At 37.7% G+C, this 118,315-nt stretch overlaps 7 protein-coding genes across 20 annotated transcripts; 3 read left to right on the forward strand and 4 right to left on the reverse strand.

The window, feature by feature from the left end:
• The first annotated feature begins 11,758 nt into the window (after positions 1-11,758).
• LOC306877181 (1-phosphatidylinositol 3-phosphate 5-kinase-like) lies at positions 11,759-31,248 on the forward strand. 7 transcript variants are annotated; one of them, XM_079428758.1, is made up of 43 exons: positions 11,759-11,901; positions 13,178-13,368; positions 14,469-14,516; positions 14,706-14,864; positions 16,288-16,397; positions 16,629-16,800; positions 17,369-17,576; positions 18,715-18,741; positions 18,919-19,002; positions 19,097-19,235; positions 19,316-19,473; positions 19,597-19,708; positions 20,451-20,598; positions 20,686-20,904; positions 21,960-22,022; positions 22,472-22,601; positions 22,859-23,039; positions 23,115-23,189; positions 23,268-23,375; positions 23,495-23,635; positions 23,802-23,928; positions 24,179-25,389; positions 25,699-25,799; positions 25,938-26,009; positions 26,216-26,387; positions 26,490-26,668; positions 26,785-26,898; positions 26,988-27,096; positions 27,190-27,344; positions 27,419-27,515; positions 27,613-27,673; positions 27,754-27,894; positions 27,993-28,113; positions 28,210-28,305; positions 28,579-28,662; positions 28,745-28,839; positions 28,944-29,003; positions 29,244-29,420; positions 29,536-29,639; positions 29,749-29,877; positions 29,999-30,260; positions 30,342-30,416; positions 30,519-31,248. In XM_079428758.1, the coding sequence occupies exons 2-43, from the start codon at positions 13,188-13,190 to the stop codon at positions 30,632-30,634; spliced, it is 6,321 nt and encodes a 2,106-aa protein (XP_079284884.1). In that variant the 5' UTR covers positions 11,759-11,901; positions 13,178-13,187; the 3' UTR covers positions 30,635-31,248. The 7 variants fall into 7 exon arrangements, with proteins under 7 accessions (XP_079284884.1, XP_079284886.1, XP_079284885.1 ...); XM_079428760.1 differs by having other exon boundaries at positions 20,686-20,853; XM_079428759.1 differs by lacking the exon at positions 18,715-18,741.
• A 2,067-nt stretch (positions 31,249-33,315) lies between these two features.
• On the reverse strand, positions 33,316-58,193 carry LOC306877182 (uncharacterized protein). 2 transcript variants are annotated; one of them, XM_079428766.1, is made up of 28 exons: positions 57,738-58,193; positions 50,891-50,974; positions 49,576-49,654; positions 49,204-49,274; positions 48,783-48,983; positions 47,842-47,929; positions 46,591-46,733; positions 46,285-46,497; positions 46,121-46,199; positions 45,932-46,046; positions 45,762-45,844; positions 44,378-44,441; positions 43,747-43,815; positions 43,038-43,178; positions 41,569-41,634; positions 39,934-40,045; positions 39,552-39,623; positions 38,668-38,869; positions 38,510-38,597; positions 37,830-37,947; positions 37,512-37,731; positions 37,337-37,424; positions 37,164-37,247; positions 36,586-36,731; positions 36,390-36,472; positions 35,782-35,861; positions 35,460-35,551; positions 33,316-35,048 (listed from the first exon to the last, which is right to left on the reverse strand). In XM_079428766.1, the coding sequence occupies exons 1-28, from the start codon at positions 57,762-57,764 to the stop codon at positions 35,017-35,019; spliced, it is 2,940 nt and encodes a 979-aa protein (XP_079284892.1). In that variant the 5' UTR covers positions 57,765-58,193; the 3' UTR covers positions 33,316-35,016. The 2 variants fall into 2 exon arrangements, with proteins under 2 accessions (XP_079284892.1, XP_079284891.1); XM_079428765.1 differs by having other exon boundaries at positions 34,754-35,145.
• A 1,938-nt stretch (positions 58,194-60,131) lies between these two features.
• Positions 60,132-73,027, reverse strand: LOC306877360 (splicing factor 3B subunit 1-like). Of its 2 annotated transcripts, XM_079429084.1 has the most exons (25): positions 72,915-73,027; positions 72,091-72,263; positions 71,887-71,988; positions 71,658-71,772; positions 69,656-69,735; positions 69,353-69,541; positions 67,674-67,911; positions 67,370-67,582; positions 67,148-67,269; positions 66,849-67,046; positions 64,473-64,574; positions 64,215-64,394; positions 64,028-64,114; positions 63,652-63,922; positions 63,398-63,543; positions 63,118-63,264; positions 62,897-63,022; positions 62,588-62,809; positions 62,317-62,499; positions 62,112-62,223; positions 61,734-61,854; positions 61,510-61,641; positions 61,151-61,423; positions 60,826-61,042; positions 60,132-60,709 (listed from the first exon to the last, which is right to left on the reverse strand). In XM_079429084.1, exons 1-25 carry the CDS (start codon positions 73,021-73,023, stop codon positions 60,551-60,553), a joined length of 4,017 nt encoding a protein of 1,338 aa, XP_079285210.1. In that variant the 5' UTR covers positions 73,024-73,027; the 3' UTR covers positions 60,132-60,550. The 2 variants fall into 2 exon arrangements, with proteins under 2 accessions (XP_079285210.1, XP_079285211.1); XM_079429085.1 differs by lacking the exons at positions 71,887-71,988; positions 72,091-72,263; positions 72,915-73,027 and adding an exon at positions 70,038-70,092 and having other exon boundaries at positions 71,658-71,700.
• A 1,497-nt stretch (positions 73,028-74,524) lies between these two features.
• Positions 74,525-86,781, forward strand: LOC306876747 (coenzyme Q-binding protein COQ10 homolog B, mitochondrial-like). Of its 3 annotated transcripts, XR_013784850.1 has the most exons (6): positions 74,525-74,704; positions 76,429-76,581; positions 78,611-78,803; positions 78,935-79,036; positions 84,219-85,341; positions 85,639-85,701. XR_013784850.1 is itself a non-coding variant. In XM_079428133.1 (5 exons), exons 1-5 carry the CDS (start codon positions 74,604-74,606, stop codon positions 84,384-84,386), a joined length of 717 nt encoding a protein of 238 aa, XP_079284259.1. In that variant the 5' UTR covers positions 74,525-74,603; the 3' UTR covers positions 84,387-86,781. The 3 variants fall into 3 exon arrangements, 1 of the variants encoding a protein (XP_079284259.1); XR_013784851.1 differs by lacking the exons at positions 84,219-85,341; positions 85,639-85,701 and adding an exon at positions 79,752-80,879 and having other exon boundaries at positions 78,935-79,275; XM_079428133.1 differs by having other exon boundaries at positions 84,219-86,781.
• On the reverse strand, positions 86,732-93,455 carry LOC306876746 (60 kDa heat shock protein, mitochondrial-like). The gene is made up of 11 exons (XM_079428132.1): positions 93,356-93,455; positions 91,496-91,671; positions 91,049-91,384; positions 90,870-90,965; positions 90,681-90,774; positions 90,252-90,420; positions 89,819-89,918; positions 89,389-89,634; positions 89,133-89,307; positions 88,860-89,038; positions 86,732-88,269 (listed from the first exon to the last, which is right to left on the reverse strand). Exons 2-11 carry the CDS (start codon positions 91,667-91,669, stop codon positions 88,120-88,122), a joined length of 1,719 nt encoding a protein of 572 aa, XP_079284258.1. The 5' UTR covers positions 91,670-91,671; positions 93,356-93,455; the 3' UTR covers positions 86,732-88,119.
• Positions 93,456-94,043: 588 nt separating this feature from the next.
• On the forward strand, positions 94,044-101,547 carry LOC306877223 (MOB-like protein phocein). Of its 4 annotated transcripts, XM_079428856.1 has the most exons (9): positions 94,079-94,179; positions 95,392-95,550; positions 98,521-98,583; positions 98,837-98,937; positions 99,375-99,417; positions 99,501-99,587; positions 99,874-99,953; positions 100,443-100,554; positions 101,029-101,547. In XM_079428856.1, the coding sequence occupies exons 1-9, from the start codon at positions 94,177-94,179 to the stop codon at positions 101,158-101,160; spliced, it is 780 nt and encodes a 259-aa protein (XP_079284982.1). In that variant the 5' UTR covers positions 94,079-94,176; the 3' UTR covers positions 101,161-101,547. The 4 variants fall into 4 exon arrangements, with proteins under 4 accessions (XP_079284979.1, XP_079284982.1, XP_079284980.1 ...); XM_079428855.1 differs by lacking the exons at positions 94,079-94,179; positions 95,392-95,550 and adding an exon at positions 97,722-97,811; XM_079428853.1 differs by lacking the exons at positions 98,521-98,583; positions 98,837-98,937; positions 99,375-99,417; ... (2 more) ...; positions 100,443-100,554; positions 101,029-101,547 and adding exons at positions 95,659-95,748; positions 96,003-96,851 and having other exon boundaries at positions 94,044-94,179.
• Positions 101,548-101,585: 38 nt separating this feature from the next.
• Positions 101,586-117,506, reverse strand: LOC306877222 (raftlin-2-like). Its single transcript, XM_079428852.1, has 9 exons — positions 117,029-117,506; positions 109,159-109,339; positions 108,203-108,311; positions 106,934-107,111; positions 106,042-106,260; positions 104,440-104,546; positions 104,232-104,335; positions 104,062-104,140; positions 101,586-103,127 (listed from the first exon to the last, which is right to left on the reverse strand). The coding sequence occupies exons 1-9, from the start codon at positions 117,165-117,167 to the stop codon at positions 102,930-102,932; spliced, it is 1,314 nt and encodes a 437-aa protein (XP_079284978.1). The 5' UTR covers positions 117,168-117,506; the 3' UTR covers positions 101,586-102,929.
• Between the last annotated feature and the right edge of the window lie 809 nt (positions 117,507-118,315).

Consider the following 118,315-nt stretch of genomic DNA (forward strand, 5'->3'; position numbering starts at 1 on the left):
ATCGGTTCCTCTGAAGGGTTTCAACAGACCTGTTTGAGTCACTGCTCAAAAGTGTTTCACAAGCGGAATTTTACGTTTCCAGTCAATGGATATTTGGATAAACCACTATTATGTTAAGTAGCCTACTTGTAGAAATTTGTAGAATGTAGAAATATTCTAGAAGGAAGAAAACTGTATGCTGTTGCTGTGGGTATCACGTCTTTTCTTGCAGCCTCTGGCGACAAAATTGGCCTAAGCTCTTAAAAAAATAAAGGTTCTAAAAGGTTGTTTTCGTTGAAATGCCACAGAACAAACATTCAGTGAGCAGTTCTTAAAATAACTATTTGTTCTTAGTGTGAAGAACATTTTAATAATCTGAAGAACCTTTTCCATAAAATAACCTTTTGTGTAAGGAAATGTCTCATGGATGTTGAAGGTTCTTTATGGAACCATTGATTCTAATAAAGAACATGATTAGAGTGTATGCACCAAAAATCTATTCCAATCTGGCCAACTATTAATAATTTAACATAAACCTTCTATTGATGATAAATGTAGGTGTTACAGCAACACAATGCAGCCTATACCTAAAATGTGCCTCTTTACCAACAAAGTAAGGAAAATATTTTTGCACATAGTAAAAATGCATCTTCTAAAGGCATTACAACCATGTTACAAGATTCATAACCTGCTTAAATAACAGGTTCCTTGTCATTTTGATAATGCTGTCTTTCGCATAATTGTTTTCCTAGAACAAAACAAAAGAGCAGTGTTCAATTAACAGGATGCTCCACACTTTGATTTACTGCATTAATCTACTTTAACGACCTACTTTTGTTCAGCCCGAGACTTGCCACTCTTCTGTGATGTCTAGGTCTTCAGGGAGGTGGGCCCCTTTGAGGCTGAATGTTTGAATGTACCCAATCATTCCCACTACAAGATGATCACAAAACCTAAATCTATGAGTCACCGAAACAAGGGCCTCTTCCCTGATTAAAGCAACAACACATTGTTGTAAATCTTTAAAAGATGAGCAAAGTGCATCAAATTTGAACACTCTATCACTGTTTGAGCCATGCTTTTCATCTTTGTGACACAAGGAGTTTGGTAACAGTACTTTAGAAAGATGACATTTTGCCCTGATTTTGCAGATAAGTGTCTGCAGAGATTGTCTGTTTAAGCGGTAATGCAGTACTGAGGTTTTCTTCACTGCTCTCACTGCCAGACCTAGTATTGATCTGTTTCATGTAATGTAAAACATCATTGCACCCAAGGGAAGATCCTCTGGCAATTTTGTCAGGTTTCATTATTATACTTCTTTTTGATTATGCAGTAAATTGCTCATGCTGGAAGATTAAGATGTGTAGTTATTGGTGCATTTTACCTTTGCAGCAATAATTTAAAAAATTAAAATAAACTTAACATAAAGATGTGCAATATGCAAAATCTGTAAATAAATGGAAGTGTAAAAATGTATTCTGGAATACTTTATTCTGATTGGTTAATCTGGGCATATTGTGGTCTCACTCTGCATCTGACTCTTTTTTTACTCATATATTTAAACCATTTGAACTCAAATTAATGAAGCCATTTTTTATGTATTTGATAAGTAGTGTAATTAAAGGGATAATGTACAGTCAGCTGTTCATAGATCCTGATCACATCATAAATTTTATGATAATGACCATTTGACTGCATTTTATCCCTTACATAACTCATAACCCCATATCATTAGTTATGCAAGGGATATAATTTTTTTTTTTTTTTTTTTTACTCCCACAGCTTATATAAAAACTTTCCCCTTCAATGGAAAAGGCTCATGGGCAGCAAATGAAGCTTTAATATGACTCTTATTTGATGAGCGCAGTGTCTAAACATCCTCTCTGCCTGTTCATGTGTGCAAAACCCTTCAGTCTGTCCTTTCCACATTTACTAATGACTAGCCACTGGATGACACCACAGTACAATTCACTTGAATGAATGTTGGGTATGTTGGGACCCTGGGTGACCGCACATATCGGGCCTGACCTTCCCTGCAAAAAAAAAAGAAAAAAAGAATCCAGTACGTGACTGTGCATGTAAAAGCGTTTTCATACAAATAATTACAAAGCTGACCCAGCCATCTCTGAGAATAAAAAAAAAAAAGTTTGTTGACCATGTTTACAAAATCACCTTGGTACTAGGTGAAAATAAGATCTTAGAGTATTTTGTTCATTTTCATAAAGGCAAATAAAGTGCAAGTGCCCCCACAGTATGACTAACAGGGCAAGAGTACTGAACCTGCCAAATCCCACACACATATGAAACAGCACCTCTTCAAACAGTCACTTAGAGATGTTTTATCAGACTGACACAAGGCATCAGTGCTGGCATAAGCCTGCTTTTACAGTCTTTAGGTTTGATTTTACATTCATTTCAATTTGTGTCACTCTTTTGCATGTTAAAAGTCTCTGTCTGGACCAGTTCTTTGCATAGTGTTTCATGTAGTGCAGTATTTTACTATCTGATCCACAAACTGTCTTCTGTCAAACACAGAACCTTGATTGAATTTGTCAACCCATTCGAATGCTTATTCCTGTTCGTTTGGCAATACATTTGGTCCAGATCAGCTGGAAATCGAGGCTGTGTAGCATGAGGGATGAAATATTGTGGGATTATAGAAATATGCTATTTATCCAAAAGAACCCAAGAGCGAGAGCGTAATGCAAGTGAAACATAAAACTTAAAAAAAAAAACCCTCCCTTGGTAGAGCCTGAGGCAAGTTAGACCTTTTACTGTCAGAGATGCTTTAAAAGCAGAGTAGTGATTGAGCCGCAATGGATATGGTGGGCATATTTGTCCATCGTCCTCACCGTCCCTGAGCTGCTGATGCACTTTTTCCCCTTCCATCAGATGACTTGACATATGAAATTCTTTAACTAAGCCCATGGATATTTCCCCACAGCAGTACTTTAATGATGCTGTTCTAAATAAGAACTGCTCATGCTCCATGATAATCATCTCTCGGAGACTGTCCTAACCAGCTCAAACTGAAAGGAGCAACATGTTCCATCACTCTACATGGAAACAGTGCTCTATACAGTTAGCTGATGTTCACAGTATGTACACAGTATTGTACTATGATGCATACATTTAAAAATAAGTAAAACAGTAACATATTGTTCATATAAATAAATCTTAGTTCAAAAAGACCATCTTTGCTATCGAAAACACACACAATCATTTGATGTCTCTGTATGCAGCAGATTTTACAAAAATTTGTCATACAAGCAATAACATGTCACTTCACTCTAAATTTGTTCACCATAAATGAAAATCCATAACTTAAATACAGACATAAATAAATAAATAAATAAATAAATAAATAAAGGGTGTACCTATGAGGTTGCTGTATTGGTAGGTATTCTACTAGTTTTTTTTAAATGCCTCTCCTAAGTCTTGATAATATTATGGCCTATTAAAATAAAACAAAACAAAATAAAATAAACGATTACAAAAAAGTATTTTTGTGCCAAGAACATGAGATGCCAAAGTTTAATACTTAAGGTCAGCAGTTTTTTTTTTTCAAATTGCATATAGATGCTTGCTCTAGAGATCTAGAAATAAAGACAGAAAAAAAAAAATAGAAAAATTTCAAAATAAAGTTATTATTCATGGTGTCCTCTGCTGCATTTTTGATATGCATATGTAAACAGCTGGCACAGGCTCTATTGGCGCAAACACCCAGAAATACTGGGCATCAGACGACGACCTAAACATGTCTCCTCAGCAGTGAGAGATCCTGTCGAGGAAGTGACCATCACCAGACGTTACCTCTCCTGGGACCTGTTGCCTTGATCACTTTCCATCACAGTGAGAGAAAAACACAGATCTCACAGGCTCCTAAAGGAGCACGTCTGGCTCTTCATTCTCAGTAGAGACCAGTGCTCCCTTGCAAAACAACAGGGAACAATGGGTATTTGTATCAGGCAACGTTGCCAGTTGAAATGTCTTGAGAGTGTGCCACGCTTCCAGCTTCCATGACATTTGTAGAAAACAGATGACAACATTAATACAAAATTAGGCATTAAAAAAAATGCTTTTCTTCCTCACATATGTTGGCAGGAGTGGAAATAATTACTGGATAAATCCTTCTAGCATTCATGTACATGTCTCTTCAGTGCTGGCACAATAGTGTAACAGTACAGGGCAATTTTCTGTTTCACAGCACTGAACAAACATCTACATTGGCCATCATTAATGGCGTATGTTCCTGCAGCCGATGTTCATTTGCTTCTTGAAGTTCGCAGAAGGCTAGGAATAGATCATACACCACTCTTGATAATTAGACACCAACGGGTTCAATTGCGCAAGAAGGAATTTTTGCACATGGGCATCATCTTTGGGGAAAGGAGCTTACCAAACACGCTTTATGCTAATGATGCCTGGCTTTGCTTGCTCCCTTCTGAGTTTCCCTGGAGCTAATTTACTGGAACATCGCCATGGTTGAGACTTTTTCAGGCTTTCGGTCCCTTTCCATACAGATTCTCAAGACACTAATAAGGAAGGGAAGCAACTTATGTATGTCAAGCAGAAAGAAAAATGCAACGTTTCCAGGTCACGTCATCAGAAAAGATTATTCATCCTATAATCTGACTCATCCTTCAACAGGCACAAATTAGAGGTTTTTAATTATGGCAAGCATAATATGTTCTTGATCATTAATATTACATTGGAACATAATGATAATGACAGAATGCAGAGAAAGCTTGCTTTTAAGTCTACCAGTTTAAAAGTCCTATGCTGAAAAAGGCCATTCACCATCCCAGAGCAAATCCAATTCCTGAAATGTTGCTCTGTCATAGCACTGGAGATTTAAAGAAGCTCTCAGTCATAAATCATTTAAGCATTAACCTAACTTTGTTTCAGATTTTCCTTCTGAAATTCCCTATAAGAAACTAAAATAGTCACAAATAAGTCAATTGCTGACATATAGTAAGAGTAGAGAAATAAATAATGTGGATCACATAATAAGGATTTGGTCTTGGAAACTGAAATCTCTGGCTTTTGATTGATGATTTTGATATCTTGGCAAATCTGAGGACAATTGAGATATTATTGACATCTTCTGAATCGTGAGATTGCTAAAGTCTATTTGTCAGGAGAAAATGCTGAGACTTAAGCAAACGTCTTTCAGTCTCACTGCTTTCTGAAACTGACGAGAACTCATTTGAGATTTATTTATTTATTCATTCATTCATTCATTCATTCTTTTTTTCCAATAGGGCATCCTCAAGAAAAGCTTGCTAATTTCACCTGGCAAACAATAAATAGGCACAAGAAATAAAATAAATAAAAATTAAATACAATCAAAATATATATATATATTTGCCAAAATCTTGATCAAACTTATTACAAAGAAAGAATGTTTGTTACTATGATCAATCATACACACAAGGCAGCATCTTAGATCATCACAAATGTATAAGCTTTGGAGTTAACTAAGCATATTTTGCTTATTTCTGTCATGTATTCCTCTCATTTGTCAATATATATTTTTTACTCATCACAATGCAAATTACCAGTATGGAACCTGAAAAAATCAGGACAGAAACCTACCAAAATCTGTTATGATCTGCTGTCATGGTAACAACATTTGTAATACAGTGAAAATAAAGCACAAGACTTCTGTATTGTATAGACCGTATTGTTCATTAAGAATAAGAAAGGGAAAGATCGAGCACTGTCAAATGCTCCCTGACAATTTTTTTTTTTTTTTTAAAGAACAGTGTAAACATTATTCAGACCATTTATTTGAAGAAGGTCAATCATACAGATTTGAAACAACATGTATGTAAATGTCATAACAGAATTTTTGGTACTGAATCAACTCTTCCTTTTAAAAAATAAATAAATAAAAGTCAAACAGAATGAGCACTATCAGAAGTCTGACTGTCTCCTGAGAGTTTCACCAGCTTGTAATCCTGCTCGCAGGAGTCTGGACAGCGTCATTACTCATCTAAGCTACGAATTAGACACGTAACATTTTATTGCTTGTGATTAAATCATGAAGCCATTTTCAAGCCAATAAACTCCAACCTCAGTGGAGAATGAGTGACTAATACCAAAGGAAGTTGTCATATAGTAAAAAAACAACCTAACATGTAGTCAGGCAACTCTGCCAGGCATTAATTTTCACAAAGAAGTGGGACAGTTACAGTAGCCCTGTGCATATCAGATAACTAATGTTTGAACAGTGAATTTTATATCAAACAAAAAGACTGTAATATCAAACACACAAATAAGTCTATGAAACTTGACAGCATTAAAATCCATTTATAAACCATCAAACCCTGTTGATAGTTGATAGTTCATAAAGCTGCACAAATATGACATTTCTGAAGAAAAGGCCAAGAGATGACTCACTGCTATCTAAATCAAAAGTCAAGAGGATTATTTGCACCTCCTTAATCATTATATGAACATAATCACTGCTGCTTTAAGTGACAAACGGAGTACAGTTCAGCAGAGGTTATGTTTACATGAACCACACCGATACAACAGAGCCATCCAAGTAACTAAGCAACTGTTGTCAGGTTTTAAACTCTACTACTATAAAGGCATCATATTAACTTCTCTAAGCAATAGCTTATAAGTACAAAAGAAAATACTCTTGCTCTTTAAACAACTGTACAACTATAAGGTAAACAAACCAGCTAATCCAACAACAACAAAAATACAGAATTCATGACATTCAAATTCACTAATACTTAATGACTATTATGTATTATGCAACTTCTTGGAGATGAAGTCACTACAGAATTTATTTTTGTTAGTTAAATGGATATCACAAAAATTATACATAAAAAAGTGGTTTCAGTCATATCTCTCAGAACGTACCCAATTTGTCTATTCTGGTGCAAATAGATAACAAACTGTCCCATTATGACAGGGTGTCCATCAGGGATCAGTGTTGGGTCCTATTCTTTTTAGTATTTATATGCTGCCTTTCAGACAGATTATTCGGAAGTATGGTCTGGGCTATCATTGCAGATGATACCCAGATTTATATTAGTACTCAACCTGATGTTACACTCAAAATTACAAAATTTGCTTTTTATCATCTGCGGAGCATCGCATGCATAAGACCCTTTCGCTCTATGCCTGACGCTGAGAGGCTTATTCAAACCTTTATAACATCTAGGCTTGATTTTTGCAATTCACTTTTTGCAGGTCCACCGGCAAATTTAATTAAGAGGCTGCAGCATATACATAACTCTGCTGCTTGTGTATTGACCTACATGTTATCACATGAACATATTACCCTTATCCTTTTTCAACTACACTGGCTTCCAGTACAATCACGTATTGACTTTAAAGTTCTTGTTTTAACTCATAAAGCAGTACATGGGCTGGCACCAGAATATATTTGTAACTTGGTTACACCATCCACACCTGCTCGGTCTCTCCACTCTGCTGACTCTCTTATGCTTTTTCAACCCCGTTATATACTTAAAACTATGGGAGGGAGGTCCTTTTCTGCTCCAAGGCTGTTGAACTCACTGCCTTCTTTGATTAGGAACGCTCCATCTCTTGATTGTTTTAAGACAGTGGTTCTCAACATGCGGCCCGTCACGAATCTAAATGCGGCCCACCATGCTGAATGTTGAATGCACTAAACAAATATAAGCTATAATGTTTTTGTTATGTAAAATAATTTAGTTTTTCATATATTATTTTCAGACATGAGCAGATCTATGTACTCACATAATTAATGTTAAGCATTTAAAAAGTATCTTTTTAGTGAGGTCTTTAAGTTATAATTATCATTATTTTTACTTTGTTTCTTTTGATTTGGAGTAGTGTTTTATTCTTCTATTTATTGTTATCTTTTTACCATGTTGTAGCACCTTGAGTGTAAGAAAGGCACGCATATATATATATATATATATATATATATATAGTATATGCAGTGGTGGGCAAAATTATTAGAACACTCTGCATTTTTAAGAGGTTTCAGTTGTTTTTATTTAACTGGCCATTACAATACCCATAAAACGAACTATTGCCGGAACTACCAGCGACAGAAGGAATCTGCTGGTATAATGAAATATAATATAATATATATGTGTGTGTGTGTGTGTTAAAATTATATATTATGATTGTGACCAGAAACAATCTACTTACATTCAACCACATCTTCAGCTGAACATCAAATGACTAAGGCAGTGGAAGCTGGGACAATCTCCACTCTCACTGTCCTTGAGATAAAAAACATCACATAACATTAACCTATACTTGCATATGAGAGCTACACCACCTCTTAAAAGGTCACACAATACTAAAAGGTTGCTTAAATTCTGTTGGGATCACACAGTATATTAGATGGTTTCCAGCTTTTCCATGCATGCTGCACTGCTAAAACAACAGCCCTGTAGGACACAGAATATTCATATCGGACAAGGACACTATGTAGGCCAGCCTTTAAATGGGTGAGGGTGCCCTCTCAATGGAGCTGCTGGCTTTAACTTCTTAGGAAAGTTTTGATAGTAGGCAAGAGGCAGGCAGAAGCATTTAGGAAAATAAATGTTCATCAAACTGAATGAATGGGTCCCATTTACAGTGGCTGTCTCTGAGAGTATCATTTCATAAATGTAGACCAGCAAAGCTGCACTTTCTTTCTGAATGGCTGCCATGGCAACAACCACATGACTGGCTCAAAACTCAAGCTGAACTCCCAACTCTGTTCATTGTGGATTCTGGTGCAGGTGGATTCAGGCTATAGCGAAGCAAAGTAATGCAACATCAAGCTTACCAACCCGTTTTGCCCTGTGTTAATAAATATCTGCAATACAGATGGGACAAAAACTGCTATGAGATGCACAAGAACAAGGTAAAATGGCAAGTGGCTGGTTTAGGACATAGTACAATAGAAATATGTTTTGGATTATTCAGTGGTATTATCTGAGGTTTCATGGAGTTTCATGTTGATATCATGCTTACCATGAAGTGCTTCTTTGTAAAATGTTATAAAATTATTTGGTATGCAGTGCTGGGTAGATTACTTACAAATTGTAATCCGTTACTGATTCCAAATTACATGACAAAAATTGTAATCAGTAATGCAATCCATTACATTACACATTCTAGGTAATATAATCAATTACTTTTTGATTACTTTTGACCTAACTCATTTATCAAATTGAATTAAACAGGATAATCTTGTACCATAATGATGTAAAAATACAAAGAGTATTTTACAAAGAGAAAATATATTCCTTTCATTGTAATTAACAACATGAAGTGCATTAAACATTATATTACATCAAGGTTTCCCAAACTGAGGTGCGTAAAGGAACTGCAGGGGGTTTATTTGTTTCAAAAAAGGCAAAAAAGTAATTAAATCATAATGTAAAATTAAAATAAATCATACACTTACTTAAGGAGATTAAATATTTTGTTTACCTACACGCCATATGACCATTAATCAATGTCAGAGAACAGTGAACATGCAAATGTGATACTTAATTATTAAAATATTTATTTTTAAATCTCAGGGGTACTTAAAGGGGTCCTTGATTATGATTTCACTTTTTTTTTACTTTAGTGTGTAATGTTGCTGTTTGAGCATAAAAACAAACAAATTTACAACACTGAAAGCTCAATGCAAAGGGAGATATTGTCTTTTACAGAATTGCTGATTGACCAAACCTTTAAAGTGGTGAAAGATGTTCAGATGACAAAAAGTTTGAGAATGTCAGCAAATTAGAAATAACAAGAATTTGTGCATTTTAATGAGTTTGAAAGACAAAAACCTTTCAATAATACATGGTTAAATAATCTACTGAGTGATAATTCAAATAAAAATGGATGTGATCAGTTGATGCAATGTTGAAACACTTAAACCTGAAATGATTTTTGTAAATCACTGGTCAAATACTCTATCGCCACCTAAATAATGACTGACTGATCTCTGTGTGAAAGTCCACAAAACTGGAAGACTTTCTGAGTGTATGTAAGCAGTAGACTATTTTAGAAAGGGACATTTAAAAGATAAAAAAAGAGGAATTAGAGAGAATCGATAAATGATGAATAACTTTTTTCTATTGTGTGAATAATATGTAATCATGTAATCCATAAAAAAGCAACTGTACTCTTCTTATGAGTACTATTTTTTTAAATGTAACTTCCTCTAATTACAAGTACTTCATTTTTGGAATCTGATTACGTAATCCAGATTGCATGTAATCCGTTACTACCCAGCTCTGTTGGTGTTTCTTTGGGTCGTTTTCGTTATAATAAAAACTACAGCATAAACTGTTATCATAATATTTCCAGATAAAATCCGCAAAACCAACTATAAACACAACTCCGAAAACCTATAACCATCTTCTTGTCAAACTGAAGAAACGACAGGTATGAAAGCTGAACTACCACCAGATGTCGACATTTAGTGACCTGTCAAAAATAAGCGTGCATGCATGTTAATCTATAGTAAACAAATCTGAGAAATCGTTCTCTCGTCTATCATAACCAGTTTGAAGAAGAACGGGTTTCGAGAATCAAAAGAAAAAAATCACATGCTTCTCGACAAAATGTCCCATATAATGCAGACCAGTTGACTGTAGAAATGACTATGTAAAGAAAAGGTAGGCTATAATACAACAATGTAATATTAAATAAACTTCTAGAATATTAAAATATTTATATCGCACTTTATGGTTTCTGTTTCAGTCTTGGCTCAGAAAAAAGACAGCTGGAGCTGCTTCGCATCACTGAAGAGAATCAGCGTATCCTTCAGCGTTTGTCTACCTGCAGGCCCCGTTACAGCGTTCAGGTGTGGCTCCAAAACCTTGAGCTCATGGACACCATAGGGAGATATCCGCGTCTGTACGCAGCACATGTGAGCAAATCATTACTAAAATGTACAGTAGAGCAGATATTTACCATTTTGTCCGGTTATACTCACTTATACTCTATGTAATATTTATTTGATACATTTTTTGCCTATGCTTGTACTTATTAATGCATTCCTGCATACTTCATTATGTAGACTCTGACTTGAGTTTTTTCATATTATGTGTTATTAAAGGGATCCTCCTTGCCACCAATTTCAGCAGAGAGACATGGGAAGGTAGAGAACAAGAAAACTGCAAGAAATGAGCATGAACTGTCTACTAACATAAGGGATGAGAAGAAGACAAAGTTACATCAGAAGATGAAGCCTAATTCATGCAAAATATGGTGTAAATCTTAAAGAGAAGACTAGAACTATTCTTAGTGAATTAGCCTATGATGCCACTGCTGTGGTTAAGTAAATAACGATTCAATGGTGAATCATAACCGCTAGGAGTCACTTACAGTCAATGTTCTGAGCATGTACAACTAATTTAATATTTTCGCTACTGTTTTTCTTTTGCTGTTTTATGTTTTTTTATTCTAAATTTCGTATTGTAGTGTCATTTCGTTCTTATTTTTAACCTCGTACAATATACACATCCTCTGTACAAGTTTAAATCTAATTAAACCAATGATGTCTGACATATAACCAGATATGACTTTTCTAAATAAACTAATGAAACATTACATTTTGACACTTTATCTACACATTCTGTGTGCTTATATGAAGGTGGTTTGTGAAACCACAAACTGTGGTTCTTAAACTGTAGATTAGAAGCTTAATTAAATGTCTAAAATATTGAAATGACACGTGCACTGATTTATTTTTTTTACCGATTAGCTATGCCTGGTTTAGGGTTCACGAGAAGCGCTATTTATCATAACACTGCTCGAACTCTCTGTGATCGACTTAGCAAGTCTGATCAAGTCGCCGAACATCACAAGGGTGGAATTAACTGAAAATGTCTTTCGGTTAAATGAATTAAAGATTAATGACATCTCTAAACAACGAACATAGACATGGTGTAAAAAAAGGCAGCACAGGTTCGTCTAACATTTATGTTATGCCGTGATGATACATGTATGTTGTTGGTATTAGTTTATCAGACAGCTAACGTTAGCTTTGCTAACTTTACTGGGGCCTTTAATAGATGAAACAGGAAATTTGACATTGTTGTCGAAAACTAACCTATGAGATAAATATATATTATAAGATAACCTCAAACAAAACTGAATGTGTCTAAATGATAAGCCTAGCAGATTAAATGGATGAGATACTTTCCGATAACAACAATCAACAGCAGCATCACTGCTTAAATGTGACATAGCTCAGTATTTATTAGCTCTGTTGCATTCTATTATGTGTTAGTATATTCGCTAATGAACATTTTGCAATAACTTTACGTTAAAATTATAATTTATGTTGTGTCTCACCCACTTCACACGATCTGTTATGAATTTGCTAAAACAATAACACAGCAGAGCTCTTTTCTACCGTGTTTGTAATAATGATGTACATACAGGGTTAACAGTCGTAAAATTAGCGAAACGTGTATGTGATTAAAATAAATATAATAAACCGCCTGCGTAATGTGAGTTTGCGTGTCCTACTATGGCGAAGGCTTTGTTCCTGAATGCTGATGTTTTATGCGGGTTCGTGAATAGGTTTAGCTGATTGGATGAAAGGCAGAGGTTGGTGTTTGTCAAGTGGCCAGTTAACGAAGCCTACGAAGGTTTGGCTAAGGTATATTAAGTATGTAGTTGATTGAACGGTATAGTCAGAATAAAATAGTAATTATTCATGAGCAGGCCTTCGCCATAGTACCGTTCTCTAGGAATCACATGACATATTATTGAAACTCGTGCTTGTGTTGTTTTCATTTTCTGCCCTTTTTGTGCTATTCCTCTATCCATATCACTTAGCCACTTTTAGTCAAGTGCTGATCCTGTTTCTGAAACGAGGGGATTAAAATGTAATTAAAACATTAACCCCCGGCTTCACAGACAAGACTTAAGCCTAGACTAAATGTAAGTCTGAGCTGTTTCAACTGAAAGAAACTTGTACTGACTTATCTTAAAATATATCAGTGCCTTTGTTTTGTCTCAAGATGCACCCCAGTAATGTTTTTTTCTAAGCATGTTTATAAAAATTACTTAAATGTCCTAACTGAACTATGGCCTAATCCTGGTTTAGCCTAAGCCCTGTCTGTGAAACCGGGCCTTAGAGTACCAAACCAATGTTTATTTAGTATACACATATAATCAAACATACATTATTGTATTTGGAAATGGATTGAGTCTGGTTTGGATTGTCCCTCAGGGGCGGTGACATGGCTGCTGAAGACAAGGCTTCCTCCTCATCCTCTGCGATGGACTGGAGCTCTGAGCCGCCGCTCTCTCCCACCAGTCCCTCCCATCTAACGCGCTTCAAACCCCTGACCCCTGAGCAGGACGAGCCACCCCTGCGCTCTGCCTACAGCTCCTTCGTCAGTCTGTTCCGTTTCAGCAAAGGTGAAACATGATTTTTTTTTCACGTCATAGTGTCGTAATCAACATCTGCACCTGCATTTCCTTTTTTGTAAAATCATGAAGTTGGTTTCAAAGGTTCACTGTTTGTTTTCTGCCATCAAACACAGATTCATGGATATCATCCTCCATTAAACTGCTATATGCAATTATGCAAATGTAGTCCTTTTTAATGTGTCGATAGCACTTATTTGGAAATTGGATGCATAGTACTTTGTATTCCTGATTGACTGTTTGTTTGCACATTTAAAGCATAAAAGTTTTTTAGCATTTTAATAACTTGAATTTGATTTCTGGAATAAAAGTACAAGGCTTACATGAAGTAGCCATTCTAGTTTTAGAGAATGTGCTCTACTGAAAATTTCAGAAAGCCAGTGGTAGGAATTGTATTGAACAGTCAGCTGAGGGAAACAAACAGTCATGTGATTTTGCTCAAAATGTACTCTCATAGTTTTTTGTTTGTTTGTTTGTTTTTGGGGGTTTTCTGTCCCTGTGTAAAATATCAATAGAACATTCCTTCTGGAAGCCCTGCTGTACAAGAGTAAAAGTGGACCCATTAATATGAAATTATAATAAGACATAAAGCTTTAAGAAATAATATTTAGGTGCATCCTGTCCACTTAGCACATAGGAGTTTTACTCAGAACTGTTCATAGGGCTAAAAGGAATAGATGATCTCTATTAAAGTAATAGTTCACTTTACATTAATGAGTAAATGGCTTACTGAGAGGAAATGATGTGCCCTAAGAACACTGAAAAGCAGTGAAACTCCTACTGCATGTGCATTAATTATGAAATAGAAGATACTCTAGTCTAGTGCATTTAACAACATTTGCATTTGTGTTGGACATTTGATGATTTTGTTTAGGTAATATATTTGATCAGGTCAATGGAGCTGAAGAAATACTCTGACATACTACAACAGAAAAATGTCAGGAATTCGAATTTAGTTTCTTTGAACATTATTCTTGATGTATTCATTTACAGTTAATCAGTATGATAATCCATCAAATTTTAAGTTCATTTTAGGTAAAAAAATGTATATAGTGATCAACTCTCTAATCTCTCCCTTTCATTCTTTTTAGAAAAAACAGGTGCAAACATTGCACCAGCAAAAAAGCTTGCTAAACTTGGTAAGTCTAGATTTTGTTCGGAAATACAAGTATAGAAAAAATTAAAAATTGGGGAAAAAAAAATTTCGGGAAAAGAAGAAATGTCAACACAATGCAAATTCTTTCTTTAAATCAGCCAATCAGCACAAAATTTGAAATGTTCTACTTTTTGATGGAGACAGAGCTTTTCTGTTGGTTTCAATTGTTCAGAGGAAGGACGGCCTCCTGTAGTGACCGAGAAAAGTCAGTCAGCTTCATCATCACCGCAGGGTCCACGGCGCAACTGGGCAAGTCCCTCCCATTCCATACATGGCTCCGAACCCCAAAGGAAACATTCAGAACTTCTCAGAAGAACATCCACTGCTTTAGGTACAAAAACACAAGACTGCATATACTTATTGTCTTTTTTCAGCAGTCCACAGTTATCGACTAGGTTTTTACTTTTTTGTTTTTTTACACTGTATCTGTTCTTCTATAGAAGAGAATGCTAAAATCAATAGTTTTTTCCGTGGACAAAACCATTGTTCCGTATTCCTCAAAACATGCTATTGCTAGAGTTAGAAAGGCCAATCCTATAAGTGGTCTCTTTGATTGATGACTAGTCGCTGCAGCGTGGTTCTCACATGCTTTATCATTGAAGATAACAGTGATTCGAAGGCTAGACTCTGCCCTCATATGATCCATACCACTCTCAGGAGGGCCACTGGACATTTACTATTAGTGAAAATACAGGCAACGGTTCAGTAAATCCATTAAACAGTTTTTGTTTGGCTGTAAACCTGGAAAACTACATTCTGGAGTTATGACTATAATTCAAGTGGTTAACAAGTATTGTGAACCATCACTTTTGATTTGGAAATTGCGAGATGATTTCAAGATGACTAGAAGCTGAATATTTTGTGAGTGCTGATTGAGTTTTACAATAAACTATTGCATGTGCAGAAATCTTTTAGGCTAAAGTTGTTGTATGTTCCTTTTTGTTCACAGTGGACTGGGAAGGTGAGGATTCTTTATTATATTTCATATGTATGAAGCCAGTTTCATATAGATCTCAAATCTGCTTCAATTCATCAACACCAAGTTGAATTTTGTGTGTATTCTGCAAAAAGAAAATATTTTCTTTTATCAGTATTTTGTTTTAGAAAAAAAAATCCTTAAATAAGAAGATACAATTTCTTGAGAAACAAATATAGTAAGATTTGTTTTCAGAGAATATGTCTTTAATTGCAGTAGGTTATTTTTTCTTAACACACTGCCAAGTAGCTTTGTCTTATTTTAAACAACCCCCACCAAAAAAACCAACTGGCAAATTTGTTGAGGTAAACTTGTTTCTCTGAAAACATGAATCTTACACTCAGTTATATTTAGTTTGGTTTAAGCATATTTAGATATGCTTACTGGAAAGACATACGTAAATACTGATTAAGAAAATGAATTTTGCAGCATATAGTTTTAAATTAATCACATTTGTTGCATGTGAAAGGATGCGTCAACGGTTTGAGCTGAACATTTTAGTTATGAGCTTTAGTTGTTGGTTTTAGTCATTTCACATGCTTTATTCATTCATAGTCTACTCATGAGAATCATAATCCCAGAAAATTCTCGCTGACCTATGGCGGCTGACATAAGCAATCATTGACAGGATAAAGACTGCTATGGATATTTGACTGTAGGCTTTGATTTTGAATGAGCATGTGTGTCGTGCATTTTCACCTGTATATTATACTTTAGAGTAAGTTTAACATTTTGTTTTGTATTTTACTGGGGCTTTTTTGTTTCTTTGCATTTATAGAGGGTCGACGGAAATCAGAAGCTCCTCTGGGCAGCCACGATCCCCGAACAGCTGTCCAGCTACGCACAGCCCTCAAGAGACTCAAAGAGATCATGGAAGGGAAAAGTCAGGTATTGATTTCCAGTGAACTAGCTGTATCTGTATTTTTAAGGCTTTTTAAGATGAATGTCATTGAAAAAATAAAAAATCCCACGTTTGAGTATTTTTTGCATGTTTATACAGATGACCCTACGCTTATAGACAAAAGAGCCTACCCACATTCTCCAGAATACACAACAGAGTACAAAAGTGGTGGGTTGCAGTGGATTGTAACAGATATTAATTATGTTTTTATGTTCCAGGACAGTGATCTGAAACAGTACTGGATGCCGGACAGCCAGTGTAAGGAGTGCTATGACTGCAACGAGAAATTCACAACCTTTCGACGCCGTCACCATTGTCGACTCTGCGGTCAAATCTTCTGCAGTCGATGCTGCAACCAGGAAATTCCTGGCAAGTTCATGGGCTATACGGGTGAGTGTTGTTGTGGCGTTCACTTTGGGGAGCGAGGGTCTCATTCTGACTGCTGGTTTGTGGACATAGCCTCTTTGAAGAGGCTTTCGACAAGAAGATGAGCAGCTATTTCAGATTACAGAGTAAGACTACCTCTAGCATGCTGCGTGTGTTTGCGGTGGTTTGCCATTTTTGCATTTTGATTTAAATGGGTGGTAGAGTGACTTTTGAACTTTGTGGACTAACTGGTTTGATTTTGAAAAAGGTAAGAATTTGTGTGTGTGCACTTTGACCTTTTAGGAGGAATCGGTACCTACCTAAAAATCAAAAACTTTTCTTCAGTATTAATTTTGCAGATATTTTATGCTGTAAACTCTTCTAAACTATTCTGATTGTAACGTTCAGTTAGACTGCATTCTCTGAGACATTGTTACTTGGTTATTCTTATATTCAGGTTGGTTTTGGACCCTAAACATTTAGCTATTGACCTTTTCAGGGTACACTAGTTCAAACTGCTCTCTGCCAGGGATCTTGGTTGTCCAACTTCTCTAATCTTGTCTTTTGTGGGTTTTTCCCCCCCATACTGCAGGTGACTTACGGGCTTGTACGTACTGCCGTAAAATAGCATTGAGCTACGCTCACTCAGCTGACTCAAGCTCCATCGGAGAAGATCTCAGCGCCCTGTCAGACTCGCCCTGCTCTGTGTGTGTTCTGGAGCCCACCGAACCACGCACACCTGTGGGGGGCCGCAAAGCCAGCCGGAACATCTTCCTGGAAGAGGACCTGGCCTGGCAAAGGTGAAAACACTGAGAGAATCAGAAAAGGGGCAGGGCATAAGAGCATATCACTATCTATTCCATTGTTTCTGCTCACTTTACCTTATCCCTCTGGTGTTTCTCTGCTCTGTTTTAACTCTGCTTTCTTACCATGATCATTGCTCTCGCTGTTTATCTCTTTCACTTGAGGATTGGCCCTTACAGTTCCATCTAGTCAAGTAGCTGCCTGATGATTTAGGATTTTTCTTCTGTTCCTCATCTTAAAGCATAGAAACAAAATTTGTAGTTAACAAATAACATGGGATGTACAAGGAAAAGTGTACAATTTAGATGTTGTTTTGGTGTTTTTATCCATTAAAAGAGTTTGCTGTTAAAATAGTTTTAAATGGAGTAAAGTGTGTTGCTGGGTAAATCTCATGAATCGACCTATAAAGATTTTTGGGGTTTAATTTCACCCTAAAAAATCATACATTTTTTAAAATGTAAAATTTTGAGAAAACAATTGGAATTGCAAAAAAATAACGAAAACTGTTTAATTCTTAACGCATGACACTAATGTTACAATACAAAAACTCACTGTCCTAAAAAGTTAAATTTTCTTTATGCAAAATGTAATTTGGTAACACTTTATTTTAAGGTGTCTTTGTTACACGTTACTTGTACTTACTATTATAATAACAATTAATTATGCATAATTACATGCAAGTAACTAATCCTAACCCTAACTATATAGTAGGTACATGTAGTTAATAAATATAACTCAGTACTTAAATGTATAATTAATCTTCACATCGTGAATCGGGATAGCATCGTGGACTGGCAGACAGTATTTAGACAGGGTTCACCTATATTGTTTTTTCATATGTTGTAGTCACACCTCCATGCTATGTATGTTTTTATTGTACTGTAGTCAGTGTTTACTCATTTATGAATTATTATTGCCACCAAGATTTTTAATCAGACAGTAAATCATTCCAATTTTTTTTGCATTCAGGGCAGAACTTCCCCCTTGTCATACCAAATTACGTAAAACAGTCACAGGATTACTGTAATTCAAATGAACTGTAATTCTCTCTGCTCGCCTGCTGGCTCCTTCTGCTCTTGTGTTGTGAGTCTTGTCTCAATGCTCATCTTTTCTCCTTTCTCTCTCCATGCATAGAAAAAATTCCATTGGGATGAGGAAGAAGTGAGTTTTAGTGTTACTTTTGTTTTGCATGACCTCCTAGTGAAGACATGCTGCTGATCTTAAGTGTGACTCTGTTTCATGCATAGTTTGAGTGTCATTTATTTATGTAGTATTTCACAGGGAAATGGTTAAGATGTTGCTGAGGTTTATTTGTGTGTATATGTGTGATTACTCTAGTCATCAGGAATCTCAGAATAGTGGTCTCAGTTCCAGACTTACTGCTGTCCAGGAGGATATGGGCAAGTCACCAGCCAGAAAAAGGTGTTTACTGTTTATTTTAGTCAAAAATATTGTTGTTCATTTCAACACTTATTTTTATAGACTATAAATACAATATTTTATTTAATGTGTTAAGGTCAGCTAGTGTGACCAACCTGTCCTTGGACCGTTCCGGCTCATCCATGGTTCCTGCTTACGAGAGTTCGGTTAGCCCACAGAACAGCCGGGCCCTATCCAAGATGGACCACAGTGAAGAGGAGAGAAAGATCCTTCTGGTAACAACTGTCTTTTACAGGTTCCTCCTCAACTTTACTTCACTTTCGAGTTGTTATTATAACAGCTGGTTATCTTTTAGGATTCTTCGCAACTTAAAGATCTATGGAAGAAAATTTGCCACAACAGTACAGGAATGGAGTTCCAGGACCATCGGTACTGGCTGCGCACTTACCCCAACTGCATTGTGGGTAAAGAGCTGGTCAACTGGCTCTTACGAAATGGCACTATTTCAACTAGGTAAGAACCAATAAAACTGTTTTTGACAGTTTTATTTTCAGTTCATTACAACTTCAAGCATGGTCTGATGCTTAATTGTATGCTGTTAAATTGTTTTATTTCCTCTTGGTTCTTCTGACACAGAGCTCAGGCCATAGCTATTGGACAGGCTTTGGTAGATGGCCGCTGGCTTGACTGTGTCACTCATCATGATCAAATCTTCCGTGATGAGTATGCCCTGTATCGCCCCCTCCAGGTGAGAAGAAATATTCTGTGGCAGGTTTATATTTGGACAGTTGTTTATCTCTTGTGCATTCTTTGGGACATTTTTGTCTTTTTCACTTTTTTTTTTTTTTTTATAATTTTGGCTTTGTTGAGGGGATAGATCACCCCAAAATAAAAATAAAAAATCTGTCATCATTTACTCTCCCTCAAATTTTTCCAAACCTGTATGAGACAAGAATAGAAGATATTCTGAAGAATGTTGGTAAACAAACAGTTGACAGTCGTCATTGACTTCTATAGCATTTTTTTCTAACATTGCAATATTTAAAAAAAAATAGTTAGACTTAACAAAATTGTTCCCAATGAATCCCATTAAAGCAATGATAAAAGGCCAATTGAATTGAAATACAGTAATTTGATTATAATAGTGTGGATGTATTGGTATGGATGTCAGTGTGGTTTGTATGTATGTGCTGAGAAATGTGTGTTGTGTGTTGGTTTGTAATAATCTGACTGTTTAATCCAGAAAAAAATCTTATCATTTACTAAGCATTAACTGGGGTTTAAAGGGTTAAAATGCTGAAAATGAATGAATTTTTGGTAGTTACAGTGGGGACTGATGTTGGTAAAAGATCTGAAAAAGAGTGAAAGTGGAAAAAATAATGATTCTGACTTGGCTCTGTGTATTGTGAAGAGGACTATACAAAACAAAAAGTTTTTTTATTTTATCATCCTTTAGTCATCACATTACTAATGTGTTTGTTGAATTTCAGAGCACAGAGTTCTCAGAAACCCCTTCTCCAGACAGCGAGAGTGTGAATTCCTTGGAGGGACACTCTGAACCTTCATGGTTTAAAGACATCAAGTTTGATGACAGTGACACTGAGCAGCTAGCTGATGACAATGATTATGTCACACCGAGTAAGTATCTCAAGAATGTTAGCATCCTATAGCAGTCTGTATGTCTTTGCCTCACCAACTTGCTGGCCTACTCTCAACATTTTTCAGATTCAGCCAGCCCCAGCAAAAGAACGTCTGTCAGCAGTTTCCACTCTGCAGTGGACAGTGACTCAGCCGCCTCCATCAACATAAACGTGGAGCAGGACAATGTCAATTTCCACATTAAGAAGCAGGCCAAGTACCCACACGTGCCTCCTTACCCAGCCGAGCAAAAAAGTATGGAGCCCTATGACCCCTTCACCCCAGAAACCGACATCCATGCACCAAGTGAGGAGAGGCGGAGAGGCCCATTGGCTATCCTGGTTTGCCTCAGTCTGCTTCAGAAGCAGCACTAACTCACTGGCTCTGTTCCAAACCCTAGTGAGCTGCATCACACTACATAGGCAGCTACCCATCTAACTGCAAAGAAACCTCAATGATGACTTATTAAAGGTGCAGCAATTTAATATTCAGGGTCAAAGAGTAGGTTTAAAATGTGAAAAAAAGTCTTTATGACTATTTAAGTTATGAACAATTTAATTATCCATTAGGGGGCAAAAAAAACAACATAAAATGATTTTTAAAAAGTATAACATGACCTCTTTAATAATCACTAAATTAATTGTATTTATTATTAATTTTAATAGTTTTTAAACAAATTCTAACTCTGATAAAAAAAATAAAAATAAAATAAAAATCTGGTATATGCATTCTGGGATTGCTTTATGCTTGAAGAATACATGTGCCTCTGCCTTAGACTGAAGCTAAAATGAGGCATCTTATGAGACAGCCTAACTTTACTGCTTTATATTTGTAGCAGGCATTGCATCAGGGCATGGTGTTGATGTCTGTAAATCTTGTCTACTGTAGGTAGGCAGCTCACTATGGTTTGGAAAAGAACCAATGTCTTGCTAATCTGAGACTCACCATTCAATACTAGTCCGACCCTCCAAACTATAATTAACAATTGAAGTAACAGCCCTAACTATGGCATATAGTCCAGCATGAATAGTTTTTTCCTTCCCAGCCTCACATGGTTTCCCTTCCCAGTACAACATTTCATATTAATACATTTCCAGTTTGTCATACTACCTCACAAGCATGGCTTGCTGCTACGTCATGCGTGCCTCACAGTTGCAAAGCAGTAACATCGACTTCCACTTCCTCGAAATTACTGTTGAAGCTAATTCACTGTCATGTACCAGACTGTGGCATGGTTTTATAGCAGCATTTACTCTAATTAACATTTATTTTCATTATATGTTAAATCTATATAATTCAGTGCACTCTCATGTCTACACCTGGCTGTTCTGTCTCACATGTACTCTCTCTCTCTACGTCAGTGGAAGTCCTGCTTTCTGAAGATGGAGGTCAGCATATATCCATCAGTGATGCCTTCATTAAAGGTAATTGTTTCTCACATCCTTTATTGTAGTTTGTTACAATACTTCCAAGTTTGGAATCATTAAGACGTGTATGGTTAAGTTGAAGCTTAAAGTTTAATTTGAAATTTCAAATCTAAAACCGGTGAGTAACAGCAAAAGGACAAGAGTATTATAAGAGTATTAAAAGAGTATTATGAATAGATAAATCAAAATTTGATCTGTGGTGGAAACCATTTGATCATAAGGTCTGTCAGAAATTCCCTACAAGCAAATCGCACCTATGGGAAGTGTAACAGAAAGCATGGGATGAAACGTCATTCTAATTATTTTCATAAACTGACTGCTTAGGCACAAGTCATAAGGTCTGCAAAGTTAGCATTGGTATAAATAATTGGTATACCATTATATAAAAATGGTATAGTGTGCATGACCTATTGTCTCACCAATGCTAATGGGTTTTTCCTCTGTAGAGTCTCTGTTTAACCGGAGAGTTGAGGAGAAAGCTAAAGAGATGCTCTTCACACCTCTCGGCTGGCATCACAGCTCTCTGGACCAGCTGCGGGAAGAGAACGGGGAAAAGAAAGCGATGGAGCGTTTACTGTAAGATATCAGAGGATTGCTATTTTTAAAGCAGATGTTATTTTTAGGTTGATTACTTCTATTAATTTACAATTAGGAGCAAAATACTTTAAAAAGAAAGTGTGGTCGAAAAATATAATAATGACATGGTATCATTAAAATACTGTAAATATAGTACAGTGTGTACTTTATGGTCACACAAGCATCACATATAAATCACGTTTAATGAGTTTAGGGACTTTTGGAAGCACACATCATGATTAATGCTTCCTCTTCAGGTCTGCTAATCACAGCCACATGATGGCGCTGCTGCAGCAGCTGCTGTACAGTGAATCACTGTCTCTCTCCTGGCGTGACATTATTGTGCCTGTGGTGAGGCAGGTTGTGCAGACGGTGCGACCGGATGTGCGCAACTGTGATGATGACATGGATATCCGTCAGTTTGTCCACATCAAGAAGGTGAGGAACACAATGGACGCAAAATCGATGAATCTAGTTCTACCAGACAAATGTCTAATATTTGCTTTTTCGTAGATTCCAGGAGGAAAGAAGTTTGACTCTGCTGTAGTGAACGGCTTTGTTTGCACAAAGAATATTGCACACAAAAAGGTTTGTATTGATTGAACATTATGCCACAGAGAAGGTCATGTAATATTTGTGCTAACAGTGCCGGGACTTTCTCAACAGATGAACCCTTACATCAAAAACCCCAAGATCCTTCTCCTCAAATGCTCCATTGAGTATCTATACAGAGAAGAGACCAAGTTTACTTGCATTGACCCAATTGTGTTACAGGTAACGGCCACTTACCCCTACATGATCTCTGTAAATGTGATTTGCAAATTATCTTCAGAGAATACACTAAAAATACAAGAATCTGAGAAATCGTTTAATTTGCAATTTGTGCTTTCCAGGAGCATGAGTTTCTGAAGAACTATGTTCAGAGGATTGCTGACGTCCGACCAAACCTGGTGCTGGTGGAGAAGACTGTGTCCCGTATTGCTCAGGACATGCTACTGGAACATGGCATTAGCCTCGTGATTAATGTGAAACCTGTTAGTACCTTCTCCAAGGCGTTGTTTAAATATTATTCATCTCTTCAAAACTGTACTCCACATAGCTGCCTATTGATAATGCTATATTCAGAGAGGACATGGCAATTGGGTTATTTTAATCTGGTTTATGAATGTTTCAGTTAATATCTCTCTTTAATCAACACAGCAAGTCCTGGACCGTGTGAGTCGAATGACTCAGGGAGATTTAGTCATTTCCATGGATCAGCTTCTTACAAAACCTCGTCTGGGTACCTGCCACAAGTTTTACCTGCATTCCTTCCAGCTGCCAAATAGTGAGTCTTAATCTCTGTCTTAATATCTGATGCATGTCAGGTTTAACTCGCTTTTCATTTTGATAAAAGTTGTTCTTTTTAGAGATGCAATTAATCAATATTATATCGGTTAGTAATTTAATTTCATTAAATCGGTTTTCTTTTAGATTACATCTAATCATCTAATACTCTAAACTGATCGTTAATTGTTAAAAATAATCTCATAGCTTTGTTCAGTGGAATAATTCACTTGATCCTTTTTTGTTTCCAGATGAAATGAAGTCCCTTATGTTTTTTGATGGGTGTCCTCCTCAGCTGGGCTGCACTATCAAGCTCCGTGGTGCTTCAGAGTATGAGCTGGCACGGGTGAAAGAGATCATAATTTTTATGGTGTGTGTGGCATACCACTCACAGCTGGAGATCTCTTTCCTCATGGATGAGTTTGCTATGCCTCCTAGCCTGGCTGAGAGTTCCTCTTTCCCATGTCTCCTGGAAAGCACCACTTTGGAGGAAGAGGAAGATGATGGGTCTACACTGGGGGATGACAACCTCACACTTCTTCCAGGAGACTTTGAGCCAGGGCTTCAGGAGATTATCAAAGCCCACAGTAGACAGCCTTCCATATCAGAGTCTTCTCATAAAGATGGAGAGAGCCCCAGAATAAATAAAAATGGTTCAGTTGCTTCCTTCTCTGAAGGAGAGGAGGAGATTTTAAAGACCTCCACGCCCCTTTCATCCTTCACTTCCAGCCTTCCCCAGCCGGTGTCACCACCTTTCCTTATTTCAGACCTAAAAGAGACGTCACAGGAAGTAATTAAAGCGCCAGGTGAGGAGGAGAAGAACAAAGAGCTGAAGGAGACTCTAGTCCATCAGGACAGCACCAGCTCTGAGACCTCCCTTCCACCAACACGGCTCTTTAGGGATCCCTTACAGGATGACACAGGCATGTTTGTGACCGAACATGTAGCTTCTTCAGATGACCGCCTCAAATCCATCTCAGCTTTGTTTAAACAGGAGCTAAAAGACATCATCCTCTGCATTTCACCCTTTATTACCTTTCAGGAGCCGTACCTGCTCACGGCTGCTGGACTGCGTTGTCCTAGCCGGGATTATTTCCCAGAACAGGTTTACCACTCACCTCTCTTGAATAAGGACCCGAAAGAGCTGGACGGACGCCGCAAGAGGCAGCTGCTGAAAGAGTCTGGCCCGAGTTCTGGCAGCCTGACCAATGGTACTGTGTCACACCAACGGACCATCCAGATTTTGCCCTGTCACAAACTCACAGGTGCCCGTATAATAGAGCTGCTAGGCAGCAGTCAGGAGCTGGCATGCATGCTGGCTGACTATCGTGCCCAGGGGGGGCGCATTTGGCAAAGAGAAGGAATGCAATTCCGTGAAACCCCACCCACAAAGGTGCCAATAAAGTCAGACAGTGAAGAAGATAAAGGGGCAGGACTGAATGAAATGACCTGGGCTAATAAGGTACGGGTTTCCTGTCATAGTCAAACTATTCATTATATAAGGTGTTTTATCTTTTCAATTTATGAAGTTGAGGTTGCTACTTTTTTCCTAAACTTTAAATGCAGAACCCTGATTTGTTATTTATTTATTTATTATATTTGTTTGCATTAAACATGGGTTGCGAATAACAGCTGGAAATTTAGCTAACATTAAGCTGCTACTCATTAGAGGCTAACCAAATATTTCCTATAAATTGCAGAAAAACATAGTTTGTTTTAAAATAGTAATTAAAAACACGTTTCACTACAATCAAATGTTTTTATGTTTCAGTTGGACTGTTTAAATCCAGTCAACCATCAGAGGCTCTGTGTGCTGTTTAGTAGCTCATCAGCACAGTCTAATAATGCCCCAAACCCCTGCGTCAGTCCATGGTAAACTCTCAGCACACTTGCATTGTCTTACTGATTTAAGATGTATTAACGATGTATGACGAAGCATGTTCCTGAATATATTCTCAAAATGCAAACAGGGAGGTCTAGGTTTTTATTGTATCTGCTATGTATTTACAGGATTGTAACAATGGAGTTTTATGGAAAGAATGACTTGACTCTTGGCATATTTCTGGAGAGATACTGTTTTAGGTAATGTATTAAACCAATCTATTTTTGTTTCTTATGTTTGTCATAGTACCAAAATTTCAGTAGTCAATTCAAGTGAAATTTCATGATTACTGATAGCAGTTCCAATAGTACTGCAAAAAATTGATTCGCTCTTTAACACACACCTTTATTTAAATTAGTCATATTTGTTGTTTATTCTGATTTTGTGTTATATGGGTGTGATTCAGACCCTCTTACCAGTGCCCCAGCATGTACTGTGAGACCCCCATGGTTCACCACATCCGGCGCTTTGTCCACGGTAACGGCTGTGTTCAGATTGTTCTGAAAGAGCTGGACTCACCTGTACCCGGATATCAGCACACAATCCTCAACTACTCTTGGTGCCGTATCTGTAAACAGGTAACGGAGCATTTGGATTTTAAAATTTTTTTTTAACAGAACTAATGTAGAGTAGCTTTCACTATAGTATGATTCACGTGAATTATTACTGTTTTGTTTCAGGTGACTCCTGTAGTCCCCTTGTCTAATGATTCCTGGTCCATGTCCTTCGCCAAGTATCTAGAGCTCCGATTCTATGGTCGCCAATACACCCGCCGGGCCAATGCAGAGCCTTGTGGCCACTCCATCCATAAAGATTATCACCAGTACTTCTCCTACAACCAGATGGTGGCTTCATTCAGGTGTGCATCTTCACAATATATAACTCTTTATACTCGAATATGCAGAATATGAGTACCTTAGTACATTTTTATAAACACTTAATCCAAATGTGTTCATGCTCTTCTGTCATCTGTAGCTACATCTCAGTGAGGCTACTCGAGATCTGTCTGCCTCACCCAAAAATCATCATCAGGAACCAGGGTCCCTCTAAAGCCAACTTGCAGCAGGACCTCAAAGACTTCTCCCAGAAGTAAGATTCCGTACTGGACGTCTCTTACCCAGCCTCATAAACCTCCTCCAGATTACAGCTAAATTGATTAATTCTCCCATTTTTTGTAGAGTGGCTCAGGTGTACCTGGCCATAGATGACCGTCTCACCTCTCTAAAAACTGACACCTTCAGCAAGACCAGAGAAGAAAAAATGGAGGACATGTTTGCACAAAAAGATGTGGGTTTCTTTCCAGGACTTTTGTGTAAATAAATTTCATTCAGAGTATTGACCAATGTCCAGCTACTTTAACTGAATATTTTTTTGTCTTAGATGGAGGAATCAGAGCTTCGCAGCTGGATAGAGAAGCTACAAGTGCGTCTGCAGACCAGCGCGATGGACTCGCCACAACAACAACAGGCTGTTCTGGAGTCAGTGGTGGTCAAAAAGCAGGGTTTGTGTGAGACCCTGCAGTCCTGGAACAACAGGTGAGGACTGTATTCATAGAGACTGAAGCTAAACATCTGCCAACAGAATATTAGAACTTTTATTTTATCTCCAGACTTCAGGACTTGTTCCAGCAAGAAAAAGGCAGGAAACGCTTATCTGTTCCCCCCAGCCCTGGCAGACACAGACAAACTGCATCAGATGAGGGCAAGGTCAGTCCAAGTAGTTTGTTCAAGCCACCTCCTGGACTTTAAATAAAAGCATCTACTACATACTTTTGATCATTTTTATTTGATTTTTGTTTCGTAGACTAGTGCTTTGGATTCCTCTCCTCGTAACCCATCCCCTGTGGTCCCAAATGGAGAGAAAGGTGAGTTCATTGGCCCTTTATTCATCTTGAAGAAGTTGCTCTTGATTGTTGCACAGTCGACTCATAGACATTTCTCACAGAGGACCGTCATCTCAACACGTTTCCGTCAAGTTCAGGGTCCTCATCACTACTACAGTTACCGTCTCCGGCTGAACAAGCTTCAGACAACATCACGAGCGGACCATCTTTTCCTGATCAGGACTCTGTCAGCATCCCAGACGGTAAACTTACTTTAGACACTTCCTTGTGTTTGAAATCACACATAATCATCCCACCTGACTTACTCTCTCTTAATCTCTCTACTTCTTTTACTGTTTAGACATGTTTGATGGACACTTGCTTGGTTCCAGTGACAGTCAAGTAAAGGAAAAGTCCACCATGAAAACCATCCTTGCCAACCTGTTACCCGGCAATAGCTACAATCCCATCCCTTTCCCTTTGTAAGGCTGTTATGATATTATGGATACTAAAAAGCAAACTAATGATTTTCTTTCTCAAGCTGATAAAGGTCTTTTTTTTTTTTTTTGCTATGTTAGCGACCCAGACAAGCACTATTTGATGTATGAGCATGAGAGGGTTCCTATAGCCGTGTGTGAGAGGGAGCCCAGCTCCATCATTGCCTTTGCACTCAGGTACAGCTTTTTGTACATGTATAACTAAAGATTAGATCTGGAAATGTTGGTTTTAATACATCTCAATATTTATGCCTTTATTGAAATGGCTTAAAAGGCTTCATTTTAGTATTTATTTTATAGTTTTATTGTTCAATCAGAGAAACCGTCATTTCAACAAAATATACATTTTTGCAAATTAGATTCAATAAAGCAGTAAAGAACTGATTTCTACATATGAATCAAACTTCTCAGCAATTTAAATAAGACATTATTATCATTTCCATCATCCAGCTGTAAAGAGTATAAAACTGCCCTTGAAGAGCTTACAAAGACAACAGTAAAGACGGGAGGTGATGACATATCTCAGGCCATTAGGTACATCAAGCACTCGTTTCTCTCATTGGCCATGTATATTGGTAAAACAGCAAGCTGATTTCCTCTTTTCTGCCATCTGTAGTTCTGGAGAGAGCAGAGCAAAGAACAGCCCAGCCAAACCTAGTGACAGCAGCACATCACAGCTGAGCCGCAGCACCGTTGATGCTGACCCACTCAGTAAAACCAACCACATTATACTAGCCACTTACAAACACCATTTATAATTTGTTCTGATATGGAATTTCCTATGAAACTAAATGTTTATGGGATATCTTTTGCAGAGGAGCATGAAAGTGGAGACAAACAGAAGAAGCAGACAGGAAACCCACACATCGAGCTTCGTAAGTATCAGCCTCAAATAGCAGATTGAAACATTGATTATATTTAGGTAAATATTATTGACCCTCTGACATTAAGTAATTGTGGGTTACAAACTAACCACTGTCAGTTATGTCAGTTTTTTATCTTTTCAAAGTTTTCAAATATCTTTTAGAAATAAATGAGCTATTTAGTAATAATAATAAGTATACATATAAATAAGAACATAAACAATAAATCTGAAAATCATACTTACAATGCAGAGTTCTCAGACGCAAATGCCAAGTTCTACTGCCGAATCTACTACGCGGAAGAGTTCCATAAAATGCGGGAAGAGATTATGGAGAGCTCGAAGGATGATTTTGTGCGATCGCTCTCCCACTGTGTCAACTGGCAAGCTCGTGGCGGGAAGTCCGGTGCCGTTTTCTATGCCACTGAAGGTATGACTGTGCAAGATCCTTTACGAAATGTTTTTTCATCAAGGTAGTTGCTTTTATTAAGTGAAGACTTCAAGGTTGTTAGATGTATTTTACTAAACATGCTGTTTCTCCTCAGATGATCGGTTTATTCTGAAACAGATGCCCAGATTAGAGGTCCAGTCCTTCTTAGACTTTGCACCCCACTACTTTACTTACATCACAGGAGCAGTTCAGCAAAATGTAAGGAAATACTTACCTTGTAGGGCTCTCTGAGGCAGCATTATACTGCATTATACATTATACTGTTTCAGGTTTTTCTCTCTAAATGGTTCTTGCATCTGTTTAACAGCGCCCCACAGCACTTGCTAAGATTCTGGGGGTGTACCGTATCGGCTACAAGAACTCCCAGAACAACACCGAAAAGAAACTGGACCTGTTGGTGATGGAAAACCTCTTTTTTGGGCGAAAGATGGCACAGGTACATTTCTTGAGACTTTAAATTAGCAACTTAAAACTTAATTGAAGCAGAAATACTGTTCAGTTTGGGAAGTTTTATTTTCACATTCTGTTACGTGGTCCTGTTACCTGTGTTTGTGTAGGTGTTTGACCTGAAGGGATCCCTGAGAAACAGGAATGTGAAGACAGATCATGGAAAGGAGAGCTGTGAGGTGGTGCTCCTGGATGAGAATCTCCTGAAACTGGTGCATGACAATCCCCTTTATATTCGCTCACACTGCAAGGCCATTCTGCGTGCCGCCATCCTCAGTGACGCCCACTTCCTGTCCAGCCACCTCATCATTGATTATTCCCTGCTGGTGGGCCGTGACGATGCCACGGATGAACTAGTTGTGGGCATCATAGGTGAGAAAATCTTATCTGTTATTTTAAAATCCATATTGGACTTTTCTTACAGTGATTGTTTAAACTCTTATATATTTGAAGATTATATCCGAACTTTCACATGGGATAAAAAGCTGGAGATGGTGGTCAAATCTACTGGGATTCTTGGAGGTCAAGGTACAGTTATATCTTCCTAAACCATTCGTAGCCATGATATTCTCAGAAGCTGAAACTCTTACCTATTGTTTAAACCCATGTCTCATCTTTCCTTCCTGACAGGTAAACTGCCCACGGTGGTGTCCCCAGAGCTGTATCGATCACGTTTCTGTGAGGCCATGGACAAATATTTCCTCATGGTCCCTGATCACTGGACAGGTCTTGGTCTCAACTGCTGATGGACAACAAGGGAACATCACAGCTTGAAAGGGATATGCAGTGATATAATGAAAGACTCACTATAGTGAACCCTCCATTATCTGCAGTGCTGTCTGAAGCTGGGTGAATCTGAACCCCTCTCTTTCTATGCTTTGTGCACAAATTGACCAAAACTGATTTACCAAGACCCAGTTCTGGAATATTCAGTGAAAAGACCGAACTGAAATGGCTGAATGTTCAGAACCCTGTTATGCAGTAGTGTTTGTTTGTAACCTATTAACTGTGGATGATGTAAAAGTTTATAAATGTACAGAGATATGTAATTAAATATTATTAATACTGGTTAAAGTGTCAGTTTTACAATATTTAAATTTAGGACCTCTGCCTAGTTGCAAAAAAAAAAAAAGCCTAATACTAAGGACATATATATAGTTAAGGACTGTTCTTTATGGGCTTTTGTGAAAACGACATACTTGTGCGTACTTATTTTTCCACTCATTGATAGCCATTATGGGAGTTGAAATCACAGATTTTAGCAGAGCATAACTACAGCTCACACTCATGGTAACACTCCCTATTGTATAATATATACATCTGAAAAAGAGAGATATACCTAATAAACAAATCATGACAGAGACCATTTGGAAGCGTTAATCGCAACCGGCTAACAACAACAACAGCTTACAACTTTTTAGCACTTTTCACAAGTAGTTAACCATGATTTTCCCACCATTTAGATAAATTAATATCATCATTAATTTGAAGTAAGACTGTGGCATAATATGTTTTGGTCAGTATATCATATAACGTTACCACAGCTTTCTAATGTAACAGTTCCTCTAAAAGAGTAACTGTTATTAAAATATAGTTGGTATATCAATTTGATATTGTGGGACACAAACGATAGACTGTGCAGGTAAAATATCAGGGAGGCAGTGGGTAACGTTAAAGGTCAAATTTAACCCCTAACCCTAAATGTGTAGCTACAGTTTTTCTAAAGAAAACTGGTATATTTTATTTAGGACCCTTCTTCAAACTCACCTCCAAATTCACGCGTTTAGACCAGAACATGAGCCAAAGGGTCCTCTTCCTGAAGACACTCTTTTGTTCACTCCCTATCTTCTAAGATGAAATTTGATATGTTTTATGTATATAAATACATATTTGCAAATGGTAGTCGCTTTGCAACTGGGACAACGTTTTCGCCATCTTGGCATATCGACCTATGGTTGGTCGTCATTTGCTGCATTGCGATACTTTAAATATTTATATATTTGCCCTTTAAACTACACAAACCCCACGTCAAAATTTCGTTCTCGTTTGTCGGCAAAAATTTAAATATCCTCTATTAAAAACTTTTGGACCCAGAAATTCAGGAGACTTTAATTCAATTTATTAAAAGTAAAAATGCAAAATTACTTAAAAAGGTAAATAACTAAAAAATTGTAAATGCAAAATGATTTTCACACAATACTTTAGTATTAGTATTTCATTGTGAAATCTGAAACAAACAAGAAAAAAAAAACGTATTTATCATCTGACCTTATAGTAGGCTAGCTGTTTCTTTTTTTCTTTCTTTGTTTTGTACACCTAGTATCAATACCTTAGAGTTCATTCACTAAATGAAATCAACTTTCTATAATGATTAAAATGACATTTAACACAACTTTTGGACAAGTAAAACAGGCCTGTGCTTTTCATTTTTGTATTAAATGGATTTTCAAATGTATAAGAAAACAGACTACACAAAACTCTGTTAAAACATTTGATATAATAGTCATACAATTTTTATAAAAGAAACTTGAGCTGACAAAGAACCTTCAACATTGGAATGGAGGAAACGATCTAGATTGTCACACATTTCAAAGCTTTTTTTTCTGTTATAATACTGTTTGACTCATTCTTCTGCATCCTTTCACTCACAATCCATCTAATTTATGAAAAGATAATCAACCATGTGCTTCAGTTATAAGACATCACTCTGGTGATGATAATGTCCATGAGCTGATATGTACAAAGACTGTTGTAAATCACACACTTATAGGCACAAACATCAGGACTTGGTTAAAAAAAAAAAAAAAAAAAAAACATTATTGGCTTACGATTGGCAGGTGTGACCCAGACTTATCTTCACATCTTCAGACTTTCATTACACTCCAATACATACATACAAACATATACTGATGTAATCTAACAAACTCTGAAAATGCAGAACAAGGCACTGGACACGGTGGAGAAACTGGCACATTGTGGACAAAGGCAAACAAACAAATGGCGGTTTACATTTTCATTTTGAATTTGTTTTGGAAAGTTTCTGACCGGCAAGATATTAAAACACCATCTTTGCTGAAAGCTTTTTATCTTTTGAAGCAAAAATCAAAGAATCAAAATTGAAAGCAAAGAAACACTCTTGCTAATATCCCCAAAAAGCATGTTTAGAAATCCGTTTAGAAAAGGATTGATATTCAACCAGTGCAAATTATTAAAATAATTTCAGAAGGAAAGAAAAAAGAAGACGGGGAACGTTAATTATAGTCCTAGAGTCATTTTTTTAAATGAATAGTTCACCCCAAACTCACAATTCTGTCAGTATTTACTTAACCGCTGCTGTTTTTCTGTTCATGGGACACAAAAGAAGTCTTTTGAAGCAATTTAATACTTTTGTGTGAGGAATTTAAGTCTTTATTCACTGATAAACTTCCCTTCAGTGAGCTGTTGGCTGCTGCAGAACACTTGATAGGTCCAATTAGTGAACAAATTATTATTTTGAACTGGTTCTTTGTGATGAATTGGTTGATTTGTTCGCAATTCTGTTCATTTCACTAACACAATGATCCAGAACCAACAGCTCACTGAAGGGAAATATTATCAGTGGGTTACAGCTTTAAATTTAGCCTCTAATACAAAGCTTTCGTATGATTTCAGAAGACTTGGAATACAGTACATAGCTCTTTTGGAGGTATTTATTTGTCATTTTTGGAGCTTGATAGACATAGTATTGGTGTATGGAAAGAGCCATATTAAGATTCTTTAATAATTTTACTTTTGTGTTCCACAATTTAAAACAATGACATGAGTAAACAATGGCAGAATTATAATTTACAGATGAAGTATTCCTTTAAACACCCATTTACTCCGATACATAAGTGCATACAACTGTAGTACCATTGTTATCTAAATGTTAATAAATATCGGTACAGGCTTGAGAACATCCTGGTTCACATAACATGCTATGCCCTCTCACTAGAATCTAAAATTCAACCTGAATAGAAGTATTATTTGAACACTGTCTCTATGTCTGAGAAGGAACCGAGTGGCAAAGTGTCACTCTCCAAAAGCGTCAGACGCAAGTTAGACCATCAAGGCCTAGAAATTGTTTTCTCAATGGAATAAAAATGCTCTTTTTGCAATATAAATCTTAAGAGCCTTCTATTCACAACATATAATGTCACAACATCACAATATAATGTGTAAAGTACAACTGGTGTACGATCTGGAAATGGAGAAATTGCATTGGATTTTTCTTCACATTACACTGGATTTCATGACTTTAGACTTTCAGTCTAACTAGTCTTAAGACTGAAATACACTACACAACTTTTCAAATCTGAAAAGATTTTCAAATGGCTGATAATCACACACTATTAGACGTTCAAGTCATTTCGAACACAACAAACTTAGAAACGTAGGAGATGCATAATGATGCAAATATGTGAAATCTGTCAACTTAAATCTGCAATACAGCTCTTTGCAACTGCATCAACTCGTCCAGACTGTGAATCGGGCAAAAAACTGGGAAAAAGTTGTGTGGTGTATTCCAGCCTTTAATTAGAAATAAATATTAAGTAAGTTTGGTAAGAGTGACGCCAATTCCCGTGTTGTTCCAAAAATGTGATTTCTTTTTTCCTGATTGGTCCCACAGTGACAACATGGGTGAAATGAGGGTGACCTCACCTTGTGCTTCCACGGGGTTTGTGCTTTCAAAAGTCCACAGATTAAGACACACCACTCCACACTTTACATCATCATCCTTCAAGTGTGAGAAGTCAGTCAACATTTGGCAATCCATCATCAATCAACCTGTGTTAAAGTGATTAAAATGGCTTTCGAAAAAATCTCCTGTGCAAACAAGTGTGGCAGAACAAAAGCGTACCATGTGTGCTATATGTCATATTCTCTTGTTATAGAGGCTGTGCTCCATAATCAAAAATCTGTACAACTTCTATAAGGTTCATGACAATATGTGCTTTGAAAACTATGACCGGCGCATCTAGAAGGAGCCGGGGTCAAAATGTCTCTGAGTCCGAGTCGTTTTCGGTGGTCGTGCCCTCGCTGGAGGGACCGGAGGGGTCCCTTGGACTGCGGGGGCCTTGGGGGCTCTTGGCCTGGTGGGGCAGAGATTTCAGCAGGGCGCCTGGCGAAGGAGCTCCAGAGCTGCAAGGGGAGCAGAAAGGCATCATGGTAGCCATAATGAGAGCCAGGCAGTCAGCCACTTCCCTGCTGGGAGCGCAAGCCAGAGCAGGGGTGAGACCTGCGGGGAAAGACAGCCAAAGAGCGAGAGAGACAGAAAAGGGGACAGGAAAGCAGAAAGAGGTAAAAGGAGGGATGGAGCAGTGGAACAAAGGGACAATGGTGGAGAGGCGATGGACGAAAGCGGCATTCCATTAGTGCCCCGCTAGACAGACAGCCAAACACATGGTCAGGGGGCAAAAGTGGACACGCATGACATCGTCAAAGCTATGAAACACGGCCACTGCTTTTGGCTGATAGATAGAGAGATGCACATACACTGACAATCTTTGCGTAAACCAAATAAGCTGAGATTTTAGTTTCAGGAAGACGCACCATTCTCATCTAGTACTTGAACACTGGCCCCACGAGAGAGCAGCTCTTGCACTGTCTGCTTCATCCCGCTGCGAGCAGCCAAATGAAGAGGTCTGAGGAAGCGAACGAGAAACAAGTGAGCATCAATTGCTTCTTAAATAATGTATAAGAGCATGGCCCTAGCAAAGTCAAGGGCATGGGTTCGAATCCCAGGGAATGCATGAACTGATAAAAAGTATTCCTTAAATGCAAAGCAATGCATGTTGCTTTGGATAAAAGCATCTACCAAATGCATAAATGTAAATATAACATGTACTATACTGTAATGTGGAGGGGAACTCACGTTTGCAGTGCAGCGTTTGTAGCAACGAGGGCAGAGTCTGGAAGTTTTCCAAGAATGAGCAATGCACATTCCTCCATTCCCTGGATAGAGAGCAAGCAGAAAGAACAGAAAAATCATCTTTAGGAGACCTAAACGAATACATTTTCAAAAATACTGTTTGCAATTGTGGGTTTTTATATCGGGCACAATTTTACTGTTTGACAATTATATGAAGTATTAAAACCCCATGACTACAGTCACTCATACAGTCTTAAAAATAAAGGTGCTTCACGATGCCATAGAAGAACCTTTTGGTCTAAATGGTTCCATAAAGAACCATTAACATCTGAAGAACCTTTGTGGCGAAAGAAGGTTCTTCAGATTATAAAAAAGGTAAGAAAGAAATGGTTCTTTAAAGAACTTTTGACTGAATGGTTCTTTGTGGTACCAAAAATGGTTGTTAAAAAATATCCCCCAGGCTATTGCCGCCAGTTAGTGGCATTTTGACAAAATTACACATTTTGATTATAACAAATTATAAAAATGATTATGAAAGATCACTGCCCCACTGCTGAAACTGAAATTATTATATAGACTGATGGACATGGCATGCAATGGGCTATACTTACATTACTGCAGGCTAGATGGAGAGCTGTATTACCCTTCTGGTCAGTCAGATTGAGGTTCACATTGGCACTAGTAAGTAGAGCTTCTGTATAAAACACACGCCACATTTTGCATAAGTGCATTCAGTTGAGCCCATTTTCATACTTATACAAATGAACAGGGGCAAAATTCAAATAAAAACAAATGGGGAATACAAACCTACAACTTCGACTCTTCCTTTCTCCGCTGCCATAATCAGGGCACTGCGCCCTGATTGGTCAACCTCGTCCACAGATGCATTATGGGCCAAGAGCAGCTGAACACAGTCTATGTGGCCAGCAAATGCAGCTGCATGGAGAGGTGTCCTGATAAAGAGGGACAGCAGTTTTTTATAAATTGTTTCACTGATAGCTCTGAAAACAATGCTAATGATGAACATAAATAACTGATTAGAAACATTTTAATTGTCAGGAATATCTTATTAAAGGTGTATTTTAAAGTTAGTTCCTCTGAAGTTCTCAAATGTGTCTTAGTTTGACAAACAGAATATAAATAAAACAGTATATAAATATATTAAAAATATTAAAACTAAACACCTTTTTGAGAAATATATTGTTTAAAAAATGTATCTGTGTTATTCTTCTTAAAAAATGTTGCCTTTTTTGTTATTTAATGCAATTCACACAGTTTAAAAAGGTGGTTTATTTTTTTCAAATTTGAGAAACACTGTAGATGCGAATCTATTCTATTCTATTGCATCTAATACTGTTTTCTCTCTTCACATATACCAAACTAACCTGCCCTTGGAGTCTTTGCAAGTTACAATCTTTGATCCCATGGCTTCTAATAAAAGGTTGACACAGGTCTCATGGTCATTGACCCTGCAGGACAGAGGATTCAGAGAAAGACAAGTTGAAAGAAAAGAAAAAAAGTGCAAAAAAGACAGAAAACAATCTCACAGCAGACATACACAGCACAATGCAGCGGGGTGAAGGGGTTCCCATCAAAGTGACGAAAATCTCTTTGTTCGAGTAGGACCTCCACACAACCCTCGTGACCTATGAGACATACACACAAGCTACATTCAGTTTATTGAAAAATAAAAGCACATTTTTAAACTCATAATGGAGACTGTTAAAACCAACCATAGTAACAGGCCCAGTGTAAGGGTGTGTATCCCTGGTTGTCTCGTAATGGAGGTATCGGGGGTTCAGAACACGCAATATTGAGCAATTCACTCAACCAGGACGCGTGACCCCTCGCCGCAGCTAGGTGGATGGCTGTCCGACCCCTGGAGTCCCCCAGCAGCACGGATGCCTCAAGCTCCAACAGGGACTGAACACATTCCTCCTGTCCACACAAGAGCTGAGAGATAGAAAGAGAGAGCTTTAAAAAAAAAAAAAAAAAAAAAATTCCTTGTACATCTTGCACTTGAATACATTTGACAAGATCAGAAAACTTACTCCCAGGTGCAGAGCAGTCAGACCCTGATGATCAGCCAAGTCCACGCTGGCCTCACGCTCCAATAGAAGAGACACAACATCCACATGACCCCCCATTACTGCCAGCATTAGAGGGGTCCTGCAAACACAAACACACATAGAGCAAATACCCATTAATGCACTCTCAAGAGCAAGAATCTCCTAAATTGTGTTTAGATGGTTAATTTCAGTCAGCTGTTGCTTAAATGTACCCATGGACTTATGGGAAGATTATTGATTGATTTTTTTCTCGTAGCTTTGGCAAAATTAATTTTAAATAAATTAGGGAGTAGATTTATTTTATTATTAGTATTCATATGATGCGTGTTCATGTTTGATTATGGCATACAAATTGAGATCCTCAACATTTATTTATTGTAGAAAAATAATGCATATGCATTTTAAATTCATTAGTTGCATAGTAATTAAAAAACAATTAAATGTAGTCAGCAATTTTTATGGGTAACCGTTTTAGCCAAATTAGTTTTTTAAAGTTTTATTTGACTACAGTTAATTATTTCAGCTTGCCAAGCTACACTACCCATAATTTGCAGCACCAACACTGTTGAAAAGTAAAAAGACATGACACACTCATTCCACCCCAAAATCCTTGTGGCATTATAAAGAAAGAAAGAAAAAAAGTTATTAAATGAGTGACTCACTGTCCCTGAGAGTCTGCTGTATCTACCAGATCTGCATTATCAGAGTCTTCCAGCAGGAGGCGCAAGCACGATGTATGACCATTCATTACTGGAAATAAAAAGAGTGTATTAAATACTGCATAAAAAATGCACAGCTGTGTAATTTCCACCACACAGACCTGCAAGGTGGATCGGTGTACGTCCTCGGATAGTATCTTTGCTTCTCGGCGAGGCCCCATGGTTCAGAAGCGTGAGAGCGCAGTCAGTGTGGCCCCTGAGGGCAGCAAGCGCCAGTGGAGTCCGTCCCACCTCATCCCCCTGATCCACCTCGCAGTGACCCTCCAAGAGCACTTCTAGAGCCTGTGCGTGACCGTGGTATGCCTGGAAACAAGCATATATAGACCAACTGTCTGAAAACATATCACATATATCATTGAGGTTAGGGCCTGTCTGTTGAAATTAAACCTTGTAAGAGTTTCAAAAAAAACATGCAAGCTGCTTTCCTATGCAAAAGTTGGCTTCGGGATGCTATGGTGGTAGCCAACAAATTGATATATGTGACCCTGGACTATAAAACCAATCATAAGGGTAATTTTTTTAAAATTGAGATTTATACAGAACATCTGAAAGCTGAAGGCAGAATAAATAAGCTTTCCATTGATGTATGGGTTGTTAGGATATGACAATATTTGGCCGAGATACAAGTATTTGAAAATCTGGATTCTGAGGGTGCAAAAAAATCTAAATATTGAGGAAAATCGCCTTTAAAATTGTACAAATTAAGTTCTTAGCAATGCATATTACAAATAAAAAAATTGGTTTTGTTATATCTTTATGGAACATGATCTTTACTTAATATCGTAATGATTTTTGGCATAAAAGACAAATCGATCATTTTGACCCATACAATGTATTGTTGGCTATTGCTACAAATATACCCATGTGACTTATGACTGACTTTGTGGCCCAGGGTCACATTCTCTTGTTAAGGTGTTATAAGTTGTTTTTAGCATGTTGTTTTTTTGGCTGTTAGGGTGTGGTAAAGGTGTAAATTTTAACTCACAGCCAGATGCAACGGGCTTCTGGTTTGGCTGTTCTCCATCTCATCTTGTTGGTTCTCATCTCTGTCCAAAAGCTGAAATCAGATTTATCTGAATTAAAGCTGTTCTCATTAAACGCAATCAAAAGATATTCTGAATTAAACTAGAACACATTCATTCTTGCACTATAAACATGCACTGCCCCAGCTGGTGACATACAATAGGTTGAACAGACTGGAGGCATTAGCAAGCATATCATTTTACAACACACATGAATGAAAGCACAAACTGGATTACATTTATTTGCATGTTAGCTTACACATTTAAATCTAATATAGTTGTGAAAGTAGAGTGCAGATGAAGGAAGTGCCCTGAGGCACTCACTGGACAGATTTGTGTCCTCACCAGTTTCAGACAGTGTCTGTGGCCGTACGCTGCAGCATAATGAACAGCACTGTAGCCTTTTTTATCTTTGAGTGATGGGGCAGCACCATTCTGCAACAGGAACTCAAGACACCTGCGCACAGCACACAAATATAAATAATAATGAAACACACACATACAATAAAAAAAAATGAAACCATAAGAAATGCAAAATAAAAATCATGTAAATTTAGTGCTGTCAAACGATTAATCAGATTTTTTTTGCATATTTGTCACACTTAAAAGATTCAGATCATCAAACAAATTTAAAAAATACACAAAGATAACCCGAGTAAATACAAAATGCAGTTCTTAAATGATGATTTCATTCATTTAGGGAAAAAAGCTGTACAAACCTGCCTGGTCCTACGTGAAAAAGTAATTGCCCCCTAAATCTAATAACTGGTTGTGCCACCCTTTGCAGCAACAACTGCAATCAAGCATTTGCGATAACTGGCAATGAGTCTTTCACATCGCTGTGGAGGAATTTTGTCCCACTCTTCTTTGCGGAATTGTTTTAATTCAGCCACATTGGAAGGTTTTGGTCTGTTTAAGGTCATGCCACAGCATCTCAGTTGTATTTAAGTCCGGACTTTGATTTGACCTCTCCAAAACCTTTATTTTGTTTTTCTTCAGCCATTCAGAGGTGGACTTGCTGGTGTGTTTGAGATCATTGTCCTGCTGCATAACCCAAGTGTGCTTGAGCTTGAGGTCACAAACTGACGGCTGGACATCCTCCTTCAGGATTTTCTGATAGAGTGCAGAATTCATGGTTCCATCAATTATGGCAAGTCGTCCATGTCCTGAAGCTTCAAAGAAGCCCATCACACTACCACCACCATGTTTGACTTTTGGTATGACATTCTTTTTGAAATGCTGTGTTGGTTTTACGCCAGATGTAACGAGACACGCACCTTCCAAAAAGTTGAACTTTTTTCTCATCAGTAAACAGATTATTTCAGATTATTAAGTGATTTCTTGATTCAACAGGTCTGGCAGTAATCAGGCCTGGGTTTGGTTAGTGAAATTTAACTCGGCTTTCTAAAATAATGTGGTTAATCAGTTCTTTCATGATTTAACAGGAGGGGCAATTAATTTTTCATGAAGGGCCAGGCAGGTTTGGACAGCTTTTTTCCCTTAATAAATGAAATCATCATTTAAAAACGGCATTTTGTTTAACCTGCATTATCTTTGTGTAATATTAAAATTAGTTTGATGATCTGAATCTTTTAAATGTGACAAATATGCAAAAAAGGTAAAAAAACAGGACTGTATATGTGTGTACTGTGTATATTTATTATGTATATATAATACTCTCACATGCACGTATATATTTCAGAAAAATATGTTATGTTTATATATTAAATATATTTATAAATTATATGAATATAAATAAATACATGTAAATAAATGTGCATATTTTCAAAATATATACTATATGTGTTCCAGACATGAAATGATGAAGTTACAGACGCACGCAGACACAAACAACTAAAGTTTTGACATCAGAGCAGCACACATGTAAACAGCACGAGTGACGGTGAGACAAGGAGGGGGACACAGAATTGAGGCTGAGCAGACGTGGGCCATTCTGCTCTTCAACTCCAGAGAACTCACAGAGCTGCCTCCTTCTCCCTCTCAGCTTGAACTCCATCACTCTCTGGTTCCAGGACCACACGCCGCCTGCAGAGAAGCAGAGGCTTCTTACTCAACAATAACTCTTAACAATTAATAAAAAAACAAAGTTGTAAAAAATTGTTTTATTCTCATTAATTGAATATTTTGTAATTAATATTATATTTTGTAATTAATAATAATATATGAGTAAATATTTATATAAATCAATAGTTTATTCATAATATATGTATTATGCAATAAGTCTGTGGTATCTTATAACATTTTTTTATTACGTTTACCATCTCATTACTCATTCACAAAATTCTCTCTGCTGGTGAATTCTGGCAGGTAATCTAATTAAGCTAAGCAAAAAGGTGTTTCCGTATGCCATATCAAGTTGACGTCAACCCCTTGTCTTTGCACATAAACTAACCCAATGACAGGAGACTTAAAAATAGCCTGTGGTTGCCATGGTAACACAGATATATGTGTTAGTGTAGCTGCTAACAGTCTCTGGAGATGGGGACTGGCACTGCACTCGATTTCACCTGCTGTAGGACTACAGCTGCCTGTGTCTACATCACTTAATTGGGTTAGACATGCATTTACAACGGTCAATTACATGTTGTTTGGCCACAACTAGCTCCAATTCTGCACTATAAACTACTCATGTGGGGAATGGATAGTGGAGTTTTTACTCCACCGTCCCACCGCTAAAAGTACGATTAGGGTGAAGGATTGCTTAGACTTATGAGCTGCAGTTTTCCAGTGGAACCCCTGCTTCAATATAAGTCTGTTAAACAATGTAATGTTTATTTTTGCAAACAGAGGGACAAATCCACTTTTGTACTGAATCTTAAAACTTTATAAAGAATGGAGGAAGAATGGCTGTTTGTGTAAATTAGGGCTGCCCTCAACTAAAGATTTTTCTGGTCGACTAGTAGTCGTTCATTTTAAGTGTTTCATACAGATTACATAATCTGAGAATATTTGTTTTTCATTTGAATTGATCATTTGAAAGTAGACATTTCGTTCTCTACAGATGTACTTTTCATGTCTGTAAGGCAAGTATACCCAGAATTTCGGTTTGTTTGTTTTTTTGACACGCTCAAGTTCACAGAGACAGAGATGGCAGAAAGCACATCCCGTTTGCTTTCATTATTTTGCAAAAGTGCAATGTTTTGTTGTTATGTTGCACACAAATAAACGTAGAGTCTTTATGGATTCAAAGGATGTATTACTCTATTATTTGTATGACCAAAAATGACGGAATATTTTAAGAGCAAGTGACCGCACTGGCGCCTCCATCTGTCATGCAGTGAGCGTTAGCGATCTGTCCGTCACAGACTGTGTGACTTTGCCACTTCCTGTGGATTTTTTTCTGCGACTAAGCAACTAATAAAATTTTAGTCGACCAAGCCTCTTCTCATCGACTATTAGGGTACAGCCCTAGTGTAAATGTTGTATACCTCCTGTCCAGGTCAGAAGCAGCAGCGTAGTGCACAGCAGAACGCCCCCAATGGTCAGTGGCATTAATGCAGGTACCGCAGGACACCAAAGTCTCCAGGCACTGAAAGTGTCGACTAGCTGCCGCATAGTGGAGAGGGGTCCTGTCAACAAAGGGGGGGTGGGTGGTATTTGAAAAAAATGTAAGAAAGTTTCAGTTTCAGAGTATAAACTAATTAGTACAGTAAGAATCACTTCACTTAATGTGTGCAGTGATGACAACTCTGTGATTCTAAAACAACTGAGAAAATGTCTAAAACTTGAAATTTCAGTTAAATTTAGCACAAAATACAAGTTTTAATGAAATGTATTTAATTTTTAAAGAGACATAACGAAATTTATAATATATGACAATGAATATTATTTATATTAATAAATTATTTAGAAATTATCAATATAAAAATACAATGAAATCTGAATATATGTGGTTGAAATGTTACTATACAGCAAAATCATGATAAAGTTTAGCCAGCATTTTAAAAAGCTTAACAATTAAAACATTATTTTGACTTTGACTGTTGATAACATGTCGAAAACATTTAAAGAAAATTTGTGATTTTAGACAAATTCACTCACTGCTCCTGAATGCACTGATATGTATACTGTCTATGTAGACGTTTTAGAGAATTATCCTGATGTACATGTCTTGCATTTACCAAAACAAAAACTCACCTTCCATGTTTGTCCCTGCGGTTATGATCGGCTCCACTGCTGAGTAATAGCTTCACACATTCCACATTACTGACAGAGAGATTGAGAGAGGAGACAGACAACAGGTTTGAAAATACTGGTATTTGTCTGAACAATGGATGATAAGGTAGTCAATTAGGCAGCCATTAGTTTTTGTGTTGTATTCATACATAAATGTGTATTATATTTGGGTATATATAACTTACTGACTTCTAAATTTTGTATCACATTCCACATGATATAACAGCAGATACAAAAGGTCCAATCAGAAACAGAATGTGTAGATAGACAGACCACTTGTGAAAAAATAAATAAAAATAGAATCGCAATATTGAATCTGGCGGCTATAGAAAAAGATGCCCCACAATTCAGTTGAAAGGTCCAATCGCCTTATTGGTAATAACTATGCATCGATATCTCTACAGTGTGTATGCACACATGAAATTTACTGTTTTTAAGTGTGATTTCAGCTAAGCTACGTATTTTTTGTTTGATTTTATAGGAGATTTTTTGCATTTCTGAAATACATTTTTGAAGAGTAAGCAAACACTAGCACAAATTTTTCATGCCATCCAACAGGCAAAATCCAGATCTGCAAGACAGACTAACTCACCCGCCCGCAGCTGCGGCATGCAGACACGTCCTCCCCAGGTTGTCTGGCGTATCGATTTGGAAGCCTGCAGACAGGACTGAGTCATTACTGAGAGGGCACATTATGCTATATCTCCGTCCTGTAGAGGAATGGAAGGATGGGAAGGAAGGATGCAGTGCATGGAAGAGGAAAGTGCCCCCACACCCAAACGCAGACAGCCACAGTATCAGACGGCGGGAGGGGAAAGAATGACATGGGGGAAAGGAGTCCAAAAAAGAGACAGAGAGAAAAGATGTTAGTTCAGGATAAACAAAGACAGTGCACATAGGATAGACAAGACAAACACACATCGTTCTAACAAAGGTGAAAACGCACATGTAGCATCTATATTCTAATACAACAAACCAACAATCAAGAGTCAGAGTTAAGAAAGCACACAGATATAAGGGCATGCCAGACCTAAGCAAAGAGACATGAGGAAAATTCATGCCCATCAATTCAGAGAATAAAGATCTATAACTCATAAGTTAACCTAATTAGTAATTACAGAAGGAAGAGTGGCAAAGTATTCCTTCAACATAAACAGCAATTTATGAAATAGTAATTTATGAAGAGATAGGTTGTCTGAGTCACATCAACTTGAGGGGCATCTCATTGTTCAGTACTTTGTCCCCTCCTCATATCAACACAGACAACAACCAAAAGTATGTGGACCATACCAAGTGCTTACTGAATATTTCATTTCAAAACCATGGGCATCTATAGGGAGTTTGTTTTTCTTTTGTTGTTGTAACAAGTTCCTGATTTCTGGGAAGGTTTTTCACTAGATGATGGAACATGGCTGCAGGGATTTTCTCCCATTTAGACACAAGAGAATCAGTAAGGTCAGGAACTGTTGATTTACACAACATGTCATGTCAAATTACCCAGTGTGTGGATGTGAAAGCTTTCTAAGGGAAATGGACTTGAGAGCAATGAGAGCTCAAAGTATCCCACACCCAGTGTGATTTGTAGTCAAAGAAATGAAATCTGACATTTTCCAACAAACACCCTGTGGACACATCTCTGGAGGTCAGAAAATAATTTAAACATACACTACCAGTCAAAAGTTTGGGCTCAGCATGATTTTTGTATTTAATTAATACTTTTACTCAGCAAGGATTTATACTTTTATTAAGGAAGAATTGACCATTTTATTGACAGGGTACTATAGAAAGAACTGGAAATAATGAGAAGTAAAAGCAATGCGTTTATGAAACATCCAGAGACATATTCAATCTAGTGTATTCTGCATGAGCGCTATGTCATCCTGTTTTTGAATTTCACCAAAAATGGTCTCAACCAGGTCTTCAATGTTATATTAAGGTAGTGCAACTGTAGCTTGATTCGGTGGTGTAGTCTGTACCTGAGGAGAGAAGCTTCCGGCAGCAGTCTGCATGAGCATTCAGAGCAGCCAGATGCAAAGGAAACATGCCATGCACTCCTCTTCTGCAGAGAAAGAAAGAGCATATCAGAAACAACAAGTAATGATGATTTACCAAGATATTCAATAAAAATCCAATGACAGAGTCAAACCTGGTGCAGTCAGCTCCACTTGTGATTAGCGTGTTTATTAAAAGTTCATGGCCGTATCGAGCAGCGACATGCAGCGGAGTGTTTCCATCCTTATCAACACAGTCAATCTCACCACCTGTATCAGAAACACTTGTACTTTCAATCTACATGAAAAACAGTAGGCTTTAAGCAGTCTAAAAACAGCTTTACCGTTTTGGATGAGTGTCTGGGAGCGTGTGAATCGTCCATGAACTGCCGTCAGATGAAGAGGGCTTTTCCCATCACGACTCTGAGGAAACATCAGGAAATGTTTAGTAGCATAAAGCACACAGGATCTGCACTGTCTGTCAATATTTTGTCCTAGATGGACATACCTGGACATTGACCTCAGCTCCGCTGTTGACCAGGAACTCCAGACACAGGGCACCGTGAGTGGACGCAGCAGCAAAGTGCAGAGGTGTGAAGCCCTTGTTATTCGGCTGACTGACATTAGCACCGTAATTGATCAGCTCACTGACTACGGCATCTTGTCCATTAAAGCAGGCCACATGCAGCGCTGTGTTCCCAAAGGCATTGGCTTCATCTATCTATGAGTAAAGCATATGATATAATAGCAAGCTCAAACTAGATGTTTTTCCTATGCTCCCTTCTCTATATGTATATATTTGCATCCTAGGTACCTCTACGGCCAGACTGAGCAGGTGTTTGACCACAGTGATCTGACCGTTGGAAGCAGCAGCGTGTAGAGGTGCGTATCCTCTCTTGTCCTTGCAGCTGATCTCGGCCCCTTGACTCACCAGTAAACACACTACTTCTAAGTGACCTGCAGGAGTATAGAGAGAAGCTCACGAACACATAAACATAAATAGTTTACCTCAAAAGGAAAATGATGTTATTAGTTACTCTCCCTCATGTTGTTTCAAACCCATATGACTCATTTCTGTAGAACAGTTTTCCAGAATATTGACTTGTCTAGAAAACAAAATTAGCACGTGTCCACTGTCTATCAAGCTCCATAAAAAATAAAAAAGCATCATAAAAGCTCCATAGAACTATTCAATTTGACTTAACATAAGTCTCAGCATGAGTTTTCTGAAGCGATATGATAGTTCTGAGTGAGGAAAAAACAATACAAAAGTGCAAATGTCTTTAGAAGACTTGGTATATCGCACTTAAAGGTGTACGATATTGCCAAATATTGATATCTAAATGTAAGTTTTTTTGCTGGTAATTTGTTTAGGCCTGTTGTGGACAACTAACTCCCAAAGAGTTATCATATATTTTCATATTCTGTTCAGAAGTGGTGGAAATTATTTCCAGCAGGATTTTCGTCTTTATAGGAGCCATTTATTTCAAACCTTATTAAATTAAGGCATCATCTTTCATGTCAAATTTTTACATTTAATCAACAAATGTAATTAGAATAATAAGATACTATAGGCTGTTACCAATCAAATTTAACCAAGACTAACAAAATCTATTTTTGCACTGCAGAGATGGCATATAGATATCAGTGAATCATTCATTAAAATGATTTATTTAAAAAAAGATGATTCATTTAAAAATGAAGCATATGGCTGTCTTTATGAATGGGTTATGCACTCAGATTATTCGTTTAAAAACCCAGATTCGTTCAGTAACAAAACACTAAATATCTTTCTCACTCTCAGGGTGTGTTTTTGCAAAGTGAGTGCCATAGTTGATCATTTAAACTTGCACATCATCAAAATAATAATTACAAAATTCCAGCAGACTTTACATATTGTACATCCAAATTAGTATGGACTACTTGGTAATTTACGTACTTTTTGGAGCTTGGCAGGCCCTAGTAACTATTTTTTGTATTGAAATGGAAGCAGGGTGAACAACTCCTTTTGTGTTTCACTGGTAAAGACATACTGGTCACAGATTTTATAGGATTGTTGCCTCACCCATATATGCCGCCCAGTGCAGTGCACGGCAGTCTTTCTTGTCAAAGGCATTGATATTGGCACCCTTGGCCAGGAGAAGACTAACCATCTGAAGAGAGAGTGTGGAAAGTGAATAACAGTGATAAGAAAGAGATGAGAGAATGCTTGTATTCGTCTCAATAGGCAGTAAAGCATGAGTCAATAACGCATCAGTAATTACAGGTCTCCTGAAGCGCTTATTGTGTGCTTCATCATATTTGTGTCAGTTTATACAATGACTTTCAAAACCATTCTGCATTCTGCAAATTTCAAGCTATGTTGACAATGCAATGCAGCAAAATTAAGTCTGTATCAGTGGGCATGTTCATTTGTATATAAATCCATCATTGTCTCAGTCTTTGAACTTGCAACACTTATTGCACTAAACTGCAGTGAAATAAAATATGATCAGATCCCTGCACATGACATGGAGGCAAAAATATATTTATTGTAGCCACGACTTCATAATTTGCTCTAAAGAATCAATAATTTGTTCCCTTGTTTTATTATTTTTCCCCCTAATTTTAGTTCAACTGTGGTCACAATTTACTATACGCCCTCTGTTTTATATAAATCATGAACACAAATGAAAAATTAATTCCCGCAAATAATCAAATTGTGGCTTTTTTTTTTCTTTACTAATTTGTTCCCTTATTTTCATTAAATCAAAACCAGAGAATGAGTTAGGACAATGTGGCCACGATTTACTAAAATGAAGAAACAAATTAGTAAAGCATGGCAACAATTTACTACAACGAGAGAATTCATTTTTAATCTGTGGCTATGATTTAACTAAACACATTAATAAATAATATAATTGTATTTTTTTATTTGTGGCCACAATATATATATTTTTCCTGCATGTGGGGCTCTGTAGTATTGCTATGTGCCAAGTAAAAACGTTTGATTTCAACTTGCAGTACCTCTGTGTGCCCATTAAGGGCAGCGTGGTGCAGGGCGGTGCGTCCCCCGCGATCTGAAACGTTGACGCTGCTCAGGAGCGGGATGATGACCTCAGCACAGCGCAGGGCCTTATTGGCGGCAGCGACATGCAACGGAGTCTGCCAGTTCTTATCCCGTGCGTTAACATCGGCAGAATGACGGATCAACACGCGAACGGCCTCCTAGATGTGTACAAAGCAAAACAACAAACTATATAGTGTACTTCAGGCCAGCTGGGATACGATTGACCAATCAGCATCCAGTGTTGGAAAAATCCTATTATAATCACACAGGAGCTGCTGCATATGATTAGCATTGTTTTAAAGGCATCCAGCTGTGTGACAACATTACACAACACCTGTCTTATTCAAAAGTGAGTGCGTGTTTAACAACTAATCCTACCTCGCTACGTGATGCCACTGCCCTGTGGAGTGGAGTCAACCACATGCTGTCTTTGGCATTGACCCGTGCCCCTAGGAAGAAACGTCAAAAAATAATAACCTTAATAAATTTAGGGCTCTATATGCTGTATTTGTAAAGGAGTAGTCCACCCAAAAATGAAAATTCTGTCATCATTTACTAAAACCATCCTTTACATTCCATGACAAATAAAAAACACATGGATTTGGAATGACATCCATAAATGATAACAGAATATTTCTTTTTGGTTTAACTATACCTTTAATGGACTGGGTTTTGAACATGCATTTATTTTATATGAGATGCTGTAAAGGTACTATGGAAGGGAGGTGGGAAGGAAGTGAGCAGCTCTACCTGACACAATGAGGAGCTCTGTGATCTCAGCATCTCCGAGGAAGGCTGCTGCATGAAGGGGAGCTCGCTTCTCAGCGTCCTGAGAGAGAATGAAAAAAGACAGTCAGACACATGGACAGAGAGGATGGAAAGATAGTTAAAGAATTAAATCAATTCATGTCTATTAGTTTTGAACCCATCTATATGCTAGTATAAACTTAAAAGTTGGCAAGCAGAGTTGATTCAAAATACAATTTATTCCTGTGATGCAAAAGTTGAATTTTCAGCTTCAGTGTCACATGATCCTTCGGAAATCATTCTAATATGCTGATTTTATGCTCAAGAAACATTTCTTATGTTAAGTGATAGGTAATTTTGAAGTTTAAAAGAGCAGCATTTCTTTTAAATAGATATATTTTGTAACGTTATAAATATCTCTTCTGTAACATTTGATCATTTTAATGCATCCTTAATAAATAAAAGTATTAATTTCATTCAAATAAATTCTTACAGATGACAGACAAAGGTCTATCTTGGACTTAGAGGTGTAAAAACAAAATGTATCCAAAAATGGAGAAAATGTCCTACAGCAACCCAACAAGAACAAGTAACGAATCATATTTTGACAGCTGTGGCATAAACAAAAGCCTATTGGCTAATTAAAAAAAAAGGATGAGCTCTTCGATATGCTTCACCCCAACTTCCTGTTTTAATAGGAAATAGGCTACATCAACACTAGAAAGACAATTGTCTGTCAAACCATTTAATGTGGTCTTTACAGTACATTCCATTATTTTTAAACACCAAAACCTTCAAAATTTTCTAAAGTCCCATTGTGGACTGCAAAGTTTTTGCAAAGACTTGGTCATAGACATGGTCACTTCTGAATGCAATATGCTGATTGCCCATCATTGCCAGCGATCCACAACAAAGGAGCATTGAGTGGCTCTTTACAATAACTGATGGAGATGTCAGTGTGTACTAATGTGCTAACACATTTGCAGTGGTGACATCTCAACGTGTCCATTGTCTGAACCTGTTTGCACATGCAGCCTGAAATCATGACTATGACCAGCGGCTCTATATAAAACATTCAGACAGCAAGCTAATTCTTGCTGGAGCCATTAGGGCGGACACAGTGAGACAAGTAGAATAAATAAATATTCTGGAAGAAGAATGGCCCTGAAAACTGTTTTGTGTCCTGTTGCCTTTACTGAAACAAATGTATATAAATCTCTGGCTGTTGTCCATGGGATTCCTCGACTATTGTGAAGCAAGAAACAAAGAGATGAAATATAGTCGTGTGAGAAGAAGAATAAAAGAAACTGCTCCATACCAGTGCATTGACATCTTCTGATTTACATATGAGCACACGAATCTCATCGGGGTCTCCATTAAAGATGGCTTGGACGATGGGTGGCTGTGAAAAACAAGAGATTATTTAAACATGGTATTAAGGAAAAGCATGAAGCATCAATAATGCACCGGTGCCCCTACTTAAAGCAACTGTATGTGAGATTTTTAAGTTTCAATATCATTCTGATAGTACACTAACTTCTGATAAGGTGAATGGCTTTTGTTTTTTTTCCCACACTCTTCCTCAAACGTCTGTTCTGGGTGTTATGTAAATTTAGTGAGCAGGTACGAAATTATGCGAAAAGGGTGGATTGCTTTACAGTAGCAACAAATGCTAATGTACAGCTATCGACTGTAATTACGACAGTAAAATCCATTCACTTAACCGTAGGGGGCTCCAAAGTTGCAAAAACGCACAAAACTACAGTACATACCGTTACTTTATGGTGTGGACACATTTACTGTTGTTCAGCATATTTTCATGGACAAAATCCAGTCATTTCTGCAGAAATTCTTGTAATCGGGAGCAAAAGATTTACCCAGGTTCAGGTTGGTAAAGTCACTTCTGTGTGGGCTGTGCTTCATAAATTGCTACACTACAGATAACGGAACTTTCTTTCTCTAATGGGACTGCACCTTTAGGGTAACAGATTTGAACAAATCCAAAATATGTTAGCACCCACCCAGAACACCCAAGAAACCACCGATTAACACCCTAGAAACCGCATAGGAACGTACAAAAAACCACACAGAACACTTTTGGAACCATACAACAACGTCCTGGCAACCACCATAGCAGTGTGGCGGCAAATTATACAAAAGGCAAGTGCCACATTTTCATCAGAAAGTATACAGAGCTACAAGAACCTAGATTATCCTCGTGCTGACATAAACTTTATGTATGCTTCATATCTTTGGAATAATTTTGTCATTCAAATGATCAGTTCTTGAATCAGTTTCTCAGCACAAATCAGACAACCAGACAACTAGGCTGCAAAACCACACAGCCTTCACCATTTCCATGAAATGGCGTCATTACAGGGAGGCCAAATCGAGGCCCAAGGAGCCCCAAGGAAGCTTTGCAGTTTGCACCACACACTGTGGTCATTAAAGTCATGTTTCTTCTATGTAATTATCATCTTCAGTCCTTGTTTATGCAGCAACTAAAGACTTAATTAATGGCAAATACATAAACTGTATTTTGCCAGATATTTTCTGAAATTCAAATGCCAAGCTTCGTATATTTATATGGCAGCGCATTGAAAACCATGACAATCCGACACATGCGTGGGATTAGAGAAGCATAACAACACAGAGGTGGTTTGAGCCAAACTTGGCAGCATCTAAACTTCCAGTGTCTCTATCTGCAATAACCCCCACATCTCACTTCCTGTTGCTCTTTCTCACCTTCTCAGAAGCGACACAGAGGAAGCGTGGAAAGCATTTTCACTTCCTCTATACAACAGAACACATGCAGGCAGGCCATCATGCAAATGAACACACAGGGTTCAACAGTAAGGACAGAGATTGTAAAGACAGCGATGGACTTTTAACATCTTACCGGTATATCAGCATACTTTGTAAACCCCATATGAATTTATAGCTATAAAAGAGTCACACTATGGCTTTTTTGTGAAGAAATGTTCAAGTTTTATGAAAAATATGAATACATTTTTCCAACATTTCAAAATATGTTTCTAAGAACAGCTTCTTTCACTGTGACTATCTCTTTATGCACACATACAAACAAACTCTCTGTGTAGAGAAAACAGGAGATGCGTTGTTGAGATCTGCTCTATTTTCAGCTGTAGAAGCAGGCCATCTCACACCCACTCACTTCAAACTCATTTCATCATCCATAAAAAACTATCTCTGCTGTGCCAATTCGCCACAAGCCATCATTCATTTTTGTTAGTCATTTCAAGTTACTCAGCTCTCTAAAAGAACCAACGGCTGAACAATTTCATGAATTTTTCTTTTCATGCATCTCACCATATCATATATCATAAATGAGACCTCTTTACTATCTCAATTGTTTCTTCTATACAGCAATGAAATTAAATGGAGAGCAAATGGCATTGGTATCTTTTGCTCAAGTCTCCTGCTTGTTTCAGTAATCTCATGTGCATCCCCTAGAAATTAGGGCTGGGCGATAAATCGATAACAATAATTATCGCGATATAATTTTCTACGATAAAACAATAACAAGAGGTCGATCAATGTTTGATTATGTTTATGCACCAACGGCAGAACGAAAGAGTGCTAGTTATTTTAACCGCGTCACACAGACTGTTTATCTGATTGCCTCAAAGTTCAAACTGTTATCTCAGATTAATATCACTCATTAGAACATGCAGAAACTAAGAAATACATTTTTCTATTAAGATATTTCTTTTTTTAAGGAAAATTTATGGTCTGGTCTCTACAACTTTCACTTTGGAGCAAAAATATGGCTTTAATCTTGAAAGAAATAAACATTGACATTTATCGTGAACATTATCAATACCGACTGATATAAAAAAAAATGATTGTGATAATATTTTGGCTATATTGCCCAGTCCTACTAGAGACTCAAGATCAAGACAAGCTCGTCAGATAAATATACAATTGTCAGATATTTATGACCTCAAACATTTTACCAAATTATTTTAGCAATGTGAAACAAATCTTTTTGCCTTGTATGCTTCAGGTGCGATCAAACAATCACAGAGAGTTCGGTGACTTGTTGCATAAAAATATCGCTATTGTCAACGGTGTAGTGTTGTATGAAACACTTTCAAACAAAGCAGCTTTCTGTTGGTCAAAGGGAGAAAGTTTATTTCTCTCAAGACATTTGAGAAGAAACAAGTCCAAGGTGAAACATCTGAGCACATTCTAGGCTATTCTTAGGGGATATCATATTAAAATTATTTTCAATAATTAATTCACCTGTAGACCCCCAGGAATCCTTCTCTTGGTGACACGTTTAAATCAGCAGAACTTGCAACAAAAACAACATTCAATAAATTAATAGAAAACCAAATGTTTACATTTGCAAGGCAAATACAAATCACATGCACAAGAACAGGAATGTAAAATAACACAGAACTGGCCCTAAAAACTCTCACACTGGCACTGGGCCACTGGGCCATCCTGGTTGAGCTCTTTTATGAGAACACTGAATCTATGAGGATACAATGTTGAATTCTCTCGACTATGAGATATTGCCCCTGTCTTGATCGCATGCACAACCACACAGCTCTTCTCTCACTGGAAAGAGAACACAACAGCTGGTGACAACAGTGCTGTCTGTGTTATGGCACCGCAAAGCTTGGGGACGAGATTGTTGAGCGCTGGCACAAGCAGGGATCTGGACGCAGCTCATCACAAATGAGGACATTCCCCGACCTCCCAGCGCCGCTCCATGCCAAAGCCAAACTCTCAAACACTGAAGCCATTGTTGACATGCATTAGGCTACACGACCTCCTCCCCCCAACTCCCCGTCCCCTTGTCTATCACTACGGCCAATAGAAGTGAGCCAAACTTTCTTCTTAGCCAATAAGGGCTGGGGTTTCTTCACTTTTGACAACTGGAGCACTGCAGGCTCTTCTTCAAAACAAAGCAGACTGACTCCTTAAGAATCATGGGTCTAAAATGAGGAACTGCTGATGTCGCACAAGAAATGAACTGCGAAACTCAAAACTATAGTTCCTTGTGACAGCACTTTTCCCCTGATTTTTAAAATCAGCATGAAATGGAAATTTGCCCATGTGAAGGTTTTATTTTTTAAATGTTTTTTGACCTTGTAAAATGTAATCAAGACTTGATCTTCTGGTGAAGCTACAGACTTCTCCAAACATTTAGTCCACTCAAACATCCCCTTTCTTACAATTGACTGCAAATTCACATCCAGATCTGCTTCCATCCAAACATCAACCAATGAATAGAAGCAAAACTTTTTAGCTCAGATGTCAATCACAATATTGAAGAAAAGATCTGTTGCCATTACATCTCAACGCTACACGACTTACATTCTGCAAATCATCTGATTCAGGGGTTATGTTGGGTTTGAAGTTGTATGTCTTTAATAAAACAGAAAGCCCTTAAACACTCTTCTGGGTAAAATCTAAAATTAAAGAATCTAAGCTTTGTTTTCTGAAGGGTAAAAATATAAAAAGTGTAAAAAACTAACACTGTTATGAATTGAATAAGTATCTAAAGTCTTACGATGACTGATGTGTAAGCCGTAAACACACTGTCCTCTATTTCCTCCCTCTCGTGTGCTCTGAACTTGTGTCATGTAACCCTCCGAGACTATGAAAAAGCATGAGAGGGGAATGCTGAGATTCAACAACTTCCTGTTCCTTTCCGCTTTGGGGCAAAGTATGGAAATCAAACTGTACACAAGACCAAAATGACCGTAAACATTACTGCACTCAGAACACCTAGTGTCACATATTAACTTCTACAAAATAAATGTCCTGGGATTAATGCAAGTAAAAATTTTGGGGCATGGTGTTAAATACCACACAAAAAATTATTTCAACTTGTGCCTTGGTCTGTAAAAACAAACAAGACATGGGTTTACATTAATGCACTTTAAATGGAAGTCTAAGTGGCAAGACACTGCTTCAGGATAAACATTAAAATACAAACTGTTTTCATTGCCACATGAGTTTACAACAGTATATGCTTGTGATGTTCCTCATTTGTAGGCTGCTTTGGATAAAAGTGTCTGCTAAATGAATGAATGTAAAATTGAAATATGTGTTAAAGTATTATCCAATCTTTCAGCTCCTGTCATGACAGAGAAAAACTTCACTTCCACTCACTTCAATAAATTATTTCGGTATACCTGAAGCACAAAGTACATCCACTTAGAACAGTAGTCCCACCACTAAAGATTGATATTGATCAATAGTACAAACTTTCTGATGCTAAGGACGCTCAAACGGGATGATCCCCTTGTGTGGGACGTCACTGAAGGCAGCTGCATATTTTATATAAAAAAATACATTTTTACTGAGTAAGGAAAATAACCATTTAATATTATTAAAATGGCTAAATAAATTAATAGTTTCCTTTCTAAAAATTAAATAACTGGCCTTTATATCATCATTATACCAAAACAAATGGTTAAAAATATTTCAGTTAAATATTTACTTTTTATTAAGTTGACAGCATATCTAAGATGAACTTTTTCCCATAAATATTTTTATCGTAGAAAATTATTAGGACACAGAATAAATTGAGGAAACACTAAATAAATAAAATTACTGCAATTAATGACATTTTGGAGCAGTCTTTAGAAATATTATTTAGTTCAGTAAATGTAAAAAATTTAATATACTTGATTTATATCTTAAGTGTATTTGTGTACACACATTTTCTATGAACAAATTAATTAAAGTGCTCTATTAAAGATATGAGCTGCACACTTCTTTTAAGCCCTCTGGAATCTCTTGCCCTTTTTGCAAATGCATTACTGTACACACATTTTTTTGTTTGTTATTACAAATTTAGGAGTTGGCATTTTCTGTGGCAATCAACAACACAAAGTTGTCGATGGCTGCACTTGTTTGAATAAGAAACATTACTTCAACCATTTAGTGTGCAAAGATTTAGCACAGACTTTTTAGTCTCTACGGTTTCACAGCTGAAAAATCTTCTCGACCCTGACATGAAGTCCATGGGGCCCCTGAGTTACTTGTTGCAAGGACAACTTCCTAGAACATTTGCAATAGTGTCTAGATATGAGTGCATCACATGACCAATAGGGAAATACAGGTCTACTCTAATGAAACTAACTAAACACTCTCACTGTGTGCCCAGCAAATGTCACACGAAAAACTAATTATTAGTGGAGGTGACTAGTATCAATAGATGTAACATATCATTTCAAGTTTGTGAAGTATAGTAGTAACATTCAAAATATCACCAATGAAAATCAGATTACAATGAATTCAGTCTTTTACTAACTACAAATACTAGTACATTTGCAAACACAAAAGCTTAGTGTGAAACTAAACTACTAAGTTACTGTCAAATAGGTGAACAACAGTAATGTTTGTGAGAAAAGGAACTTGACTTTCTAGCTTTAACTGGGTGGAGCTCAAACATATGTTGGTATGCAACTTATACTAGTCAGTTAAAACAGAAATTTGACTAGGTGTGCTGATAATGATATGAATTTGGGATGTTTTCTTCTAAAAATTTGTAATGGTGTGCAGATTAGATTTAGGAGCCATATCAACATCAGCATCACTCAAACTCCAACAGAGAGCAGGAAGTTTGTTCTCTCTAGATGAAAGCAGATCATTTTCCTTAATAAAATAGAACAACACTCACTTTAGCTCACTTAAATATAAAAGACATTCTTACACTGGTGTTGGTAAAACATTATATTAATAAAAATACACCGAAAAACACCTACTTCTAAATCATTTGCGTAGAATCAGATTCACGACTTGCACAAATTGCACAAGTAGCTTTTTCTGACTCTCAGGAAAACAAGAATCTTCCAACAAGATCTATGATGTCGTTTAAGCAAAATGCGTGACAGCAGAAACAGGCATGATCATATAAAACACACTTGTATGTGCTGTCATGATTTTTTTAATATGCGGTGTACATATGCTGCACATAGCCTACATCATGCAGTTTCAGCTGCAACTATATATAGACCATATATCCATATAGCATCACATTAAGTATTTTGTGAATTCACTGAAAATGACATTTAATCGTATGCAAATCCTTCAGTTTCATCCAAGCAGCATGCCATCCTCCAAATAAACTGATGATTTTGCAAACAAAAACATGCGTTTAAAAAACCGTATGCAATTACCTGGTCGACTAGTTTAAGAACAGCCATATCATGTGAAACTGCACATCCAAACTCCTGAAAAGACCTGGAGGTGAAGATTAATCAAATCCAGAAGTGGCTGTGCGCTTTTCTTCACGGAAGAATGATGCTGCACAATGATGTGGCATCAAAAGCTTGCTTCCTGCTTTGCTCTGGATCGCACCCTCCAGGGGCCCGGGGTGATGTGACGGCCGTGGCCGGCTCTGCAGGCGCTATCTTCGGTCAGCGGGAGCTGCTGTGGCCGCTGCCTCGCCACCAGCGCTCCGGTGCTCTGGAAAAGAGGAAAAGGGGAGGGAGGAAAGGATGCGAGAGCTGCTGTAAACAATCCGCATTTACAGCAGTGGCATCCACAGCGATCCCGTTTTCAGATATTATATCCCTCTCGCTTATGCTCGGCGTAATGTATTCATTCGTTATAAGAAAATACAGGAAGTCAGCGTTTTTTGTATGCTTCCCCTCTTGCTAATTTCGTGACCCTACTATGGCGAAGGCGTGGTTTATGAATATTAATACAGTACCCAACTTTTCGACAGACTGGATGAAAGGCAGACGCAGTCAGAGTGGGCGCTGTACTGATGACCAATGAACGACTGCTGCTGCGGATTTATGAATTAACTACTGTTTCATGAATATAAATTAGGATGTGTGACTGGATGCTTCGAGGGGATTAGAAAGCAACGTCATCACAACATAATTAATATTCATGAACTATTGCATCACCATAGTAGGATTCGTAATTTCGTTTCCCCCTCTGTATCTGATGCACAGGATTGTCAGTTCTTCCGAACTTCCTCCCCCCGCTAGTCTGACGCACGAATGAATCATTCTAATGAATCAGTTCTGTTTAATGATTCGGTCATAGTGAGCGATGACTCCAATACGTGAATCATTTTGTGAACCGAACTGTCGGAGCTAACTGATTCACTAAAATGATTCAGTACACTAATCTAATTCTCTCTGATTACTCACTGAATACAGATATCATATCCTTCAGAGTATATATAGATTTCTTTTACAATTTAAATAATTCCTTAGGTATAACAATGTCAAAAATTATTTTTGTAGCTTGTTCAAAGGTAAAGAGAGAATGTATTACTGTATCCTGCCCAGCACTGTCCTAACATAATACTCAAGGAACACTAATTATTGGAAAAACAAAACAAAACAAAAAAAGCAATTCAGTAAGATTCGATTTGCTTGAAATTCGATTTACTGTCAATTATTAAAACCCAGATAAAATAAGTGTGAAGGTCAGGAAGCATTGTACAGTTTATAACTGTCAAAGTTATTTAGTGAAAGTTCTTGTTGAACCCTAGGATTTACACTTAGATGGAAGATTGCAATTCACCACTTTAATGCGATTAGCTTTTGAAACTTGAAATTTAGTTTATTTGCTGCTGTTCTATATTTGTATCATAGTCTGTGGAGTTAATAAATGACAGCTCTACATTCTTAAAGAAATGGAAAACAGAAACTTCCCCACAATGTCCCTGGAAGCAAATATCAGTGTTTGCTCGTCCTTTGCTGGATGACATCACCTAACAGACTGTCTCTGTGTGTGTGTGTGTGTGTGTGAGAGAGAGACTGATTGATACAGAAGCTATATTTAAAAAGTCATGAGTTTGGGCTGATGGGTCAAAAGGAGACCACGGGAAGAGGCGTTTACACAAGAGGATACTATAAAGAAAGTACACATTTTAATATTTAATGAAAACTGAGAGGTTCAAGTCAGTTCAAACACATTCCAGGACATAGTCCAAAATGTAGTTTTCTAGGCAAAAGGCTATAGCTTTTGACCCAAATAAGTATTTAATTTAAAGTTAACAGTCAAGGATCACTGTCAAAGCAAATATTCAAGAGAATATTTTCAGTCATGATCAGCACAAGCACTGCAGTCCAAAGCAGCCCATTGACTTCATGGAAAAGATCTGAAAGGGTGGATGTAAAAATTATCAATTATATCTGAAAATCTCTAAAGTATGGTCTCACATTGTTGCAGACTGAGAAACTCCAGGACCCTCATGTTTGTGCAAAATCACAAATGACAATCTCCCCTTTACATCTTCTTTGTTGTGTCTAAGCAGAATGTGGGAAATAAGCAAACAAAATGCATTCAACCCAAGAGCCTTCCTTAGGTTTAACATGGCATTGTACTACATGTAAAAGCTAGGAATATCCCCTGATTAAAAGGTCTTAGTTCACACTGCAGCCTGATTTAATTTTCAAATTTCCAGTCAATTTAGCAAATTTTAAAGCTTGATTTTTTATTTTTATTTTTTTTAAATCAGACGACATTGAGGATTTTAATACTGAAAGTGTAGATAAAATAAGATCAGGACTACTTTTGGTTGTACTAAAAACAAATGACAAGTCCAATGACTTTTAATACACAAATGTTTATTCAGCCAAACTAAGCAACATTATAATAAGAACAGATGTGTGACTGAGCGAGAGAGGGGGCTTGACAGATCAGGACACAAGTCTCTAGTTAAAAGATTTACTGAAGATAAATCACATTCCTCAGAAACTCTGCTACTATCTTTACTGTCACTGTGCATGGTGCCACGCCGTAAAAACAGAAAAGTCTAATCCAAAGACCTAAAAGCGTCACGTTTAACACTCTTTTTTTCAACATTTTTCTGTTCTTTAATAAGAAATAAATTTTATACCACAGAATTTGTGGTACTGGTTGTAACCTACCAGAGAACATAAAAAAATGGACCAAGTCCTATAAACCATGAATTAGACACAGATATAGGAGAAAAGAGAGAGTGCACATGTAAGGGTAGTTATATTCACAAGAAGTACTCCAGCTCAAAGCGAACGTATGAGTTCTTCTCATCATTGTAGACAAGAGGATAATGTGCAATCAGTGCATCCTGGGAGCCAATGTAGATGGAGTTGTAGATCTTCCAGTACACATCACGCACTTTGCGAGCAGGATGGAACAAACCCTATTAAGGGAGAAAAAAAAACAACAAAAAACATTGGGCCTTTAGATCTTTACAAGTCAATGAAAAAACATTTTATAAAAAGTGTGCAGATTCTATGCTGGAAGAGTAAAATGTACCTGCAAGCAATACTGCAGCATGCGGCAGGGTCCAATTGCCACCCGCAGACCCTCAAGGGCCCCCATGACAGCTTGGATAACATGAGGGGAGGTTTCAAAGACATTTGGCCAAACATAGTTGAGCAAATGATTGAGAGAATCTTCACAGCCAAAGCCATACACTCCCAGAGACATATGCTGTACCACAGCACTGGCTGTCTGCCTGTGTACAAGATCCCTGCAAAAGAGAGCAAATACAGGATGTTATAGAGGCCAACTGAAAACAATCTGCATGTTTTAATTGGCAACTCTATTGTGAAAAGCAGTAATTCCTTTCCCAGCTTACCTGTCCATCAGAGCATCCTCCAACAAAGGTGTGACGGCATAGATATAATCTTTGCCCATTTCACCGATGTACTCAAACAGGAAAGACAGAGACTTTAGGACACCGTTCTGAACGTTAAGCTCAGGAACACGGTACTCGTTCATCAAAGCAGGAAGCACGGTGAACGGCGAACAGGTCTCGGCCACGATAGCGATGGCTACAGTTGTGCACACACGGTTCTGACGCTCCTGCACCTTCAGATTGTTCAGCAGCGTGGCCAGCACATCGTGAGGACTAGAGATTTAAGAACAGACGTGAAAAATCTACATTTTCAAACCTCTGACACATTCTGGAATGCTGAGAAGAATTCTGTGTTTTACCCAATGGCCTTGGCGATGTAGCCGAAAGTATTGACAGTAGCTCTGCGGATAGCCTTCTTGTGGGCTTTCAACAACTCTAGCAATTCAAAACAGATGCGCATCCATTCCCTGGCAGACACATACTCTGCACCCCTGCAAAGGACACGATGATGCGTTTAAGGAGGCATTATCAAAATATTTCAAATGTTAATAGCTCAAATTCTGCAGGGAACTGTAGAACTGACCTGTCAGCGATTCTGCCCACTAGATCAATGCAGTTCTCCTGCACCTTTTCATGTCTGTTCTTCAAGATTGGAGTCAAACGTGGAAGCAAGTCTTTAATAGGTGGTGTCATCTTGTGCATACCTGCCAACGGGACATTTACACAATTATAAAAGCAAGCAAAGAAGTAGAAATAGCTCAAATGTATGTGATGCACTGAAATGATTTTTTGAAATGAGAATCCAAAAATGAACAAAAAAAAAAAAATTAAAAATCACTTTCAGTATTTTTGGTTGTAGACACGTTAGTGCATCACTACAAACAAACAGTGAACAAAATTTGAGTTAGGGCTTAGATGCAACAGCAAACACCAGTAATGAAGCACTTTGACCAACACTCACCAATAACATTGACAATTGCTTTAAGGGCTCCAAGGATGCTACCCAGCACTTCTGGGTATTCTTCTCCCAGATACTCGTACAACACCACACCCAAATGGCCCATCAGCTTTTCCTACACGGAAATATAAGAGCAAGATATATATTAGTAAGCAGTATCAGTATTTTTGTTTAGCCAGTCCATAAATGTACATAATGCCCCCCTCACCTCTTGGCATGTCTTCATGACCACCGCTGTGCGAGAAATCAGGTCAGCAGCCTGTTGACGGACTTTAGCGGATTTGTTGTTGAGACGCCACAACACTGTACCGCAGATCTGAGGCAAGTACGGTTTAACTCTCTTACCCAGAGCATTTACCACCGTACCAAAGCCATTCAGCATCACAGAGTCCTGGGGATGCAGGCAAGATTATGATGTAAGATGATCATATAACAACAGCAGCAGGACATTTTATATGCAGCAAAGTCCAACAACTCACCTCAGTGGTCTGTTCCTGGAAGGCATACAGGATTCCATCAATAAGCTGCTCCTCCAGTTTGTGATCAATGTCAGCGGCACCCAGGTTGCCCATGATTTTCTCAATGGTCTCCATGACCATTTTTCTGTACTGCTCAGCTTCATCCTTCAAGTCATCCACGATACGGGAAATAATCTCAGCTGCCCCAACCTTATTGGCCAGCTCCACTGTAGTGTCCACTAACTGTTACACAAGTAAAAAGACAAATGAGATTAAATGCATATTACTCATGGTTAACGTTACTTCTAATTATGTGAAGATCTCACATACCTGTCTGTAGTTGCGCCTATCCAATGCCATTCGGTGCTGCCAGAAATGTTTGAAGAAGGGGGGCAAAATCTCTGTTTTAATGTAATTGGCTTCCACACCATCTGTGCCACAGCACTGCTTCACCACCTGAAATAAAAAATAAATAAATAAATAAAAAAAGTTTAGCCTAAAACGTTTTAGACATTACATTTTTAATCCTTCTGAATAGTTTTTTAATGCACCTTGAGGACAATCTTCTTCATTTCCTCATCAGGTGACTGGAACTCTCGAATAAGGATAAGCATCACTTCTCTGGTGTAATAGTTGGCATATTCAGCATCCATAAGAGGAATCAAGTATCCAATGGCTTTCAAGAAGGCGGCAAGACCCTAAAACAACACAAATAGTTAAAAATGTATTTACTAAAAATCTGACAATGTTTGGGTTGCAGCCCAAAAAGTCTGCAAGCAAACAGTACAAATAAAATGACTTCAATATTCCATTGACCAAGCACATGCTCACCTTGCCTCTGTGTTGCCTGATACCTTTCCAAAGAGGTTTCAGCACAGAATCAAAGGACTCGATACCGTATGGTGTAGCAGCTTCAGCCAGGGCAGCAATAGCCAGAGCACTAATGGTTCGCACTTTCTGCTGCTCATCCACTAGACCTGAGGAAAAACAACAACAGTTTGAGACTTTCCTAAATAGCAGACAATGAAAAAAGACTTTTGGTACACCCATATATAGAAAGATGGAGACCACAATGCTATACTAACCATGCTCGATAATCTCCACCAAGCTGCGGAGATGGGGCAGGATAGCACAGCCCATGAGAATAGCGATCTGCTGTACAATCTTGATACCCGTGTGACGAGCCTGCCAGGATTTCTTGCTCTTGCAAACAGCCTTGAGGAAAGGCAGGAGAGATGGAATGCCCAGGGCAGACGCTACAACAGCGAAAGCACGAGCTGTCGTGTTTCTCACATACTCGTCCATGTTGTCAATATCAGGCCTCATGGTGGAGATCATAGTGGCCAGACCAGCAGCCTGTTAATGAAGAAATGCAGATTTGATTAAGGCCTGCCTACAAAATTTGAAGATTAATTAAACAACTGCTGGGCTGCTGTTCTCGACTAAAATTGACCATCTTACCTTTGCCAAGTTGGAGATGATCTCTCTACCCTCTACTCTAGCATAGTAATCTTCATCAATCAGCAAGGGCTCAATCACCACAAGAATCTGTAAGAACATATAGGAACGTCAGAAAAGACACATGAAAGGTTAATACGTTTTTCCACCCAAGTATTAAAATTAATGCTTACATGCAATGCAGACTTACCTTGTGGACATATGGTCGAACCAAGTCATCAAGTTTGTAGAGGATACGATCAATGACTTTCACCAAGAGATGACGCTCCTGGTCCTCCAGTGTAGGAGACATCAGCAACGGCAGGATCTGGTTAAAGAGGGGTCCTGCACCAAACTCTCTGGCTTTGTCTGTGATTTGACGAAGAGCAGCCTGAAAGGAGAGAGCTAGTTAAAGATCATCCTTGCAAGATTGTGTTACAGTCCATTAAGTGTTAGAGAGGATACTAACCTTTCTCATGGGAGGTGTTCCATTCTTGATCTTTAAGAGTAGCTTCATGATCTTGCGCTCCTTCTGTTCTTCTGGACTGAGGGTGGACTCGTCAACTTCGACCTACAAACAAAGATTGAATGATTGGTCAAATTAAAAAACATACCTGTATAATAAAGAAAAATTTGTTACATTTGTAGATAATACTACTAATGCTGTTACTTCTAACAATGATAATTGGTGGTGCTAGCAAAGAATCACTACTATCTCAAAAACTTAATTCTGTACAAATTTCCTCCACCATCTGTCACAGATCCATGAATGAAATTAAACAAGAAGGATATCTCTGGATCAGAACATTGTAGAGACATGGGGGTGGGCTTTCAACTCACGACTGCCAAGCATTCTTTAAATATCACCCTGCTAATCTAGCCATGCCCTAGAAATCATTAAGGCCATCCTAGCAACATATAATAAATTGAACGAGCCATACCTCTTAACCAGAATAACAGAGACATGAGGGTGGACTCAATTGACTTCGATTGTCTACTAGTAGTCTTTAATAATTATTACCATGGAAGCTGTTTAGCAATGCCCTAGCAACCACTGAGAGCACCCTAGCACCTGTCTATTAAAAGACCATATCTTGAATACGGAAACCATAGTGACATATGAGCTCTCAACAACTGTATAGTAAATTGAATGGGCCACACCTCTGGATCAAATATGGAGGTGGACCATTTTGACTCAAGACTTCCAAGTAGTCTCTATCACCCTGGCAACTGCCTATCCAGACCCTAGCAACCATATAATCAATATAAACAAGCCATATTTCAGCACCAGAACATTGCACAGACATGGGAGTTGGCTCGCTAATCACACAGAAGACCCAAGTAACTGCCTAGAGCCAAGCTGCGCCACGGCAAGCACCCGCTCACATTTTCTTAATAAAATGTACAAATTTAATTATGAACTAATACTATTACAACTACTAGAATTATTTTCATAACCTTAATAATAGGGCTACCACTAACGACTATTTTTATTTGGATTAATCTATAGACAAATTTTTTGATTAATCGATTAATGTAAACTATTAATTTCCCACAAAAATAATAATTATTATTAAGAATATTTTATTAAAAAATGAAATCCAAATTTCTATGAAATCCTTTTTTTTTATAGCAAAAGGAAAGTGCAACAGAGTGCAAGAAGCAAGTGTCCATCTCATAGTCCATATCACTGAAATCAAAGTTCAGTATTATAATGTAAGAATGACAACATATCCATGTGTTCTAGTCTACCAATAATAAAATTATAAATCAAGAAACACTTTTTAAAGGAGTACCAGAAATATTATTTACCAGAATTTATTTAGGAGGAAAATGTAAACGTGCAGTATTTCTGAAAACTAATTTTTTTTTTAAATAAATAAATAAATTAGACAGGCTTTTTGATTAATACAATTTAACCATTAAAACAGAGTATAGAAAAAAAAAAAAAAAAAAAGAATTTGGAAATAAAACGTATTTCATGCTTGTTTAAAATTGCACCAGCACCATTTAATTCAAATGTCCACTTAATCTTTAATCTTTGGACATTTCTTTAGGACAGAAATGCTATAGCCACTGTAACTAAATGAATATGTGGAGATCAAAACGTGTTCCGTTCCCAGATGAACGTTATAATAAACTCAAACTCACAACAACATGCAGAGATGGAGTTTGAGACGCTCCACACATGTAAATAACAGTTCCTGTGGAACTATTGTGAACGGAGCCGCTGTGAGACGCATGTACTTAACCTACACGCATGTAAATAAAGCGCATATACTCTATTAGAACTGCATTGCATACAATTGGTTTTCCTGTAGCTCAAATAGTAGAGCATGGCGCTAGCAACGCCAAGGTCATGGGTTCGATTCCCAGGGAAAGCAAGGGCTGATAAAATGTAAAAACTGCAACTTGAATGCAATGTAAGTCGCTTTGGATAAAAGCGTCTGCTAAATGCATAAATGTGAATGCAAATTATTTAATTAAAATTGTAGCGTTTGTGAATTCACAATTATGCTTAATTATGATTTTTTAAAATGGGTTTAATATATCATGCAGCGATTGCAGCCTTGGAAAACAGTCTAATAACATGTTTTATGGATTCTCGTCAGTGAAATGCGCCACTTCGGGTATTTTGCCAGTAAGTCGATGTGAGCAAAATGAAGTCGAGGATTTTTAAAAATCGACAAATCGCGACAGCCCTAAATAATAATAATAATTATTATTATTAATTATACATAACATTCTAGTAATGTTTTAAAATACTAATATTTATTTTTAAAAAGCATCCAGATAATCCGAGGTTTTCCACAACCCTGGGATTCCTGGTGTACATGGGACTTACCAGCAGTTTATCAAAGTACTGTATGTCATCTGGCTTGAGGAAGGGCAGGTTTCCAGAGGGCTGATCGTTGACTTGTTTCATAGATCTGTCCTCTGTTTGCATGTGGAAGCCAGTCATGCCTCCGATGGGTGTGGGGGTGGCAGCTAACTTGCGTGCTGGGGTGCGGATGGGTACATAGCCTGCTGGTGGTGGCAGTACCTAGGGAAAATGGCAGATGAAAAACTGTTAGCAATAGCAAAATACCAAATAGATTTTCTGACAGAAAGTAATGGTATTCTGTCGAAAATAAAGTTATGTACTTTGTATCCTTCTGGAAACATGGCATCAAGTTCCTCATCCGTCAATGGGCGATTCCTCTCGTCAATCTCTCGCTCCCAACGCCAAGCCTGCAGCTGCTCTGGAGTCATGCTCATCAGGTGACCTACATATATTTAAAACTTTACAGCAACTTCTACAAATCACCCAAAAAACACCACCGTTTTTAACTTCAATTGAAACAACCAACACTATCGGTCCAGTACCTGGAGTGGGTGTGGCCATATTCATAGCAGGTGTGCCCAGAGGGGTTTTTCCAGGGGTGAGCAGAGGAGTTGAAGAGCCCATCTGACTGGCTGGTGTTTCATCCCATCTTGACTTCCTCTTGCTAGCACCTGGGGTGGGCGTCTCACCCACTGACTCATCTCCTCTGTCTGTACGTGGCGTCTCAGCCCAGCCACTGCCATGACCAGGTGTCTCTGAAACACACAAAATAAAATTATTTAAAATAACTGTGCATTAAATATCTACTGTTAGTGAATGCACCATAAACTGGATAGAATATAAGACCTCTCTCTGTCTTTGGTGTCTCATCCCAGCGGTTCTTGCGCACACTGGAATTGGCCCCTCCATGGCCAGGAGTGGCATGTCCAGGGGTGTCTCGACCTGGCGTGGCAGCTCCAGCTGGGGTGTGGCTTGGTGTGGGTTCCCACATACGGGTGCTCGGAGTAGCTCCCGGGGTCTCGCTACCTTTGGTACGGCCAGGTGTCTCATCCCAGCGACTGTTGGAAGGTGTGTGTCCTGGTGTCTGGGTAAAGAGAAGAACAGGATTAGCATTACATAATGAGCTATATAGATATACATTATTTTTTTCCCCCCAAATTAATTGTAGTAATCATCTATTAACCTGTTAACCTTCGCCCCCCATTTTGGGCCTCACAGGTGAAAATAACCTACCTAAATTAAAACGGTAACAGTTCCTGACAAAGTGTGCTACACAAATAAATTTGGTATCTTTGGAAAGAAGACACTCTATGGCTTTACTATCCATCATCCAGAGTTGATAATGTTCAAAAAGATAGTTATAGACACTGACGTGCCTTGAAAAATATTTTTCCACACTGAATGTTTTTTTTATTTCATATACAAATACATGAAATAAGTCCTGGAGCAATCCAGAAAAGTAATGGATTGAAAGCCACGTGTCTCATGAGTTCATATTTCAAATTTGAAGAAGATACCATGAAAAATTAGATTCCTGCAATATTTTTTCTGAAACTATTTATAGTCCTCCCACCCCCCTGTTTGAGGAAAAATAACCACCAAATGTATTGCAGAATTATACAAACTATTTTAGTCATTATACATATTCCTGCATAGTTTCAATTATACAATAAGACAGAATTTTAGACATCATATAAGTGATTTGAGCACTAAAAAAAAAAAAAAAAAAAAAAATTATTTGAGTAATAGAAAAGGAAAAAAAATTGCTTTGTATATAGTATGTATACTGAAGTATTCTGATTGCCAGACATGAAGTGATATTGGCAGACATGGTCATATAGTCAGTAATCACACGCTGACGTGCGTCCATACAGATGATAATCATGCAGATACGGCCACATTCCCCACACAATACACACACACATAAAAAATGGTGAAGAAAAAAAAAAAAGTTTTTTATGGAAAAGGCAGATCGCTAAGTTACGCCCCGCTCAGATGACAGCTGCGTCACAGCGTGCGTCACTCAGGAGAGCGCGCCAAATTCAAATAATCTATATTCCACTTTTCTGAGACTTTTTTTTTCCGTGGACGGTCTCATTCTGTTTGTAAAACTGTATGCTACAACACCGTGTTGTTGTTTTTTTACCACCGAGACGCTGTTTTTGAGCGTACAATAACTCTCCCGAAGAAATTAAATGTAAACAAAGAAATATTCATCCTTATTACAACGTTATTGTTTCGCTGGACTAAAAGTGCTCGCTGGGATGTTGTTAAAAAAATTTAGCAAATACATTCCTTATAAGCTTTCCATTGGAAAACAACGATCTGTCGTCGATGCTTGAGGCTTAGACCTTCAGAATGATATATAGTTTGCCAAGATTAACTTTGTCCCATTTCATTTATTCTATTAGAAAACAATGACACATGCAAACAAAGTGTTCAGTGCACCGTCGCTCTGGCAAAGTTTAACAGGTTAAAATAATCATTAGTTGCAACCCTAAAGCTGTTAAAGAATATTGACTCACATCGGCACCTCCATCTGCCTGGTCCCAGCTGGACACTTTTCTGGGTGTGGTATTGCTGGGGGTTTGGTCCGCTGTCTGGTCCCAGCGTCGTTTGCGTTTGGCTCCAGCAGCCTGAGATGCAGCAGAGCCGTTCACTGCTTTCAGCTCTCCAGATTTTGCTTTCTCTACCATCTGCAGCCTGATCTCTCTCTGGAGGAAACACATTGAATGCTTTGGTCAGATAGGAACATCTCTTAATTTACCTTTTTTTTTTTTTTAAATCACCAGCAACTTACAGTTTCACTAAAAGCCAATGTTATTTACCTCTTCTTTGGACAGATGTTGCTCCTTCATAACATCCATGTAGGTCCTGACCTGCATCTTGGGATCCGGTGTTTTGCCCCCTATGCGAAAGAGCACCAACAAAATGCGAGACGGTCAGCCAAGTAAGTCTCAAAACCAGCATTTTCACACACAAAGCACTACAGTCAACTGTCCCTGAATAGATGGCCTTAAATGTTTAAATTACTATCCTCTCAGAACACAAAACAACCCTAGACAATAAAAGCTAAGCACTCTTAGAATACAGTCATACATTAAGAACAGACAGGTACAAAGAGGTTTCTGTTGCTTTTAAGAGGAGATAAGGAGAGGATATAGCCATCACTGATGCAGGGTCCTGGGCTGCGCTCTCCAGAATACGTACACTTTCAGTGCCAAGGGTCCCTCTGCAGTCAGACTTCAACCGGCAGAAAAGAAGCCTAGAAAATTTCTCTTTACCATTAGTAACACTTTGGAAAAGGGTTTGAACTCACACACACAATTGCATACCACCTGTTCTGCTCTTGTAACTTTTCAAAAAAAAAAAAAAAAAACCTTTGCAAAATTGTACTATAATTTATTCTACTATACGTGTTGCAGCCAGAGACACTGAACACTTTGGGGAATTATAACAATCTTAAAAAAAATTTAATCAGAAAGAAATTAAGGAAAAACGCACATTTGTGCATACTTGTGCATATAATTAAAAAAAAAAAATAATTATCTACAATGGATTGGTATGAAAAGTTCAAATGAGAAGGGAGGACATGAAGTTGAGAAGAGAAAATTGTCCTTGATGAGGCTTTAAAAATAATATATAACTTCATAAAAAAAGAAAAATCGTTTCGTGAAACCATGGTGGATTCCCCTGAAAGACCCTCTGGCCTCACATCAGAGCAAAACTACCAACTACGGTCTTGATTTATCTGTTAAACACGCTGCTTTTTGTTGACCATAACCTACACAGGACGAGTTGCTGCACCCTTAAGAGAGTGCAGACAGGACTGGCATAGCAGTACTGCTGTAGGAGAGAAATTAAGGACAGTTAGTATGGGCCTGTGGAATCTTGGTACACAGATTCTTCAATAGATATATCTCTATTTTATGTTGATAAAATAGAAATATATTTACACAACAGTTTTGTAAAGCTTCCTCTGTCTGGGTCTACATGCAAGATGTTTTGCCTGATCCAGAATCAATTCCCTCCCATAACCTGACCCCATCTGGTGCAGTTTGAGTGTGTGCAGCCTGTTGCAACATGTTCTGAAGTTCCTAAACTCCTTGCTAATTTGTACCAGCATCAGCACCCACAGGCCATAGGTTTAAAGAAACTTAAATGGCTGGAAAACATTTTATTGGATGTTACATTTGGCTTCACTAGGTTTTGTGACAGACTACAACCGATATGCACAATAAATTGTAAAGTATGTCCAGAAGTGGCTCAAGATTATTTAGAGTTCCACTCTTTTTGGAAACATTACTTTGACACATCATGGGTATCTAGCCAACATGCCATTGGGCAAATATATAGAGTGTATTACAGAATAAGAGAAAAGTGAAAAGAAAATTGACAGTAACTGCACAAAGTGCACTGCAGCCTCTGGCATTATTAAATTTGATAAAAAGTGTCTGTTTGAGGTGTCTGACTATTGTATTGCCTGTTTCACACAAAAAAAGTACATTAACCCTTCGAACAACACACCTACCTGCAACCTATGTCCTGATGGGACAAATTACACCACCCAAACAACTCTCTCCCAAAACCTTTGCTGCCCAACTCATTTAAATCTCTGAATCAAAAATAACTGGTTCTCAGCACATCCCATTAAAAGATTTGTGTCTTACTGAGACAGGTCAGTTGAATCCAGGGAGCAAGTCGTTGGGTGGTGTTCGAAGGGTTAACCAAAAACAAAACTGGTCTGGACCGGAACTTCATGAGAAGAGTAAATACTGATCGGCATGGACAGATAAAATAAACTGAGGAAAATAGTGGTGTAAAATTTACCATCAGCAAATGGGTCGTGACGCTCTGGGGAGATGATCATCTTTTGTCTGCGTTTCTTGTATTCATCCTCACGGTCAGAAATCTTCTGTGGTCTGTGTTCAGCAAAGGGATCATACTGCAGGATGGGCAAAAAGAATATTGTATGATGACAGTTATCTTTTATATCCTAAAACAAATGCATTTCATTAAAAAAAGTTTGGAATTTGAAGATGGAATTTCTGTTAATTACCTGCTCATCAGACTGAGGAATGGAATTGAGTATTGCAACCGGTGCGTGATATCCAGGTTTTTTCTGTCCAAGCAGACTTGTGGACGAATCTTCCTCATCATCCTGAAATAAAAATAGTTGGGTTCAGAAACTCCTTCATGCAGAACTTACACATGCTGACATGTGCCCTTCTAAAACTATTTAGAGTATTATGCTATCACTTACATCTTCCTGCTCGTTAGCAGCAATTGATGTCACATATCCAGCAAAGCGGCTGTCACTTCCTCCGTAGATCTCCTGGTCATAAAATCCAGTGGAATCAAGCCCAACCCCCTGCTCAGCTCCCTCCACCAGGGCAGCTTTCATCCCCTGGATTTCCAGTATCTGAGCCTCAATGTCTAAGAGAGAAAAAATCAAAATAAAAACAACCAGAGATCAGAACACTAAAATAATTTGGCAACAATAATTCATATATGCCTCATAAATCACACACTGCAGTTACACGTAGTCATGCTGTGGAATACAGTTTTAAATGCATAGCATGATCCACTAATAAATAAAAGAGTGCGTAAACACGCACAATACAAACACTTAGTTAGAGGGGCGAGAAACGGAACAACTATACACATAAGTTCACATATAAACAACCACTCGATTGGATTTTTTATAAAGTTAAAGGTCTGTGTTTGCAGCGCCATTTTGGTTTCCATACATAATCGTTCAACCAGCGTATTTTTAACACAAACTCTATGCAATAAAAACAGATATTTACGTATTTCTTTAACGAATGCTACAACTAACTCTGCTATAAACCACAAGACGAATATCCGGATAGAATATTTGTTAATATTTCTCATGTGCGCCACGGCCAGGTTTATTCAACGATCAGACGCCATATTCTATTCACCACCTCAAACTGGCCTTAATTCAGTTCTTTCTCGCTAATTCCACTTTTTAGGACTAGAAAAGAACAGACACCCCAACTGCAACGTAGACATAAACGACAAAAATCAATAAATTCTCCAATAATCTTTGAAAAATGAATTTACCGTCATGTGTTTTGGCGATCTGCGCCATTTTCCTGCTGTTGTGTGAGCCTCGATACCGGAAGGCCTTTGACTGCACATCCGACTCCGCTGCGTTCACGAGAACGCGCATGCGCATACCCTGCGACACAAACAATGCGCATGCGCAGAGCCCAAAGACTAGGCGTCGCAGCTGGTAAATGTCAACACGCTGGAGTAGTGACTACCCCCCGCTCTGATTAAGAAGTGGAAATATAGTAAAGTGGGTGTCTTTGTGAGTTGATTTTTAGTAGAGACTTCAAGATACAGGTTAACTAAATTAATTAATCAATTAAAATAATTGGATATTTACCAATTATTCTATCGTCACCTCCTTTCTATCGTTTTCTAAAAGAGTTGTTCCACACAGAAGGTTTAGATAAAAGCATATACTCTTTATTGTTTCAAACAGATGTGTTTACAGGAATTAAATGAAGCAGAGACCCAACTACAGTTATGACTAATGACATTCATAACCACAGAAAACTGGAGTAATTGGAATGCAATACTTTTGCAGCAGGAAATGCCGACAATCAGCATTTACTTCAGCAAGTAATGCTGTTAAACCTGACGAAAACAATAACTTTTTTTTATATTATTTTTTTCCACAACAAGATATATAATGGGGCAGACATCATCTTAGAAATAAGGTTAAAGAAGTTTCTTATAAACGTATTCACAGATTTTATCCAGCAAATCATTATTTACAAAAATTTAAAAAAGGAATAAATGTAAGTACTTTTTGTAATGAATATGAGGAAACTGCCTTGCACTTATTTTGGCACTGTACATACTCAGTTACACTTTGGTGTAAGGTACAAAAGTTTATTAGTGAGAATATTCAGTGTTTATTTCTCTCTTATGGAAAAATTTGAGGCTTTACTGACTATCCTGACCAAGAGGAACAGTACTTTTACCTAATTTACTTGTTCTGTTGACCAAATTTCACATTCATAAGTGTAAATTTAACAATAAAAAACTAAATTTTATGGTTTTGTTAACTGAAATATGTATTTATATTGACAGTATCAGGGACTCAGTATCAGTGAATAAGAAAGCTGTAAGAACTTTGAAAGTTTGTGAATTTTACAATTTATTTATTTGATTTTATATATACGTGTATATATGTATTTCTTTTTTTTTTTAAGTTTAATACTTTCCTCCCCCTGGCAACTGTTTTGTTTGTTGTAATTAGTCTTTCTATCTTTTTCTTTTCCTTTTTTTATTATTTTGTTTCTTGATAACATGTATGTTATAGTTCTTCGAATAAAAAAAAAAAAACCAAAAAATATAATGGGGCAGACATATGCATTTAAAACTAAATAAGGTATTTTCTTCCAAACCATTTTTTTCAACGTATTTTATCTTTTTTAAACTTATTAATGCTTTTACATTGTGTCCTCAAACAAATTTAGCTGTAACCTTTACTAGTAGGTCGCGCAGGCTGGGCAACTCAATCTCGCATCCCGTGACTGCGCACGCAATCTCTCTTCACTATTAAAACACTTACGTCAGTAGGCTAACTGTGTGACGGACGAAAGAATGAACCAATCAGAGGCCAAGGAAAACAACCTCAGCCAATGAGATCCCAGGGCGGGTCTCCAACAAGGCTGGTCTTCGAGACGGGAAAAGAGTTGTCGACGGGAGGGGAGGCGAAAGAGAGGAGAAGTGAAGATGGCGAGAGGCTCCCGGTGTTTGAGAAGAGCGGTTGCAGAGTGTATCAGAAACTTACCGTCCACAGCCAGTCGAGAAACACCGGGCAGGAATGGAGTGAGGTAATTAACGACGGTTTAATGTTTCGCACTGTCTATGTGCGCTCATGTGAAGATCGAAGTGATTAAGTGAAGTAACTCACGAGCTGCTTTCGTTAGTTGGACGGTTAGTTTCGCTCTTACAGCTGGAGCAAATTTAAGGCCAACATGACAAATTTGTGTCATTAAAGCCTTTGTTTATCGCCCAACAATGTATTATAACTTATGACGTGCTCAAATAAATGTGTAAAAAAAAGAAAAAAAAAAAAAAAAACTTTGGGAGGGGGTGGGAGGGAGTCACATAACGTAACTGGTTGCCAGAAAGCCTAATAAGTGACAGTGGCAAGGTTAAGATATTATATAATTGACCAGGTGTATTTGTTAAAGGCTTTAATTATTTTTTGAATAACTTTCATCAGCTGCGTAGATTTGTTATTTATTTATTTAAAGTCGCTTTAAACTCAGATGCAACCAAATGCTTTTTTTTTTTGAAAAGCTGGTTACCAACTGCATACAGCTGGTGTTTATTCAGAATTATTCATTTATTTAAGATAGCTGCAGATCAAATGCAATCAAATTTTTTATTAGGGAAATGCAAAAGAAAATTTTGGCACCCATCATGTACACAAACACACACACACACACACACACACACAAACGTATATATTAGTGTGTATAGTATAAATGATTTCATTATCAATTCTTTCCAAACACCTTTGCAGGTATGCATTTACAGGAGTCTGCAGCACAAGCCGAGCTGTGACGTTTGTCACCTGTGGCTAGGGATGTGGTGTACCCCAACCAAGTGCTTGGCAGCCAAATGCTATAACTGCTTGGCATAAGGCCATGTCAAGTGTCTGATGGAGACTGCTCTGTCACCATCGACTGAATGAATTTGGCTGCCACTCTTTCCATTGAGGAGATATTGTGCCATTTATAGAGCAAGGCCTCATCCCCTTGAGTTTCAGATGTGTGTGTGATTGAGCCAACATGCATTGGACACATTTTAATGGGATGGTGGGTTACTACTGCCCTTGACTTTGTTGTGGTTGTCAGTTATTACGCTCTCCTTATGATTTGTGTCTTGACCAATGGAGGGCAGGTGAACATGTCATGGGATGCCTATCCTATGTTTCCTTTAACCCCGGTCCTGCCACTGCTTGCACTGCAATGCACTGTTTCATAAAGTTTTGTAGTTAATGATGAACTGTGTAAATGAAGCAGTACATGTTCCAAAGCACAACAGCTGTTATTGCGGATTGCTTGTGTGGTCTAATTTGAATGGCCGGTTGCAACACAGCTGGCTTTTTTAAGCTCCTCTTTAGCATTTCAAAAGCTTGTCATTCAGAGCCTTTGTTAATTCAATTAACCAGTGCATAATAAAGACGACAATACAGAAAACCCTTACAGAAAAGCCTTAAATCCTAAATTTTGCATATACAATTTGCACAACTACGTCTAGGCAACACATACTTGCTATCACATGCTGTTTGCATTTTAGAGTTTAGATTTTTGTTAACTCTGTTAGCCAACTCAAATCCTCAGTTGAGTTTCTAATAAGAATTTTAATATCATTTATTAACAATTGTTCAGTTGTATGTTAGGGCTACCTCAAGTTTAGTAGAGGATGTACATATTGCAGTGTTTCTTATAGTATTCCGTTTAATATACATTTTTTTTTGTTGAAATTATTGTACAGTTTATTATAACAGATGAACAACCATTCATTAAGATACTGATGTCAACAGATATCTCTCTTCATGTGGGATACTGATGACCCGGGCGCCGCCCCTCTTCAGGGCTATGTCAGGTCGTGCTATGGTGGCTCCAGCCAGGGGCTTCTTCAACCTCTCGGAGTCCTTCAACAAGAGAAAGGAGTACTCTGAAAGACGTATTATTGGGTATGTTCCCAACCAAGTTGGATATGGTGTATGATCTGTTTTTTAATTTTTAAATTTTTAATTTGTATTGAGGCCCCTGATTACTTTAGCCCCATTGTCCCTGGAAATGTTGTTTATGTAATAGGGCATGGGAATAATATCTGGTGTCAGCTTTCTAGGTATCTGGGGTTATTGGAGTATGGATCTGTACCGGTTACACACATCATCACAAGTTACTTGGGAAACTCTTTTGAAGCCTGAAATTTTAGAGCAGAGGGCTCAGTCCAGATTAGCTGTCCTGCAGAATTGAGTTCCAGCTGTAATACAGCGCATGTGCACATACTGAATTTGATGAACTTGTCTGCTCTCTGTGAAGTATGTTAGTTATGCAGGTGTGTACCATAAATGTATTCCTGGACAAACTCATTTGACCTATGACATACTAACAACAACTAAAACCAATCACTTGTGTTGTTAAACAACTACTTGAAACACATCACCTAGCTCACAGTTCTCCCCGCTTTTAATTAATTATATTTGTTTTTGTTTTTTTACATTTATTTAAAAGTTTGGTTAATTTATGAAATTTGATGGTTTCCTTGGCAATATGTAAAATGTCCTCTCTTTTTTTTTTTTTACATACTGTGTCAGAGAAAAGTGCATATTCTGATGCAGGAAAGGTCTTCAAGAGCAAGATTGCAACTAGTCTTAATTTCCCTTTGTATCCGTAGCATTTAGTGCTTCAAGCAAAACTCGTATTGGTATTATTTCGAGATTTTGGCAAATCCAGTGATTAGTTCTTCCCCAAAAGCCTTGTTGTAGTATCCTTGTAAACATTCCTTCATTTCCAGGGGCCTGATTCATAAAATAAGTTTACCAAATAAGCCAGGCTTATTTTAGTCTGATTTATTTTGAACCAAATCAACTGACAGTATGTCAGACTAACTGAAATAAACCTGACTTATTTGGTAAACTTGTTTTATGAAACAGGCCCCAGGTGAATGATGAGCCCAGACTGCCAATAATTATATAGAAGCCAGTTAATCCAAATGGTTTTTGAACTATGATGGCCATGTTTGTGTGTGGTACGCATGAGACAGTCAGTGAGTGGATTATAGGTGGTCGGTGGTCATGTTGTCTAAACGGAGACTAGGTTGGAAATTGATCCTACATGAAGGTGGATCTCCAGAGGCACAGTGCTGGTAACCAGAAGGTTGTAAAAGAGTAAACTCCATCCCCATTGTGCCCTTGTTGACTGAACCCTATGTTACTTAAGGGAAAAGTCGTTGGAAAAAATTACCGTCGGTAGCTTTGCATAAAAGCGTGAACTGAATGGAAACTTGCATATCCAGGAACAGAACTGAGCACCTATATAGTAAGGACATTTTCAAAAAGCTTATATTTGATGGATTGTGGCTAACAAGCAGGCAGTGAGGGACTTGAGTCATTTCTATGAATATTTTATCTTATCTGTTATCTTTAACGTGAAGGTCTTAAAATGCTCAAAAATTAGACCTTGAAACTTAAGATAAATCCATGTTTACCTCTGTTGGACCCTGTGTACACAAATCTGATGGTAAACAGTGTTTGACCTTTCTTCTGTCTTGATTCCATTGTGCATTGACGTCCAGCAGTGAGTCAATTCCAAACTGATATAGCGTACCGTGCATCCAGTGAGGTTATGAGCTGCCATGACTCCAAAGTTAGATTAATAAAAAAGGTCATTGTAATCCTCAGATTATAAATTCAGAGTTAGTGTTGTGGCATAATGAATTTAAGCTTAGGGCTGGCAATCAGAAAGTTTATGAGCTATCACTATTGTGCCCATGAGCACTTAACCCTGGATTATTCCTATGTATTTAGTATACTGTAAGTCACTTTGAGTTAAAGTGTCTCCTAAATGACTACTTACTTGCTTAGAAAGATCCTACCCCCCTAAGAAGTCTACTTCTAACTCAAAAATTAAGCAATTTGATGTTAATGTCATTTGCACACAGGACACCATTGTATTGTCTTGCCTAACACTAACAGTCTTTTCTGTGGCACACAGGTACTCGATGCAAGAAATGTATGAGGTTGTGGCCAAAGTAGAAGACTACCTGCTGTTTGTGCCCTGGTGCAAGCGCTCAGACGTTATATTCCGCCGCTCTGGATTTTGCAAGGCCAAGCTGACTGTGGGTTTCTCTCCTATTGTAGAAAACTACACCTCGCTCATTACTACAGTTCGCCCGCATTTGGTCAAGGTATGTACATCACTTTATTTTCTTAAGTGGATCGATTTTATGGATTGATGGCAGACCAATACTTCATAATACTTGTGCTGTCAATCAAGTGTATGAGCTGAAAGTCGTTTTTAACTTTTTTGCATCTTCAGGCATCTTGCTCTGATGGAAAACTTTTCAATAACTTGGAGACGGTGTGGCGCTTCAGTCCTGGTCTTCCTGGCTACCCCCGTACATGCACCCTTGACTTTGCTGTGAGTATTAAAAGCACAGTTTGGTTTATCATCCTCAGGTGAAGCTGGAATGCAATGTACACTCACTGGCCACTTTATTAGGTACACCTTGCTCGTACCGGGTTGGAACCCCTTTTGCATAGATTCAACAAGGTTTTGGAAACATTCCTCAGAGATTTTGGTCCATATTGACATGATAGCATCACGTAGTTGCTGCAGATTTGTCGGCTGCACATCCATGATTCCACCACATCCCAAAGGTGCTCGATTGGATTGAGATCTGGTGACTGTGGAGGCCATTTGAGTAAAGTGAAGTCAATGTCATGTTCAAGAAACCAGTCTGAGATGATTTGAGCTTTGTGACATGGTGCATTAACCTGCTGGAAGTAGCCATCAGACGATGGGTGCACTGTAGTCATAAAGGGATGGACATGGTCAACAACAATACTCAGGTAGGCTGTGGCGTTTAAACGATGCTCAGTTGGTACTAAGGGGCCCAAAGTGTGCCAAGAAAATATCCCCCACACCACCACTACCACCACCAGCCTGAACCGTTGAGACAAGACAGGATGGATCCATGCTTTCATGTTCTTTATGCCAAATTCTGAACCTACCATCTGAATGTCGCAGTAGAAATCGAGACTCATCAGACCAGGCAACGTTTTTCCAATTCTATTGTCCAATTTTGGTGAGCCTGTGCGAATTGTAGCCTCCGTTTCCTGTTCTTAGCTGACAGGAGCAACACCCGGTATGGTCTTCTGCTGCTGTAGGCCATCTGCTTCAGGGTTCGACGTGTTGTGCGTTCAGAGATGGTATTCTGCATACCTTGGTTTTAACAAGTGGTTATTTGAGTTACTGTTGCCTTTCTATCATCTCTAACTAGTCTGCCCATTCTCCTCTGACATCAACAAGGCATTTTCGTTCACACAACTGCCGCTCACTGGATATTTTCTCTCTTTCGAACCATTCTCTGTAAACCCTAGAGATGGTTGTGGGTGAAAATCCCAGTAGATCAGCAGTTTTTGAAATACTCAGACCAGCCCGTCTGCACCAACAACCATTCCACGTTCAAAGTCACTTCAATGCCCTTTCTTCCCCATTCTAATGCTTGGTTTGAACTTCAGCAAGTCGTCTTCACCACATCTAGATGCCTAAATGCATTCCTGCCATGTGATTGGCTGAATAGCAATTTGTCTTACCAAGCAATTGAACAGGTGTACCTAATAAAGTGGCCGGTGAGTGTATATTTAAATTTTAATATTAAGTATATTTTAGGGTGCTTACCAAGACTGATACTGTTTCTTATACTTTGAGTGTATTCACACCAGGAAAGTCCGCTAGTTCACTTGCTTTGGTTCGGACCAAATACAATGATGGTTATTTATTTGTTTTATTGTTTGGTGCGGTTTGCTTTCACACTGCCCTTTTTGCAAGTGAACCAGAAATTGTAAACAAAACCACATGTATGCTAAGGTTATCCGTTCATTGGACAGAAATTCTCAACCAGGGAAAAACAGGAAGTGTAAAAATCTTTCGTAGTGCAATTTTTATTCTTTTACTGATTTGCTGTTATGAGATGATAACGCAATATGAAGAAACTTATGAGCATCATATGAGACAATGTCATACGATGTTGTAATTATGACTTGCCAAAAATAAAATATATAGATATGAAATACTTAAAGCCAGGGCTCTACAGTGCGACCATTTCAGTTGCATTTGCGACTGAAAACTACTGCGTGCGACTATGAAAAAATATTTAGGAGCACCTGTGCGGCTGACCCAATCAGCATGTTTGTGCTGAGGGAGCTTTAAAGGTTTCTAATGTATTGACGTGTTTTTGCAGCGTTGCGTAATGCATCACATAAAAAAAAAAAAGTGTAGACAGTGTAAATAAGAGATTCATTGTGCAGTATAAGGAGCTTCGTTGATTATAATGGTGTTTTGTGAGATTGTGATGAACTAAGATGAGTGACAGCTTTTAATGTTTAAGGGAGTTTGCAAATGTGATATTGATTTAATACAACAGTTCATTAAACAAGAAGTTAATATTAAGTGACTTATATTGTCTGACTACAACACTATTGCCTTATTTTGCTCTTTTTCATCAACGAAAATAGTTTGAAACAGTCCCAGCCAAGCCGCTGCGCATCTCCATTCAAACACAGCGGTGTTTCGTTTATGAATGAACTGCGTTTTTAAATGAATCTAGTGAGTCAATAATTCAATTACCCATTCATAAAGACAGTCATGTACTTCATTCCTGAATGAATCAGCGTTCGAACCAATCAATTAAATGAATGATTCAGTGATAAAACCAGTTACATCCCATCACCTACTGGGAGTTTTGGTTTAATTACTTTTTTTTTTTTTTTATATTTCTACTTTCAAAATTGTATATTTAAAACATGAACCTCAACATGAATTTATGAATTTAATTGCACTTATGCAACCTCTGAGTCTCATTAAACGTCTGAAAATACAACTACAAGCCACTTGTGTTTGTTCTTCTGTGCCACCTCTGTAGTACAAATTTATTTCTTAAATACTGATTTCATTTGATTGGTATCTTATTTTATTTCTTATTCTACTTGTTTTTATTCTGTTGTTTTAATTAGAAATTATAAAAGCTTATTAATATTTTTTTGAATTTGACAAAAGATGACATACTTTTAATAAAGTTAGAAAAGATGCCATTACAAAGGTAAAAGGTCTTGGTACGGTTGTTTGGTGCGTACCCGAGTGCAATTGCTATATTCACACCTGCCCAAAAGATCCGCACCAAGAGGGGAATCGAAGCAAACAAGACAGTAGGGATGCACGATATTGGAATTCTGCCGATATTCGATATGCCGATATTTTTCAACTCATTTTGGCCGATATCGATACCGATATATTTCCTTTTGTTTGGAAACAACACCAAGTCTCTCCTGTGCAGAAATTATAAGCAAAATATTATTAATTTTGGTTAGTTTTTAACAAGAACTTATTTATTAGAATTAAATAAAAAATAATAAAGGTTTTTTAACAGTACATTGAAGCTTTGAAAATAAATATAAATCAACTATATCAATCGCTGCATTTTTTCCCCCAGAAAGATGCAGTGTTAACCCTAATATTTTATTTTAAGATTTAACATTTGTAGATGGTCTAAAACAAGAGTTGTAAAAATTCTGAAAATCTTTTAGAGCTCATGATTTGTTTAAAAAATAAAACATTGCACATTAATGAATAAATCAGTATATATAAAATTATTTAATTTACAATTGTCATGTTTGTGTTTTTTTTTTTTTTTTTTTTTTTTTTCCATGTAAGCTATAGCTTCTGACCATTAAATCAAAACATACTTATTTTATTACATCAATTACTGCTTTATTTAATCAGAAACACAGTCTAAATGTTATTTATGTAGGCCATTTTACTTTTAATTTAATTAGAAGTAGGCCAACAGCGCCCCTACTATTAAAACTACTTACCGAACGGGCATTAGGACCTGGGGGAGGCTGTCACTGCTGCCCCTGCTTGTGCTATAACTGTTTACTCTATCCCACACCGAACGCGTCATTCTGTACATGCCTTCACACATTAAATGCAGCGATCCAAAACAGTCAATCTATTCATCATTCAGACAAAACTTTGCTTCAAGAATGAGCCACATTGCTGACGTGATCTAATCGCTAGCACACCCTGAGCACATGCGAGTTAACCCTTTCCCCTTATCGGCAAGACATATCGGCATAATTTTGCATGTCAGGCCGATGCCGATATTTACATTTAAAGTCATTATCGGCCGATTTCGATATCAGTCCGATAATATCGTGCATCCCTACAAGACAGGTGTGAATACACCATTAAAAAAAATCACCCAAAAATGAAAACTGTCATTAATTACTCACCCTCGTGTCTTTCCAAACCTGTAAGATCTGAATTCCGAGAGCTCTCTGACCCTCACATAGACAGCAAGGATCCTAACATGATCAAGGTCCAGAAACGTAGCAAGGACATAGTTAAAATAAATCATGTGACATTAGTGGTTCAACCGTAATTTTACGAAGCTCCAAGAATATATTTTGTGTGCAAAGAAAATAAAACTAACAACTTAATTCAACAATTTGTCTCTTCCGCGTCACCCTATAGCGCCATTTTGGAGAGTATCACATATGTAAACAATGCATGCACCGTATTTACGGATTCATTGTTTACATTCAGATCAAAGTGTGAACAGCGTATCTGCGCACGGTGCTGCTGACACAGAACAGCATACTTTTAAGTCTCTAAAATGGCACTATAGGGTGACGCGGAGTAGATGAATTTTGTTGAATAAAGTCTTAATTGTTGTATTTGCGCACAAAGTATTCTCGTAGCTTCGTAAAATTATAGTTGAACCACTGATGTCACATATGAGTTGATATGTTTCTGAGCCTTGATCGTCTTAGGATCCTTGCTGTCTATGGAGGGTAAGAGAAATCTCGGATTTCATCAAATATCTTAATTTGTGTTCTGAAGCTGAACAAAGGTCTTACAGGTTTGGGACGACAAGAGGGTGAGTAATTAATGACAATTTTCAATTTTGGGTGAACTGTCCCTTTAAATGTGGTAAACAGAAGCTTTTCTCATATATCATGCAAGCAGATTTGAGCTTAAGGACCAGTGAGCTTTGAATTCCATTCACCTTCTCTAGTATTTCTGAAAAGTCTTAAAGTAAAATCCTTTGAGATGAGCCATAACATTTATGAATTACGACTTTTTGATAAGTCGTAATTCATAAATTAATTCATAATTTTTAAAAAGACTGTTTAGTGGGCTTTTATTATGAGGAAAGTAAAGATCTACTCCTCCCATTAAGAATTACTAATACTGTAAAAGAATCTGAGTTTTGTCTTGATTATGCTATACTACAAAAACACACGACTTGGAATATTTAATGGTAACATCATTTTTGCAAGATCCACCAATCAATTTCCTTTCTAGAGTTTGACTGTTAAACATATTTTGTAGTTGTTATTTAAGTCATCACACTGACTTTCACACAAGCTTGTGCCATCATTTAACAACCTTAGAGCTTATGTTAGCTCTGTCTTGAAAGGTTTATGGGTTTTACATATGGAATCTTAGCATTTTTAAATGTCAGACTAAAACTGTCTGTGAATCAGTTCGTGAAATTTCTACCAAATGTTGATTCCCTGCTTCTGTCTGTCCCTAGATTTCCTTTGAGTTCCGCTCACTCCTGCATTCTCAGTTGGCCACAGTTTTCTTCGACGAGGTTGTGAAGCAGATGGTGTCGGCCTTTGAGCGGCGAGCTTCCAAGCTATACGGCCCGGAGACACAGATCCCACGCGAACTGATGTTCCACGAGGTCCACCACACGTAGTTCATTCCACAGCTTCAGACGGATGGGGAGGGGGTTGTTGTGCAGGGAACTGGGGGTTTTATTGAAAGCATACATTTAGACTATTACAAAGACAGTTGAGAGAGCGGGAGCTCTGTGTGCCTGAATATCGTCAGTGCCTGGTCCAAACAAACCAGTTGATTTCATTTTTTATTTTTTTTTTATGATAAAAAACAAAAGTGGCTGGATCTTTTCATGGAGGGCTTTGTGCCCACTGAGCCCTGCTCCACTACCTCCATGTTAACTTTTTAAAACCCGCTATTAGTATGGCACCTTGAGCCGAATATATTTTTAATATGAGGACCATGAGATGGTTTTTAAAACAGCTGCCAAAAACCATAATGGCTACATGAATGACACAATAGACGAAGGTCATGGGTTTCTTCGAGAGGATGTTATTATGAGATTTTATGGAAAGATTGTCATGTTACACAGTTTATACGACAGGTGAGTGATGTATTTATTGAAAAGCTTTTAGGTGATCCTTTAAGATTTCAAGAAAGGGATGAGGAGACTCAACTTGAGTTTGTGCGTCGCGTGCGGAAGACTGACTGTTGCTGCAGCCAAATGCACAAAGTGCTATCAGGGTATCAAGGCTACACACTGGACTCAGGTCTGTTGTATTCTTGCATACCAGCACAAAAAGGGCATGAAAAATAAACGCTAAGAGGCTGCCTTTCACCACACCGCCTTGCGTTATACCATTTCACACAGTTTAGTCCTGGCAGAGGTGCTCATGTTCACTCCTCAGATGATTTTAAGTGTCCAGATTAAAGACTGCTTTTCTCTCCTGGAGGTGTGCAATATGTTTCTATGTTGTTTTTAACAGACTGCTCACCCAGCTATGATATCCACTGCTTCTAAAAGGGCCCAAACTCTGGGAAACGGAGTGGAACGTAGCAAAACTTTCCCAGAGCTCTCATCAGATTGTAGTGAGGTATCCATCAACACAGACCTTTAAAGATTCCAGTCCATACCTTGCTCGCTTCCACATGCTTACTGCCTTTTACAGAGAAGGTTGCATATTATTTATCATTATCTTAAAAACATGTATACGAGTATCCTGTATTTATTTTGGTTATGGGTTAACCACGTGTACATATCCAGTGTTAGACCACAGACTAAACTTTAGTGTACAATTGAGCTATAAAAAACAAATGGATAATCTCTTTTTTTCTCTCTCTCTCTTTCTTTGTTTCTGTTTTTGGGATCTCTTCTTTTTTGCTTGTTTCAGTTGAGGTGTGTTGTGGGTGAATATATATCCTGCCTGCATGGTTTATAAACTATTTTTATATGTAAAACCAAGCCTTGTGTCTGTTTGTTTGTCAACATCTGGTTCTGACTAGTTTCCACTCTCAAAATAGGGTGATCATGTGAGGGATAATATTAGAGTGCTTCTGAGTAACCTGTGTCATGACCCCCAGTGGCCAGTGACAGTGATGGCATTGACATCTAATTGCAACTCTTTGGCTCGGTTGGAATGAAATATTAACATTATGCAAAATGTGCAGGATCTACAGTATGCTGCATACCACTTTTATTTTTAAATATGTAAAAATATGCATACTGCTCACAGAATACATCCTGAAGAAATGCTAATTAATAGTATTATATCAAAATAGCCATTGGAATAGTAATTAAGCAGATAGACGTTTTATTGTAATCTGAAGGAACACATTCATATATTATTGTTAACTGATTACTGAAAGTTATTAAAACGGTTTTAAATGTGCAGTATAATATTTTTCTTAGCAGCAGCAGCAGCAGATCTGTTAGATACTTTGTGTAAACAGCCAATATTTTTGTTATTCACTGGTAATTTCAAATGTGAATGCAGCTTGCAAATCAGTGAACGCTGAAGGGTGAACATCTACTTTAATTACTTATTAAAAGAGAGAGTGTTGCTGTATTATTCACGTAATAGTCAACAAGTTAAGACTTAACATGAAATCAGTGAACCTATTTCTTAACATGTTTCTGGTCCCGAACAAATGTTTGTCTTTGTAGTAGTCTAAATGTAGTTTGCTTCACTTTTAAGACAATAGCTTTTTCAGACGTCACCGAGACTGCTGATGTTTTAAGGAGAGTATTCTGGTATGGAATGCCCACTTTTCACAATCCAATCAATTCTCAAAAATCAAGGCTTGGCCTTAGTTGTGAGTGCCATTTTATGCCGAATTAATGATATGTGTTAATTGTCAGGCTATACCACAGCGAGACGTTTATCACTTTGAAGTTGATTTATACAAATATTTTCAATGTAAAATTTCTGAGAAGGAAACCCCTGATTGGCTAAGACATTAACAGGATAAAACTCATTTCTTTTTGAACACTGAATTTTATTAAATAAAAAATACAGAATTAATGACTATTGTACAAAACATTGTTGAATGATCATTGTTGCACATTCACAGAGAATGTAGCTTTAAAAACAAACAAGTAATTCTCTTAATAGACAGCAGGTTTTTTTTACTATTCTGTACCACTACTCAAAAGTTAGATGTTTAGAATAACTTCACACTAATTGTATTCAATATTACATTGGGCATACACTTGCATGGCTGTTGTAAAAACTGCTGTGCAACAAGTTCACCCATCCCTCCACTCAACCTTCCAACCAAACTCTAGGCTTGACCAAAAGATGTTCAACCCTCAGATTTAAAGGGACAGTTCACTCAAAAATTAAAATAGTCATCAACCAAAAGAGATTTTGAAAGAAAAAAAACAAAATGCTGTTCAATGCTGTAGAACAGGCATCCTCGAATCTGGCCCGCTCCTGCAGAGTTTAGCTCTAACCCTAATCGAACACACCTGAGTGTGCTAATCAGAGTCTTCAATTTCATTAGAAAATCACAGGTAGGTGAGTTTGTTCAGGGTTGGAGCTAAACTCTGCAGCAGATTGGCCCTCCAGGGAAAGATTTGAGGAACACTGCTGTAGAATGTTGTTTTGGACCTCTCTGACTTTCAAAATATAATATAAAGTCGTAGAGGTTTAGAAAAACATGAAGGTGGGTAAATGACTTTTTTTTTTTGGAGAACTATTCCTTTAAGAAGCGAAACCAGGACCACAGGAAAACGTCACAATTCTTTAAGATGATATCAACATATTTCTTTTCAGTGATAAAAACTAAAGTAACAATTGAAGGCAAAACAAGTACTTGCTCCGTCACAGTTGTGTAATCCTCAAATGAGGGGTTTATTTATATATGAATCAATGAACCGTGTACAAAAAAAAAACATGAACTGATCAATGAAGTGGATTTTTTTTTTTTTTTTATAGATACAACTGGTCAAAGTTCCTACTACATTCTTGCTCATGAAAACAAACTTTAACCTGAACATCTGGCTTTTAAAGCCCCTACAGATGGTCTGATTCAACATTCGTACAACACAAGAGCATGACAGTAAGCAATATGTTAAATGCACTTTCCCATTAGATGTTGGTGAGCACAATGTTATAGAACAAAGGCAGACAGACTCTCTATGGTCACATTATCAAGAACTTGTCTTTCAAGCGGTAGAGTGACGTCTTCAGCCATGAGTAGAGATAAGATTGGATATAGCGGTGGAAGGATGGGAGACTGTACGGTCCATTTCTTTTGCTCCATGATCAGACCAGCAGCACTCAATTTCGGCAGGTTTTTCCAAGTTGAAAGGGAGGGGCAAATCATGTCCCCTGCCCACAACCCTTTCACTAAAGTCAGTGCAGATCGGTTTAGAATCCCATGCCTCCCATGCCTCCCATTCCACCCATTCCTCCAGCCGGCATGTCCTTCTCCTCCTTTGGTATCTCGGTGACAACGGCTTCAGCAGTAGCCAGCAGAGAGGCAACACCTGCAGCATCTAGCAGTGCAGTCCTCACAACCTGCAGGGGGCGACAAAGACAATACACTTACTGAACATAAGGAGCATTGTGTTTTTAATAGGGAAGCACCATCATTACAATTCTGGCTGATACTGATAAGTCAATAATTATTTGAATTTCATGCCCAATAACTGATGAAAGGCAAATATTAAAATGCAATACTATTTGATTATAGTAATAGTAAAAGCTAAAGTAAAAATGATTTAAATGCTACAAAAGGATTTAGACAGTACATTATCATCTACTAGGCATCACATCAAAAACATTAAAATGTGATGTCAGTAAGACTTTGTTTTAAAGAAATAAATGCTTTTAAACAAGAAGGCATTAAACTGATCAAAATAAAATTGAAAACTTTAAATTTCGGTTTCAAACAAATGCTGTTCTTTTGAACTTTCTATTCAATTAATTCTTTAAAAATAAAAGCAACACAACGGTTTTCAAAACGAATAATAAAGAAAAAAAAACGTTTGAACATTACTGAATATAATGTAGGGCAGTATTGTAAATATATCTCGTACGTCAAGATATTAATTAACAGAAACCACTCTGACACATTACTTATAAGTTTGTGAATCCCAAATACACACCTTTGTGGGGTCAATAATGCCTCTTTCAACCATGTTGACATATTCTCCATTCATAGCATCATATCCAATCTCTGGAGCGCTCCGCAAGATCTTCTCCACCACCAGAGAGCCCTCAACTCCTGCATTCTTGGCAATAGTCATTGCTGGAATACGAAGCACTCTGCGAATGATGTCGATACCTTTAAGAGCAAAACAACGTCAGTTTGGGGAAGTTAACAGAGGGTTATTTCTTACAGGACATCTGGAGGATGAGATCTACACTTTAGTCGTTACCAATCTTTTGATCATCATTGACTGGCTTGATGTTGTCCAGGGCTGGCATGCAGCGCAGCAGGGCACATCCTCCTCCAAGAACGATTCCCTCCTCCACAGCAGCTCGAGTGGCATTCAGTGCATCAGTGACACGGTCTTTCTTCTCATTCACTTCAACATCACTTGTTCCTCCAACCTAATGAAGAGAATGATTTTCTATCATTAGGATGGATGCATTATACTAACAAAGAATGATACATTCCTCCTGCTTTCATACCTTAATCACAGCCACTCCATCAGAGAGCTTGGCCAGACGCTCGTTGAGTTTCTCCTTCTCGTAGTCACTGTTTGTGCTCTCCAGCTGTTCAGCGATCTCATCCACACGCTTCTCAATGGCTGCTGGATCACCACGGCCTTTGAGGAGCATTGTGTCATCCTTTGTTACGGTGACCTCGCCGACTCTGCCAAAGTCATGTGCCTGGATGTCTTCAATGGCCAGACCCACAGCCTCATCACCAAACACCTGAAAACACACAGGTCAGGTGTGTTAACAGACTTTATCATGTTCTTATGGGCAATGGCAAGTACCTCAAGAGATGATACATGCCATAATACAATATGTTAAAGCATTGCATAAATTAGATATTTTAAATGAACCATTAATTAATTTAATGAATACAGATGAAGACAAAAGCTTAGGCACATACAGTGCCTCCAGTGGAAATTGCCAAATCCTGCAGCTGGTTTTTCCTGTTGTCCCCGAATCCTGGAGCCTTGACTGCAACGACCTGAAGTCCAACCTTCAACCTGTTGGTGAGTTTTCGCATTGACCTTTAACCCAGAATCTTTAAATAACAGCCTATTCTAAAACCTCAAAAGGACCATACCTTACAAAAAAAGGTTTACTACAGTTGTTACTTTGATATCTCTCTGGCAATTTATCAGCCAATGTCATTAAGAAAATAAATATATAATATTTTTAATAAAAAAATTAAAAAAGCCAAATATTTTGAAAGCTGGATTCTGAAAGAATCCACATTTCTGGAAATCAGTTTTAATAAAACCTTATTATATTTCATGTTTATCTTTTCCATGCATTTCTTGCAAACTTCTTGTTGTGCTAAGGTTTTAGAGACAAACCTGTTGAGGACCAGAGTGCTGAGTGCCTCTCCGTCCACATCTTCAGCAATGATGACCAGAGGCTTGCGATGCTGGTTGGCAAGTTCCAATGCTGGCACGATGCTCTGTACGCTGGAGATCTTCTTCTCACTCAGAAGCAAGTAAGCATCCTGGAACTCACACTTCTGGCCTGCAAATAGAGAATATATGCTGTTGTCATTCCAGCCTTAAAGGAATGGTTCACCCAAAAATTACAATTTGCCATCATTTACCCACCCTCATGTCGTTCCAGACACAAAAGAATATATTCTGAAGAACCAAACAGTTGTTGGCCCCCACTGACCTCCATAGAAGCATACGGGTTTGTAAATTATGACAAAATTCATTCTTGGGTGAACTATCCAATTCCTACAGGTACAAACACACGACCTTTTATTACAAAATACACACCTTTAGCTGTGTTGATGAAGTAAGGAGAAATGTAGCCACGGTCGAACTTCATGCCCTCAATGATCTCAAGTTCATCATGTAGGGTTTTACCATCCTTTAAACAAGAATTACAGCCCAAGTGTGAGGTATTTTAAGGATCAAACCATCATTCCACCTGTTCTAAATACTACTTCTGCTGTAGCAGCCTACCTTCACTGTAATAACACCCTTGCGGCCCACTTTCTTCATAGCATTGGAGATGATGTTACCAACTTCAGTGTCTCCATTGGCAGAAATAGTGGCCACCTATAACAAAGAAAGATTAACAGAAACAAACAACAACAAAAAAAACTACCATACTTGGTGCGCATTTTTAGAACACTTCTTACCTGAGCAATTTCCTCTGGTGTTGTGACTGGCTTGGAGAGTTTCTTGAGTTCATTGATGACTTCTTCCACCGCCAACATGACTCCTCTACGGATCTCCACAGGGTTGGCGCCTTTGCTGATGGTGTCAAATCCCTCCTTGGCAATAGCACGGGCCAAAACTGTGGCCGTTGTGGTGCCGTCTCCAGCCTCCTCGTTAGTGTTGTTGGCCACGTCCTGCACCAGCTTGGCCCCGATGTTCTTATACCTATCCTTCAAGTCGATACTTTTGGCAACTGTGACACCATCTTTGGTCACTTTGGGGCTGCCCCAGCTCTGCTCAATGATAACGTTGCGACCCTGAGGGAGAGAGGCGAATCTAGTTGTTCCTGCCATTAATGATTATAAATGTGACTTTAAGAGGAGTAACATATCTGCTGTTCCCCTGGCGACTGATTAAACTCTGTATACCTTTGGTCCCATGGTGACGGCCACAGCATCAGCCAGCAGGTCAACGCCCTGGAGCATGAGGGCGCGGGCATCTGCTCCAAACTTGACGTCCTTGGCATACGCACGGGTCAGGTGTGGGGCCAGCGCCCTGCACACTGGCCTGATCTGTTTCATTACACTGGGTAAACGCAGCATTTCTATGAGAAAGAGAGTAGAAGTAGAACACTTTTTATTCAGATTATTCATGATGAGTGAGTTTTGCATCATTATAATAAAAAATAAAGATAATATAAAAAAAAGAAAAAAATAATCCAATAATTTTGTCCACAGTTTTCAAGGGCTCTTTATCCAGTTGTTTGTGATTTATTGGATAAGGATTAGTAATAAGGACTTTTTTTTCTTACTCCTGACTTCTACTTGATAAAATATTTTAGAGCTTGGCATGACTAGAAAAAAAAGGATATTCTTTTAAAAGATGCCCACAAGATTTTATTAATTTAACTTTTCAGAGTCTAGAATAACACTTTAATAAGGCTCTCTCATGTATTCATGTTTTCAATGGCCATAGATAAATTAAAATATATATTTTTAAATTCTCTTTATTTTTAGTTGTTTTGTCATTTAAAATAATTTTAAGTCATCTTGAGGCACCCTCGGAATTTTCTCCTTGATCCCTGGTTGAGAACTGATTTGGTAGCCCCGCCCAAAACCCACGGCATTGGCTGATGTTGGCAGAGAGCCGTTTCTGATTGGCTGACATACGAGCGTCATTTCTCATAATTGAATTGATATCGGCCAGGCAGTAGAGACATTTTATGTATGATATTCAACCTCCCAAACCCCCTTTCCCACCTAAACCACTGAAAAAAAATTCAAGTCTTGTGTTGAGGTCACATGAGAACAAATCCGGATGCCAAAAATTAGTCTTTGCCCCCGCTGGTCCCTGCAAGCGTTATATGAATCTTTGCCTGATTCATTCATTAACTTATCTTCATCATATTTCGTGTTCAAAATACCAAGGCTTTGCGTTAAAACGTTGCTTTAGAAAATACGAGGTGATAATCACCACTGGCATGGTTCACCTGGACAGTTACTACAATGTTTCGAAAAGCCAGATCAACCAAAAAAAAAAAAAAAAAAAAAAAAAAAGGGGGAAAAGTTTTAAAAAGCAACGAACGCAGGCAATAATTACACTAAACTGAAGTGTGTTAATGTTCATGCAGTGGTCTTTCATCCCCCCCACGTGTGTTCAGGGCGTCACAAGGTCAAAATCACTCCGCGTCACGACAGAGACGGAAATGATCCCTTTCATCCCCATGTGTTCAGGTTACAAAGTTCCCGGGGTACTCCTTTTCTTTTAGCAAAACTAACTATTGTAGCCCTGACACCGATTAAATATTCCAAACATAACATGTGTAAAATTCTTAGGCCTCAATTTCATAGAATTTGCTATAGTTAGCATGCAAGCTATAAGCACCACTATAATTCATTAAGACTGGGCTTTATTATTTTGCTAATAAAGTAGTCGTCAGTTAAGTAGATATGACACTGATGCATTATAATTGTCAAGCAATGCACGTGATATGCATACTATATTTGTTGCACTCATGCCAGTTAGTATAATGAGCACCATCAGCATCTGCCATAAAAGTATAAATGTTCCAGAATACGATATGATTAAATAACAGCTAATTACACAATAAACATGCACTACTCGACAGAACCAACTGACAGCTCTGGCATTACAAAATGATGTTACGTGTTACATATCTGCCTCTTCGATCTCATTAATCTTTATATTACCAGGCCAGTAAATAGCGTTATGCGGTTTAGTATGTTTATAGGCTTTTACAAATGAGTATAATGCTAAAATTGACTTACTGCAGAGTGATCTGGAGGCGAAAGAAAGGATGCGCGTGTCCGTCAGACTGAATGATATAAGAAGAGGAGCCGCTTCAGAGCTGCTGCAGTTACACTGAACTCACATGTGTTCTTCATCCGGGTAACCTCCCCCCGCCCTGGCATCTGAATAACCCACTATTATCAAACAATAGATACGCATTAAGCTCTTAAATACATAGATGCCTTGATTTGCTTTTTGTTTCAATGTCATTCAACATACTTCGTTCATACTGAAGGAATTTATAATCAAGATAAATTAAAATAGCCCATTATATTGTTGTTGTGCTCGTTCCGGGGCGACAAATTCGAGAATTTTCGCAGATTCTATTGGAGAAAAAAAGACGCCAGAGTTCAAGATTGTGCAACAAAAAATGCTATTGCGTTTTACAAATTTCTTTGATTTTGTTTTAAAGTCTTATATATTATATAATATATTGATTTATATAAGTCAATAAATTCGTATTTATATTGTATAATTATTTAGTATTTAGAGTGGGTTAATATTATTATTTATTTATTATTTAGTTCCCTATTTAGGCAGCTTTTTACTACCTTTCGTGTGTTATTTGTAATCAACAATGCCTTTGAAACAATTAAAAAATATATTTAAATGTCTGTGCACGTTTAGCGATCGAGGAATATTCTAGATTGCAGGACAGGGGTCGGTAAGGATTAGTTTCTGCGCATGCGCAATGCCCTTCCAGACATTTCTTCTTCACGTGGATCGCACTAGTGAAGTGGTCCAGTGTGACTGTCTTATGCTGCTCTGTTGGACGCGCTTTTCATAAAGATCATCTAAAATGGTAAGACGCGTAAGATAATTTATCTAGCTACACCATCTGAATGAGTTGTTCCTGTAGTTATTTGATTTGTGTGACTGAGCTATAGCGCAATGTTTTATAACGCTCCATCCATTGCAGCTGCAAGGTCACGGTTAGGAATATCTTCGTGCTCTGAGTTAATATAACACAATGATGCGATGCGAAGCGTGTTTCTTTAAACACGGAGTGTTTGTGAGAAAGGTTTATAATGAAGGTTGTCTCACTCTGCTAGGCTCAAAGATCATTACAACCAATAGCTTTTCGGCAAGATATGTACTTCCGGGTCATTTTGAATGGAGGTGAACGTGTGTGCATTGTGATGTACAGTAACTCTGATTATTTAGTTTTCAGTTCGATTCAGGCATAGAGATGAAATATTGTCTCAAGAGGGGCTGACAGTTTATTTGCATTAACCTTGTAATAAATGAGCATATTAATAAAAAATGCTTATACTTCAATGGCTACCAGACAATATCGAAAGACATTTGTGACGTGAATTATGAATTGCATTTAAATGTATTATGAGGCCAGATGAAATGCACAACTGATTCATTCTAGAATCTTCTACATTCCAAACCGTTCAGCCTTGGAGGTTTATCATGTTGTCTGTCCCTTTGTCCTTCAGCAGGATAAGTAAACATTTACAAAACCTCCAAATTTCTCTCCTCCCCCACATCAACCCTCAACATCTCCTATCCCATCTACCCTCCCTCACACATGACCTTCTCTCAAGGTCACACACACACTCACATCTGTTCTCAGACAAGCAGCTGCTCTTGTCTTTGAAACTTTGTGAACCGTAATGGTCAGTGTTTTTGTTTTTTTTTCTTTCTTAAAGGTATCCATTTTAAATATGCATCTAATTTAGTAGCCTAAAATTTGTAATCTGTATGGGAGGTAAACTAAAGATTTAAATGACTCAAGAACTTCGGAAAGCATTACTTAAAGGCCTGCTTTTAAAAGTGAATGTAACCATAGTAGATTTTGATTTGATTAATATTATTTTAACACCTTTGGGCATAGATTTACAGTATAGCAAAAACTGTAGAGGAAAAGGGAGACTTGGACAAAAAAGAAAAGGAAATAATTTTCTCTTTTCTAGTCTGCAATGCCCCCTAGTTGCACATTTTTGTAGTGTTGCAAAACATGCATATACCATTTCTACACTGTACTAAGCCTGCCTTTACCCCAAAGCAGGCTTTCCGGAAATTTCTTCCCATGTTCGACCGCGTGTTGGTGGAGCGACTAGCTGCAGAGATGGTGACGAAAGGAGGCATCATGATTCCAGAAAAGTCTCAAGCCAAAGTGCTGCAAGCTACAGTGGTGGCAGTGGGTCCAGGATCCACCACCAAGGTAGTTTTTTTTTATAGGCTCATATTTTATGATCTGATTTAAGCCTTTTCTTTACAGTGTGTGAGATGCAGGCTGTACCTCAGAGTTTAAATGCTGTCTGTCTTTCAGGATGGGAAAGTAACACCTGTCTGCGTCAAAGTTGGGGATAAAGTTCTGCTGCCGGAGTATGGAGGAACAAAAGTTGTTCTTGATGATAAGGTTAGATCATTAGTCATGATTGGATTATAAGATGATTGATTTTTTTTTTTTTTTATTCTTATGTATATCTTATTATTAGTTAATACGTATCTATTATTAGACTATTTCTATTCTTCACAGCTTTGTTTTCATTCCTATCAGAAATTAAATATGGTGCTATCCTGGCTAAGTTCTATAGAAGACATGTAACCAAAATAATAATTTGTGACATGATTTTACAATGGCCATTTTTGTATTTTTGTTTTCTTTTGTAGGACTATTTCCTGTTCCGGGATGGAGATATTCTTGGCAAATATGTAGAATGAAGTCTGCTTGCTCAACCATCTGTGTCATTCTGGAGTCCATAGAGTAAATGGTTGTTCCATGTTTTTCTTTTTTTCTATGTCATTCAATTGTAAATAAGTATGATCAAGTTTTGTTTAAAATAAAGTGATCGTGATGTTTCATCTTGCTTCTTTATGGAACAGTTTGGAAATGAACATGTGAATGTTGAAACATGGATATGGACTGTCTAAATTGTGAGTATTAGGATACACACAAAATTAAATGCAATTACTTTATATTCTATATTCATGAATGGTTTGTTTTGGTGTTTGGTCCAGTATAAATTCTTTAACTCTAACTTTGTAGAAGATTATAATGGATTTTTTTTTTAATTGTTATTATAAAGTAATTAGTGAACTAATTATAGGGTTTAAAAATTAATGTTTTACCAGACAAGTTCTTATTCCATGAATAATTTCGTTTGAATTATGAGTATGTGCTACAGGATGTGATCAGAAGGAATAACTAAAATAATAATATTACAGTGCCTTCTGAAAGTTATCCAGACTCCTAGACTTTTTTTTATCACAATTATACAAAAAGTGTTTTTCAATTGCCATGACATTTTTATTCATTAAAAATTATTCAAAGATTCAAATGTATTTTTCTTATTTGACATGATTTAGAATAATCAATATGTACACGTATACATTATTAATGAATGGATGTAAGAAAGAAATTCAAATTTGGTAGTGCACTCTTGGAAGCTTGGTTCATTGCGGATATTATTATTATTTTTTTTTTAAAGAGCCAAGAAATAAATATGAATGGACTCAAGGCTTTGTGTTTGTACAGGAAAGTCATTGAGTCCTTAAAAAATACATTTTACGGCTAATAATGCCTGCAGTACTCCATTAGTCAGGTCTTTATGGAGGGGCTAGATCAGGGCTCTCCAAACTCGGTCCTGGAGGCCCGGTGTCCTGCAGAGTTTAGCTCCAACCCTAATCAAACCCACCTGAAGCAGCTAATCCAGCTCTTACTAGTCATACTAGAAACGTCCATGCAGGTGTGTTGAGGCAAGTTGGAGCTAAACTCTGCAGGACACCGGCCCTCCAGGACCGAGTTTGGACAGCCCTGGGCTAGATGAAAGGAGTGAAATCCATATGAGATTCCACCTAGAGTTTCACCACAGGGGCCAGCTGCAAAAATGGCTTATTACAGTCATCTTTTTTTAAAGGCAGGTTATTACATTTTTTAATGCAGTTGCCTAAAATTCTTTATTTAAATTTGAGGGTAAAAGTGAGACTGGTTATGTCTTGGCTAACCGCTAGCTGGTCAGACTAGTTCTTAAGACACACAGTATAAGTATAATGGCTGTGTTAATGCAACAGACACCAGTTCAATTCAATTCAAGTTTATTTTCAATTCAAGTTTATTTGTATAGCGCTTTTTACGATACTAATCGTAGCAAAGCAGCTCTACAGGATATATAATATATTTATATATGGCAGAACCTTAATATGTTTGACTTATGGCAAAATTTGGTAATTCTGTATGTTCAAATAAAACAGTTTAAAATACAGTTCAAAATAAATATTAAACAATACTATACATAAAATAAGTACTTTTAAGACAATTTTTTGCCCAGTATTTGTTGGCTTCACTGCATCTGAGCTCCTCCTGTAGTAGCTCTACTCGTCCATGGGGGGCGCTGTCAATCAAACTCTAAATCTGTCGAGATGGTCATGGCGGAGGGCACAGCTGTTCTGAGGAGGAATAGACCAGGCACCAAGGCGAAGGTAAAATGAACAGCGAATGACATTTGAAAGCGTTTTACAAACGCATATCTGTTCGTAGAGTATATTCGAATGCCATATTTACATAAACAACGATTTGTTCTCCTGCGAGCGGAAGCCGCAGATATGCTAAGGAGCTAAGCTAGCAGGTAGCCGAGAAAACTAACGATTCCCAAATGGAGGGTTTTAGCTGAATATCCTGTTCAATTTCATTCATGATAGGATTTATGTCCTGTTTGAAAGTACTTGAATATATAGTGAAGTATGAGGCAGGAGGCGTCCGAAATGCCAGGCTTTCACGATCTAGTTTTTTGGCTAACGTTAGCAGCCGTCTGGAAGTACCCGGATGAACATCACTGCTGATGCTGAAATACATGAAATTATTATATTTAAAACACAGTTAACATAATATACGATTGTGTGTCAGAACCATGCAGCTCTCAGGTATTATACACTGCTGTTTCCAGTCACTAATATATAAAGAAATTGACATAGTCATTGGGACAGTTTACCATGTTTTTTTGTACCTATAGGTAGGTGCAAACTATGGTAACAACGTCGAAAACGTAGTAAATTGTCTAAAAGCTTTGAAGTATATATGTATCACACGTGTACTGTCAACAATTGCTTAACAGTGGTTGAACTGTCGTAAATATTTTAGTGTTGTTTTTAATGTGTTTTTTAAAACTGTGGTTGTGTTATTCATTATTAGGACTTCTATAACTGGTCTGATGAGTCTTTTGAAGAGATGGACAGCACACTGGCAGTGCAACAGGTGACAGCTTTTCTTACTTCATTGAATCACTAAAGAAGATTTTTGAAAGGGTGCGCTTTTCTAGACCACAAAAGTGACAAAAAAGCACTGTAAAAATTGTCAATGTGAGTTTTGCGCTATAAGCAGTGCAGTAACTTTATATGAGGAACAGATTGAAGTTATTTGCTGAAGATCATTATATTTCGAAGTTATTTTTTAATTTCTGTTGTGTTTTTATATTGTGATTGATAGTTGTTGTTTTTTTGCTTTTCAGTATATTCAGCAGAACATCCGTTCAGACTGTTCCAACATAGAGAAGATTATGGAGCCTCCAGAGGGACAGGATGAGGGGGTGTGGAAATATGAACATCTCAGGTATATTATTATTACATATATATAGTTTTTGGTTACAAAATAGGTCCCACATTATATTATACATTGCCTTTAACTACTATGTACATGCATAAAAATGTGTACTTTGTGTTGAAGTTGTTTGTAAAATGCTTTTGCTGCTATTGAGCTGAGATACAATTCTGTATCATGGTTAGGTTTATGGGTGTTGAAGTAGGGTCACCAGTCTAATTATAGATGTAATTACTGAATTGAATTATAATATATGTAATTACATGCTGTTTTTTTATTATATACATACAACTTAAAAGCATGTATGAATAAGGGCATTGTTTATTTAAATGTTAGTACACAGTAGTTAAAGACAAAAATGTACAAAATGTTTATCAGATGCTCATTTTTTACTGTATCTTGGGAGTTATTGAATTGTGTAAATTGTAAATATCATGTTTTGTGTATAGACAGTTCTGTTTGGAGCTCAATGGTTTAGCAGTTAAACTGCAGGTAATTCTCTTTCATACACTTTACAGTCGTCTTCAGATATTTATGAAGACAGTACAATGATGTGTAATGTCTTTGCTCCACAGAATGAGTGTCATCCTGATACGTGTACCCAGATGACTGCCACTGAGCAGTGGATCTTTCTGTGTGCTGCCCATAAGACTCCCAAAGAGGTGAGTCTCTGTGATCTTTTGATCCAAGTTAAAAGTTTGCAGTTGAAATTAGCTTAGTGCCCATGTATGACTTAGGGCTGCATAATCTGTAGATTATGTCTTTGGTTAATCAGATAAAAAAGCCAGCTGTTATGTTTTTCATGCTCAGAATGTTTAAATTGATAATCAAATGAGTTATCGATCAGTTGTTGCAGTCCTAATGAATTTCTTTACAGACTGAATTGCAGAAGCTAAAATACGGATAATTATGTCTTGTGTTGATTTGTTTGTTTACTGTGCCTCACAGTGCCCTGCCATTGACTACACAAGGCACACTCTTGATGGAGCTGCGTGTCTTCTCAATAGCAACAAGTATTTTCCCAGCCGGTGAGTAAAGCGTTCAGTGCTCCTTCTGGAGATCTGTTTTCCTGCGGAATTTAGTTCCAGAACTGCTTGAACACAACCTAATTTGAGTTTTTAATGGACCCCCAAACCATTTTTTTCCTTGTTTAGGGGTGGGCGATATAACCAGAATCAGTAGTAAATAAGCTGTTTTTATTATTAAAACCTTATACAGTTCATACCTTTCAACACTTACAGAGTTCCATGTCACTGCATGATGACTAAATTATTCCAACCTCCAAGTACTATAAATAAATACAGCTTTATCTACATATATGCAGTACATCATGAATTTATAAGCTGTTTTGCGCTTCAAAATTGAAGTTGGATCTCAAGAACATATTAGGAAGGAAGGCCTTCATGAACAGATTTGTGCACCCTTGCATTACTATGTTAATTTCTAGGATTTTCTAGCTGTAAACAGGCTATTGATGTTTTCTGTAACCGCTGATCCTCTCACTGCTTTCCGTATAGCGTCAGCATTAAGGAATCATCTGTGGCCAAACTGGGCTCTGTTTGCCGTCGCATCTATAGGATCTTCTCCCATGCTTACTTTCACCACCGCCAGATTTTTGACAAGTATGAGGTAAGCAAGATCATTTATGTAATTCATAAGCACATACATTTCATAAAACAGAAAATCGGCTCTGCTCCGAAACCTATCGCACTGCTTATTTATGCATCATTTCACAATCCTGAACGTCAGTCATAAAAATCATTCCATCATAAAGCTTACTATTTTACCAAATATTTGTGCTGTATTTTTCTGCTTCGAGCTTTTGTAATCAGGAATTGCTGCCCATTAAGAATGGTTCCAATTAGTCACTAATGAGATTTCTGTGTGGTTCATGTCTAAGCAGAGTTTTTGGAGTCATTACTTCATTTAAAGTGAATGTTAAGCATGATAATGTCAGTGGTCATGACAAAGCAACTACTGTTCATTCAAACAGCATTTCCTGCAGTGGTCAGTAGGAGGCATCTTTGGACAGTTTGCTAAAAAGCACAATCAAAACAGCATCAGATAGAATTTTATTTTCAAAAGATCATCTCTTTCCCACAGAACGAGACTTTCTTGTGTCACCGCTTCACTCGTTTCGTGATGAAGTACAACCTCATGTCTAAGGACAACCTCATTGTGCCCATCCTGGAAGAGGAAGTCCAGAGTGCCACTGCTGGGGAGAGTGACGCCTGAGCTGCATCTTGAGCCTCTAGAATCCAGACAGCAGAGGTGTACAACTTTAGTCATTTGACATATGTTACTTTTCCACTCACTAATGCTTCATTTGATCCATCATTCAGCTGTAACAATCAAAATGTTACATCAGCAGCTCCTTGTACATATCTCACTCCATCTCCATTGTAAATCCTGCTTAACCAATAAGAATTTCCTTTTTTTTTTTCCTCCCTCTCTCGACTATAATCGAGTCTGGTGATATTCACACTGTTTTTTCCCTCGTTGTTAAGTTATTACATGGGTGGAGGGCTCTTATCCGGCCCACTTTGTCCTTTTTTTTTTTAAATAAACTAAAATGTATGGTATTTTCATTGTCAATTGTTAATAAAAGACTTGTACCTAATCTACAATTGTTTGACTGCTAAGTGACAACACAAACATCCACTTTAATATGAGGTAAATACCCATTTAATAAAACATTACAAAAACTGTCTGAAACATGTTCAAATACTACGGATGGTAAATAATACTGATCGGTTCTGGTATAATAGAATATAATGTTAAATATCTTGAGCTCAGCTTCTGGGATTGAAGAAACATCTCAGTTCATCATGGCTTTAACATTTACAGCAGCTTGATAGTCTGTTTTGCAAACTAAAATGTGCTTAGCCTATTCTGCCATTCCTCAAAGAGGGATAAACATTGTCAAGGCAACGTAAGACGTTAAAAATACAACCCTTAATGTGGTAAAAATTCTAAGGTGGCACAAGCAGTACTCTAAGGTGGCACAAGCAGTAGTTTGAAAAATCCAGCCAGATACATTTAATTTGACCACCGAGCTGAGGAGAACTAGTCAGTTTATACCAAACAAAAGAAAGTACCCTGCTCATAGTCCCATAGCAGTTATTAAACTGAAATGCTGCCACTTAACATGCAAATCTAAGTGCATTACCTTTTTCCATTTAGATAGTGTGAAGAAATTCCCAGAAGATTAGCATACAAATTCAGCTCTAGCACCACTTGCACACATGGCACAGATCTGATAAACCAGACTACAGCATCAAATTCAGCTTTTAGTACAGGCTAGTTCTTGGATTCCATTCTGAAGCACTTGTAGGCTTACAGTGCATATGCATTCCCTTAAACACTGTTATCCCAAGCTGAATGGAGCATTCCTGATGTTTTGACTCCCAAGTTCTGGGAAATTTCTGCAAGAAAATGTAAGCATGTTGCAAATCTGCACACCAAGTTAACATCTGCATCCTGCAGAGGGACTGTTTGGATACTCAGTTCCTGAGTTCGTCACGTTGAACCGTTGCAGGTGTTAGAACAAACAACTGAATTGTCAGCTGGTTCGGAGTATAAAAGGAACAGCAAAACATGAACAGTGAGGAAAGACACACAGTGATGAGGGGAAAAAAAAAAAAGTGTTGGAACTTGATCTCGAGACAAATGTGATGTGAACTGAACGTGGTATTGTGCGAGTGCTGCGAAATACTGTTGATGCAAATAACAGTGAATTTCAGTGTCATTTTTGATACTTTGTATCAAAGTATCATTGCACAAACCTTGCTTTCAAGAGTAAATAAAACAGACCTCTATGATACGTTATGGCTTGTTAAAAATAATTTACAAAATGTTAAAAGTGCTATGAGTCGGTTTCTAATACAGGAACACAAGTCTCTTGTGGTCTGGTGATGTGGTAAATTCAACGCCAGCTGCCGCTCTCAATCGTCAAAGATTTCTGACAGAACTTGAAAAAGAAATTGCATCTTTGACTTGGTCCATCACATACAGGTGACTTCTGCAGCCCCATCGTCTGGCTCAAATCCTCCCTCATCTAAATGGGACAGCGCACTGGGATAACCCCCTCCAAACACGGGGAAACCGCCGATTCCCCCTGAACATGGAGATGACAGCTCTGTGAGCGGTTCATCCACTCCTCGACTCACAGAGTGACTACACACCTCTCGTCGTGTCGATCCCTTCAGGAACAAAAACAAGAGGGTTGAGATACAAAATAACATGTCATAAAATCTCTCAATTTTGCATTTTTTGGAAATGTTAGAGAACAAAAGAATTTTGTCCTTTATGGTTTTGTATTTTTATTCAGAAAAAAAATTGTGACTTATCGTTAACTGAAACTATAAAAAAAAAAAAAAAAAAATATATATATATATATATATATATTTAATAAAGTAAAATATAAATATTAGAAACAGAAATATTGCAGTTATCTTAATATGGTTTATAAACTAGTTGTTAATGTTTGAATTACATTTTTATATTTTCTGTTTTCACTTTAATTTTAGTAAATTTGTAGATTTTTGTCATTTTTATTCAATTTTTTTAAAACGCCTATATAAAGTTATTAATTTTTATTGATTAATTTTTGTTATTTTAGTAATTCAAGGTCAACTAAATGATCATAAGAGGCGCTGCCTTGAAAACTTGCTGAAATATAAGAGTTTAGTATTTCATTTTAGTTAATATTTAATTTGTTTCAAGTAACAATATTTCTTTTTATTGTTTTAGCTGATGATAATAACCCTTCTGGCTACTAACTGATAAAAGTTACAGAAGTACTAAAATGCAACCCTAAAAAGCAATTAAAAAAAATTAAAGCACAAAATTACTAATGTAATAAAACATACAAATAAAAGCCAACTCAAAATACTAATAAATACAATAATTGTATATACAAAACTAAAATAATGGTTTGAGAGTGGTTGTTCAGAATCATTTGGGTTATCTTAAGTTAATTTTGGTTGAACTATCACTTTAAAAGTTTGTCTTCCTCACAAAAATGGACTGTAAATAGACAATTGTGTCCTTTAAATATGTCTTATAGACTAAATAACAAGAAAAGCAACAGATTTACAAATGTAATGGTTTAAAATGCCATTAGCAAACAAGTACCTGACTGTGCTGTGGTACCGTTTGGCCCTTGACGGGTCTTTGTAGGAAAACAACTTGCTTGGTGGCGAGATTCCCTTCACTGCAAGAAAAGAAAAAAAAACTTAATCTCGGCATACGGTGATGGGGTGTAAAAAAACAGGATTATATGGCTTGTACTATGAGGGTCCCACCTGTCATGGCGAATAATCGGGGTGGGCAGCACACAGGTGAGTAGCCAGCCAAATTCTGCTAACGTGTGGAGCAGAGGACCACAGTCTGTCTTTACATTTGAACCCTGTGACACAAACAGGAAATCATTAAAGACGACATAAAACGGCACACACTAAACTTCCTTCATGTGATGGTGACATTTTAGACATTTCATACATGCAGTCACACCTCTATAACAGTCCACTGTTCCACTACAATTGTGTCATTGGCAGGTGGCGCTGTGCTCTTCTCCTCATAGACAAACAGCCCCTCTAGAGACCTGGGCACTGGTTCACCTGTAAAAACATCCATTAAAAATCTACATTATACTGTAGAAGCTAGTCAATGACAATTCACAGCTAGAATTTTACATTGTTATGTCTAGATATGTACATGTGAGTCTGAATGGTAATTTAATCATTCAAACGCATCCTTTTATCATTACTACTGCTATCTGAATGCTAAAAGTGACTGTTTATAATACAAGAGACCATTTTATTCTGATTATTCTATATTTTCACCCACTGAACCACAGAGACATAATTTAGTCAGTGCTGGAAGTGTCAATAACCTAAAAAAGATAATTAAACTGAACTACTTGTATGACAGCAAGATAAATCCATGGACACCAACATGTGAGAGGATAAAAGAAGAGCGAATAAGATGATAGAGCAAACACTGGGAACATTACAGAGCGATTGCATTTTTTGCAATTCATTTATACATCCTTTATAATATTTACAGGTAGACAACATACACATATACTATTGTTCAAAAGTTTGGGGTTAGTAAGATTTAAAAAAATAACAATAATAATACTTTTATTCAGCAAGGATGCATCAAATTGATCAAAAGTGACAGTAACGATATCTGTAAGATTTCTATTTTTTTTAAATAAGTGCTGTTTTTTGAACTTTCTATTAATCAAACAATCCTGAAAAAGCAGGTTTCCACAAAAAAAAAAAAAAAAGTTTTCAACATTGGTAATAATAAGAAATCACCAAATCAGGATATTTTAATGATTTCTGAAGGATCGTGTCATACTGAAGACTGGAGTAATGACAGCCGAAAACTCATAAAATATATGACATTTTAAAATAGAGTTATTTTAATATTTCCCAATGTTACTTTTTCTCTTGTATTCTAGTGTATCTTTGGCGAAAATTAGATTATTTTTTTTTTTTTAAATTGGATTTATTTTTATAAAAAATTCAAATGCATTCCAAATGACCGCCAAATAAATACACACACAGAGTATATACAGTATACACATATTAAATATATGCATATGGAAATATATTACATGGGAAGAAAGGGAGCGAGATTATAGAGCTACTTTGTATACTGCTTTTCATGGTCAAAAATGACTAGCTCCAGATGTCTCAAACACACACATCTGATCTAGCTCCTATTAGTCTGGTGCGAAACAGGAAGCACGGTCGTGAGGTTAGGGATGTGAGCTCTAAATTTAGTTCTGGTGGGAGACAGGAGAAGGGAAACATGGCTTTGGTTAAAGATAGAGAGATGTGAAGGATGAATAAAGACGAGGATTATAAAGATGACTTCTGAGAATGAAAAGATATACTTGGAGAAAAAGAAAAAAAGATGATAGGGGCTCTGATTTGCTAAAAACAATCAGCTAATTCCTTATAATCATAATCTTAAATCTTCCTTAGGAAGAGCTAAAGAGGATGTTGACATCTTCCTTTCACAAACACAAACATTTCAGCTGGAAAAACAACCTGCCCAGGCAATCAAATCATGACAGACAAAAACAAGTCCAAGAACTACCTTTAGGTGTGTCCCAGTATACAAAGGAGTCGACCAATGACCAGCCCTTGCGGTAGTAAGCTGCTGTCAATTCCAGCCAATCAGCTTCCAGGGCACTGACAACTTGACCTTTCCTGGACACGCGCATGGACAATGCCCCCTGGTGGTAACAGCAGGCCAGAGAGTCCAGCGGGGCACATCCCGGAGCCCAGGAGTGAAACAGCACCAACAAACTCAGGTCTGAAAATGATAGCGAGTCTCTCACGTTTTGTATGACCATTGCAGGCCAATGCAACCTCAATTTTTGACATATTTTAGTAAAATGAGTCATGCAATGGTCAGCTTTAGACACCATTTTTAATAGGCCAAACTATCAGTCCATCTACCATAACTAATAAGTGTAACAGGGCAGATAAATGAGGTACAGTACTCGTGTTAAAACGCTAACAGCCTCTGACTGATCTTAATCTCACATGTGCCCCGAAATGGTTGCCATGGAGAGTTGAGAGGTTGGTATGATGCCCAGAGGGTGAGGAGACACCACAGCTCCACAGAGGACAAAGATATTACAGGGTTAAACCAATTCAAACTGATACCACTCAAGACAAACTGAAGAGGAAAAAAAAAAAAAAGCAAAGCATCTTCACAAGTCTGAATAAGGTTATTAGAAATTATAGTCTAGTTATTTTACCAATGCATCTCTTTGTCAACTTGGTAAATAAAAAAAGAAGCTGCACATGCCAAATACAATTTTCTCGTTTGATTCTAAGGTGAAGTGACATGATCTTCGTGAGTTTCACCCAATCATGCATGATTCAAAGCATTTATAGTCCAGCTGTGCACCTGATTTAAAACTACTAAAATTTTTTATAGACTTCAGATGGTCCATAATGAGATTAGAGGAACATCTCACCTGGGCTGTAGCTACGGCCCTCTAGATCTGCATCTCCGGGCGGTGTGCGAGGTGGGGTGCGGGGCGGGGAACGGCAGCCCCTCCTGGGACTGGGCACTCTACCATTACACCCCCCTCCTCCAGCCTGCTGGAGCACTGACCCTACGAACTGCATGCCACCCCTGGCATAGCTGTTCACCTGAGGACAAACACACACGGATAGTGATATGAAACCATATTTAAACATTCCATCACAAGGAACAGAAATTTATGTGGATTTTTTTGAAGAGAAAGACCTCAGCATGAAAACTGGGCATTGTACACTAAATGACTGAGGATCACACACACTACGCGATTTTCATTTAAATCTGTCATCTCAGATCTGCAGACTGGCGCTGTCTTTCAGCAACACGTGTCAACTTCTCTTGACTGTAAATTGGTGGAAAATCGGGGAAGAAATCGTGTAGAGTATTCCAACCTTTACCCAATTTTCTTTTTGTAAAGCAAAAAGAACTTAAACATTTAATTAAAAATCTAAATATCGTTTCAAAATGCATGACTCTTAAAAAGCCATGTGTTGTGGCCACACATTTTTGGCAAGACTACTAAAAACTTGAACTAATGACTAGCGGTCGGCCGATAAGTTTTTCTGTTTAGTCGTTGTGTTTGAGGAGGGGCATTTATTTTGACGGTGATGAGAATGGCAGCACCTTGCCATTTAACAGTTCTCTCTAATACAGATAGAAGTCTGTCTAATAATCAGAAGTGTTAAACAAAATAATTAAAAGGCATACAAAAAAGTATAACGATTGCTTTTATATTAATAGTAATAGAAAGGCAAACATTATACTACTTTCGCGTTTACTGTCAGCATTCTGAATATAAAATGAGTGTTATCTTGGTTTTATTTGAAAAAAAACATAGGATTCAGGTTATACTGTTTACTTTATATTAATATAATATATTTTAAATATTTCTTTATTTGTGAAAAACATTGTAATAAGATTACAGAATCAAGATGATGGCATGTTTATTTGACTTTTTTTTTTACATTCAAATTTCTTAAATATTAATTAAAATAAATCATTATATTTTATATTGACTTCATATCAGCCACCCTGCTCTCTGGCATCAGATGTCAAAAAACAATATTGGTTGAACACTACTAACAACCCAAGAGGTCTGGCAAAAATAAATAGATACATAAATGAAAACTTGTTTTTTTTTAAATGTAATTTACAGTGTTCAACATGGACAACAAACAAAAGCATTTGAAACAAAGACACAGACCCTGTCTATGAGCAGTCTAACTGTGTCACTGGTCAGAGATTCTCCTGGCAGTGGCCACTCCTCCACTCGCAACACTGGCAAGCTGTCAATCATTGGCACTGCATGATTGCTGCAACCACACAACACAAACAAACAAATACACATCAATTAAGGAAATGCATTTTAAACTCGCAGCATGAAAACATTATGCATATTTTATTATTGCTGACATTAGCTATTCTTGACATGTCCTCCATTAGCACAGTATAAAAATGCTGACACATTTAACCCTTTTGACCCCAACTGACCACATCGGTTAATGGTTTAATAAGAAACTAGCATCAAAGGAAACTGTTTTCAAACAACACATTTAATGATTTACAACTCATTCCATTAAGCTTCAGAGATACTTCTATGCTGCTTTCCTTCGAGAAATTACCAGATGGAGGCATCTTAGTAGACAGGAAGTCAAGCAAACAATGGATGTGGATATGCTACTGCCTGAGAAAGCTATTTTTTGCAGGTTTCACTGCCATTGTCTCTGCTTAAAAGTGCATTCAAGCTAATGCTCACTGGATTCAGACATCAATCATAGAGAATTCATAGAAGTTGGCATTACACAGCTCAATGTTTTTCACACTACAACACTATTAACATACTACAACTGTCCCAGACTTTACTTTTGAATAATTTACATCATCATAGTCTAGCCTGTCCTGTTCTTCCACTGCTTCTTTGCAGGTTCTCATTGGTTACTGAAAAAAAAACACACACTGTTGTCAGGGGCTTCTTTTAACTTAAACTTAACCCACATCTGTAGCTAGACTGTCTGACCTCCCACTATGATCTCAGTAAATATTCATGCCGACTCATTAAAAGTTAATTATTTACTTGGAAGGAGCTGGTGTGGGGTTTTTGGGGTACAGAATAGGGGGTGCAATGGTGAGATACAAAGTGCTTGTCATGATGAACATTACCTGGATCGTGGGCGGACCAAAATGGCCCGGTAGAGCATGCTGCAGGGCAGGAAGCGGGTACGACCCACCGAGAGGATGATGGGATGCAGGGCAGCCAGTACATAGCCCTGGGTGTAGTAAGACTGCAGGGCATGGGGCAGCTCACAGAGCGAGGACAGATACTGCACTGTAGGCCGACTGCCTGTGGAACACAGCACAAATAAAACTCACAATACACTCAGTGGAAACCACCATATAATCTAAGCTAATATTCTTAATACCTTATGAAAATATTATGAGGTTACAGGTTGTCTCATAAAACTGGCATTTTGATTATGTGCATTGTATTTTCGTAGCTTATTTTTGGACAAGAATGACCAATTTAGACAACAATCATATATCATTCAAAAGAAGCCCATACGAGCCTGATGCATCCCAGTTTATACTATATTTTGTTCTAAACATAACATGTACACTATAGTTCAAAAGTTTGAAGTCCGTAAGACTTTTAAATGTTTTTGAAAAGACATCACTTTTGCTCACCAAGGCTGTATTTAATTGACCAAAAAAAAAAAAAAAAAAAACGTAAAATAAAATTGGCAATGCTATGAAATGTTACCATTTAAAATAAATGTTTTCTATTTTATATACATTTTAAAAAGTAATTTAATCCTGTGATGGCAGAGCTGAATTTTCATTACTCCAGTTTTCAGTTTCATGTGATCCTGAAATCATTCAACTAAGTAACATTTCTCAAGTAATATTCATTATTACCAATGTTGAAAACCGTTATAAACTTTTTGTGGAATCTATGATACATTTTCCAGGATTCTTAGATCAATAGAAAGTTCAAAATAACAGTATTTATTTAAAAATACTTTTTTGTAACATTGACTGACTTTTGATAAATTTAAAGCATCCTTGCTGAATAAAATATTTGTCTTTTAAAAAACATTATACAGTTGTGGTCAGAATTATTGGCACCCTTGGTAAATATGATCAAAGAAGGCTCTGAAAATAAACCTGCATTATTAATCCTTTTGATATTTTATTTGAAAAACTAAAACAATTGAAAATGGGGGGAAATCTCATTATGAAATAAATGTTTTTCTCAAATACACGGACACAATTATTGGTACCCCTAGAAATTCTTCTGAGTAAAATATCTCTGAAGTATATTCCCATTCATATTTACAATTTTGAGCACTCCAGGAGGATTTTGAACATGAAATTATCCAGCCATGGCTTCCTGTTTCACAGAAATATAAACAGGAGGGAAAACAAAGCCCAAATTCCCTTAATCGTCCATCACAATGAGAAAAACCAAAGAATATATTTCTGATGTGCAGCAAAAGATAATTGAGCTTCACAAATTAGTGAAGTGGCTTTAAGAAAAGAGCTAGAGCAGTGAAAATTACCATATCCACCATCAGGGCAATAATTAAGAATTTCCAATCAACAGGAAATGTTATGAATCTGACTGGAAGAGGACATGTGTCTATATCACCCTAATGCACGGTGGGGAGGAGAATTTGAGTGGCCAAAGACTCTCCAAGGACCAAAGCTGGAGAATTGTAGAGAAAGGTTGAGTATCGGGGTCAGAAAACCTTTAAAAAAAAAAAAAAATTATGAAACAGCACCTACATCACCACATGTTGTTCAGGAGGGTTTCATAAACAGATTCTATCAAATACCAACAGATAAAAAAAAAAAAAAAAAAAAAAAATCAATAAGTGACTGACACTGTTAGAAATCTTATAATGGGCCATGTTTGGATCTTCCAACCGGACGATAATCCAAACACAAACCTTAAAAACAACACAAAAATTGGTCACTGGGCACAAAACCAAGTTTCTGCTATGGCCATTCCAGTCCTCTGACCTGAACCCTGTAGAAAATGAGTGAGGAGAACTGAAGAGAAGAAGCACCAACATGGAGCTGTGAATCTGAAGGATCTGGAGTGATTCTGGATGAAGAAATGGTCTCTGATCTCTTGTCAGGTGTTCTCTAACCTCATCAGGCATTATAGGAGAAAAACTTAGAGCTGTTAAACTGGCAAATGGAGGTTTCAAAAAGTATTGAATAAAAGGGTGCCGTTAATTGTGGCCAATGTGTATTAGAGATGAACATTTATTTCATAATGATACTTCCATTTTAAATTCATATTCTCCAATGAAAGGATATACTTGTGTGATAAAAAAAAGATCAAAAGGATTAACAATGCAGAATAATTTTCACAGCCTCCTTTGATCATATTTACCAAGGTTGTCAATAATTCTGACCATGACAGTACATATATAAAAGAATGGTAGTGTATTCAGCTTTCACTCAAAATTGTCGCACTAACAATATGAAAACTGTCAGATTCACCGAGTCAAAATTATAAAATACCAAATAGGAGTGATAAAATATAAACAATCTGTAATCAAAAATTTGTTTACCTAATATATGCACTTTTTTGCATTACTATATTTAAAAAAAAATTAAAAAATTTATAGCATTACATTTCCAGATTCCATTCCACTTAGGATGCTGTCTATGTAGGCAGCAAACAGCAAGACTGCCCACTAGGTGTTGGAACAGAGCCTATGTTAAGGTTTCTAAGGCTCTTCGATAGCGTGCTACCGTTTGGCTTCTCTTTCTCCTGTCTGCAGCCTCTGACAGAAGATCACCCTTACGTCTCCCTCCTCTCCCCCACCCCCAACACACTTCCTGTGTCCACAAAGAGCTGCTGTTCACAGGGACGGCTGGCCCCACGCCACACACACTCACAAACACCCAGCCGCACAAACACAACATTCCACCACACACACACACACACACAACACAAACATACTCGCACAAACGTTCAGTCCTTCGGTTCCCACACTGGGGCAGACCAGCAAACAGAATTTTAGTCTAACAAAACTCAGGCCAAATATCTTCTCTGGGGAAGTTGTGGTCTAATGGTTAGAGAGTGGGACTCGCAATCCAAAGGTTGCGGGTTCGAGTCCCGGGCCGGCAGGGATTGTAGGTGGGGGGAGTGAATGTCCAGCGCTCTCTCCACCCTCAATACCACGACTGAGGTGCCCTTGAGCAAGGCACCGAACCCCGGGTGCCGCAGCATAAATGGCTGCCCACTGCTCCGGGTGTGTGTTCACGCTGTGTGTGTGTTCACTGCTGTGTGTGTGTTCACTGCTGTGTGTGATGGGTTAAATGCAGAGCACGAATTCCGAGTATGGGTCACTTCACTTCACTTCTCCCTGTAAACTCGCTCTCAAATGGTAAACAGCTATGAAGGAAAATGAGTTTTCTACTCATCCAAGCCTAATTTGGCAGCTACCTGAAAGTTTCACCATCGCAGCAGTGTCTGTGACTTTGACAGGCACGTCTGTATGCCCATCCCTTACACCTGAGCTTCAGAGAAGCATCAAAGACACGTTGGTCCTCAGGGGCTGAGAAGAGCGGTGGATCTTTCACAGAGATTGGGAGCCTGGAAAGGCCAGCAATTTGTCCCAAACCCTTGAACCCCCCTCCTGTCAACTCACACACAGAGGCCTCTGTTCTCCAGAGAGACAGAGACTGTGTGTGTGTGTGTGTGTGTGTGTGTGTGTAAGAGAAGAATCAAGAATAGATGAATGAAAAGGCATGAGAACACGTGAAGGTGAAAACGCAGAAGGAAAAGAAGAGTCTGAAGGTGTGAAGGCTTCATAGGGAAAATGAGAAACAGACAGACTGGGAAATAAGAGAGGGAGAAAAAGGAGGTAGAGTGAAGGAATTTATGGGATATTTTATGACCCAGAAAGAGAGTTTAGGAGAGAAAAAATAAATAAATAAAAGATGTCTTGTGTATGGACCATTTGAGAGTATGAAGGAAAGGTGGCAAATGAGAAAGTGAGCAAATTTCCCAAACAAATATATAGAGAGAGATAGATAGATGTTTGTTTTGCATTGCATTAAGGAGAATATATATTTTTTGCTCTGTGGTATTTTAAAGGGAACGATAATGCGTTGATAATGGCGGAGAACTGTCCCAGGAATAAAGTCGTTATTTTTGTTTTCTTTGCACACAAAGTAGTAGGACCCTTGCTGTCTATGCAGGTTCAGAAAGCTCTCAGATTTCATCAAAAATTTCTTAATTATCTTAATTTGTGTTCCGAAGATGAACGAAGGTCTTACGGGTTTTGAGCTACATGAATACAATAATTAAATGCAATAGATATTTTATGGTCCTAAAAACAGTAATTATTTTCATTAGGCAAAATATTGTTCCTTTTCTTTGTGTGTGTGTGCGCGCGTTTCTGTGAAACAGGAATGTTTTCACGCTGTAAAATACTGCAAGGTCATAGCAGCTCATTTCAGTCACAAGCAATGAGACAACCTGATTGGTTTTGCTAAATTAAACTGCATCAACTGGACTTTCAGAGCTCAGTTGTACTTGTTCCTTAAAATTTTATGCGCTACATATATTTTTTACTCAAATCCCCTAGCACGTCAGTATGAGATTAACCAAAAAGGAGATTACACCAATATACTGCCGCATGGAGCAAGTGGATTTTTTCAGAAGATGACTATCAAATTGAACTGAATCAAATATTTATAATGCAATGCTCCAACTATAATGTTGAATACTGACATTTAAAACGGTTTACCCAAAACTTTTAATTGTCATATACTCATTTTCATTTGATGGGAGTGAAATACGATGAATTTTATTTTTGGGTTAACGTTACTTTATTGTACAGGACAATTGATGAAGGTATGTCAAGTAGTGATTTAAGGCCAAACTGAGAGGTTACTGAAGCTAATCCCTATTATTTTAAGATGACAGCAGTGAAACTGATCCAAGGTAGATATTAAGGCCACTAGTTGTAATTCTGTAGAAGAAAGAACAGCTGGGCGCTCTACAACCAAATGCCCAAATTAAGAAAGTTCCTGTAAAAAGGCATTACTAAAATTTTGCATTTAGAAATTTTGCATTTTAATTTCAGTGAGCATTACAGTATTTCCCAGTACCAAAGTCATAAACACCTTTTACAGTTTTGAAAAATCTCTTTACATGTGGCTTTGAAAATCCTCTTTTACACAAAACAAAGACAAAACAGCCCAACCGTAAACCTTGCTGGAGACACATTACAGCACTCTTAAAAATAAAGGTTCTTTAATGCCATCTTTGGGTTCATGAAGAACAGTTAACAATGGAAACTTTCCATTGCACAAAAGAATAGTACACTGTTCTTCACACTTAAAAAGGGGTGTTAAAAGGTTCTTTTGAGGTTGTTTTAAGAACAATCAAATTGTTTTTCTATGGCATCATTGGCAACCCTTTTGGAACCTTTTTGGATCCTGTCTTGACCTGCAACATGTCAAGACACGTTGAAAAGTGAGGAGTATATGCATGAAGTACGCAAAATACAACAACTTTGGTATTTTTACAAGCGATACAAAGTCTGTATCAACTTCATGATCAGCACTACCATAATTTTAGGTAGAAAAATGTGTACATGCCAAGCTTAGTTTCTCGCACATGGCTGCAAAGAAGAACTGAAGTACAACTACACCTTATAACTCAAAAACACAAGACTCACAGACCAACACAGCAGAGGTGGTGTTTCCACAGGTTACACTCAATAAGCAGTTAGAGCGACACAAAGGAGCCTGGAAGCTGTCTAAATAATGTGAGCGCTCCGGTGAGAAGCGTCAAACACCGTCGCTTCAGGCATCTGTACACCAGGTGTTCTCAGGAATGAAAGGCTGGAACGAAGGCTGAACTGACATGCCAGTTGACTCACTCCCACAGCCGCAGACATGTTTATGTTCAGATCCAAAGGTACAATATCTGAAGATGTGTTGCCTTACAATACGATCTATTGTTCTAATATTATTGATGCGTGTTGATTTTTGAGACCAGGTGACAACACTTCCAAGGAAAAGAGATTTAGGTCAGTTTTTGGGTAGCACTAAGATTTCCTCTTAATATTCTAAACGTGTTGGATTTGAGGCTTGGACAGGTGGAGACGTGACCCTGTGAAAACGCTTCACATTCCAAGCACTACCTGGATACTCAACATATACTACATCACAAAAAGATTTCAAAGGGGGGTGTGTGTGTGACCGACCATAAAGAGATGTACAGTCAAACCAAAATTTATTCAGACACCTTCAACATCTCACATTATATCAGTTTATTCGCTATGGTTTAGAAAATGGTAATAAAATATCACAAGCACTCAAAAAGAGTTAAACTGCGTCAGAACGAATTCATCTAGATAATGTCAGATGACTTTAATAGAAAGGCACGTAATGGATTAAGATCAACCAAAAATTATTTAGCTGTTAAATTTAAGTATAGAATTAGATAATACTAATTTAGTTATTAGGTCTAGGTCAACCATTTACCAAGCAATGCTTAATTTAGTTGAGTCTGTGGTGTAAAAAGGTTGCATTAGCAATTAACGATAAAACACAAAACACGGTCAGGTCAAAGTGTCAATATTTTTTTGATCCCAAATTTTACTGGTAGTCCAATGCATGAAGAATGTTTCTGCATGAAGAAAACTTTATTTTGCTATCCTCACACTTACATTTATGAACTATAGTGTCCTGCACCCACTAGTAAACAAGTATCGAAAATCATATCTGGTGTCTGAATAATTTTTGGTTCGACTGTATATCACTTTTATGATTATTTTTTTTCTTCAATACTGCATTTCTATTGTATTCTATTGCTGTTAAAGAAGCATTATCCAAAAGTGCACCAACCCTTCTAGGATCTGAAACCTAGCATGTCAAAAACAAGTGGATTGGAACTGAATGAGTAAAAGACTGCTTTCATGAATACATTTCATGAGAGCAACCCTGTTGTTGGGATAATAAGTATATTTTCTTTTAATAACCAAGTCATTTTCACGCTATGCAGGATACGACACTGGAGACTTGCATTTACTCTGTTGATACCTTAGAAAAATGCATGTTTGTTAAAAAATATGTATGTTAAAAGATTGGCCAGTTAAGTTCGTATATTTTTCAGTTTCAACGCACAGACTGAAATACGGTCTGAATCGTAAATGAGTGTAGTATTGAGCGACTGATGTTTCCTCTCATGCTCCAGATTTTCTTTCTCCACCATTTCCCTCTCAAGGCTGGTTCGCGAGTCGCGACAGAAAACCGCACCAACTTTGAAACAATACCTTTCACATCACTAATATTTATACTATACTACATTAATTCTAAATAATATTAATGTGGGCACATGGGCAGTATGAAGTAGACTGCGCATGGTCCCTTCAAACCAAGAATGAGGCGCTAATGAGAAATTCAGAAACTGTTGCACAAAGCAAGCGAGTATGAATATCATCTTGTGGAAGAGACGCGGGTGTGCTGCCGTCTGTCTGTGGCCTCAGACGCCCTTAATAGAGGAAAAACCTCCTGACCCATTTCCACATACGATGAGTTTCGGCGCTGTTGCTGGGTAAAACGGTGTAATCTCTCACTCCAGGACGCACATGCCAAGATTCATCATGCCACAAGTTTGAAAGAGAAGACATGGCATTGACTCAAATCATAGTGAGCTGCCTACCCAGGCAGCATTTTTGTCCATGCCACTGATGTTTAGTAAGGCAGCATGCTAGGTTTTGAGACAAATGAACAACTGGAGCTCTTATTCATTACACCCTTGCAAAATGAAAACGTGGCATGCCAAGTAAGTTTCTGCAAATAAATAAATACATATAGTTCTAGTTATTGTGAATAGCTTTCAGAACAGTTGTCAGTTTGTTTACTGAGAGTTAACGAATACTGAATCAACTTGTAGAGAACTACGGTTAACGGTTACCAGGGCAACTTTTTATTTACGTTATTTGTAAGCGAACATCACTTAATCTTTGCTTACTGCACTGATCTGTAACGTTACCTTCCAGACTGAAGTCCAGCAGCACATACTCGTACACGGAGTCTGTTTTAGTCTCGACCTGTGGTCTCTTTAAAGTGGAGTAGATTTTCCCCGGGCTGTTGTCCTCCGGGTCCTCCAATTTCCGTAGTCCACATCCCATATTAGCGGGATCTCCAGCACACGTACGGCCAGACACGGGGCGACCCACTCGGCCACGCACTCAGAGGACTCCCGCTCCCGTGTTTAGTGGGTTTGCTTCATATTCCAACAATTTAATCCTTTGGGAGTGGCAGTAAACCGAGGATGACGTGCCGTGTGGCCGATCGCCTTTAAGAAAACGGCTTAAGTCAAGCAAGTCCTGCTACAAGGTCTTTATGAGACTACAAGAATAAAATATTTTCTGAAGTTGTGCAGTGAATAAATCCAGACTGTTTTCATTAAAATCTCTACCAGAAAACCACATCACACTCAGTCTTCCTAAATGGCCGCGAAATAATAAAACAAAAGTTGTGGTGGGCTGGAATTATGTTGAAATTAATGAGGGGGCGTGGCGAAGGAGGAATGATTGACCAGGGCGGGGCTGCATATTAAACAGGAGGCGGGGCGTGTATACTAAAATGTCTCGAGGCAAACAGAAAACGTATTACTAATGTTATTGTTCCGTTTAGTTATTTTGTTAACCGACTCCTAACGTTTTTAAAACATATTTCGAATTGTAATAACACATTAACATTTTGAGACATGGAGATTAAGAAAGAAAGAAAAAATATTATGATAACGTGTAACGTCTATTAAAACGCCTTACACTTTGATAACAGTTAAATGAACTCTCAGTATTTGTCCTCAAATTGTTTTCTTGGCATTATTATGTCATTTTTTATTCTATAATTATTTTAAAACTAACAAAAATGTTTTATTAAAAATGGGATGTATATTTTTTCATTTTTCCTCCCTCAACAATAATTCATGGTGAAAAATTCCTACCAAAACCAGCAATGACGCAAATAACATTTAGGTCACTTTCTGGCACAGTGTAAAGCAGGGATGGAAATACTATAAAGTGACATAAACCACTTTAACTGAAGACTGTAGCACTAGAAACCTCTGTTCAAATAAGCGGTAAGCTAAATTTGTTGGCCATATAAAACTTGAGGAGCTGAGTAGAAAATTATATATGAGCAAGAGCAAGAGTGTATTTTTTTTAAAGATTAAGGTCTAAAATATCTAATTTACTAAACAGTTGGCCATTCATTTAACCCATTCTATCCATTTGAGAGCTGTTATGATATACCTTCCTTAAACCAGCAA

This window comes from Barbus barbus, assembly GCF_936440315.1.
Source record: "Barbus barbus genome assembly, chromosome: 11".
In the NCBI taxonomy this organism is placed as follows: domain Eukaryota; kingdom Metazoa; phylum Chordata; class Actinopteri; order Cypriniformes; family Cyprinidae; genus Barbus; species Barbus barbus.

What these genes read in the sequence shown, in the direction of transcription:
- LOC306877360 (XM_079429084.1), bottom strand. Translation starts at nt 73,023, where the DNA reads ATGCGCGTTCTCGTGAACGCAGCGGAGTCGGATGTGCAGTCAAAGGCC. An exon ending in AGTACTTTGATAAACTGCTG is followed by an intron (nt 64,575 to 66,848) that starts GTAAGTCCCATG and finishes CTTTGTTTGTAG; the next exon opens with GTCGAAGTTGACGAGTCCAC. An exon ending in GGTGGAGATTATCGAGCATG is followed by an intron (nt 63,544 to 63,651) that starts GTTAGTATAGCA and finishes GTTTTTCCTCAG; the next exon opens with GTCTAGTGGATGAGCAGCAG.
- LOC306877182 (XM_079428765.1), bottom strand. Translation starts at nt 57,764, where the DNA reads ATGGCTGTTCTTAAACTAGTCGACCAG. An exon ending in GCACTGGGCGGCATATATGG is followed by an intron (nt 46,734 to 47,841) that starts GTGAGGCAACAA and finishes ATACTCCTGCAG; the next exon opens with GTCACTTAGAAGTAGTGTGT. An exon ending in TCAAGTACTAGATGAGAATG is followed by an intron (nt 35,146 to 35,459) that starts GTGCGTCTTCCT and finishes CTTTCCCCGCAG; the next exon opens with GTCTCACCCCTGCTCTGGCT.
- LOC306877222 (XM_079428852.1), bottom strand. Translation starts at nt 117,167, where the DNA reads ATGGGATGTGGACTACGGAAATTGGAGGACCCGGAGGACAACAGCCCG. An exon ending in GCTGGACTTCAGTCTGGAAG is followed by an intron (nt 109,340 to 117,028) that starts GTAACGTTACAG and finishes TGTGTTCCACAG; the next exon opens with GCAGTCGGCCTACAGTGCAG. An exon ending in GGGCCGTAGCTACAGCCCAG is followed by an intron (nt 106,261 to 106,933) that starts GTGAGATGTTCC and finishes TATCATTTTCAG; the next exon opens with ACCTGAGTTTGTTGGTGCTG.
- LOC306877181 (XM_079428758.1), top strand. Translation starts at nt 13,188, where the DNA reads ATGGCTGCTGAAGACAAGGCTTCCTCCTCATCCTCTGCGATGGACTGG. An exon ending in TCCATTGGGATGAGGAAGAA is followed by an intron (nt 18,742 to 18,918) that starts GTGAGTTTTAGT and finishes TGATTACTCTAG; the next exon opens with TCATCAGGAATCTCAGAATA. An exon ending in CAGTGATGCCTTCATTAAAG is followed by an intron (nt 22,023 to 22,471) that starts GTAATTGTTTCT and finishes TTTCCTCTGTAG; the next exon opens with AGTCTCTGTTTAACCGGAGA.
- LOC306876747 (XM_079428133.1), top strand. Translation starts at nt 74,604, where the DNA reads ATGGCGAGAGGCTCCCGGTGTTTGAGAAGAGCGGTTGCAGAGTGTATC. An exon ending in CCGGGCAGGAATGGAGTGAG is followed by an intron (nt 74,705 to 76,428) that starts GTAATTAACGAC and finishes TGATGTCAACAG; the next exon opens with ATATCTCTCTTCATGTGGGA. An exon ending in TCTGAAAGACGTATTATTGG is followed by an intron (nt 76,582 to 78,610) that starts GTATGTTCCCAA and finishes TGTGGCACACAG; the next exon opens with GTACTCGATGCAAGAAATGT.
- LOC306877223 (XM_079428856.1), top strand. An exon ending in GTCCAGGATCCACCACCAAG is followed by an intron (nt 95,551 to 98,520) that starts GTAGTTTTTTTT and finishes ATTCATTATTAG; the next exon opens with GACTTCTATAACTGGTCTGA. An exon ending in CCCATAAGACTCCCAAAGAG is followed by an intron (nt 99,588 to 99,873) that starts GTGAGTCTCTGT and finishes TGTGCCTCACAG; the next exon opens with TGCCCTGCCATTGACTACAC.
- LOC306876746 (XM_079428132.1), bottom strand. Translation starts at nt 91,669, where the DNA reads ATGCTGCGTTTACCCAGTGTAATGAAACAGATCAGGCCAGTGTGCAGG. An exon ending in AGGGTGTTATTACAGTGAAG is followed by an intron (nt 90,775 to 90,869) that starts GTAGGCTGCTAC and finishes TCTTGTTTAAAG; the next exon opens with GATGGTAAAACCCTACATGA. An exon ending in CAATGATGATCAAAAGATTG is followed by an intron (nt 89,039 to 89,132) that starts GTAACGACTAAA and finishes TTGCTCTTAAAG; the next exon opens with GTATCGACATCATTCGCAGA.